General features: G+C 43.3%; 3 protein-coding genes and 1 long non-coding RNA gene across 6 annotated transcripts; all 4 read right to left on the reverse strand.

Moving 5' to 3' along the window:
* Positions 1-10,418: 10,418 nt before the first annotated feature.
* LOC115400809 (LIM domain kinase 1-like) lies at positions 10,419-54,282 on the reverse strand. 3 transcript variants are annotated; one of them, XM_030108854.1, is made up of 16 exons: positions 54,080-54,282; positions 50,940-51,039; positions 33,304-33,442; positions 18,983-19,092; positions 16,919-17,134; positions 16,493-16,598; positions 15,941-16,140; positions 15,638-15,824; positions 15,241-15,327; positions 13,509-13,640; positions 13,346-13,405; positions 12,695-12,760; positions 12,227-12,395; positions 12,069-12,124; positions 11,036-11,193; positions 10,419-10,789 (listed from the first exon to the last, which is right to left on the reverse strand). In XM_030108854.1, the coding sequence occupies exons 1-16, from the start codon at positions 54,135-54,137 to the stop codon at positions 10,621-10,623; spliced, it is 2,013 nt and encodes a 670-aa protein (XP_029964714.1). In that variant the 5' UTR covers positions 54,138-54,282; the 3' UTR covers positions 10,419-10,620. The 3 variants fall into 3 exon arrangements, with proteins under 3 accessions (XP_029964714.1, XP_029964715.1, XP_029964716.1); XM_030108855.1 differs by lacking the exons at positions 50,940-51,039; positions 54,080-54,282 and adding an exon at positions 45,852-45,995; XM_030108856.1 differs by lacking the exons at positions 33,304-33,442; positions 50,940-51,039; positions 54,080-54,282 and adding an exon at positions 25,495-25,672.
* A 1,572-nt stretch (positions 54,283-55,854) lies between these two features.
* LOC115400706 (elastin-like) lies at positions 55,855-73,376 on the reverse strand. The gene is made up of 24 exons (XM_030108717.1): positions 73,342-73,376; positions 73,175-73,230; positions 73,058-73,090; positions 72,822-72,926; positions 72,704-72,742; positions 68,089-68,199; positions 67,518-67,652; positions 66,624-66,689; positions 66,489-66,518; positions 64,779-64,781; positions 64,661-64,687; positions 64,557-64,571; positions 64,420-64,449; positions 63,914-63,967; positions 62,720-62,767; positions 62,565-62,639; positions 62,410-62,469; positions 62,201-62,224; positions 61,795-61,854; positions 60,859-60,912; positions 60,390-60,437; positions 58,711-58,746; positions 57,783-57,863; positions 55,855-57,584 (listed from the first exon to the last, which is right to left on the reverse strand). Exons 1-24 carry the CDS (start codon positions 73,374-73,376, stop codon positions 57,538-57,540), a joined length of 1,272 nt encoding a protein of 423 aa, XP_029964577.1. The 3' UTR covers positions 55,855-57,537.
* A 417-nt stretch (positions 73,377-73,793) lies between these two features.
* Positions 73,794-74,228, reverse strand: LOC115400840 (uncharacterized). The gene is made up of 3 exons (XR_003932825.1): positions 74,150-74,228; positions 73,932-74,045; positions 73,794-73,821 (listed from the first exon to the last, which is right to left on the reverse strand). It is a non-coding gene; the product is annotated as an uncharacterized LOC115400840 (long non-coding RNA).
* A 143-nt stretch (positions 74,229-74,371) lies between these two features.
* Positions 74,372-106,484, reverse strand: LOC115400707 (elastin-like). The gene is made up of 23 exons (XM_030108718.1): positions 106,306-106,484; positions 97,060-97,128; positions 96,344-96,391; positions 94,775-94,957; positions 94,296-94,322; positions 83,420-83,512; positions 82,999-83,070; positions 82,321-82,353; positions 81,184-81,246; positions 80,737-80,811; positions 79,934-79,981; positions 79,779-79,841; positions 79,470-79,505; positions 79,291-79,365; positions 77,233-77,274; positions 77,058-77,144; positions 76,923-76,973; positions 76,785-76,829; positions 76,659-76,685; positions 76,268-76,297; positions 74,962-75,213; positions 74,698-74,823; positions 74,372-74,607 (listed from the first exon to the last, which is right to left on the reverse strand). The coding sequence occupies exons 1-23, from the start codon at positions 106,379-106,381 to the stop codon at positions 74,372-74,374; spliced, it is 1,857 nt and encodes a 618-aa protein (XP_029964578.1). The 5' UTR covers positions 106,382-106,484.
* Between the last annotated feature and the right edge of the window lie 16,565 nt (positions 106,485-123,049).

A 123,049-nucleotide genomic window follows, 5' to 3' on the forward strand; every position in this document is an offset into this window, starting at 1 on the left:
ATAGTTATTAGAGGCTTGCACGCCCCTGCGAGGGCAGAACTCACTCTGATACTCTGTTGACTGCGTGACTTCTCCTGCTGTACAGCATAATAAAAGATACCAAAACGAACTCACCGGCGGAAGCCCTTTATTAAATAAAATTGCCATAACAGTTGGCGTCACGAACAGGATCCTACGAGTGGAATCCGGCGGAGGACAGAGACCTGGTGATTGGCCATCCTGCGGACAAATTGCTGCAGCCCCGCCGCCATTGACGGACTCTATGGGGACCGGGTCTGAGCCTACCGTCCGGACCACCGCTAGGATCCACGAACTGGTTTCCCTCCTTTTCGGGGAAACTCCTACAAGCACCCGGTGAGTTCTTTCCATATTGGACTGGTTGGAGGGCGAGTGACTGATGTAGTGCCGGTCACTATAATACACAGCATAAAACTTCAATCCTCCCAGAGTGTTTAGTGTTTGGAGTGGGAGAGAGATTGGAGAGGGTTTTTTAGCACTTTTGCACCCTCGGGTCTGGGCTGGGACCGTAGAGGCGAAAAGGCCGTTGGAGACGTCCAATTGAAAATGGGTAACAGATCTGTTAAAGAGAAGAGTCCTCCAGACACCCCAATATGTAATGACATGTCAGGAAAGTATGGGCCCGAGTGTGTGGGACGTGTGAGAGAATTGAGTGAATGGTTTGGGTTCCCCAAAGGGGGGAAGTTTGAGCATGAGACAGTGACTGGTTCTGCTAAAATGTTCACTGGGAAACAGGAAAACCAGGGATAAAAAGAAGATTGAGAAGTCACTTTGGATGAGTGAAGCTGGAAGCAGAGATAGAAAGCAGAGGGACATCCGCTTAGGGAGAGAACAGGGAGAGAAAACATCATGAGGGACATGAAAGGGTTTTACTACAGATACATGTGTCTCCGTGCCATCTGCTCTCTTTCGAGGTTGATTCGTACTGGACGTCGGATGTGTGAGGAAAGTGACTGGACTCCTCCCCTTCAAACATCCATCCAACCACCGTGGCCTCTGCTCTACTCTACTCCCACCCTCTCTGACGTGTCGAACTCCACCTCTGCATCGGCTTCCTACTGAAGGAGTGGTCTGGTCTGTCAGACACTCCCAACACATCGGCGCTGGAAAGCACCACCTCCTGGATGAACGATGGAAGTAAAAACCGAGCCAACAGCACAACATCATTCATGGTTCTTCCGAAGCAACTCTCCTCAGGGCTCAAGCTACAAGCACCACCCTGAGGGGGACGGAGGACGCCAGGGTGAAGCTGGTGGACAGACTGGACACTGGGTCCGTAACTGCCCACATAAGAACTGTGGACATGGACGATGGTGTGGAGAACCAGGCAGAGGAGCACAAGAAGGGGGGACACCGGGTCACGCTGAATTCTCATCCGACTGACGGAGGACATTCGGACTGAGAAGATGAAATCACCACTCACTGATGGCATGGGTGACGTACGCAAAACAACACACAACCCGCTAACCGCAATGAAGAAGCGCTTTGCACTGATACACAGCTTGCACAGGGTCAAGACAGAATAGCAGGACTTCAAAAGAATACAAACAACAACACACTGATTAATCGTATTTCATGCACAATTAGTGATGTGGGGTTTTGAGGTTTCCCATGCTCACGCTCAAGATAACACGGAAACCTGTGGGATTTTTATTTTAGTTTATTTTTATAAACTTGGTTGATTCTGGGACGGTGAATTGGATGTTGACTCCTGGTGATAGAAGAAAGCTTTCCATGTCCACTGAGATGCGACATGTTCTTATTGTCTAAACTTTGCCCGATGACTCTGATTGACAGACAGTCGATGATCAAACTGGAGATGGTGCTCACATCAACCGCAAATTTAAAACTTCAGACAAACCCCAGTGCATATTATATGCACTGTGCATACAGGACGTGATGTTGACTATGAACAATGTTTTTTTCCAGGACTTTGACAGTGATTTGATTATATCAACATTTTTTTGACAGGACTCAGTGCTCACTGTCCAGATGTCTTTGTTTAATGTTTCAGGTTCTCACAAATATTTCCAAAGTTCCCTTGCCAAATCCCGCGATGGGCAATGGAATGATTTGGGACGGTTCGTGCGACAACGCGTGATTTCAGCCGACTGCTGATCCAACCCTCTAATATTCGCCATCTCTCTCAGCATATCGTAAGACCTCCGCTGAAGTACATGTTCCAATGAGCATGCTCGAATAACCACGTATGAAATTGTGTTTTCAAGAACAAACGGAACAAAAGTTCACTTTGTTAGGATCAGAATGTAAAACCTTATTAATTTAATCTTGAGAGGGTTTTTTTTATTTCAGACCCTCCAAAGCGAACTGTAAAACAAACAGTTCATTCAGTAGCTGCATCTTTATCAGCTGAGGAGCTGAGGACAGCTGAACAAGAAACAACTGCAGAGGCCTGAGAGACAGCATCACACACAGCCTAGTGAGCTGATGATGTGAGGTTGAAGATGCACCGATCAGACAGTTTAGTACAAAATAATACACTAATGTGTTTTTGTTTTGTTTTCTGTCTGGGAAGCATTTGTTTGTTTTGTTAGAAAATTCCTGCAGGTACCCCCATCGCTCCGATCCACAATCCCGATCCTCCATTGCCAGCCGTGCCGCGCTGACCTGAGGGGAGCAGCTTCACAGCAGCGGGAAGTACAGACACACACACACACAACTAGAGGGACTCAGATTGACACAGATTTAGGGAGAAATTGTTTTTTCCTGAGCCTGTGAGGACATGTGGTGATTCTGTTCTTCTCTTTCTGCTGAGACTTTTTTTAATGCAGGGGAGAGGGAGAAACTGTTGTGGCTGTGGAAGCAGTGGACACAATAATGGAGAGAGCTGCTCCAGAGGCTGGAGGCGGGGCGGCTGGCGGTTCAGGAGGTTGTGGAGGCGATGGGGTTTTGACTACGAACGTGGAAACTTCCGACGTGATGACGACATGTTGACTGCTGGCTGATCGCCGAGGTCAGAGCATGAACACACACGCACACACACACACACACACACACACACACACGGACACTTACAACACCACACAGACAGAGAAAAAGAGAGGTAATTGGAATTCCTAAAGTTATTTTAGCAACTTTCAAATGATGATGTGTTTATTGTATCTCGTCACTCTCAAGGGAGAAATATTAATGGGTCAACAGGACTGATCAATCCTGATAAAGGGAGAAAGAAGAGGCTGCAGGCTGCCTCCCTTATGGGTCACTTCTCCCCCCATAGCGCTGTGGCTCTGACCACAGGCTGTGAGGCTCATCGTCTTAGTGACATTATTTAAGATGTCATGCTTTAATATTTTGAACTTTATGTTTATCTGTACGTGTTATGGAGAAAATATACCAATGCTAAACACACAAGAGAACTTATTTAAAGGTATAATACATGATTTTGATTTCCGGGTGGATCACCTAAATAATTGGTGGGTCCTTTTGTCAATCATTCTGACGAGCTGCTTTCGTAAGGCGGTTCTACGTGCTTGCGCCCAATCAGCTTCTCCCTTTTCCGCATGCGCATTCAGAGTGTTTATGTAGCCGGTGAGCTTCTGAGCTAGTACTTACCGATGGCGAGTCTGACATAATGAAACTGTAACTGTTTCGGGAAAAAAGCTTTATTTATGAGCGAGGCGGATCGCAGAAGCTGTAAACAGAGCCGTGCATGTCGGAGAAGAGGAGATCGCACTCGTACACTTCCGCGTTTCCTGGGAGAAGCAGGACAGCCGGGCGGATGGTCTGGCGCATGGCGTTGTTCAAAAAGTGAGTAACAGACTTGGGGCTTCGTCTTTTCGAGAAAATCGTGTATTGGACCTTTAAGTGAAGGTTTGTTTGTGATTGGCTACAAGAACCCTCAATCAAATGTCAGTTTCAAGATCCACTGACACAGATGGAACTTCCACCTCCATCTGATTTAGCTGGAATATTTGTGGACTGAACAAAGATTATGTAGCTCAGCTAAACCTTGCTGAGTAACACTGAGGCCAAGTGTCACATTAACTCGTCCTGGATGATGACAGTGGTTACAGGTATTGGATGTGTTATGGCGTGAATAACTGCTGAAGGTGTTTAGTTGAGACGGACGGTCCATATGATACACCTGATTTCACACCAAATCCGCTCACCAGGAAACAGGTTGTCTCTTTCCTGGGAATGTATTCCTGCTGTCGACAGTTTATTCCAAATGATTTTGATTTTATTGCTCCCATTAGGTCTCTGACTGCATGTTTGCAGGTTTCCTGGACTCCAGATGCACTGGAAGCGTCCCGGGCCCTGCAGTCTTCCTTCACTTTTCTGTCTCGACCTGTCATTTCGTTGTTTCTGATATTGAACAAACTGTGATGTTATGGTTCTGATAGTTCTGGTAAAATGATAATGTTCCTTCTATATTAGCAGCTTGCTTCACGATGCGCTGTTTTGACCGCCAGGCTCAGGTTGTTTGGGATTCACGCCGGGGGAATGGACGGCGTTGAAGGACATGTTGATAACATGCAGCTTGTGTTTGAGGTTGTTTTCATGGAGCTGTCTCTTCAGACTGCTCAGCCCCTCCTTTACACTCTCACCAACTTTCTGGGGAATGAGGACAGTTTTTTTTTCTCGCTTGGAGCTTCGATTAACAGACTAACCCATTCTGATGTGATATATTCTTGGTGTACATGGTGGTTCTGAGGGGGGAATGGTACATCAGGCCTTATCATTCCCAACAGCTCACATCATTGTGGTTTTCTGGGAAGTTCTCAGTGGTGGCAGAACAGCACTATAGAGTGTTTGGTGTGTGCAGCTCACAAGGCAAGGCGAGGAGAACGCTGTGGGGAATGCTGCTCACCGCCACCTGAGTACCCTGTGACCACCTGATGGTGGACTTCGTGGAGCTGCTCTGTTTCAGATCAGACAGACCATCACAGGGCCCTTCCCCTCCTGGCTGAAGGGCCTCTCCACTCTTCTGGCTGAACCCAGGTGACTGGATCCAGGTGAAGGACTTCTGCAGGAAACACTGGAAGGCCAGGCAGTGGCCAGGTCCAGGTCCTGCTGGACTCATGCTGCCTTTAAGGTAGCAAAGCGAGCTACCTGGAGCCAGGCGAGTCACTGTAAGCCTTTCCCAGCACCACCCTGACTCCAACAGCTGATCTCCCAGCCACAGGGCAGAATAATCCCTGAGATCAGCTCCTGTGTGAGGTAGTCCACCCTCCACCAGGCAACGGTGAAGATGTTCCTGCTCCTGAGGGTGCTGCTGCCCCAAACCGCAGTGGCCCCCCTGCTTCGTTGCAGACGTATGGTGGACCTCACAGGACTCCAGGACAGCCTGTGGTGGAGAGCTGCCCCTGCGGTAGCTCCAGAGTCACATAATGCCAACTGTACTGTTTGTGCTTTAAGCCTTATGCTGCCTCCGCTAACACTTTACCATTCCTTGTTCCTTGTTCCTGTTCCTCTCCAGGATTCTCTCTACACATTTCTGCATGCAGGCAGGAATAGCACTGGCACAGAGCTGCAACATCCTTGGTTCTCACTCTAACCCTTACCCTTAGCCTTAGCCTTAGTCTTACCCTTACCCTTTCCCTCTCCTTTTCAGCAGCATTCTAAGGAGGTGTCTTCCCTTAGCATGGCACCATTCATAACCAGCATGAGAGCATGAGAGCCTCACTAGTCTTGTTACTGATGGATTTGACCTCCTCATGGAGGAGCAAAAGGCTGTGTGTCCTGGGCCTGCTGAACAGAGTGGCCCTGGACCTCCTTCTTGAAAAGAAAGGGGGGTTTGCCCTCTCATAGGTGATCAGCACTGCTCCTGGGTTCCTGACATCTCAGAGAACCTGACTAACGTAGACACTCAGCTGTCTTCCCTGCTTGCTGAATTTAGCTCTCAGGAAACGGGTGTCCCCTTGTCTGGATGGGACTTCTGGGATGGCTGACTGAGGGCAGCTGGCGAGCTTGGCTTACTAAGGTTGCTGGCATGCTTGCTATTTTCCTGTCGATTCTGGGGGTTTTCTCCTGCTGCATTATTCCCCTAGTCCGTTGTCTGGTTGCTCGCATGTTCACAACTACTTTGGCTCATTATACTTTGCTTCATTCCACTGAACTGATTCTGATGATGATGATGCTGATGATTTGGGGTTGATTGACTGATGTGGGGTGTCTGTTGGCATCTTGTGTTGAAGTTGATTAAACCGTGGTTGATTTAATCAAAAGGGGGGAATGTAATGGAAATTTCTCATGTATGCATGCTTTTTCTCACTTGTAGTGTTCACAGAGGTATTTTTGGAAACAACCGTAGCTCACACACTCGGATGTGTGAGGAACCACGAATGCTTTGTCTAGAATTTACTTTTCCTGATAATCTTAGCGAAGCAGCTGCGGGCACTCGTGGGAGTCTTCCTGTGTCCAGCCTACGGCTGGGTGCAGTCAAGGCCCCTGGGAGTGAACGTAGCAGATAGTTATTAGAGGCTTGCACGCCCCTGCGAGGGCAGAACTCACTCTGATACTCTGTTGACTGCGTGACTTCTCCTGCTGTACAGCATAATAAAAGATACCAAAACGAACTCACCGGCGGAAGCCCTTTATTAAATAAAATTGCCATAACAAGTGAAATCTATGCAAGAATAGAGTCACAGATGACATGGAAGTGGTTTAAGGAGCAACAGTTTTATTTTTAGCTGTGACAAAAGAAACAAAAACAGTCGCCTCTCAGAGTCTAAATGTTCATGTTCATGATTAAAGTGCAGAATTGTTTTCACAGCTTGTGTAAAAAAAAAATTAAATAAGACAAAAAAAAGAGAGAAATATACTATTAAAATATCAAAACTGACAATGCAGATCTGGAAAGTATATAAATATGATACAGAACAAGATGAGATCTCATACAACATGGTATCAGCTATGATATTCAATCCACTTGAATCAGGCTTGCACTTATGTTACATCTAAAATAAAAAAGGAGATCAGTTCATGTTTTCGAGTCGTTGGCAAGGCTAGCTTACAACAAAGGCACAGCATTGTTCAGAGGTAACGATCCTTTGCAAAAGAAGTGCTGCGGCAACATTCTCAGAGATCATCGACACGCCCTCTCAGACGCATCCAACATGCTCCACACGGCTCAGACGGGAATGGAAGAAGAAATACAGCAAAGCCACTGGTGTACAGTACATGCCCAGAGACGAACACATCGACCGGGAGAGGCTCGTTTCAGAGAAAGCAGGTTTGTGTCACACTTAGACAGAAGTTAACATGCTATTTGAGTCTGTTACTGTAAAGTTCTACTATTTCCTACCAAGCTGCTGAATTAACTGAATTGTGAAGAAAAAGCTCCAGAGAAGATTTCGGCCCTGAGCCAAAGGAGTTGTGATGAAGAGTGGTGAGAAAAGTGGGTTTAGGTACTCCGTTATCAGAAAGACCAGCAGGAATGCGACCTCTGTGGGCATCACACGTGAACCAAGCAGTCACAAACAACGCAGAACATCATTGACAAAGGACCAGTCTGTAGGCAGCACGCGGATCTGGGACGTCACATCCTCTGGACAGCAAAGAGCAGGACTCCGTTTCTCTCAGATTAAACCTGACATCATGAAAACGGTCTGAATGTCACCTGGAAAAATGTGACTTCAAGAAAAGCTTTCATGGATCAAACAAGCTGATGTCAGAACTATAATTAAAAGCTGATCCATGAATACATCAGAATAATCAAAAATGTCCTGTTTGCTATCGAGAAGACGTATTTCCCAGAACCCTTTTTGTTTGTTTTTTTTTAACTTTTTAAAGGCTCTATCAGTGTCTTGCATTATAATATCAACCTGAACCGACATCATTAATTTATTTCCTTATCACAAGTAGCCCAAGAGAGAGAAACTTAACAAACATGGCTTCAACCAGCCATTTGGTAATATAGTGCAAATCAAAGTACTCAAAAGGATACAAAAGGATTTCAGTGGGAAGATATAAAAAAACAGATGCTGTGTTTTTTTTTATATTAAAATCTCATTTCCTTTTATATGCAGCTTCCTTTATCAACATTTTTTTGTGTTTTTTTTTTCCATCCCTAGTTTTCTTATTTAAAACCACAACATTCGGACAGAATCGGCCGTGTGTGGAAGCTGAGCCGACCGCGTTCGAACATCACGCAGCTCGTGAAAGCAAAAGCCGAGAATCCGAAGGAGACGGTTCAGAACGGAGAGAGAAGGTGCAAACAGAGAAATCTGACGGACAGGAAGCTTCTGAGGAGTGCGGGTCTTTGCGCGGTGCACGTGACAGACAGATGTGTATTTACAGTGGTATCTACAGCGAGCATTTGCCTGTAAACAAACAGAAGAAGAACGTCCAGAGAGGACAGTGGACAGATGGTGGAATGAGTCAGTGTGTGTTGAGAGTCCCTCCCACACCTTCACTACTGACACTGAGTCACTGACAGCCAGTCGATTGCCCTTCAATATCAACTGTGATTACAGTAAATAATAGTCTGTAACAGGTTTAAAAGGGTCACTGTTCCCCTTTTAACAGTGTCATCCAGTATTATAATTCCAGCACACATCTATGGCTCCGTTTAAATGAAATCTACGCTACAAAACTCAAACAGGAGCAAATACACCAGAAATGTAGTAGTAAAGAAAATGATAACATCAATGTACTGCAGCCAATCAATATAGGTCATCCAAACATTTCGACAAATTAGTTTTCACATACTTTGAATTGAAAACTGTGAAGTCTATATTTTAGATTTATTGCACATCACAAAACACAATTCTAAGAATGTTTAGAATTTTTTATATCATTAGTTGTTCTCCTATTTTGTAAACCAGAGGCTATAATTATCACAGTACAAACTTAAAAAATGCCTTTTAGTTTATATGTCATGAATGTAGAAATCACTAACAAAAAAAAAAAACCTTAAAATGATAATCAGGCTGTTTTTTTATATATGTTCCTAAAAAGGAATGGTAGAGAATAGAAATATTGCCCTCGGCCAAAAAAGACAATATTCAGTAAATCCAGCTGCTCCTTTTTGTGTGTTGAGCTGCTAAAGGCTTCATCAGCTTTATTATTTTTGACAAAATGTGAATTGCTCTTGATGAAGAATATGTTGTGTTTTTTTTTCAATACCTGTATCTTTTTTAAAGGAAACACTTATGAGTTTGAAGATTGGTTTTCTGTATTTTTGCAGACATGCTGCATTTCAGTGGCATCATATTTCTTATTACAACCAAATAACATTTAAATCACAGGTTGATTGTTGCATCCGCTTTTTCTACACTCATAACATATAAAGCAAAAACATTTCAAAACTTAATTTTTTAATAATTCTGATTTTAAAAAGCCACGAAATATTTCAATGCATTTGAGTTATTGTTTTCATTAACGATCAAAAATTAAAACAGTTATTTCAAAAGAAATGTGCAATAAACCTAAAATTTCTGGGGGTTTCAGTTTGAATTACTTTGCGATGCTCTGGTAGTCACTTCTTTCTGGCTGTGTAGGGTAGAAATATTGAGAACTCCTTAAATGGAAATGAAAGCATGTAATTTTACTGAGCTTAAACTGAGGGTCAGGAGTGTGTACGTAGATTCCTCATATCACAAATGCTAAAAGTCTGTAATCTTCCACATCTAGGATAACGTCCAAAAGTCAAAGCAACCGGTAAATCCTTCAGCTGTGCCCTTTTCACTGCAATCAAACCTTCACTGCTCATTTCAACTGGTCGGCCAATAAAAATATGGCAATGTAGCGTACGTATAGAAAATATGTCTGTACATTTACAGTATTTAAAACATTTACAGTGTCGAAGGCTCTGTACATGGGTATGTTAAGTATGAATGACATACGCTTACCGCTCTTGAAAAATGAGAGAAAACGTACCGTGAGATGTGTACAACTCTGATAAGTCAGTGCTACACAATAAATAGTGGGAAAATGGAGGGGGGGGGGGGGGGGGGGGGGGGGGATTAGTGGTTCATGATCAAACGAGGTCAGAGGGGCGGGATGGAGCGCGATCTGACCGGACAGCGTTATTTACAGCCATGCACTCTGCAGGGAGCTTCATAAAGCTGTACAGGTTTCAAGTGGATCCAAACCTTAGACCGGAGACAGCAGGTGCATTTTTTAAGAATTCAGAGTCGAAATAAGAACCAAATCAAATAAAACGCACGACAACACCTGCAAACACAGACGGCACACACTGAGGGGGCCTGAAGCGCCGCCGCTGAACGGCTGCGCGACGCAGAGTTTTCCAAGTGAGTCTACACGCTACACAGAGGATTTTAGTCTGGCGTGACCACGAATGATGGATCTACTCGATTTAAAAGCTGAGTCATGATTTGAAGGTTGGCTCTGGTTGCATACGACATGTTCCACTTTAGCTTCAGGTGCAGCGATCACAGGTGACGTTTGCTAATTCGACTGTCATACGCGTGTGCGTCTCACACGGCTGGCTTTTCAGATCCTGGTTTTTTTTTTTCCCTCCTGAGTCTACTGGTGAAGGCCGGAGCCAGCCCGGGTCCGGAGGGGGGTATTTACACAACTCCTCAGGCCTCCGCGCCGCCCGGGGCAGGCGATCGCTGGCCCCGCCCTCCTCGTTAGGGGGTAAAACTTCAAACGATCTCCCGGCGCGCCCCGGCCTCACTCCGGGTGTTCGGGGTGGGTGTGCAAGCCGTTCTCGGGGTGGGCGGCGCTGTGGTGCTCCCAGAAGGCTTTGTGCAGCTGGTCCAGTTCAGACATGAGGGGCAAGCCGATGTCCAAGTGCATCTTCAGGTTCTCCAGCCACTCCTCCAGCTTGGAAAACGCAGGTCTGAGAAATCAGGCAGCAGCTTAATGTTAGTGAAACAGGAATCATTGTACTGCTGTATTTCTTCACGTTGTATTACGCAGCATTTTGGAGATTTAAGCCACAAACCAAAGTTAATTTTTAGGCATTTTTCTTGAACTGCAGACAACAAATGTCAAACTCAGCAAAGTGCCTCCAGAAAGGTTTGCATGTTGGGTGAAGTGCAGCTTGACGAAGCCTCGGAGTGTGAGGCGGCTGCCGGCGTCTCACCGTTTGTCTGCGTCGAGGTCACAGCACACAGCAGCGATGGGGAAGAAGGTGCGGGGGCAATCGGGGGGGCAGAAGTGCTCCAGGAAGCCAGAAATGTTCAGGCCGAAGTCCGTCGCCCTCGGGAGGTAGTCGGGGTCGGCGTTCACCCTGCCGATGATCTGAGGAGGGCGGGGAGAAGCAAATGAGAGGCAAGGAGAGAGCGGAGTGAGAGAAGCCCCCATCAGGCCTCCAGCTGAAAATCCAGTAAAGCCCCCAGACTGAGGCTGATGGTTTCCAACAGGCCGCAGCTCTCGTGCGTGCGCCTGTGAGCGACCACATGAAGACGCCTTTGCTTTCCTGCTCTCTCTAATCCCCCTCAAGCATAATGGCGCCCATCTGGAAAACTTATACTCCAGCGCTACAGAGTGACTGAGCACAAACTGCCGGGTCACAAATGTGTAGATTATGGACCGCACAATGTTTTCCAAATTCAGTAAAACTATAACAATATCTTTAACTCCAGAGAGAATAAAATAATATGAGAATCAACTGTCTTATGTTGCATAAATTGCGGATTTTAATTCTGATTATAAAGCAGGGCTGTGCTCTAAATGAAAACAGTGAAACTTTTCCTGAGTCCACACAAAAAAGCAACCAAGATGTCTAACATATGACTGAGTTATGAAAAATAGGCCTAAATGTCAATTATTAAAAATGAACAATGCTCTTTTCCCTAATTCCACAAACGTATAATCCAGTGTCTTCATTCTTTCCTCATCAATCAGAATTACGGGAAAACAAAACTAAAAAAACCCCACAAACATGTTTTACCCTCACGTTAATGGTAAAATGTAAACACCAGAAATTAATAAAATGAAAATTAGAACCTTTAAGGCCACATCTGCCTTAAGAAGTAGAGACATGAAACATTTATCATTTTCAAATTTTCACGCTGAACGGAGAAAGTGACGGTGAGACTTTTTGATTGTATTATTCATCAAAAAGTCATTTGTAATCTTAAGTATTTGAGGGAATAGAGTGCAGCTTCACTCACCTCACATAACATTATGCCGAAGGAAAAGATGTCTACTCTCTCATCGTAGCTCTTTCCTGAAAGAGGGAAAAAGTAAACATTTCATTTAGTGCAATGAGTACATGTGGTGAACAGCGACTGCACAGAGAAACAGGTATATGTGTCCCTTCAGATCTTACCGTGGATCATCTCAGGAGCCATCCAGTACGGGTTTCCCACCACGGTGTACCTCTTCCTGCGGTCCGGCCTCTTCAGGCCGGGCAGCTTTCCCTGCGTCAGCTTCTCCTCGTGCTTGTCCTCCACCATCAAACGAGCCAGCCCGAAGTCGGCCACCACCACTGTGTTGTCCTTTAAACACATCAGGAGGTGTTTTCATCACGCAGTGTAACATGCTTCCATGTAATATCTGTACAAGGCTTTTATTTTCTAAGGTCATGTGAGTTGATCATTTCTGTCCCAGATGGCATGTGCAGAGAATGTTATAGGAAGGCTTAGTCTCTTACAGCTCCTGCAAACAAAGCTGCCCTTTGTTTCTTTACTGGCAGAACAAATCACAGGCACACTGTGTTAAATCCTCAAAGAAAACACGCCGTGCATGTGAAGGTATGTGTGCACAAACACCGGGTGCACGGGAGGACGAGTCTCACCTCTCGAACCAGACAGTTGTGTGAGTTCAGGTCCCGGTGGATTATGTTCATGGAGTGCAGGTATGTCTGGGTGACAGAGAGAAAGACATACATGAGGGAGGAAATATAACAGAAGCTCTCAGGACATGAAAAACCCACAGCAAGCGGAACAATACAGCCTGCTTACAGCTCAAGTGGCTGCTGCTGAAAATCCAATAACTCAGTCATGCGTGACATTCGTCATTGTCCTCATGTTGGAGGGAAATGTCAAGAGCCCATGCTCTAATCCTGCAGGAATCCATGCTGTAATTTCCACTGTGAGATGTAAATGACTGGGTGGAATATTAACACCAGTGTTGCAGTTCACTAACATGACCACTAGAGGGAGACAGTGGGGAAGTCTGGGGGAAGAGCTGGTATATCCTCCACTGACATTCCGTGGATCAAATCAGGTCATCTCTTAGAATTAAGCTCCACAGTGAAGCCAAACACTCATGGACACACCCTCTCTTGAAAATATACAAAAGGAGGAGCCTTCAAAATAAAAGCATCGGACACTTTCCTAGGTCCGTCCTTAGCTCTTTCCTAACTTATCAGAATCACTGCTGCAGGGTTCGCAGTAAAGACTGAACACTGCTGAATGAATATTACATATTAGGTCTTTGAACTCACCATCCCAGCAGCGATGTCCTTCGCAAAACTGACCCGCTGGTTCCAGGGATAGTTATTGTCCTGAGATGAAAAACATGAGAGGAAAACATTACAGTCAGTGCATGAGCTCTCCATCAGATAAACCGAAAAACAACCGAACTCCGCACATGCACGGCCTTCTTACCATTTTCTTAATAAGCTCCCTCAAGGTGCCTCCCTTGATGTACTCCGCAATGAAGTTCAGCCTCTTGTCTTTGTACAGGACTCCGATGAACTTGAGCACGTTGGGGTGATCCAGGCAGCGCATGACCTTCACCTGAAGGAAGAAACAATCGGACATTTGTAATGCTAAATCAGCAACTGAGGAGTCAAAACTGACATCTTCCTGATCACGTGGATTCACTACTGGTGCTGCTCAGAGCTCGGCTGTGAGCAGAGACATTTTCAAACTTGTTCCTCACTGTCGTCCATTAACCTGAAACAACACCCTCCAAGCCCCGTGCTGTCATGGACTGCTGCACTAGTGTTTACCCAGGAGGCCGTGGAGCCCTGAAACATGATTACAAGTGACTCAAACTGAGACTCAGGCCACCAACAAGCAAACAAGGAGCCGGCAGGGGTCATAATCTGCTCTAATTATGCTGTGGGTTTGTTTTACAGCCAAGTGTTTCTACTTTGTTGTTTACACCAATTACAAAGCAAAAGTTCAGCCCCGTCGCCAAGCTAGTAATAAAAAGAAGACCCCCACAAAGTAATACTTCTGTGAACTTCAAGCGTCTCATTAAAAAGGACGTTAACTGGATGAGTGACTCTGAACTTCAAACAGTGGCACGAGCAGTAATTCACATCGGTTTTTACAGAAGCCGAAACCTCAGCGGGGAGCAGCCGCTCTGTTATCTGCAGGGTGGGTGAGAGATGACGCCCAGTGTGGAAGGGAAAATAAGCCTGGGTTCACGGTGCAGGAAAAAAATGGAACAAATGCAACATTCTTCTTTTGGCCAATATTTTCTATGACAATGTGAAAAGCAGAAGAAGTAATACAGACTAAAAACTCCTCGCTTGACATGTGTAGAAACCATATTTACTTTTGTGAACACAGCATATTGTGAGCTTGTGTTCATATTTAACTTACAATGTGAAGGCATCACACAGTTTCCCATGAGGGATCAAAACAGTGCCGGACAGAAACACAGATTTTACACTCCACTACACACACTCACATTAACACCTAACATGACACCACTGAGGAGCCCTGACAAGGTTGTTAGACTTTATGAAATTGTATTTAATTTGAATGTACAATACAAGTATAGTATATTTTCCAGTGACACTGAATCAAACAGCCACTTATGCAAACCTTTAACAGTTGGCTCTTTTTCACAAATCCAACGTGTTAAAATATTCTTTGTGACTGTGTATGTGAGAATACATTATAATGTCTGAACATCAAACAGGAAGGCCTCACAGTAAGCGGCTCTGATTCCATCTCTCATGTTAGACCCAGTATATCTTGAAATTCTGTTAAATCTTTCCATATTATGGCACGACAAAATGATCAATTACTGAGTATCAATTTCCATGATGCATTTAACCCTACAGCCTTTTTAATACAAGTGATTTTATGGTTTCTAATCTTGAAATCAGATAAGATAATTTTTTTTTCTTTTGCTTCAGTCCTGCCCTACATTTTCACAGAAAAACGGCTAATTTTAAACCGCAGCTTCGAGTCACGCTCAAACTGCATTCACCTTCGCAGCACAGCTGCCGCTCGCTTCACCAACTTTCAGGAACAAGCTGTTCGAAGTGAGACGTCTGAATACATTATGAGCGTGTAATAATCATTTTATGACGTGAAGAAAGAATTTTATGACGGCTCTCCCTCATGATGTGAGCCCTGACGCTTCGTCTCCGCTCACCTCCTTCAGAAAGGTTCTCTGAGTCTCGTCGTCAAAGCGAATCAACTCCTTCATCACCATCACCTCCCCCGTCTCCCGGTGGGTCACCTTCAACAGGAAACATGGACAAATCATGCTGGGATGCACAACTAATTCAAAAACACCAAAAAGTATGAGACTTTAGATAATAGTAATGAAGGACACCTCCATAAATATATCTTGGACTAAATAAGTAGGAAGATACCCAAATAATTGTATGCTTCCATGTTTTTCACATCTGGAGTAAGAATGATTAAGCTGTGAAACAGTGAAGCAGTGAATCCCCAATCAGAAAAATCAATTCATGACGTTCTGATTCGTCTCAATGCTGCCACCTTGTGGACACTTTAAGAATCTCCACATCACTTCCTCCGCGTACCTTGATGGCCTGTCCGAAGCATCCCTTCCCCAGCACCTCCCCGTGGATGAGGTCGGACGGGCGGAAGATGCGGTGGGTGCGGTTGGAGACCACCCGCAGCGACTCCGACCGGTTGATGTCCTTCCTCTGGGAGATGGGCGACGCTGCATTGCTGGAGCCCGGAGACTTATCGATGCTGTAGCTGCGTCTGAGAGAGAGGAGCGAGCGACAGAATCCGATGAGTCAGCAGGAGAGGAGAGCGGAATGTCTCAGCATGTCGCTTGTACAAAGCCAGTATTTGTGTATTTGTTGTTCTTTACTCACGTGATGATGCGGGACCTCAGGTTGCCGAGGTCGGCGTTGGGGGGCTGCGTGACGGGCAGGGTGGGGCTGGGGCCCTCGGACAGGGGGCTGGACAGCGGGCCGTCCACCTCGGTGGAGCCCCCGCCCCCCGCCTGGCTGTGGGGGTCGTGTTCGATGGTGAGCTGCAGCAGACGACTCGTCTCCTGGATCAGCAGGTCGATCTGGAGAGGAGCGGTCCGTTCAGGATGAATGATTGAGAGCAGAAACAGATATTGAACAGGGCTCAAAAAATCAGCCTAATGGACGCACTGGATGGAGACGCTTCAGAGTGAATGTGGAGGTTAAAAATGTTCTGCAGTTACTTAATGCTAATTCATGAAGCGTCTCCATGAGGCCGACCAAAGAGAAACACGCTCATCTGTTTCATTATTGATGCAGCTCCAGTAAATATAACACAAGCTCTCTGTCTATTGATGTATTTAACCATTTCTAGTACTCTCAAACAACTGGAAAGATGAACATCATGAACTATTCATGAATAACTAGTTATTGCAATGCAACAATAAATCTCACCTCGTCCAGCGGGACGTTGTGAATGGGGGTTCCGTTGATTTCCAGGATGCGGTCTCCCACATGGATGGAGTTCTTCACATCTGGACTGATGCAGTCTGCATCCACTCTGTATAGAATAATTAAAAAAAAGAGGTAAGACCCTTTTCAAACCCTTTTTTCTGCACACGTTGAAGATTTTCATTGCTACCCAGACGTGAGATCAGATAAGTTCAGAGCTCATTAGCACAACAGTGACTCAGATCCAGCCTCATTTCCTTTTTCTTCTGCTCTATTATACATTTTAAATGAAGCCCATGAATCAACCTGTCCTCCGTTTATAATTCCCCTTCTTCATCCTCTGTCCTTCACCCTGTTAACCTCTCCGGCAATATCAGCACACTCCACATGAAAACACAGCGGTTTTTAATCTACGACGGAGCAGCTCACTGGGAGACTCTGACGGTGCGTCCGTTTTCCGGGCTGAAGCCGTTGGTGGGGCTGAGCGGCTGGTCGATGGCCACCGAGAAGCCCCGCCCCCTGCGGCCGTTGTTGCCCTCGGCGGAGGCCGGGATGGACACCAGGGTGACGGTGTGGGGGATCCGCGAGCATGGCGAGTCCGGCAGCGACACCGGGGTCACGATGGTCTGGTAGTAGCAGTGACCGCTGGAGGGGAGGACGGACAGAAGGAGACGTTCACAGTGCGGTGGAGGAAAGAAAACCCTCGGGAGGTTTCCGTGAAATCATGAAGTGGGTCGATAAAGTTCTCATTACGTCAGTTTTTACAGCGTCACATGTTGTTGGCGAGATGTTCAGGACCAAACTGTGCAGTCATTATTCTCTGCCCAGGGTCAGCACGACCTTTGACAAAACATGTTTCACGAGTCCGGATTGCAAAACAACCAAATTTCACAAAAAAGCGTGGTGAGAATTGAAGAAAGCGACTGAGAAACGAGAAAAGCAGTTAGAAATTTAAACCGAAAAAACCTTTAAATAACACAGACGGCTCATGAGCAGTTGAAAAGAGAGCCGATTTCCATTCTCATGTCATCTGAATCAAACTGCACTGCAACATGTGAAACAGCGAATGAGTTAAAGTCGTCCTGCAGCTCAGAGAAGCACAAAGCCTGCTCTGTTTGCGTGAGCTGTAAGGAAATGCTGTGCCCTGAAAATAGACTTTCCCTCATCATTTATATTAAAACAAATTGCTTACTTAAATTAAATCCGTATTTAGTGACTTCTCGGGATGACTCATGGATTTAAGCACTAGTTTTTCCACACACACTTTAAAATTTAGAGGTTCACGTCATCACGGCCTCTCTGTAATATAATATATACATGCATCTTTTTTTATAAACCGATTTATTCATCTTAAATGTGATAAGGCTCAATGAACACACACGAGTCTGACTGTGTGTTGGAGGTTTTCGTTAATGCTGCACAGTAAAATCAGGAGTTGACAGATAAGAACCGAAAGCCTCCCAAACTTTTCCTCTGGTTTCCTCACGCTCTGTGTTTTGGGATTTGACTCACACGCGACCTTCTGTTCGCACAGCTTATGATTTCTGACTGTCCCACTAAAACAATCCTGCAGCTGTAGCGTTCAAAAACAACACACACACACACGAACTGCTCTTAACAGTCCGACCCGATCGCTGCGGTCTAGAACGCATCTACATCCACAGCATTTAAAGTCTGGCTGGTTTCTCGTGTGCCGGTGTTCGATGTAAATATTAGTGTCCATGATATGAGAGAGCCACACTTTGCAGAACAAATTCAAATATCTGTTTTTTTGGAGTGACTTTCTCCACATGCGTCCTGTCAGCTCTCACCTCAGCTCGTCACAGAACTTCCTTTGAAGGCAGAAATGAGCCGAACGCATTTTTCAGATCCTGCCTGTCACGAGCAGCTTGGGCTTACCGTGCGTTTCTCTGTGCATTTTGGGTTTAAAGGGATTTGAAATGGATTAGTGAGTGGCAGAAGATGGAATTAGGAAAACGACCTAAAACAAGTAATCTTTGGGTTAATTGAAGGGGGATGTTGCACGAGATGCAAAGCCCCCCAAAAAAACTGCCCGATCTGCTGGATGTCAGCCCGGCGACTGGACAAATGCAGACGGTTTATAAAGTAGGTCACATTTCAGCCACGGCAGTGTGGTTTGACGCTAATCGAATGAAATAAAGAGGAATCTACAAAAAAAAGGAATATCTGAATATTTTATAACTCAAACCATATAAATTAAAACGATTCCAAGCTTTACGTACAATTAATCCTGATAATTACTCTTTTCTGGTGGAATAATAAACATATCTGATGGGATAATGAATTTTTATTTTCTTGTAAAATGTAGATCTGAGAAGATAAAATCAAATAAGGCTTGAAATGTGCCATTTTGGTTGTGGCAAATTGAAAACGTCACACTTTGAATTCAGATTTAGTGAAAATGACCTTTTCCTTTCCTTTGTATGCAGGTTTTTGTGTACATGTTTTGATGCATTTCTTGCTGAAACTCACCAGTAGAGTTTGGATCTCTCCACCAGAGCGTACGTGTCTCCATCACCAATGAACGTCCTGCAGTTCAGACAGGTGAAGCATTCTGGGTGATACTTCTGTTCGCCTGCGACCTACAAAGAAAGAAAGGACAAAAAAAAAATCTTTTGTTTTCTACTAATACATAAGTAAACATGGTACAGAATGATGTATCGTGGTGTTAAGTGGGCCGTTTTTCCTGATCCAGAGAGGATCACCCGGGGCCAAACATGCACAACGCTTGATGTGACCAGAGCAACAAGCAGCATGAGGCAGTTTGGAACCGGTCTGGGAAGTAGGGCGAGGTCTGCTCACTGAGGGTCACTGATGAGTTACAGGCTCAGAGATTGAGTTAGCAGCGGCCAGATCCCCTCTGGAGCTCGGGGCAGCTTTGCAAACAGGAGCAGGGAATTGAGTTAAGGCCAGGAAAACAGAGCTGAGAATGAGCAGATAATTCACGCTGGCAGATCTGAGGAGGGCGTCCACTGGAGGTTCCTGCTCCGCCTGTCTTTTAATCCCAGATTGTTAAAACGAGGAGATAAATCAAGTATTTACATGCGTGCTCTCCCTGTGCGTCCTCTCTTGTTGCAGCTGGGATCAATTGATTAAAAGGCCTTTACCTCCACGAATCTTTATCGACCCTTTTTTAACTCCTTCAGGTAATTTGGCGGCCGCTGATGCAAATGAGCCACCCGCTCAGGCATTTACCGACATGTATGATTAAACATGAGCAGCCATGTTAAGCCCGTCAGGTCGAGCCCGCCGGAGCAGTTTGCCCCCCCCAAGGGGTCGCGCTCCTGGTTTTACTTTTTTGCTTTGTGTGGCAGAAACGTTGGCTGGAGCTCTCACCGTGACAGCAATCCTCAACTGCAATGATCTGCAATGCAAATGTGAGCGAGAGTAAGGAGGAGCAGCAGGGGAGGAGCGCCGCACAAAGAATAATCAATCAAATGCTGAGAAAGATTTTTCTTAATTGGCAATTTTGCATTTTTTTTTTCTAATTATTTTCTCACATTTTACAGGTTATTACTGTTGAAAATGGATGGTGAAAAAAAAACCCCACACAGGATCTAATTCTACGTTATGAACCAGTAATTGCTGTAATCACATTCAAAAGCCGACTCTCTTGAATCAAACCAGCCAAGCTTTGAAACACCAAATGTTGAGCAGAGCCGCAATCAAAGAAAGCTCCTTCTAAATGAGCTGTATATAAAAAAACTGAAGCAAAAAAAAAAAAAAGGAATATTTTTGGATCAAAGCATTAATAAAATGATCATTATAGCCATATGTCTGCTGCCACGCCCTCCTGGGAGATCAGCAGCGAAGCCGCCAGTGCACACAAACAGATAAACCCGAGCCGAGGGCGTCTCAGGTCCCGGCAGAAGACATATTAATTAACAGCTTTTTTTTTTTAAGTCATTCAGCGGCTTCCAGCAAAATTCCAGGCAGAGATGCCACCACTCGGATTTGGGACCATAACGTCGCAACTTGTTTGTGTTTATTTATCTTTCTTTTGCATTTCCAGTGAAAAACAACCGATGTTGGCTTCTGCCTGTGGCTGAAGCAGCAGAACAGACGGAGATCAGAGCGGGGATGGAGCCCGGTGGGGTGATGGCTCCGAGAGCGAGGCAGCTGGAGGGCTTATTGACCCGCTTCATTTCTTTATTTGTCTTCTAAGCAGCCTCATAAAAAGGAGTCATAAACAACTTGAGGGTGACATCTGCAAAGGGTGTAAACACATTAAAGGGATGAGTGCAAACAATCCAGCAATTTAACCAGGAGGACGAAGCTGCAGGTGGAAGATCTTTTTTAGAGAAGATTAATCCTCTTCATCATGTTTTATTTTAAAGCTTCGTGTTCATCTGTACAGGCAGCAGATTCTGTGTCTTTGTGTGTTTATCAGGTGCAACTCTGACAAATGGAAAGGACAGCTGGACGGAGACGAAAAGGGCGTGTGGCTCTGACGCTGTGGCCACCATTTGCCCAGCATGTGGGCATCACACACACTCACACACACACACACACAGGCTGTGTTCCAAAGGCTAATGAGAACAATACACAGACCTCTAGTTATTTCCCGCAGAATAACATGAAGCTGTAACTAGTTAGTTTATCTCCCCACCAGAAAAGATGAGCAAGGCAGCACACACACATGCATTAGGTTTCACTGCCTTGCTGTCTCATGTTGTTATTCCTATAATTCACCGGCTTTACCGGGTTACCTAATCCTTTTGACCCTATGACCCTTGAACAGGCCCTCACCTCAGAATTGATTGATTTCCCTAAAGGGGACTTTCACTTTGATCTCCATGATGACCCCGGTCCTCACGCAGTCGGGTTTCGGACCTCATCGGGACAGAAGAACAACACACACATGCACCCAGGCACGAGCACACACACTAATTTGAGACAGTGAATTACATTCATTACCTTAAAACTCTCTCATGCTCATAAAAAGCTACTACTTAACTAACCATGCCCTGAACTTAACCATGAAACACGTCTTCAGCTCAGTATTCACTGGATGTTCTGAAACAGACTCACAAGGACAAAATCCCACAAACAGGAGTGTGTGAGCCGATTCAGGTTCTTCAGTCAGAATGAAACAGAAACCAGCCTTTCATCCAACAATCCATTCTCTCTTTTCATTTTAGACACTTCTGAATCTTCAACAATTACACTTCCTTTACCTTTTCAGCTTATTTTTAGCCTGTTTTGAATTTCTCCAGTATTTTTTCTTTCTTCGTGCTCTCCTTGTTCTTCTTCACCTTTTCTGTCCGACATTTATTTCATTGTTAAATTTAATTGCCACAAAGCACTTTCGATTGTATCGTTTTTGAAAATGTGTGGAACAAATGTTTTAAGCGGCCTTGCTTTGCCTTACTTACAGCAATATTAAATACTAACCCCCCCCCCACACACACACACACACACACGTGCACACGCCCTCTTAAAAGCCACATCTGAGAGGCGACAGCTGCTGCCCTCACATTCAGAACAAGCACTCCCTCCAAACTGAAGATTTACAGACAACCAGGCAGAAAGAATTGTCATCCAATATAGAAAATCCTCCCTCTGCGTGATCTCCACCACGTGAGCCGCATCTTTTCAAAAGGCTGACTGAAAAAAAAAAAAAAAAAAAAAAAAAGCATCATGTGTATAAATATGCTGCTTCCTGTCCAGATCGGGCTGCCTGAGCGTGTGATAACTTCAACGCGTATTAGTTCATCATCATGCTCTCCGGCGTGTGACTGCATGTTTCCCGGTCATGTCGCCTCGTGGCTTCATAAAAGAGTGTGTTTGAGTCTGCCTGGTGGGGGGGATGGGGCGGGGGGGGGGGGGGTCCAGGAGGGATCGGGTCAAATTAAGGTGAAAATGCTCAGTTAAAAGGTGCAGTATCAAAACCTATGGCTCATGTTGGGAGTGCAACGATTTGAAAAACTGCAGCTAACCAAGCCTGCAATGACTATTTTCGTGTGTAACCCTCAGGACTTGTTTTAAAACAACATGAAAATGTGAGGAACTTTCTCAAAAAGAATCCATTTAAAAGGTATAAATATTCATTAACAGCAAATGTCTACATCAGAACGACTTTTTAAGGCTCATATAAACTTAAAGTAGAGAAAATATCCACATAGGAAGCAGGGAAAAGCTACAAACGGAATAAATATTAAAAAAAAAGTTTATGACTGAAAGAAGAAATTGTTCCTTTCATGATAGAACAGGATAAACTTACAGATTTCAAAGTAAACTGAATTTTCGCATCATCTCGCCTTTATCTGCGTGTTGACGACACGCCTTAAACACGGCCGCTCAGCTTATCATTAGTCTGCCCTGGCTGCAGTCCGGGGGTGTTTTTCTAGTGATGGGTAGAAATTAGGATTTAAAGTGTCTTCTGATTATCTCCGCTCCAGACTCCTCCAGCCCGACCAGACGACCTCCCAGTTTTTGTTCGTCCTGATTTATACGTGTGACCTTATAGCGGCTGAGGAATGCGAGAGGACCTCGGTGAGCTGTTTGGTGAAATTTATGAGGGTCTAATTCTCCCAGTGACACGAAACAGCCAAAAAACATGTTGGTAATAATTCTGAGTTTTGGTTCCCCCTGAGCCGAGGTCTGGAAACCCTCAGGTGTTCAAATCTGAGTGATCATCACAGACATCAACTGAGGACCACCAGGCGGGATATTTAACCATCAATCACTTGTATAAATCTTCTGAAAATGGAAAAACACGCAGCTTACATGTTCTTAATGTCTGTCACAAGTTGAATCATGCAGTTCCCTTTCTTCAACACATTTCCAAACCACTGTACGGTCGTCCCCACGACATTTTCCAACTCCTGTCACATTTGCCATTGATTATTTTTAGCATCAAGCTGTGTGTCTGTGTCTACGACAACTTTGAAGACCAAATGGACAGAAAATGCAGAAATTTTGTATAAAGGTCATGTGACTGACCCTGCAGCTCAACACATTTTCATGGCTGAACTAGGACAGTACTTATTAGAAATGATCCCTATTATCAATACATATCCTTCACAATACAGTTATTATGAAAGGGAAAGGTTAAATTAAGAATGTGAAACAGCAGCAAGAAAGGAAGCATTCAGCTGCAGTAAGGATTGTGAGTGACCCTCATTAGCCTTCACGGTATTAATGATATTCTGGACTCTTTAGTTGACTTTGATTCCCCGAGGTCACCTTCAACTGTCAATATCTGCTAGATATACATCACTACTGTGTGTTTTTAATGCTACAGGCAGCTCATATTACAAATGTGCGACGCACTGGTGTGCCTTTGTCACCAGAATAATTAGTGTGTGGGCGTATAGTCCTGCACTTCTCTTTTAGACTGTGATCTGCTTGGATGCTGTACATGGTCAAGGAGTTACGGTTATGAGAAATAATACATTTAAAATTGTTTCAGCAGCAACTGAATGGAAATAAAAAGATTTTGCCAAAATTACAGTGACAGATTCAGGATCTAAACCTGGAGACAGTTAAAAGCAAATCCTAAATGCAGAGAAAAACAACATCTATGTGATTATTTTTTCAAGAAATTTTGAAACTTTCAGCAACTTCCCACACGATAAAACCTTAGAGACGACATGTCTGAATTCATGAAATAATAAAAATGAATTAAGGTGAATGAAATTAGAGGATCTGAAAAAATGTAAGCAATATCATCTGGTATCATCTGGCTTATGTAGTACTTTCAAGAAAGTAGAAAACGTGATAACAAAAAAGGCTTTTTTTTAATCTATTCTGGGCACAAATGATGATTTGCTGATAGAACTTTGTAGCCTGCACAGCCTGGTACACCATACGTCATTGTAGGTGAGCAACGACTCTCAACCATCCACACATTTGCTTGAAATTAAGTGCAAAAAGAACAAATGATGGTGCACATTTCTTTGAGTCCAGTCATGGGTCTGCACCGGCAGAACAAACCACTTAACCAGTTCACCTGCATCTATAAACAGCAGCCGGAATGACTTCATATCAACACAGCAGGAGGCGCTTTGGGTTGAAGGAGGTCTGGATCTGCTTTCGCTCAAGCTTGATGTCATGATGTCTGAAACCTCCTCGAACTCAAACAGCGGTCCACATGAGAGTGAGATCACACGATCATCAGCGCCAGAAAAATAAAAGATCTCATGTGGATGTTTGGGAGAAATCGCTGAAACAGCACGTGCAGGAGGAACCCGATTCTCCCCGCAGAGGGAGCGCCCCTACAACTGGGTCAAGCACCACAAAACGTGTCAAAGGGAATTCCTGACGGATAAACACACAAATTGTGACGAGGACGTAAAACAAAGCTGCAATCAAGCCTGTTGGAACAGAAATAAGTAAAAGTATAAGAGACCCTGCAGGCCAGCGACCCCCTCAAACACTTTCGAGCTACAGTGCGAACGATTTACAGAAACACAATTAGACTGGAAAGAAGAGAGAGAGGAGACAGAAGAGCACATTGATGGCGTGTGAATGGAAACCCCCTTCTGCCACATACAGTACCGGAGAAACAGGCTTCTGCTTTAGAAGCGCTGCTAATGTATTCAGCCTTCCTCTCTGGAAATGAGGAAACTTGGTCTGCACGCATCTCTCTCTCTCTCTCTCTCTCTCGCTCTCTCTCTCGCAGAATGCACTCACACTTTGAAAACTACTTTTATCAGAGGAAGAATGCCGTCTAAAAATAGCATGCGTGCCATGGCTCATCAGTTTTTCATGACATGCAGAAAAAAAAAAGAAGAGGAGAGAAGAAACTGGAGCAGCACGAGGAAAAACGAGGACAAGATCTCAAGATCTGCAGTGAGAGAGCGATATGCTGACCCAGTTTGAGGGCACAGTAAAAACGCAGCATCAGTTTTTCGTGCAGAGGGATGGAGACGGTTCAGCAGCAGCAGCAGCAGCCGGCACACCTCCTCCACCAGCCGGAGAGCAGCCGGCTCATCAATACTGCATGTCAGCCCAAACCACGTCCAGGCAGCGGCACTCACCTTCTTCTCCTTTTTCCACAGCCTGAGACAGCAGAAGCTCCAGAAAAACAAATCTCCCACCATGTCAGCGAGAGCCGGCGCTCGCCCTCCGTCTAGTTCATCCCACTGAGGCGGCCGATTCCCCCGCTGTCACAACAAAACACTGGCGGCGGCCAAGCCGGGCAGAGAGGGAGGGAGGAGAGAGCAGCCCACGCCTCTGCAGCTGAGCTCATCTCTGAATCAGACTCACTGCCCCTCCTCCTCCTCCTCCTCCTCCTCCTCCTCTCTCTTGCTATGACCTCATCGCTTCCTGTTTGGCCCCGCCCCCCTCTTGCACACGCTCCATGTGATGAGACGCCCTCTGCTCGAGGCACATGTTCAATTCGTTTGCAATGGAGGGCGAGTGTGCTCGCTTTCAGGTGGCAGGCCGCTGGACGCCGCGGTGAGCTCATATGAGCTTATTTCCTCTCTGATTGCAACAAAATGGCCAGATTACAGCTGGAAGTGAAGACAGCGTACAAGAGGCCATAACTATCTCTGGCCGTCACAAAACACATGATTTCAGTTCCCCTTACTAAAAGAACAAAAAAGACTATCTGATCTACATTTATTATTGGATATGTCCCACTGATATAACCTACTGATTTATTTCACATAATAGATATTTAATGAAATGCTACTTTTATTGGACATTTTATTGGTCATGGTGCTTTTATGTGTGAAATGTCAATGTGGTAATGGGGAGGCTTTTGTTTCATACAGAAGCTTTTCATGCCTTAAATCTCCTCATAACTCTTCACAATAAGGCAAAAAGATGTGTTACTGTAGGAATTAATTATTACACCAAGCCCCTGGCAGTTTGCTCAATAATGTAAGACTTTTAGAACACAGAAATGAAGAAAAAACAAAAAAAGGCAGTGTCACTGTCACATGCACTGAGTGTGTTCTGGTTTTCTCTGGCTTGACTCAGACTGTAAAGATGTAATCTCACATGTCCAGCATGCCCTGCATACCCCGAGGTGTGGACCCTGCCTCACCTCACACCCACACTGGAGGACTGGAGGACTGGAGGACCATCTGAGAGCTCAGATATTATTAGAGCAACAGATCCACTTCCTGCTGGCTCTCATGTTAAAGCAGCCGAGACGCACTTCAGAGGCAGACAGCTGAGAGACACAGCGTGATCAAGTTACTGTGGAAGTTATGGATGCTGCATTAGTGGATGAGAGAGAGAGGGAGAGAGAGAGAGAGAGCGAGAGAGAGAGAGAGAGGGAGAGAGAGAGAGCTCTTCAAACTGAAGCTATCCAGCGGGAAGGTCAACAAGCAGATGAAAAGACCACATTCAGTCTGAATGATCTGATTATTCAAGCTGTTTTTAATGGCACGATTCAAAATTCTAATAAAAAAAGAATATGATGTCTGTAATGTGCGAATCATTTTATTTTTTTTCTAGTTAAAATAAACTGCTTTCCAGATACTGGCCAGAGCCTGACTAATTATCAAAAGTAGCATCTCTTAAAAAACATCTATTTGGATCCTGAACACAGTGAGGTACTTCAGGAAGGGTTGTTTGAATGTGGCATCAGAAGTCATCCCTCTGTAATGCTCATTCATTTTCTCTTTTTCCAAGAACTTTTTTTATGTAGAAATGGGACAGAGCACATTTCATCACAACACAGTAACAGAATCCAGCCTGCGCCGACGCTGCGCTCCAACATGTTTGTTTCATACAGGATTTTACGTAATGTAATCTGGTAATCTTCCACAGTCATTAAAGTTGTGGGTTTTTTTTATGAGTAATAAATTTATTGTCTTTCATTTGTTTCCCAGAAACAGTTTCATTATCAATCACTGTTACAAAAATGAAAGACGAAAACATAAATTATCAAGAGCAAAGCTTGGCAAGATACACAAACCAGTCAGCACGAGGATCACTGAATCACCACAGAGGAAGCTGCAGATACGAAGGTGACATTAAGAGTTCAGAAACTCAAACATCTAACCTGAACACAGAAACGCTGCCAGGAACATTTTAGCATTCTTTAAGGATTTCCTTAAACCAGCTGAGGAGAAAAACCCATAACTTCATCAGTGATTCTTACCTGGGCTGCAGCAACGGCTTCTGATTGAGGAAAATAGATTAAAAAATAAAAAAAGATAAACTTGTTGACACTGATTTGTTGTGTGTTTTAGTTTGTTAGACTATTACTTCTGTCCTTTTGGAACAGATGCAATAAACATTTACAAACTGAAATGATCAATCCATTTCAAACATGGACAAAGGAGGCACATATTAAAACAGTTTTTAGTTGCAGCTTTGCTTCAAACAGTGTTCGTGACTTTCCATGCAGTAACCCACATAAGATTAAAAATATCCTAAAACGTAAATAAGATATAGACTGAAAGGAAAAGTGGTGAAGTTCAAACCCCCTGACTCTCAGAGAAGTGAAACCAAACGGCCCACAGCTCCTCGGCCCGCGGGGGGAAATCCAGCCTGCAGAGGCTGCTGCTTTCGTCACGGTTTCCCCACTCTGGGAAGTCTCACCGCCGCTCACTGAGCGCTTCTGTGAGACAATGGCCTGATTCAAAGAACGAAACAGATCCCATCATGAAGCTACAGAGCAGGTTTAAACAAGTCTCTTCACAGCGATAGAGAGCTTCTTGATGAGATCAGCTGCTGAAAAAACAGTCCAAACAGCCACATCTTGACAAACATGGCTGCTTTAACACCTATTACACAGGAGGCTGTCTCTACTTAGAGACCAAACAATCCTCAGTCAGGCGTTTACAGAAACAACAGACAGATTCCCACTCACCAACAGACACATCACCCCAGTGGGAGGTGATCAGGGTCACTGCAGGTCTGGGACTTTCCATCCACTTCATGACAGAATCACAAAACATCTCTGTTTCTCAATATCAACCGAAAACATACAGCAGTGTTTGTTCCAATGACTCAAAATGCTGCAAATGTTTTTACTAAGTTAATGTGATGAGACTAATATCAAACCGTCATAAAGTGAAAGTGAAGACGAACAAAAGACGATTGATTCCCGCAAAATGTTTTCAAAGTTTTCCCAACAAAACATGTGATCCAAAAGAGTTTTGAGACATTGTGATTTCTTAGAAATCCACCTCTTATTGTTTCAAAACCAAAGAAGTGTATTGAGCAACAAAATTAGAAAACAGAAAGGAAAAAAGTCCCCAAGACTTTTTAGGATGAAGTAAATATAGAAAAACAGAACTTCAGTGTGGCTGAGCTGCTTTAACAGGGTCACAAAAAAAAAAAAAAAGATCACATGATCTGCACGTTTGATATGGGACAAGTTTTCAATTCAACACGTAAACTCTGCATAAAAAGGCCCCGATGTGGGTTTTAGACAAGAGGCCCTCCTTTATTTAAAAAGGTGTGAGAAAAAATATGTTTTATCTTTGAAATCCATCGGACACATTTTTAAGACATCTGCTTTCCTCTAAACTTTTCAATGTCTCTATCCGAGCCACAAAACACACTGTCCTGTGCAGACAGGATGCAACACGTTATGTACCTTGTTGATGTGAAGGAACACATAAATGAGCCCCTGCTGTGAGACGACTGTCACTACAACAACAACAGCAACAACACAACAACAACACAAGGTCTGTGTTCATATAAATGTCCATAAAAAAGAGGAACTGCAGAACAACTGAGGTTACTTACTCATTTCTTCTTTAAATGTTATGCATGTACATAACTACAAAACAAAGCAGCCAGACGGACCACAGACCTTAAAACAAAAGTGTTTCTCATTATTTCTGTTTTTGTTGCTCCCTGACCAAAAGCAAAATGTCTTTTCTGAGCTCTCTGTGCCCCAGAAAGCTTCAACATCATTACTTGTCTTTTTTTCTGTGTCTCTGACGCATTGAACTAGCTATTAATTCATTTCATATGCAAAGTTTAACACTACTTTACAAGGTACTTTCATTACAGGGGTGTTTTAAAAGACCAAACAGCGAGCCATGAGGAACAAACTTCACTGTCTTCAATGACGGCAGAACAAAGCCAGATGGCAGGGCTCCCACGGGGCCTTGATCTCTGCACCACGGAGTCAGTGTGAGATCACTTGATGAAAGGAGACGCTGAGAAAAACTCAAACACGGAGGGAAAACTGCGGCGACCACGGCGCAGCATGCCCAACAACTCCAGTCAAACACGCTGAGAAACTGTGGGCAGCGACAAGAAGAAGAAGAAGAAGACCTGTCGAGTGTTCAAGGAAATTATTGGAGAAAACATCCCGACTGTCAGACTAAACACTTTGATCAGCCATAACATTATGACTGGGGAAGTGAATAACAGGGCATTCTGGTAAAGTTCGTGCGTTAGAAGCAGATAAATGGAAAAGTGGCGGGTACTGAAAGGGTTTTGAAGAGTCATGGACGGCCGAGTCTCACTGGGGAGTGAAGGCTGTTGTGTGAGCTAGACGAGCTACTGTAGCTTATACTGAATTAATGCAGAATTAATGGACGTTTCTCCAATCCCCCTCTACCTCAGCCCTGAGCCATGCGGGAGGTTGACTTTATCTCTTACCTTGCTGATTCTCCCTCGAACCTAAAGACGGCTGTGATTACCGCAGACTCATCCGTCAGCAGGCGGGGGACTGATGGACGGACAGAGCGAAGGAGGGACGAGCTGAGAGGAAAATCCAATCGCCTCGGTTAACTCACTGTTCGGCACATAAATCTGCCTGAGTAAAAGCTTCCAGTAAATAAACAACCGAGCAGCATCCGCTCGCTGAATTACCTCCTCTGGACTCAGGCTGGAGGTGCTGACTGGAGCAGAAGCTGCAGATGAAGCTGTAGACACACTCCTTCACACCAAAACACTCTCAGCTTTTCCACACATTCATACAAAAATGAAAATATCATTTTCTCCAAAACTGAAAAACATTTATTTTTGGACCAAGGCAAAGTTTTTACACTGAATAAACCCATCATTTGATCATATTGTGGAAAGTAGGACCTACATCCAAACCAAAGTGGCAAAACTTTTCGCCATGTTTTCAGTATCATTTCAGACTTCTTGTCATTTATGGGCAGCCACACCATAAAGGACCGTACTGTGAAGCAGTTGCTCAGCACCCACGTCCAAAATCCCATCCCACAAACTGTCTGAGGCAGACTGTTAAGATTTCTTTTTAAGGTGAAAATCTCAAATACGGCGTAACATATTCCAGAGATTAGGACTGTAAACAGTGAAATGATACTGCAGCACTTGGTGTGGAGGTAATAATATCTTTACTAAGTTTACCACTGTAGCTAAAGAGAAACCCATGAAACTGCCACTGAATGCCTTTATTCACTGCTCTAAAACAGAATTTTATTCATATTTTCTCTCTCCATTTAATATTTTACACTGTGAATAAAGTGTGGGACATCACTCTTCTAGAACGGTCTCGCAGTGTTAACTCGTGTTGCTGAACTGGTTCCTGAGTACAAACTATTGTTGCTCCAGTATCTGAATCTGAGGGACTCTGTTTTCACATTTCACCCTGATCAGCCCAACAACTCTTGCTTTAAAGTAAAAAAAAAAAAAAAAAAAAAAGTCTTTGACAAAAGTCAAGCTGAATGCAGAGAATCAGAGAACTTATCGCCATGTGAAACAAGAAGAAAAAGACTCAAATGTGTTGGACTTGAATGAGGTGTGATGAGATAAACCCGTCCCTGCCTGGCTTTGTCTCTCCCTTCAGTGTTTCTCTCTGGCTGACTCCGCAGACCCTCTGACTCATCCCTGCATCACCAGCCTCTCCGACTGTGGCGGCAGTTCGGTGCGCCTCAAAAATAGCAGAGTGTTAATCTGCACAGGTGTCAGAGTGACTGTGCAGGACTGGAGTCCACATTCCCTTTGTCCTGGGTGGAGCAGGGAGCTGAATCTGTACGCACTAGCATGACTGGACCGAGCGACCGAGGCCTGACCGGCTGACGGAACTCAAATTTGCTAAAGTGCAGCTTCAGAGACAGTCAATCAGTGGCTTTGCACCGAGGGGCAATAAAGCAAAGGAGGAGAAAGACACAGCAGTGCCGCCCGCCACCTAATTCACTTTCGGGTCTGCCTCAGGATTCATTACTGAGATTGCTGTGTAAAGGACAAGCTGTGAATAACAAAAATACACACACATACACACACTTCAGAAACGTCTGTCTGCTGTATGCGTCCACACGCACGTCCAACCAGAAACTTTGTTCCCAAAGAATGAAGTCAGCTCTTCATTTAGAGCATCAGGAACACCAGCAGTCCGTCTGTTATTGACGCAGTCGACACTTGGTCCTCAGAGGCCGTTCATCACCTGAAGCAGCCACTTAACGTCCTCTAACCACCACAGTCTGCTTCATTACAACAAGCTCAAATAGAACGTTAAAAGCAATACAGCAGCACCGACACTGCGGCTAAAAATGGAAGCGAAACGATCATAATGATGTAGCGTTGAAGCACAAATGGAAACACACTGACCTCTTTAAAAAGCACCGGATCATTTTACTGCTGCTAATGACACCGTTTAGCTGTTTAAGCATCACTGAGGATTCTTCTGTCACGCCATGCAGACGAGCGGTAGTTCTTCCAAGCGTGAGTCCAACATGTTTCCACAAACAGCTTACATCAGTCTTGTATAATCTGTTTTCACAATTTCCAAGAGTGGAAATTGGTTTGTTTGACAGCAGTCCGCCACAGAAATGCCATCCTGTAAACTTACTCTTTTGCATTTCGTCTCGATGACAATCTCTGAACTTTTGGTTGTCGACAGTTGCATCATGTTCTGCTGTCGCACTGAGACTTCCACAACCCGTCTCACCGTACACAAAGCCACAGATTTTAAACCACGATGACAGATACTGTCACTACGGCCCATCTTCTGCTGGAGAAAAACCCACAGCTGAGCTCAAAATGCCATCGGTGCGCTCGTCGTTCTGCGTCTCAGTCTACGAGCCTGAAACAAATCAAGCCAGGGAGCAGTTCAATCTATTTAAACTTCATGGTTTTCATTTGATTATTTCATTACCACTGTGCCCCCTAGTTCAAGTGTCTGAAAAATAATTATGCTTGCAAACACTCACAGCTAATTGTTGCCCTAAAACCTGAATGAAAGCACTGATTGGGGTCAGAGCGAGTAAACTGACTCCGAACATCCACTCAGTGCTTTGTGGGCTGCACGTGTCTGCTCCGCCACAGAGCTAAGCCCTGAAAATTACTTTGGGTGCGCCTTTAGAGGAGATATGAGGCGAACAGAACCTCAAGCCTGTATTTGTGCAGTAAATTGCACTTTTGATCCGCCCGATCTGCGCAAACACACTAAGCTGACTGACTCCCACCGCCTCCAACCTGGAGACGGGTTCAGGATGAAAACCACTTCAAATATCAGCTGTTCGTTCTCACATAAAGACAACATATTAGGTTACAGCAACATGAAATATTGATGGTTTTCTTCAGGCTCTGATTGTTTCTGATTCAACAAACCGACACGCGTCTTCCTTGACGTTGGTATCCTGTCTCCTCTATAATGCGGCCAAGCCTTTTGTTCATCTCCTCTCCAGCACCGTGATCACCTCTATTGTGCGCGAAACCCTTTCCTGTGTCACCGCGACATCGCTGGAGGTCTGTAAGACGATCTCAAGGCACCAGGGTCAGTTACAGGTCTGGCACGGGCCCGACGTGCGCTGACGCCGCTGTGCACATGCAGGGTCCGGCGGTAAACGCTCCGACGTGTAACTCGAGGTCTGTCAGCAAACAAAGAGCCGGCCAGGTGACGAGAGACGAGCCGGAGCGCGCACGGACGAGATGAGATCCGGTCGCCTTACCATGATGAGGCCCGTGGTGATGGGGTCATTGCAGCCGTGGCACAGCTCCCCGAACTTAGTCCAGTAGTCCTTCTTGCAGTAGAGTCGTCCATCTTTCTCATAATACCAGTGGGACAGTGAAGCGCTGCACTCACAACACCTGACGGAGGAAACAGACGCGTGAGCAAATGGTCGATAATTCTTCATTTTTAACCAAAAGTGACAGAACAAGTCTCGCAATTCATAGTTAAACAAGAAACAAATATTACTCATCAGTGCAACTTTTATAGATGATCCTCCAAAAAAATGCAAGCATCAATAAAAGGTTGTTTTATGCCGTTTATTTCAACACACACAACATACACTCAGAAAAACCAGGCACTGTTTTTTCCATAACAGATGATTCAAATAAGTAATTACTGTTTGAATCTTTAACCTCTCAGGAAGTTCACAGTTTAAACATGACGTTTTCTGCTCCACAACAATTTGAGCCCAAATTTCTTTCAGATGGTGAAAAACAACCCGGCGTACTCCGACAACACCGATCATAACGTGCAGAGCGTCATTAGTGTTTGGCTCGAGGCGCTTCGGGAGCTGCTTCTCACCAAATGAAATTGTTGTTTTGTTGACAGAACATTATATTGAGCTGCGCTCTGTAGACCGTATTTAACCCTCCTGATGACACCCTGCAGAGCCTCAAATTATAGTTTTCATGGAGATGATGAGTCCGTGTGTGTCGATCACACAGTGAGCATTGGGAAAACACCAGTAATGGCAAAAGGAAAAGACAGATAGAAAACAGGTGAACCTGAGACGAACCTGCGTCGAAAGGAGGCTCAATAATTCACAACTGATCACTCATTTCTTCCAAATAAAAATAAGAGAAAATTGTTTTTATTTTCCAAAATAATGCATCTACCTTGATAAGCAAATTTCAATCAATCTCATGCAGTTGCTATTTTGCGAATTAAAGAATTTTGCCGCTAGATTCATTGATTTATCTATTTGAGAAATAATTCAACACACATCAGGGGATTTCAAAGTCAAAACAGTTACAGACTGTACATAAACATATAGATGACTCAAATTAAAAACATCTAACTGAAAGGATTATTTTTCTATTTATTATGAGGTGAAAACTGAGGAAGGGGAGCCATAAAGGAGATATTTCAAAAGCAGACATACCAATATGTCAGATATGTGTCTGATCCTTCAGCAGAGGTCAACCACAAATCATTGGTTGCCTGAATGAACATCACACTGTGACACACTGAGACACACACAAATCCATTTCTTTCACAATACTGACTCACAGGGTTCAAGTGTAAAGTTGTCAAGAGCAAACTTGCTTACAGAGAAACGGGAAAAGTCTGGATTTGCTCCACTGATCATTCTATCGACTAGAATGTCTGTCTCTCCCTCTGACTCTCATGTACAGCCTGTCTTTGTGCAAGCCGTCACATTTGCTCTGCATGTGTCCATAAATCAAAATGTGTGTTAATCCGCTCTGATACATGTTACACCATCATTCACTGGTGACTTACAGCAGCACTGACATGCTCGCTGGCTTGTGTGTGTGTGTGCTTGTTTGTAATCTGCCTAAATCTTTGATTGTAACATTCATGACTACGTGACCGTTTCCATCCCTTCCGTCTGAGACTGCCTCGGCTTAAAGCGCCGCAGCCTGTTGGCTCTGAAGAGGTTAAAGACTGAGCATGTTGAAATACTGAAACACTCTGATTCACTTTGTCCTTCATTTTATCCTCACTTCACTGCTTTCATTAGCATAATTCAAATGTCTCGGTTTTAGTGATTTGTCTGAGTTCTTGGTGTCTGAGTGCAACGTGAAATCCAGCTTTATTCAATAATCCTCAGTGTGGTCACACTGCATTAAAAACCCACAATGCACTTCACCAATTTCACTGGACATTTAGCCTTTGGCCTTTAACACACATCCTCTCACACCCTGCAGAATCAGGAGCAGGCTGAGGTTTCAGGCTCAAAACTACCAGCACCAGGAAGGAAGGAAGGAATGATGGGTGAAAGACAAAAAATAATAAGTACATGTGTTTTCAAAAAAGAAAAGTTTTGATTCTCATGTCTGATTTCCTCACCAATGTCATATTTCATTTGCTGAGAGCATTATCTGCAGGTTTGAGAAGAAATCTGTAAATGAGACTCTTGGACGACTTCCTTTATTTTTTGTTGAATGTAACAAAATGATAAATTCAGTTCTTTGCTCTTTGCTGTTAAACTGTGGAGCTGGTGGCTACAGCACTACCTCGAGGAAGGAAGGCTCATTCAACATTCAACAGAAGCAGCAGCTCTCTGTGACTTTGCCCAAGGTCCTGCACTTTTGTAAAATCATACACACGCACACACGCAGACGCACGCACAACCTTGGGGATGCACACACGCAATTTATTTATTAGACAGACGCACTCTGTCTCCCCAGCGTCTGCGTGCAGAGCTTCAGTGCAGCTCAGCAGATTGTGGCAGAGCTGCTTCGCTATGCAGCCTGTTGGGGTGAGTCTGTGTGTGTGTGTGTGTGTGTGTGTGTGTGAGAGGGGGGGTGGATCTGGAAGTGGGTCAAAGCTTTCAGGAGACGTCCGCAGCGTCGGGCCAGGAGCGGCTCGGCTGTCTTGGCTCTCTGCCGCTCGATAACTGCTGCTGCGTCTGCAGTCATGCTGCAGACCCCCCGCTGAGAGGCGGTCGTACCTGGGTGGGATGCGCTCCAGCGCGCACGCACGCACGCAATCACGGACGAGATGCCCACAGAGAGGCGGGAGGGAGATTAAAGCCTCCAGGTTCAGCTCTGCTCACAGAAATGTGTCTGTGAGCAGGGCGGGGAGTGGCTGCGCTCTCTTAAAGATATGGGTGAATACAGGAGCGGCTCCCTGATGGAGGATTCCTGCCTTCAGGACACGAGTATTATCTCCCCTGTGAAGCAGACACCAAAGTATCACCACAAAACCAAAGAAAAAAAAAAAAACAACACAAAAGAATAACAGCCGGTGCCTATTCCAGGGTAGCAGTTAACGTGTCAATGTTCCTCTGCAGCCTCGTTTTGTGTTGTTTTTCGGAGGCTGGGTTCGCGCGTGCCTCGGCACGGACGGGTAAGAGGATTATCTGTGTGGAGAAGTCAGAGAGTCTTTACCAGCTTTACTGTGAGCCTCAAACATCTCACTGGGTGGAATCCTAAACACTACCAGCAAACTGTTAAAAAAAAAACTCCAAATCTGCAGGAATAAAATGTTTTGAAGAGCAAACGAGAGGCAGAGATGAGTCAAAATGATTATTGACAAGTGAAAAAGGTCAAGAACAAAGAAATGCCGGTGCAGGCTGCACACATAAATCACTCTCTGGGACAAGTGAGAGGAAGCAGAGCAGATTTCAAATACCCAGCAGGATCCCAGAGGGCAGCAAGCAGCCAATCAGAGAGCAGCTGAGGCGGCGGGAGGACAGCGCCTCCCCTCCCGCTCGCATCCCTGATGGAATTAGCTGAAAGGCTCTCGGAGAGGAGGATGAAATTCCTCTTCCAGGCCTTTACCTCCGGCCTCTCACCTTCAAACATCTGAGCCCACATTGATCCGAGTCCTGCTGAGGGTCGTCGCCTTCACTGACTCACTGGCTCCAATCCGTCACGGCCGCCACTCTCAGAGAAAATCTGCTGGCTTCAGGTCAGAGTGTGCCGCTCTGTCCCGACTCACCATGAGGTCAACGATACATTTTAACCTTTCGTCATGGGGTTGCAGCTCTTTTTCAGCTTACTCTACCCTGAATAATTGTAAAAAATGTCAATTTTGACGCATTTCATTCTCTTCATAGACAGAAAAAATGCGATTATGTCAAAGACTGATTTTCTTTAAATGTTCACATTTGCATAAAGTGAAATTAGGTTGTATAAATTAATGTAATCTGTCAGCCCAGTATGATTTAAGTTGCGTTTCTGGCCACATGCGCCACCTCTGGCCACGTTTCAGCGGGACGAGTGATTGACAGGCTGGACACTTTATCGTACCGCTTCTGTTTTCCTCAGTCAGGAAGCGTCGGCTCATTTTAGCCAAATGCAGCATTCTGTCGGTGATTAAATGAGAGAACATATGGAGAAGTGAAAACAGTCCCCTTTCATGCAGATGGGGAAGTGAGTTTGTTTACCGCCAGCTGGGGAGGTGCTGAACTCCGCCGCCTCGTTCACCACAGTCACTCTGCCACCTGCAGAGAACCGTGACTTGAACACAACGCCCTATGTTAACACTATTTATCAACGTCAGTACAGAGATGAACCCTCGTTTCGTATTTGTTTACGTCTGGACTGATTCTGAAAGTGAGCGAGAAATTTGCTCTCGGTGGGACAGCGGAGAAATAAAAACTGTGAGGAAGAAACTAAAATACAGAAAAAGCTCGGACTAGTCAGACAAACCCCACAGCCGAGCTCAGGCTAGGAGACGACGACTGCTTGCAAAAGGAGGTTAAACAGTAAATGGACTGCACTTAAATCAGGGGGGTTTCCTCCTGCAGGTCTCCAAGGATATTAAAACTGGTGCAAAAAGCTGCTGGTCTGACGCCGGGAGCAACCTGGGAGTTCAACGTGCGGCTGAAAGACATTTCAGTGAACCCGCAGGAGGAGCAGGCCATCTAGCATCTGACCCTGTGAAAGAGGCCGATCCACATCCGCAGGAGGATCCAACTGCAGAACACAAAACTCCCAGACACAGTCAACACCGAGTGGATTTACCTAACATGTCTACAGCAAAGGACATATAGAGGAACATCTCCCGCTGACAAAAGGCTAGTTTCTGCACACGTGCTGAGCCGCTGTGCTTCAATAAGAGTCAGAAATGAGCACAGCAGAATCCAGGTGAGCAACAACTGGACATTAAGTCACAATACTGTCAAAAATACTTCATACCTTTATGGTTATTGAAATGAAAAGTGATTAAATGGTGAATTCTGAAGAAATAGAAGCAAATCAGCAATATGCACACACACACACACACACACACACACACACACACACACACACACACACACACACACACACACACACACACACACACACACAAAGAACCTCTGGCCTTCGTGTTTTAGATGCTCTAACACTCCTGAATAAAAACAAGGGTTTATCATCAAGACCTGCAAACACCTCGAAAGGACCCATTTATTGGAATTAGGAGTGTTTGACATCCAAAACATCTAAAACACGCCGGGCAGGGAAACATGAGAGGCAGAACGAACAAGCTCTGTCTCCGATTCACTTCCTATTCATTTTGCACCGCCGACTGGAGCTGCTTCCATTCTTTCTGTCACAAGAAGTAAGATTCTAATCTACAAAATCTAAACCAGATATTATGACTTTGCTGCATTTCCTCTTCACAGGTGAAAGCTTGTGTTCAGGAACGTACCTCAAACCTGCAGAGTACAGAGTTCTCAGTGTTGATTTGTGTTACTTACTAAGTGTGAGAATAATAATAGTTAGTCCACTATAAGTTGAGATTTTTCACTGAAAACTCTTGTTCCCACTTGATTTACGGTACATATTTTTTTAATGATTTAGAAAAACTGCTCATGTGCTGCTGACTTACGCTAGTATTCAATTTACAGACACTTCACTGCAAAACAAAGACATTCAGTAACACAGGCCTTCATGATCAGGCTCAAATGTTCCTTTTTATAAGTTCTACTGTTCTCCTATGAGGAACACCGCTTTCTCAGTCATTCCTCAGAAAGCCGACGTTCACATGCATCATTCCCACAGAGACGCTGTGATTCGTGTGTTTTTGAATGACCCACGTCAATACTGAACATGATGAGTGAGGGAATGTGAATGAATGAATGAGACTCAACACTCTGACAGATCTGACCTCTGAAGCTGCAAATATATTGACTGGTTTACGTTCCCAGTTTTGTCTGTCCAATAAAAATCATAATATCCCAAAATCACACTAATGGCAGGTGTTATATTACTGGTTACTACAGTGTAGCAGAGGTAAAAACTGTTCTCACCTGATGTATTGTGAGACCTCATCGGTCCAACACAGGACGAACACAAACACTCTGACACTTTAAAGTTACCAAAAAACATTTGTTTTTAGAATTATGGATGAACCGGGAGAATATGGTGATAAACTGGACCTATTTTGACAATACATTCATTTTTTCTCACAAATATTTGGTTCCTCTTGCCACAACCGGGCTTCAAAACTGGATAGCCCACACTCAAGGTCAAACCTCGGGCAGATTAATAATGAAGGATCCTGTTTGTACCAATCTGCTGCTCCGACAAACTGATGGTTTTCATTTGTTGTAAAGAGGGCAGGATCAGAAATGTCCAAAAAATCATGACTTCATAAATAAATAATTTTAAGCTGTGGGCCTGCAGCAGTACATAATCTCAAAATGAGTTACACACAGAATTAACTCATACACACACACACACACACGTACACACACAGACAGGAGACATACAGATAGCTGATTAATTATTTAAGGATGCTAAATGTTCTCATTATATCAGCTCTGCGTTGTGAAGCGGATATGAGATGCTCCGCTGTCCTGCCGTCACATCTGCTCCACAGCAGCTTCAATAAAATTGCATCAAGACTGGTTTTGTACTGCAGCTTCTCGATCTTAGAGATTACAATGTTTAAATATCTTTTTTTATTGTTTGGTTGGCAATGTGATTTCTATATCAAAATGTAGGAATACATTCAGTACCATCTGGGGCCACTAGATGTCACAGTGTGACAACAGAATGCTGCTACAGTAAATAAAAAACCTCCCTTACTGTATTGCATTTTCACAGACGCTGGTCATTTGGCTGTGCGCTTACATGTGGTCATGGGAAAACGGAAAAATAACATTCACACCAGTGAAACTCATCCTCTTCAGGAGCTGTAGCTCTAACGCCAACAATACAACTCATTCTATGAAGCTCACTCACGCAAACCTGCCTGTTATTTCATTATTCTCTCACCTTACTTGGACTTTTTCAGTACAGAGAAAGAACAAAAAAAAATAGCATCTAATCGCACCTCAAACCTCTCCAGCCATCCATCCTCAGGATAAGTTTGTGGCGCCTGCAGATGTGGGAGTGTCCGTGCACGTGTGGCCGCAGGTCGTTAAACGACACGGAGGCCGAGGCCGCAGCAGGAAGCAGGCGCGGTCAAAAGGAAACGGAGTGTGCGTACGCTGGCTGAGGTGTGGCGAGCGATCGTTAGCAAGTGACAGATAAAAAGCTGAAAGATTTATGTGAGGCTGCAACCCTCAAACACAGGACAAACTCTAATGGCGTAATGCATTCTCTAGCAGGTTGGTCACATTGATGTCCGTTCTCCTCCCAAATTCAGCTGGAGTGGACCATTCAAATACTGAAATATAATTTCTTTCATTTCCAGCACATGCTTTTTTCTTGCAACTAAAAACGTTAACATTATTTTTTTAAAATAAGAGACCGAACTGTTATGATTGAAAACTTGCTCTATAGTCCCGTTTCCTAACCTTAATCATAATAACCGAGTGTCCTGATCCTAAATGTGGATGCAATTAATAACTTCAGCTCTAAACCATTCTTTTAATCCTCAAATACATCATTTGGTTCATTCTGAACACTAAAAAGTTTTTCAGGACTCAAAATATGATATAGGAGACCACACACTCACACAAGCACTTCATTAAATATTAAACCATCCATCACGGAAGGACATCCGTCTTCCGTTCGGCTGCCATGACAGCAGAAACACTCTCCGTTCAATAAGCCAATATCCTCACATCTGTTCACTCTTTCCGGTAAAATCAGGAATAATCAGACAGCGGATGCTAAGTGAGGAGTCTGGCAGCAAAAACAAAAATTGTTTCATCTGCGTGAAGCTGCCAAAGTGATTAGAAGCGTATTGTGGCTTTCAACAGATATGACGGGGCGAGTTTGAATATTTTGAGTCAAAACTATATATATAAAACTATACGAGGTAATTCTTTAAAATCATAGATCACTCATTCAGCAGATGTAAATTATATCTGTTTCAATAACATAATTAAATCACATGCAAATGGCAGACAAGAGTGTTTAACACTGATTTAAAGTTAAAATAGAGTTAAAATATATTTTGATAATTTGGTATTTCAATTAATGCCTTATTAATGGTTAAAGCACTCTGCATTAATAGGGATAGGAGAAAATATCATAAGAGGAGTCAGTAGTTTATGAACGGAATAAAGCTGGCTTTTAGGGCTTCATGTATGGAACTGCCTGTGAGCGCATGAGTTTTCTCTGAGCATTTCACTTTCTATATCAACATTCCTTCACCACGAACAAAACACAAGGGTGTAAAACTGCTGAGCCTGTGACACACAGGAAAATCCTCTCTGATCAATCACTGCAAGAAACACAAGCGCTGATCATCCCCGTCATCATTATAGTCGTATTTTAACGCTGCGACGCCTTTTATCCAGAACAGGGTTCATCTTTTGTGGGCTCCACAATGGTGCAGTGTAGCGTGGTCCCAGTTTTCAGCCCCCCACACACACACACACACACAGAGAAACACAAGACACGCCCCCACACAAGATCTTGGGGGAGAATTCACCCTCAGAGCAGGAACAAACAGAGCTGGATCCCCGGTCTGGAGACACAGTTTTCACGCCTGATTTGAATCTGAAAGCCGGCAGAGGATGCCCGACAGACAAACTCAGCCGTCTATTATAACATTCGCTATAACTAATGGACTGAAGAGGATAATCTGAGCTGAGTGGGTTTCATTCAGACTCATCGGTCTCATTCCCAGGGATCCCCGCTCGTCTTTCACCATGGCAACACAGAATGCCACGGCCATGATGTCATCCTCTCACGCTGAATAAAAACATTACCTCACCCCCCCTACCATCTAGCAAACCCCCCTCTTCAAGGTCTACCAGGAAGTCCCGCAGCCAATCAGGCCCCGGCCTTGGCAGACTGAAACTCAGCGGCGTTCACAGAGACGTCGGCTCCTCCTAAAGAAGCTCGACACGGCGGAGCGGAGCAGGCCATGCATTTTAAACAGCGCAGATAATGGAGTCCCCCACAGCCTCGACTCCACCAAACAAATGTTTCAGACTGTGGGAGACAATCTCTTTATCCGGGGCCCAGAGGTCTATTCAGCGGGTAAACAGGAGTCCTGGCATTCTGGGAGTGAATGGAGCGCACGGCAGCAGTTTCCTTTGTGGCCGCTAAGCAGGCCTGACTGACAGACTGTCAGCACAGTCAGTCCGGGGCCTTCTCACTGCTTCCACTGCCAGGAAACGATAAACAGGTTCAGGATGAGTGTTGATCAGCAGCTCTCATTCACTATCAGACTTCAGTGTTTACACGTACAGTGACCAAAAACTGGAAACACCGAAAACTTTTATACATAATAGAAGCACAGTTTCAAGAAGAGTGCTGGAATCTCAGCGACATCCACTTGTGGAAACATTATTTTTGATATTGACAAGTTTTGCTTCACGTACTGTGGTCCAGTACTTTAAAGTCTGATTAATCCATTAACCTCCGGCTTCTCAGACCACAGGATACTTCGACTGGATCTACCCCACTTCTGGAACACTGAACACCCTCAAACCCTGAAAACCCACCTATTCAAACTTGAATACTTAGGAATTAATGGGTTCTAATCTTAGCTTTGTTGGATTTTGTTGTATCTACTGACAGCCAAATCTGTACTGATTACATCTTGAAGTTCTCATAGCCATTATCATCATTGTTAGTAACTTGAGTCAACATTGCATGGTTGCACACAAACTTAACATACTCTGTTCAAGATCTCTTCATGATCTGAGGATTGAAGACCTTAATCACCAGGACCATGTCTCTGTTAATGTGCGTCACAGTAGTTCAGATTGTTTTATAACTGCAGTCATAACAGTTTCTGAACTTAGATCTGTTTCAGATAAATCTATATAGACAGTCTATTGTAGAACAATGACAGCACTCGATAAACCTGGAAGAAATTATGGCTTTAATCTTCTATTGAAGAAAAAAAGAAGAGAAAAGTCCCATTCAGGGTTTTAAGTTTGGTCTCTATTGGTTCCGAATGGCAACAAATTAAATTTCAAAGTGTGATTCAGGTGAAGCCGGATGAGCCAAAAGGTTAGAGTCAGGGAAGAAAGGATTAATCAAAATTCACAGACACATGGGATGACTCTTTCCACCCCTCGGCAAACATTATCAGCAGGTATGAACTCTGCGACACGACAGTCACCAGCAGCATCGCAGAGCTCTTTAGAAGAATATTAATCCGATTTACAACGGCAGCCGTCACTCAAATTGGATAATGAAAAGATGGACTGGAGGTGACATGGTATCACAGGAATGTGCTGCTGTCATGATATTACTTAAGAATACTGAAAAGTTAAATTAAGTTGCCTTATCAGGTTGAAACATGTGAACACCTGAAAGCTTCAAGCTTTAACTTTTCATACGACATCCACAAGATATTCGAATATCGCAGATTTTCACCCCAGGGTGCTGTTGGAGGATATTTTAAAACCAGATCACACATTTCACACAAATCAAACCTTGGAAATTAGAATCAGCTGGGTTCCAACACCCTGGGACAATAAAATGGTTTAAAAAAATGATGGATGTCACATAATACTAAATGTCCACCTATCCAACCAAACTGCTAATAAATGATAAATATACACACAATGACTGTACTTTATTTGTGACACAGAAGCCACTTCCCGTCCATCTGTAAAAGTGACGAAATACGACCATTTAAGTCTAAAGACGGCTCAGATGATGTCCATCACATGCAGGTCACCACGGTTTGATTTCCTGTTGTGGTTTCAAAAAGCAGGAAGTTGAAAGAAATTGGAGGTTTTTAAACTCAAGATATACAGAAGTGTGATGCACACAGCGGACCGACCTGTGCAGCCAGTTTTAGGAAGTGAAAAACAACTAAACGGAAATGACTCGACTTCAGTTGGATTCTACGCTCCATACTGTAAAAATACTACAGAGTTCTCACACACACACACACACACACACACACACAGGGTCAAGAGCCTTAAAAGAATACTCCGAAGATTTTGGACCCACGCCCTATCCCTATCATTTACAAAGTGAGATAAGCTCATAAATACCTTTTTTGTGTCCGTTCGTTCAGTGCCTGGCTAACAGCTGTTAGCATCGTAGTTAGCTTAGCTCAACTACGGCAGTTGATGAGGAGACAGAGCCAGACTGAGAAAGTGGACAAAATCCTTCTTCCAGCGGTCCAGGGGACGGCCTATTAGCACGCAAAGTAAATCCGAATGGTTATAAAACATTTTAAAAGAAGTGTTTTCTTTTCAATCCCTTAAAATAGTGTTTTGATACACACAGACCTGCACAAGCATGGTGCGCTGCGGAAGGATATACCAGGCGCACAGCAGCTGAGTCTATGCTTCTACTGCTGTGCTCCGGTATATCCTTCCGCGAAGCACTGCGCATGCGCAGGTTTGTGTGGATCAAAACGTTATTTTAACGGATTGAAAAGATAACATGTCTTTTAAAATGCTTTATAACCATTCGGATTTACTTCACGTGCTAATACGCCGTCCCCTGGACCACTGGAAGGAGTATTTTGTCCACTTTCTCAGTCTGGCTCTGCCTCCTCTTCACCTGCCGTAGTTGAGCTAAGCTAACTACGATGCTAACAGCTGGGAGCCTGCGGCTGGACAAACGGACACAACAAAGGTATTTATGAGCTTATCTAACTCTGTAAATGATAGGGATGGGTCCAAAATCTTCGGAGTATTCCTTTAAGCACTGAAAATAAATACTATCTGGCAGAATGAAGCGCACACTGGACAAACACTGACCTATATTAAAAAATTACATATTTGTGTGTTGTTACAATCATACTTATGAATTTGTGAATCTTTCAACACCATGAAGCTAACAATAAATCAGCTTTTCTGTTGTGATACCAGTTTTCACCACCAGATGGTGTCATGAGGAACTACAAAGACGTTAACAGCAAAAATGAAAGCAGACTAAAACAGGCCACGTGCAGCTTTTTTGTTGTTGAGACGTGAGGTCCATCAGAACTGAAAATAAAAGTATGATTTGCTTTTATTTGCAAAGAAAACTTTTTTTTTTTGGTAATGAAGTTTGATCTTCTGGATGCATCTTTACCATCCTGGGCAAAGATTGTAAGCTGACAAATAATGACGGTTCAAAAAAAGAAAAAAAGCAAATGTCAAGTTTTTGAAAAATAAAAGCTGAATATAGATACGGTTTGTGTCTAGCTTGTAGAGAAATGGCCGTTGTGTTCAAAGACGGTCATTAGAACTGCCATCACCACAACAAAGAGTATTTTAAAACTATGTTACTTATATGTTACTTACTCTGTTCTTAATGAGGAATTTAATAATACTGAGTGGACCTCAACGCACCATAGTAGTTTACAAACGTGAGCGTAAATTCCATTTGGACAAACTCCGACTGCTGCTGCCTCGGAGTTCCTCCCAGTGTTTGGACTTTTCTCACTCTGCGAAGCAGCGTCACCTTCAAATTCCAAACTCAGTGCGGATAAATCGGCCGGTGGACTTACGCTCTGGTCTGCGGCCGCTTCCCGCTGCGCTGCCTCTGCGCTGACATGCCACCCGGGAGACCGACGCTCTTGTTTTGACAGTCCAGAGACAGATGAGTGTCAGCAGCTCTGATGCTGAAGTGGGTCTTGCTGTCACGGGCATCGGCGTCACACACTCTGTGTGTGTGTGTGTGTTCTGTCTCTGCCTCGCTCTGCTTCCTCTCTGAGCGCAGCTGCACACACAGAGGTCACACTTCTGTATCAGCTATTTCCCGTCCTCGCCGCTGGTCCCCTGGGAGCCGGCGTGACCCTGTGACATCACGGGCTTCGCCCCCGGCGGCCCTGCCCTCCTCCTGCCAGCCTTTTCTCTCATGAAGGCCGCGCTCCCAGCAAAGTGAACAGCCCACTTCCTGCAAGCTCTCCCGGCAGCCCAAGTTAAGATTTCGTAGCTACAAATGATCCGTTGAAGATTTCCTCAGAACTGATATCAGGAGCGTGAAATGTTTTGTTTTCTCAAAGCCGAGACGAGGAGGAGTGAGACGACAGCTCCTCTTCATCACTGCTGGTAAAGAGCTACCTCACTCCCATATCGATAGGATCAGCTGAGTCAGACTTCATCATCCAGACGTCCTCGGTGCAGAAATACTAAAGATCCTCAATCACATGATGAACGCAGTCAAACAGCTGAGTTCAGCCACAGTTTAAAAGAAAAACACAACATATTTATATGCGTTCATATCTCTAAACAGACTATTACCAAGATGGAGCCAATGGACTGAATCGGACAAACCAGAAGATTCAATCTAATCCAACCAGATGACACTGAACAGAAGAATAACTACAAATAGGAACTGCAGTTGTTAAATGTGCTATTCCTAGTTTGTCCACCGGGTGCCTCTGTGTTTCAGTGAGATCTTCACAAATCCTCTAACAGCAGGAGCAGAGATCATAAGTTCTGAGAACATTTCATGGACAAAAAAACCGGTAGAAGTTCACATCAATTGATGATTTTAGATCATTCCCAGTTTTATGTCCCTTCCAGCATTGACAGTACACATCTGTACAACATGGTAAAGAGGGTGTTCAATTAAATGTCAGCACATTAAGAACACTTTACTTTTTTACCTTTCTTTAACTGCAAAAATGATAGATACTAGAGAGTAGTTACTTCCCCTGAATCTTAAAAGCCTCTGCTATAATAACTGAAGGACTCGCCCATATTTGATGGAACAGAAGCAAAGATTACTATCAGGCAGCACAGTGAACACTCACAGCAATATGAGCACTTCTGAGTAACCGGATAGTTCAAAATGTAGGTTGTGTGAGGAAGTGAATCCCGAAACATTCACATTACAGATGTCTTTAGACCGAGGGAGGAAACCCAAGAACAACATGCATGCGCTACAGGACTGCTGTACAGTATCATCACCAAGCAGATTACATCCATAACTCAGCATTAGTTCCAATGAGAGCTGATGCAACTGTTATTTTCTATAATTCTCCTCTGTGAACATTCAGATTGATAGATCATGGTGGGCTGCCTCCATCCTGCAGCTTCTGTTGCCGGGCAGAGTTGAGCTGCAGGTGGAAAACGGCTGAGTCACTGCAGCTCCTCATCTTCGCGTCGTCAAACTTTGCAGCATCACAGACCAGATTCCACCAGTAAATACTCTGCTGTGTCACTTCTCGCAGCAGCACGTCGGTAGAGGTAATGTTGTGTCCTACAGATGTGATTCAGGCTGCAGATGTGTCCTGCAGCACAGCGCCGGACCTGCACGGCGCATCTGTCTGTGTGTGTGTGTGTGTGTGTGTGTGTGTGTGTGTGTGTGTGTGTGTGTGTGTGTGTGTGTGTGTGTGTGTGTGTGTGTGTGTGTGTGTGTGTGTGTGTGTGTGTGTGTGTGTGTGCGTGCATGCCTTCAGGTAAAACCCATCTGCATATTTCTGCAAAATATGAACAGCATGAGCACCAAAATGAGAGAGAGCCAGTTTTTCCATTTCACAAGCAGGAGTCGACTCGCAGTGGAAAAAAAAAAAGAAGAGGTATTTATTCAAAGTGCTAAATAAGCAGAAGCCCTGGTGGTCCTGAGGGGCTGCTGCTGCTGCTGCTGCTGGGACAGAGAGCGTCAGGCAGAAACCGTTCCACTGGGATCACGACGGGGCTGCATCACTGCAGAGACACTGCAGCACGGCGCCGCCACTGAAAAACTACTGACTTCTAATGCAGTCAAGTTCACAGCAAATATTGAAAGCAGAACGGTTAATTAAGCATCACTACAAATAACTACGATAGCATTTAACTGAGCACAAACCATGAAACAAAAAACAGTCATGAGACTAGAAATCCCTCCTGCACCTCATCCAGAAGAGGCGGTGAGAGGACGGTAGTCACTACAGAGTCCATTGAGGAGGACGCTTCACATCGTCTCACTGAGCTCCCTCTAATGTCAAGAGCTGCTTTTACTTAATCTCCCATAATCCACACTGAAGGCAATAAAATTCCTCCAGGAGCTCCTGTGAGAGACAGAGAGGCTTCAGTCTGCAGAGCTTCTGCACATGTGATGAATAAAGTCCACCAACTCACTGGTTCTGATCATGAAGCCATGATCCTGTGCATGTCTGATAAGTTACACTTCATGGTCGCTGTTTTGAGAGAAACTGCAGTGGAAAAGCAAACCTGGTGGATTCAGAGGACGACGCTGTTCTCACACTAATTTCTAACTACTTCCTATTCCCTTTCTTTTTGTCTGTTGTTTCTGCACTTTCACTTTGGGACAAACAGAAGGCAGAAAAAAAAAACGCGAATGTGAAAACAGCTCGGATGCATTTTCCCATGAAGCCTTGAGCTTGTTCCTGCTATTTTTCTGAAGAGCCAGATTTTTTTTCTCTGCACCCAGGGGACGACTCTAAACAGTCTCAAGAAAACGAGAAAAAAAGAAAAAGATTTCTTTTTTCCACCCCTCCTCCTTTTTCTCTTGTCTCCTCGTCCTTTTCACTGGAGTCATGCACCAGACTCTTTCCTGTTCCACCACACGATTTTCCACAGACGTCTTGTCCAACCAGACGAACGCTCTTAAACCCCTTCAAGCAAACGGCTCCTAATTTCTGTTCACAGTGAACGTTGAGGGGAAAACATGATCATTTCTGGAAGAATGTAACACTTTCAGGCGGACTGCTCCACTGTGAGCTGCTCTCAGGGATTCAGTCCTGCTCTCATATGTGTCGTAGACAGACGGACGGAGAGCTGCTGATAACTGACACCTCAGAGGAGGATGATGCCGCTGGCACACGATGCACACACACCGTGGATGTGATACAGTGAGGGAGAAACGCAGAGGCCAAAATATGCAAAAAAAAAAAAAAAAGCTGTGAAATACACAAAAACCTGCTGGAAGCCTTCACACCGGGAGTCTGACTTACCTCCCTATCTACACACACACATTGTGCACCCAGATAGCCTTCTCAGATTTCCCATTCAGACATCCGGCGGGGGGAAATCATTAATGACACACTGATCAGTGAGTTTTCCACTGGCAGAGCGGCTCAGATGAACACAGTGAAAGCAGGACGGACCGGACGAAGCGGCTGCACGTTTATTAGCACAAAGAAGAGCAGCCAGTTGTAATAAAACAGGTTTTTACTGCAGCGTTTCCTTATAAAATGCAAACAAGTTGACAGGAACAACAGCACGTGCTGCTTTCAGTGAAAAGCGGCTCTTCTGTAACATCTAGTGGTGAATAATGACAACAACACCTCAAATGAAGGCAACTGTCAGCCCAGCAGAGCAGATCTGGGTCTGCAGGCCTGCAGATCTCAGACATGTTAATGTGGTGATCAGAGAGAACAAGAGCTGAGAGCCAAACCCTGACCTGGAAACCAAAAACAAAAACACGAGTTCATGGAGGATAAACCGTCTGACTGGTTCCTACAGAGCACCGTCTTATCTGCAACTCACTAAAGACTGCTGTCCCAGACATTGTAGCTCAACTGAAAATCAATCCTGACATGCAAACGATCATCAACCAAATAAATAAATGTATTACGCTCCAGGTCAAGGCAGGCTAATGTTGCAGCGATAAACAACCTGACTGAGAGCACGAACCTGGACTCCACAAAAACACTGACATGCTGCACAATACAGTGAAAGAAAATGTGAAAACAACACCTAAGAATACTTGAACCACAATCCACCAGAGTGATAGATATATTTTTTCTTTTTGAACACGTTATTTTGAATTCGCTGCATTTTAATGTTGTTTTTCTCTGTGCACCAGAGGCTGCATCCAGCTTCACTGCGCCTGTGCAATGACATACAGATCATCTGCTCTTCTTTTCTTTCATATTATATTCAGAAGCACAAATACAAAGATTTTTTGTCACTGGACCACCGACTGAAGAAACACAGCAGAACTAGTGAGACAGAGCGAAACACAATTGGTTAAATTTATGAGTAAATAAATATGTGTCAGATCTGCACTCAGCTCGCTGACTGCAGCAACCATCAAAGATTTACACATCCTAGCGCAAAACATGTCATTTCACCAAGCGTCAGTCTCTCAAGCCAAACAATCACTACAACCACAGTTTGAGAAATCTGCAGGCAGAAAATCTTGGAGGTTGTTGAGACACAGAACTCAAAACCAGGTTGTTGGAAGAGTGCAGAAAGCTTCTGTCTGAAACTGGATCCTGGTCTATTGATCCTTGATCTCTGACGTATCATCAGTTTACCTGCAGTTAGTCAGCTGACACAGACCGGGGACATCGGGGGAAAGATGAATCACTGAATCACCAGTTGTTCATTTCTGGTGATATTTTTGGACTATTCTTTGCTGGTTGAGTGGTTAATATTATAAAAAGCATTTCCACATGGGTAGAATTGGTCATAGCTGAGCCGTACGCGGCCGTGACGTCGGCCAGCAGGAAGACGTGCACAGTTCAACGCTCGCGGATATGAGGGTGCAGTCAGTGCTTGGACAGATTTTTAAAGTTTGCATAATATTGTGGACATGTGGAAAACATTTGGACAGAGTTATATAGAATATATGGGACAGGTGCGGTGGTTTTGAGGTTCCTCAGTGTGGAAAGGGAGGAGGTGTTTGTGTGGAGCCGTACCTGAAGCAGACGGTGTGCCAGTCAGTGTTGAGGGCCTGCAGGTACTGCTCATCGTAGATCCTCTGTTTGCATCCCGCGCACACGGGCAAACTTCCCCCGGCTGCAACGACACCAGACAAACGTCACATATCAGCGTCGCACAAATAAGATCCGTCAACAGCAGAGAGGGTGACGCGTGCAGATCGGCTGCGCCTCAGCTCTTTTTCCACGGATACCACCGGCGCTGTAACACAAAGAGGCTCTGATGTCCTGTTTTCACCAACTAACGCACAAAACATGACAGAAAAAACACACTGAATAGCAGCATTAATCAGCTTTCTCCCTCAGTACGAGACGCTCCAATGATCTGCAGTGCTTTTAACTGAATCCTAATTCTATAGAAATAAAACCCAGTGTTTCAACTAATTATAATCAATCACATCTTGGAAAAGACTGTTTCAAACTAAAACATTATTGAATGAATCTAATAATATAAAAACAAATAAATACAAACTGAGCTCAAGTTTTTTTTTTTAAAAAAAGCATTAAATCTTTTACTTAAGAAAGGTTTAATCATTTACTTCTTGAGTGTTTTACTTTAATTATTAGGTTTGTTATCGTCACGATAAAATATTCTTGACAAAAAATTATTTGTGTTCAGAGCAGTTTCCTCTTTCCTTATGTTCATACAGTATATCATGTGTTTTCTGAGATTTGACATCAGTTTCATCTTTTGTGGTTCTTTTTCAGATTCATTCATCTAAAAGCCTTTAAATTATGTTATATTGAAGTAAATCCTAGAACTCACAGAAAACTTGTTGTCTTATCGATCTAAATCCCATCAAGTCCTCATTTCTCTTCATAAACCTATTTAATTATACAGTTTTACACTAGTTTAGCCTTTCCAGTCTCATATAACGTTCATTTATCTATTCTTGAAGATGTTTTAAAAGATGCTTGTGATGAACTTGGAGCTGTATTAACCTGCATAAGAAGCATCTTCTTTTTAATAAAAAGCTGTTTTTTGATGGGAAATGAAACGTGACAGCTTTGATTTTACCTCTGAATTGAAAGAACCTTTGATACGACATTTGTAAAATCAGCATGACTGTAACTTTCCTCCATCTTCAGCTTTGCCGGTAGAATAACTAGAATCAGCAGATCGCCGTCACAGATTGATCCTCTTGCTCTCTAATGAGGAAAATGCTCATTACGATTAGAGTTTCGGGAAAGAAAAAGCTATTCAGCTGTAGAAATCACTCTGTCACACATCAGAGAGGAAGCAGCGGCTCGGTCTCTGCGAAGAGGGACGAAGAAGAGGCGACACACATTTCATTTGTGTGAAAACAGATTGCCTCCTGACTGTAGAGAGAACATGCAAAACATAAACAAATATATGTACATGGCAGTTACATGCATTTTATACATCACTGTCTTGTTTGTCTTTCCACTAAATAAAAAGCTCCAGATGCCTCTTCCTGCTGCCAGCATCCTTGCCGACTAAACTAATGAAAGTAAAGAACTTGAAAGGCTTCTTTATCATTTCTGCAACTGACATGAAGCTGAGAAGAGGAGACTAATTGCGTGTCTAATGAACTTATTTGAGGGAAAATCTCTTTGGTATCTGCTCATTGGATTTCCTTGTGAAGCAGATTGTGGCACAGCAGCAGCAGCAGCAGCCAGGAGTCAAATTACAACCGGCAGCACTGAGGAAACAGGCTTTCTGGAAGCTGGGGAATCACAAATATGTAGGGAACTTTGAAAGAAGGTAAACAGACTGAGAAGTAAACAAACTTCTAGAAAATAATTCCCTAAAACTGGGAATCATTAAACTTCGAAATGAGCATTGTAGGTTCATCAAACCAAACACTGTCCAGGTCCTGACACTGAACTCAAAGATGAAGTATTCAGTCACTCAGCTAATTTACATCCCCGCCAGAAGGCAAAGCTGTCACCTCGTCTGCACACATATTTGTCTGTAATAATCACACCCTCTTATCTTCAGAGAGGACACACAGACACACCTCACAGATAAACACTGCAGCGCAGAGCGAAACCTCACACAGAGGCTCCATTGTTCAGATCAGAGACGCTGACTGACAGCAACGCCATGGTCTCACACACACACACACACACACACACACATACACACACACACACTACGCCATGGTCACACACACGGAGGTTAACCGAAGTGATGTGACACTAACACACTAACTGTGTCCTAAAGCTTCCAGCTCAGGACGGAGTCTCTCTGCTTCAGTCATGGTCGTGTTTTATGGTTCAGAAGAGGAACAAATAATGTTCAGTGGACTTCAGTTATATGACACGTTCACCACTTCACCAGTCTGAAAGCACTTTACACTGATTTCACATTAACTCATTCACACATGCCAAGCAAGATGCTCGTGCTTCCATGAGGAGAAACTTTGGCTCGATTCTCAATCAGGTACATTTGGACAAGATGAGATGAGGGATGAAACCTTTACCAACTGCTCATCCATTCACAAGAAAAGTGAACATGGAAAATCAGTTTCTGGAATTATGGTCAATTCATGCCATAATATCATTTCGAATACTAAATCTATATCATTTATTTTGTCACTTTATGTCTTAAATTGAACTCTGGCCTCTCCTGACAAATGGTTTGAATCTCCTGTAACAGTGTAAGGTGGCAGATCTTACAAGAGGAAGCTGTCCCTCCAGGAACGCGCTAATTATCTAAGTTTAAGCCTTACATGAGGCTCCTATTTGAAAATGGCATCAATCTCACGTCCTGTAAACCTTACAGTACGTTTCCGGAAGCATCCATGCAGCCAGCGACCCGTGTCTGAGCAGGATGCATGTTTGCTTGTTGCCACAGATGATTTCCTGCAGATCGTGGCCTGGAGGCGAGGAGCGCATCCAAACATGATGGAGCATCACCCCGGAGGAAACACGGCCTCAGCTGCAGCGCAGGAAAACCCACTCCACGCTTCATCCTCAGCCAGTGACAGACACAGCAGGAGGAAGTAAAAAAAAAAAAAAAAAAACCCGAGTGCATGTGTGGGTGTTTGCTGCCACTTCCAGAAAGGAGCGTCCTCCGAGCGGCGGAGGATGCGCTCCGCTCCGGGAGTCCCTGCAGCCCCGCGCCTCCTCCTCCTCCTCCTCCTCCTTCTTACCTTCCTCCTCTCCCATGCGTTCGTCCTTCCAGGTGCAGCAGAGCAGCATCAACCTCATTCACTCTCCGACACCGAGCTCCGACAGATCACCGGTGTCCGACCGGCAGCGCGGCGGTCGTGCGGCTGTGCGTCGCTCGGTCCGTCGGTCGGTCCGTCGGTCGGTCGCTCCCTGCCGCGGCCCACGCAGCTTCCTCCTGCCCGCTGCCGCCTGCACGTTTCTGCGGCGCTTCATTCAAGAGAGCCTCCGACCAATGGAGCTGCAGAGCCGGGCAGAGGAAGGCAGGAGCCGGCCAATGGGACACGCGCCCTGCTTAATGAATGCAAGGATTTCAGAGGAGGAGGAGGAGGAGGAGGAGGAGGAGGTGTCAGCAGGAAGAGGCTGCAGGAAACACCGCCACAGTAACTACCATGCAACTTCAGGGATTGATCATTTTTACTGCAATACAGTTCGATCATCTGCAATTGTAACCATAAAAACAAGTGTGAGGAAAGAGAGTGACTACAGCAAGCTTAAAGCTCGGAGATGTTTAAAATACTATTTTTTTGTGTGTGATTCTGGCTGAATTGTGAATGATTGATCTGTTCTACAGAATGGTGTAGTGGTAAGCTCACTCACCATACATCCAATGCAAAAACGCTCTCACATTCATAACTATGGACAGTTAAAAGTTACTGCTTCACTGAACACGTGTTCGAGCTGTGGGAGGAAAAGCTCAGAATCAAACAGGGGGACTGTCACTGTGCCGCAAGAGTTCAAGCCGCTACACCACCACAACTGTCTGCAGGTCACTATATAATAATGTGAAACTTTCTGTGAGCACATCAACTAGCTCGATATGTACATCAGCATAGAAAAGATACATGAAGTGTTTATTACAACGAGGAAAATTAAGTGTTTTTTTGGCAGGAAATCTTGAAAAATGATGAGGATGTGATGGACTACACCACTAAAACTGAGTAAATTTTTGTACTGACTTGTTGGTGGTCAGTTGTTAAAACTTTGAACTGTTTTCAGTCGGAGCAGTTTTTTGCTTTGCCGTGTGGACTTTGCATGTTCTCCCTGTGCATGTGTTTTCTACACACATGGTGTCTCTCATCGGTGTGTTTCACCTTTTGTTGCGTCACACCACCACTGCCTCTTCAGTGTTTAAAAACGTCACATTTATGACTAGAACCATATTCAGCCAGCTGTTTTCCTTTAATGCATTTTTTTGGGGGCAAACCTTTTGGAGTGATGAGGCTGCAGTATTTATTTTTCCTGAAAATACAGAGTTCTGTGCCATGTTTTCCTGCAGTGACAAAGTGAGGCATCATGGGACTGAAGCCTGCGCTGCTGGAACAACAGTGTAAGCTACTTTTCCGGGCTGTGGATCTCGGGTCAGTGGTTCTCCCAGGAGATCCTCTCAGCACAGCAGCATGAGTTCATTATTTCCAGCTGGCACAATACAACCCGAGTTTCCACGCCGAGACGCGGGGCAACATGCCTGTCCTCCTGACCCCGAGGTTTGTTGTCATTACAGAGAGGAAATCAAACCTGTGTCAGTTTTTAAAACACACCAAATCTGAATCGATTCTCTAGAGGAACAAACAGGGCCGACATGAAGGTCCCGAACAGGCAAGAGATAAAGACTGGATGTCTTTCTAGAATTTGACTGATCCTCCAGGAAGCTCCATCCAGATGTTTCTGATCAGCTGTGAGGGCGAGCTGCCCCTGCAGGGCTTTAATGGACTCAGAGAAGCAACAAAAACAAAGAGGTTCTTTAAATACATTTTATTCTGTTACTTGTTGAAGCAAATAAAATGCCAGGATATCTGGGAACAAGTCACATGTGTGTTGTAGAAATATAAAAAGTGCAAAACCACACTGTTCCTTCTTATAAAAACAGTCTTAAATAGGTGAAGAGTATCCCACAATACATAAGACACAGTCTGACCCAGCGAGGCTCACAGACGCTTCTTAAACAGCACCGAGTGAAGGGACTGAAGCCAGCTAACATCAAATTAGTAAAAATACAGTACACAGTTACAGAAAGAGATGGGGTCACTTGGCGACAGCGCTCATGAACCATTGGTCAGTAAAGCCTTTTCTTTTTAAAAAGCAGCTCAAGTAAATAAAGAACAACAGGACATTGTGCCTCACGTAAACACACAGGCGCTCCCGTTAAAGTATTAATCTGCACTACACTCAGTAACAGTGAATAAATGCACAAGCAAATGATTGTTCTTGTTTCGTGTTCACGCATTCCTGATAACAGTGAAGCTATGAGTCAAAGCCAGGCGCACCAATAACCAGCTTACTAAACATGTGAAGCTCTCCATCTCTTAATTCCAGACATCAAACACTCGAGCACGACGCAGTTGCTCAAACCTGTGCAATGTGCAGCCACATGCGGCCCTTTGGTTTTCAGGTCACTGAGGAACAATGGATCTAATAAAAGTCTGCACACATTATGTGCACAACACAGTGACCTTGCTTTCATTTTGAAGGACGTCATTCTTTTTAACAATGTAGGCAGTCTGTGCGTGTGTGCCAGCGAGCCGAGCTGACAACCCACTGAAGTGTCAGCTCATAGTTAGATGTTCACATTTTAGCAAAGACTTGACATAATCTGGATCAGTGTCCTCTTGCTGAAGACAAAGGTCAGTTCGGAGCGGACGAATAGCGGTGTTCAAGGATTACAATCAGCATCGCTAGACAAATCACAGCATCTAACCTGTAAGAGGTCGACTTATATTGATCATAAGTGAGTTCAGTTTATGCACAGTCTGAGATTTTCCTCAGGTAAAGTGAATTATCCATCCTTGGAGAATCACTGTGATGGAGGTTTTACTCTGTGTGTGATGCTGGTTTCTCTGAGCTGAAGGTTTTTTTTCAACTGTTTTCAGTGAGCTAAATAAAAATTGCAGATAAAAATGAACTTCAGCGACTTCAGTCTGCAGAGTTGCTGAGAGCAGGTGGGAATTGGCCGGAGCCGAGCTGAACCGAGTCGGCGAGCTCCGTGCAGCTGCGTGAGACGGGTCACCTTGTTTCAGGATTAACTATGAAAGGTCACGGAGTCACACTGGCACTGACAGGTCGGACAGTCTTTCACACAACAGTACAACCGTCTGTCCACACAGCACGATACTCACACACACACACACTCACACACACACACACAGCCACACATAGCAACAGAGACACAGATTTTGTAGTCCAAGTAGGCAGGTGCAATACAAAGTTAAAGCTGATTAACACATGAATGTCTAAAGGCACTATCATTAACATACGTCACATCAGAACGTGTACAAAATTCAGGGTCGGTGGGTTCCCATAAAAACACTGAAGTCAAGTATGTAAAAAAAAACCAATATCTTTACAGGCGGTCCTACGGAGCTTTGATTGCATATGAAATGTACATTCTCGATCATGCAGTAGCACCATGGTTCCTTGAGGTCACTGGATCTCGGGAGATCCTCTACTTCCTCCTCCCACAGTATTTGCCATGGCATCCTGCAACGCCACCTGCAGCAAAGCACAGCATCGCAGGGACACTTCAGTATCAGCTCAGCATCGCATCGTCACAGATTGAAATGTTCAAATGCTTTTTAGTTCCTTTCGAAGGTTGCGAGCTGCTCAGCTTTGAAGGTTCGCTCTCAACAGGGTTTTGCTTCTTGTGAGCTCAAAGTGAACTTTCTGAGAGGTGTGCTTCATGTCCTTTACCTCGGTAGACGCCTCCTCCTCCCGCTCCGCCTCCTGCCCCACCGAGGAAGCCCTGCAGTGGACCGTACTTCGCTGCTTTGGCTGCAAAACAAAAGTTCAGTCAGGAGCTGAGGTTGATTTCTGGCACAGTGATCAGCCTCAGAGACGAGCTGCTCCTCCTGCCTTAAAGCAGGATCAGAGACATTTAACTTGTAATAAAAGAGGATTTAGCTGGAAATTTGAACCTGATCTGTAGAAATGTGTCACTACTTTATTTTTTTTCCTGACATGAATGTCCTCTGTTCACACTGACATTAAACAGCATTTCTGTTCTCGAAACATGCAATAATACTTTCAAAATTCACCTCCTATTTTTTGCAATAAACCCCATACCTTTTAAAAAACAAACATTATTTGGCATACCCATATAAAGAGCAAGACAATTTATTTCCCTTCACCAGAAAGTCCCTCTGGTGGAAACATTTTGTAACGACTTGTCTTGCTGAGATTTATGATTCAACGCTGCCAGACGTCCAGCAGCCTCCCAGAGAGGCTGTAAAAATCTGAAAACGGGAGGTCGATAATGTAACCAAACACAGGTGCTAGGAATAAAATTACAGCTGCCATTACTGGTGTTATTTTCAGCCCTAGAAAGTCTCACAAAATCTCTCTGGAGCTGGATCCTAAAAGTAGACGTGCTTAAAAAGAAAACAAAGAAATCCAGAATTTACAACACACAGTGTTTATGGTCATGGTAGATGGTATATATTTAATGAATTTCACTCAAAATCACTTACTCCTTGTTCCATTATATATTAACCTGCCCTTTGTGATCAGATTCCACCCTCCAGCTCAATGATGTGATATTTTGCAGTGTGGGTACTAAAGTCAAAAGATGGCCCGCCCCGGCCTGAATCATGGCCACCTCGTGATGTGAGGATGCTGGTACCTTGTTGAGGAGTCAGTGGGGCTGGTACATATCCACCTGCAGCATCAATGACAAAAAGAGAAAGAAACAGGAGAGGAAATTGGTGCTTGCATAGTATAGCTGAGATGAGAGCACTTTGAAAGGGTCACATGGTGAAGTGAGCGCCTCTCAGCCAGGATGTGGTCAGAATGAGGCTGTTGACACTGGAGTAAATCACATGGGAGGCACTTAACTCTGGAGATGAGTGTATTTCAGCAGATCAGAATTCATTGAGATAATGTCTGGATTCTCTCTTCATTAAAAAACATTTGAAAAAATCATTTCATTTGAAGATTTAATTATTGTCAGTCTAAAATTGCCTTTATGTAGTTTCGTGTGGAGAGATGAAGAAAGGTCGATCTCCCATGTTTACTGTTACTTTTGCAACAACACATCATCAGTAGGGTAAAAAAAAAACTAACCTGTCTCACGACTCTCAAGCTGAATGACATCTTTAAAAAATATTCAAAACTGAAAAACCCTTAAATGCTTCATTTTTGAAAATCAGGCGACTCAATAATTAAGAACTATACGTGCATTGGTGAATAGTTTTAATCAGAGACTTGAAGAGAGAGTTACTGGAGCTGAATTGAAGAATGCATTGTGTCTGTACTATATATTCACTGCTGGAATCATCCAAATAAGCGGAACGGTGAAGAAGTGAAGTTGAGTTTTGTTGACTGCGGACGCCACAAAGAGGTGGAGAGATCAAGATCTTCATCGTGTATTCAAAACGCGGCACCACAGCACCATAGGATTATTTTACAAACACATTGTTTTTTCATCCTCTGGTGAAGAAAAAGCTGGAGTAGGTGAAGCATTCAGTTCTCCTCTCTCTCCTTCTTTTTGAGCTCTAAAGTTGGAGTAACAGATCAGTCTGTCTGCTGTCCTTCCGCTCTGCTGTTACCTGACTGCTGGCATTTCTGCTTTAATCCGCCTCCTGATCCGAACAAAACAAGGACAAAAAGTTAAAGAATCGTCTATTAAATAAATCCCCCTCCAGGTGGAGGCAGGCCGGGACACAGGTACTGAATTTAGTTGGGGAGACTGAACCAGATGACTCTGATATGCAGAAACAACAAGACAGAACTGAAATATTTTCAACAGAAAAGAACAAAACAAGCAAGTAAGTCGAGATACTTTCTAGGATTTACCACACCCACTGTATAGGGTCAAACACACACACACACACACACACACACACACACACACACACACACACACACACACACACACACACACACACACAGAGTCTTCGTTCTCTGCCTCTAACTGCAGAAGATGAATGTCTCCATTAACTCATTTGTTAAGTTGCCTTTGCTGATTTATGGCACAACTAACGCACCACAGGAGTCACCAGCAGCTAACTAACAGGCCCGGAATCTACATGAGACTCGGATCTGGTGACTGTGGAGGCGGTTTGAGGCCAGTGAAGTGTTTTTCATGACCATTTAACCACTTTGAACTTTTAGTTTCACTACACTGTGGCCAGAAAGGGTCATTTCGAAGTGCAGCAGGTCCTCCTGATCACGTCTTTGTTATCAGCTGTGTTGAATTGCTGCCTTTTGTGACAATGTGATGAGTGATTAGTTTAGGACATCCTAGTCAATCTCCTTGTCATCATGTTCTGTACGTGTGCACATTTGAAGCCGGGGTCGTACCTGGGTAGTACTGCTGAGGGTATCCGCCTCTGTATCCAGGAGCCACACCTGTGAGATCAAAAAATATTTAACAAACAACCACAGACTCATTGAAAAGAAAAGAGCAAGACTTGGATCAAGGAGTAAAATAATTGCGCTCATCAAGAAAAAAAGTAATGTATGAGAAATCCACATAGTTACTGAGAAAGCTTGACCTCATTTTCCTATTTTTTCTTAATTTGTTAAGCCTCTTGTGCTGCGCAGTCAAAGTTATCATGCCATCTGTAGCAGTGTGGCACACAGAAGGACTTGTTTCTGGGTAAAGGATTTGGGTCATGAAAGTTTACGGACAGCTTGTACAGTAGCTGTGGGGAAGTGAGAGGAGACGGCTCAGTCTGCTGCTGCTGTGTGATTACACTCATCCATCACTACCGGGAGAGGGCAAACGCAAAAATGCGTCAACCGGAGTACAAAATGTTGTAGTCGTCACCTTGCTGGTATCCTCCTCCTCCACCTCCTCCTGTGCCTCCAAGATTGCCGTAGCCTGTCAGATTGAAAGGTTAATCAAACACTGATGAGAATGTACTTCTTCTTGTGATATACAGTGAGTTTGACCTGTCTGTGTACGATTTCTCTTTCTATGGCTACGTCCTCCTCGTCTCCCCTTCTCTCACGTTTCTCAGATGGAATCAGCTCAAGTCACAGGAACAAAGTGTGACCGCTTTGTGATCTGGCACCAAATATCTGGCGCAAATGCATAACATTCCATATGCATGAAGGCAAATGCACTGAATGGATAATAAGTGGGTTTTTGTCGTTGTTCAGGTGTATTACTCCATCAGCAGATCAGTTTACAAACGTGTGCATGCAATATCACATCTGCTCCCATTTTTATAAGCCTGAATTAAGCTTCATAAAGCATCATACAGCCTATTTGTATTTCTGTCTTTGGTTAGTTAAGCTTCTCAAAGCTGTGCTGCGACTCCTGTATCCCCCCTTCTTTTTCTTGTAAGTATAATAAGGTCACCGTACAGTAACAACCTCATCCAATTTTCTCTGAGCAGAGTTTTTGATATTTCAGGGCTGGGCTCTCTGGGGGACGAGTTATCTCCAGACAATCACGCTGTGATGTTCTGCGCAGCACTACAAGCGGTAATCAGCCTCCAGTGGGAAATGATGACTTGCTCCATTTATAGACTACTAACGGTCGGTGATTCACTTGCTTTCCTTGGAGCTGGTTGTTACAGAAGTTTTGGCTTAATCACCAAATCGCATGCTGCCACTGTTTAGGTAAACATTCACTTCAATGACTGGAACTGATGGACTCAATTCTTGAAACTTGGGAAGGAATTACAACAAATCAGCTTTTAAAGTTGAAAACAAAAATGTGTAAATGAAGGAAACTGTGATCTTAGAGATGATCTACCTGGTTTGGGCGGTTTTCCTCCAGCGCCAGCACCTCCCAGCCCGGCAGCAGGATACACACCTGCCACGAAAAGGAGAACACACAGGTGGTGATGAAGCCTCCCGCTTTCGCCTGCAGCTGCCCTGCACTAGACTCCAAGTCAGCTAAGAATAGAGGACAAATTCATAGAATGCATCCACACCACTTCCTCATGCCTGATTCAAAAACTTATCAGCAAGTCCTACAATTTCCTGCAGCGGAAGAGCAGAACGATGGCATCTCCCAGCAAACTGTCAAAGACCAGGAAGCTTTAGCTTCAGTTGTTGTGGTCTTTTTCTTTTTTTTTCCACACCCAGGGGGGTCGTGTGTACATTAGAACATGTGTATGTGTATTCATGAGTTGAGCCTCCTCTCCTCTCAGACATACCCTGTCCGTATGGAACGTATCCCCCTGAATCATGACGACAAAGAAAAGTAGCGTTATTTTCTAGTCGGGTGAATCATCATCAAGTACTGGATAATTCCAAAAAACTGCTTCTAATAGGGAATAAATGCAAAGTAAACAATGAAATAAAACATTCTTAATCTTTAAAAGAGGAATGAGTTGTGGTTATTTTCCCACTGATCTCAGCTAACCTTGATAACCTCCTGCTGCCAGAGGGATTCCGACTCCGCCTGCTCCTGCTCCGCTCACAACTGTAAACAAACACAATAATGTGTGAACGTGCACATCCGACAAATAACATCCTCAAAACAGTTGTAATCTTCGTCTGTTTCCTCCGTGAACACACCTGGAGGTTTGAGAGGCTTCGCTCCGGGCAGCGTTGCAGCTCCAGGCCCGGTACCCGTCCCGCCACCGTAAGGTACTAAAACACAGGAAGAGGTTCCTGTCAGTCGAACCCCAGATTTACTGATAATGTTAATAAGGAAGTACTGAGGCACTTACCTCCATATCCTCCACCGTAGGGATATCCTCCTGCGCCCGGACCGACTCCTACTCCGATGGAAGAGAAGTGTCAGAAGACTAAAGGTCTTTGCTGTTTCATCAATCTTTAATCCAGGTAAAATCTACCATAACTCAATGACAGGACTATTTATTCCTTCACACAGAACTCAGATCATGCAGAAGGCATGGTGAAGAACATATATATATCATTATTTGATGTAAAAAGATTTGACGTGATAAATGAGTGTAACATTGGTTTTTATAGGGCTCTTTCGCTTTCATACAAAATAACATAAAATGCGAACATTATAAGCAATCAAAATGTTCTGATATTAGAAGATTTTAGCTGAGATGCATCTTTTTTTACACTATTAGGAAAGTGCAGAGTAGCACAAATACCTTAAAACCGCAAACCTGCAGGTGCACAAAATTGATGAGCGCTCAGTCAGTTGCAGAGATAATTGGGTAGAGAAAGGCCTGATGCAGCAAAGGCTGCTGTTTTTATCGATTCACGTTGAGTCATTAGGCGTCCAGACAGAACGTGCATGTTAAGATATATAGGATTTCCATGGGAGGAAGGAGATCTACACCAGTGAATGGGATCATAAAAACTCTGCTGATGGTATTATTAGGATGTCTTGATTTTAAAATGCATGAATCGACAGATTCAAGATGCTGACTGTGCACGTATGTTTGAATATTTTCACCTGTGTCTTTCCAACCTCGTGAAGGCCTTTTGATCTATTGTTACAATGGCATTTAGACTCATCTGGCTTATGAAGAAAATATGAACATAAAGGAACTTTAAATTCACAGACAAAAGTTTAATTTGGTTTAATCTAAGATGAAGTGATACTGGGATCTTACAGAGGAAGTTCAGTCATAATATGAGGTTAAACCATAAACTATCTTCCCAGTATTTGGTAAGAAAAAAATGTTTGTGTCGGTTTTAAAATGCTTTAGTGTGTCTGTCTGTCAGTCTGTAATCAGTCTGCAAATAAATTCACTTAACTAACAGCTCTCTCTATCAGTCAAACCTAACTGAACTCCAGTCAATGACACTAACCAGCAAACTCAAACCACATGAAATGTTCTGAGATTAGTAAGAGTGACCACGAGGTGTTGCAACCTGCTATCTATGAACTCACAAGTAAAACATAAAACCATGAGAAAATAAAAAGATTCCATGTTTACCTGGTATGACAGGTTTAGGTGCTTTGACCCCGGTGCCGACCCCAGTGCCGACCCCTGTAAACACATCCATTTCCTTTAATCACCGTGGTGACTGTCAAACGACCTCTGCTGTTGTGTTTGTCTTTGTCGCCACCATGTGGCCAGAAGCATGTACTGCAAGATTTCATTGAAAATATTTGGAGTGAGGTTGAAACGTTACCTTAAAACAAACAAACAAAAAAAAAAAAGGAATTCAGATTTATCATATAACTTGCTGGTGCTTTAAAATTATGTTTAAACACATTTTTAAACAAATTGAATTAAAAGTCCTGCTTCTTTAATGAGTGAAAACCGTGGTAAAGTGAAGCCATGATGACACCCCAGATTGAGTTCCTCCTCTTAATTTATATAATCTGTGACCCTCAAATATCACTTCAGTAACAGTTTACTACTATCTCGATGAGGTAATAAAATCCAAAACTCAATGTTTAGTGTAACTGTAGAAACAACACAAACACATTTCTCACCACCAGAGGGAACTGCAACTCCTGCTCCTCCTTTATTAACATGTGAAAAAAAACAAAAAAACATTTGAGTCTAAATAGAAATTATTCAGCAATATTATTTGATATATCTCAGTATAAGAGAATTTGGACTCATTTACCAACACTTGTACCAGCTGTGAAAGGAGAAAAAGCAACAAGTTAAGTAATGTGAGCACTTAAATAAATAATAATACTTTAATAAATTTGTATTTGCACTTCTTACCACTTGGTTGAACAATTCCACTTGAAACTGTTAAGAAATAGTCAAACAAGTTAAAACAGTTTAAAACATATAATAGATTTTAATTAATTGAACTCATTTAACTTTTGTTTGAACTCACCGCCTGTTTGCAGAAAACCGCCACAAGAGAACAAAGAGCAAAAAGAAAAGATTGAGAAAGTAAGTTAGACATTTGTAGGCATATTTCTGTATCAATGAAATTACAAATCAATATCAGTGCAATGGAATAATGGGAACAATAAGGAACAAAATGTGAGACACCTCCATCTATGTCACATCAGCTGATTGAGACTTCCCACACAGAGTAAAGTGAACAAAGTATCATCTTGATACAATCACTGCGACAAAATTAAAATAACTTCCTCTCCAGACATTGTGAGAATTATGGCAAATTCTATAAACAGCACCCACCTTCTCAAAAACAAACGAGCTTTGATAATGATGACAGTTACCCAGCAAGCATAGCAAGCTGTTAGTGAAGGAGAAACACTGCAACACTGCTATGAAGAAGAGAAAACTGCTGGAAGTGCTGTTCCAGCACAACAGGAAGCTGAAGCAGGGGGTCGATGGGAAAATGCTCTTGGACTCAAATGAGAGAGAACAAACTGAAAACCTTATTCAGGTGACTACTGTTCATTAGCCAGTGCTTGCTGTAGACTAATTTCAGGAGTTGAACGGTCTTCTGTCTGGACTTGATTTTTATTTTAAAATATGCTTCTTGAGTTTAAATATTTTTAGTTTTACTATATTTAGCATATTGGGCTGAATTTAGGAACGTTATGATTCTAAGTTGTCCCTTTATCTTCCTTTTTTCAAGGCTGATATTTAGAAGACATTTTCAAGACCAAATCCTGTTCTCATAATAACATCATCTAAATTTATCGTCAGTCGAAGAGCAAACCAAAATATTTGACGTGCAGCTTCTTAAAGCCTTGAGACGACGTGTTAACAGTGTAGAGCAGCTGTAGCAGGATGGTCCTCCCCTGGTGTTCAACGCCGCTCTCTATGGGTCACATCAGCATCTTCCTGGATGCTCATGTGCTGAACCTTCTAAAACCTGTTTGTTTTTTTATTCAGCCCAACACAGTATTTAGAGTTTTAACACCGTATTTAGGGTTTTAACTGAAAAAAAAAAAAAAAAAAAGGAAAAAAAATAAATAAAAACTTTTACATCTTCATTCCCATGCTGTCTTTTAAAACCAACATTCAACTCAACAACCAGTAAAACTACAAACATGAGATATAATTCACTCCACTGGTTGAAAGCTTTATGTCTTACTGGCATGTGGGGCATCTGTGGGCTTGCCAATTGCGGCACTAGCTGAGGGGCCTGCCAAGAAGACAACAGGTTCCAGTCACGCATCGGCTTTTCAACAGGTGCAGAGTGAGAGAGACCAGAGGAGACAGAAGCTGGACCTTGACACTGCACTGCCACAGCTGGGAGGCTGTAAGCTGGAGATGGTGAATGGCTGGCAGCAACAGCAATACAAACAACATGTGTGAAGAAAATGTAACAGGCTTAAACATCCACCCCAAGTAGCATGTCATGGACAAATAAAGGTGAAAAAATAGTTCAGGTTAGCTGCCTGTGTGTTAATATTATGATTGCTGTGCTGAAGTTACAATGACGACATAATGTAGTTTTTTTTTACCATTTAACTCTCACATTACCTTAAACTGTTGTGCTGCTCTCTCAGTTATGACAGTTAAACAGTAAAATTGTTTTCTATAAATTCTGTAATCCTGATCTACAAACATACATTTATGCGTTTCTGTAAAAACATTAAAGAGTTTTGATATTTCTCAGTACCTGGTTGAGGTGTTCCACCAAGATCTTTTGCTAGAAAGAAAATCAAAACGCAATAAAAGAAAATAATTAGTGCACAACTTACAAAAAAACATACAGGACAATCCCATAAATGACGTGAAGCCACAGAAACCCCACCTGGGACTGCAGAACCATTGGGAACGCCGCTGACGCCAGTGTCTGGGGTCACTCCAGAGAGGTCTCCTGTAACACCAGAGGCCGTCAGATTCACAATGCTGCTGTTGTGAGCAGCTGAATTACAATACAGAGAGAATATTTCATTCACATCATAAAATGTAATGTTAATGTTGTGCTTGTCACAGGCCTCAGGAGTCTTTGTATATAAGCTGCAACACTTTTAGAAGCACTTGGTTACAGTAATAACACTGTAATACCATCTCACTAGCTTTCTGTAGAAACATTACATAAAACAACATGACAGCACAGAATTTTCACTACCTTACCTGTTAAGTTTATGTCATTTGGACTCCAGTTCCTATCAGACTTTAAGACCAAAGATGCGCATGCATCGACAGAGAGCATGAGAAAGCTTTGGAAATGGTGTGAAAGAAACTGTGGGAGAAGCAAGTATGGAGCTATTCCAGCTGGTATAAATAGCTAAAAGCTGGCTCTGACAGTCCTGCTGGCATGATGTAAATACTTTGGACAAAGAGACGGATTAATAGGGACCATTGGGGATTGCTGGACACACTGCGAAAGTATTGTGTTTAACTGAAGTCTGCAGCAGTTTCCGTCTTCAAGTAATGCGTATAATGCCTGTTAACTTAAGACGTGCTCTGTATTGGTGTTTTCTGTATTATTTTCTTTTGTCTGTTTTGATTTTCATTGTTGTTGTTGAATAGCATCGTTTTTTTTATTTTTGCTGGCTAAACACAAATTGTCTCGTGGGAATCCTGGATAAGCTGAGAAACAACAGAAAACGAAAAGGAACAAAACAAGAATGTGATTTCAGGTACTTAGAAAAAAACTATTTTCATCAGAAAAAAAAAAAAAGGTTTTTGTGTTTCTTACCATATTTGGGTGGTTTCACACCAGTCCCTTCGGCTCCACCTCCAGGCACACCCCCTGCTACACCTGGAGGTACACCTCCAGGCACACCACTAGGAAGTCCTCCAGGTCCTGTTCCTACTCCGCCTAGACCTACACCTACACCCAGTCAAGGAAAAATATGCAATCTGGATTTGATAACTTCAAAAGAATGTGTACTATTTGTGAAAATCAGTCTCAAAAAACAACACAAATACACAGTGACCACAAGAAAATGAACTCCAATCAGATAAATCAGATAAAATATGTGACATTCGTATTTATCAATGTTGTGCATATTTAAATCATATCTAGCAGCTTTGGCAGCAGTGGAATATTGTCCACCTCCAGGTATTACCCCTGGAAATCCTCCTAATACTCATGCTCCAAAGCCTGAACCAGTGCCCCATCATGGAAACCCAGATTTGTCTCTTACAACATATAACAATGTGAACTATCTTATGTATCAAGAAAAATGGTGGCCTTTCTTTCACAATAAATTTAAAAATGAATCATCCTTTGCATAACTTTGTGTGTGTGTGCTCATTTTACTGACCGTATTTAGCAGCCTTCGCAGCAGCAGAATATTGTCCACCTCCTACTCCGACTCCCCCCGTCCCTCCTAGCCCTCCAGTTCCTAATCCTGTTCCAGCTCCTCCCTGGACTCCTATTTGACAGAGAAATGGAGGAATCTGTATGAGCACATTAATATTAAAACACTTAATATGTAAATTAATGTGCATTCTGGAGGCCTAACCTTCTCATTAGAGGACATTGAACTCTGAGAAAATGTCAGGATCTTGTTCAGCAGGCAGCAGGCAGTCCCAGTTTCCCTGGGTCCTGCTGATTGCTGGGGACTGCCACTCTGCCTGCCTATATGAACCTCCCCCTGCCACCTGCTCCTTGCTGGATCGTTACCCATCCAGACTCCCTTGCTGCTGCAGAGGATTTGGCTGCTCTGCCAAGCAGATAGGAGGTTTTTATCACGTCTCGCCTTGTCTTGCCGTTTCTTGCCTTGTATCGTCACACCTTGCCACGACCTCGTCACGCCACGACCTCGCTTCGCCTCGAGCCAACCTGTGACGCTGCTGCCAGGCTGCAGCCCTCGTGGTTTTCCTGCACCAAATAAACCTGTTCAACCGTTAATCCTGCTTCTGTCTCACTGCGTTTGGGTCTGACTGCACTCCGACCATGACAGAACGATCTGGCCAAAACCCAGACCCAGCAGAGAGGCGCCCATGGAACGCTTGGAAGCAGTGGAGGGTTACCCGCATCAGCTGGGACAGCAGATGACCGAGTGCATGTCCATGGTGAGCCAATTAGTGGAAGCAAAATCAGCCCAGGGAGCATCTGCTCCACCTTCGGACCCCTCACCCTCGGTAACCTCTGGAGCGGCCTTCGGCCAGCAACGCATCATCTCCATCTCCACTCCGTTGAGGCATGAGGGAGAGGTTGGCGGAGCAAGTGGGTTTTTGCTTCAATGCAGGATAGTTTTTGAAAGGGCCCTGGAGGAGTTCCCCACCAATATAGATATAAGATTTATTATCTAACCAATCTCCTAGACTCACGGGCGCTAGTCTGGGCTCGAGCGGTTATTGAAAGTGCTGCATTTGCTGATTGTTCCTCCGAGATCAAGAGGGCCTTCGATCATACGGAGGAGGAGGGGGATTTCTCCAAAAGGCTGCTGATGATGAGACCTGGAGGGCGCTCCATCGCTGACTACTCGGTGGACTTCAGGGTGGTAGCTGCCACAAGCAGGTGGAATGAGGTAGCACTGCGTGGAGTGTTTTTGTTTAGGCTCAGATCGGAGCTCCAGGCTGAACTGGCTCGTCGAGATGATGTTAAAACACTTGACAATCTAATATCACAGGTGATTCGGCTGGATGACTGCACCAGGGAGGTCCGTCCAGGGGAAGTGACCACAGTCAGTCCCAGAGTTCCGATGCCCACAATGGAGGAGAGCACGGACACAATGGAAGTCGGCCGCATCAAGCTCACAGACTCAGTGCTTCTGGAACCCAGGTCGCCGTCATTCGGTTCCGTATGGCCCCAGTGACCCTGCTTTCCCTCAGTAACCACAGGGAAGCAATCAGATTCTTTGTGCTACCTCGGTAAACCGAAACAGTGATCCTTGGGTACCCCTGGCTGCGGCCCCACGACCCTCTCATCTCCTGGACCAGGGGGAGGGTGATCTATTCGAGCACCCGCTGCCGGGCCAACTGCCTCCAGTTGGCAGGCTGCTCTCCGTCTCTTCTCATCACGTATCACCCAGGCACCTGGAACACCAGACCTGATGTCCTTTTGCGACAATTCGCCCATGAGGGAGAGGAGAGAAAGAAGGCTTCCAGCATCCCAGCGGATTGCGTGGTGCAAGCATTGCCATGGCCTGTTATGGAGCGGGTGCAGGAGGCATTGGTCGGTGAGCCATGTCCTGGGGGAGGACCTGCCAACAGGACATTTGTCCCAGCCAAGGTCCATGGTGAGGTGCTACATTGGCTACACTCCTCCAAATTTGCCTGTCATCCAGGGGTCAGACGAATGCTGTCCCACCTGCAACTTGGGTTTTGGCGGCTAGGTACGTGGAGGGATGTTAAGAATTATGTCCGTGCCTGTCCCGAGTGCTCTGTCGGGGAAGTCTTTGTCTGCCCCTCCCTCTGGTCCGTTGCAGCCCCTTCACCATTCTTCTGAGGAGAATGCCAGATGGGTGTTTCAGCGGCGGGTGCCAGCCCTGGGTTGGTGGGTGGGACAGACTGTCCCTGCCCCCATCACTGCGGATTTGTTCCACGGTTTGCGTGTCCCAGGTGAAGCCCCACCACTCCAGTAAACTCGGTCCCTCTTCTGCTAACCCTCCTAAACCTAGGTGGGTAGATGAGGGGCTCGTCTACACCATGCGCCATATCCTGGATGTCCAGCGTTGCAGCGGAAGGTTCCAGTACCCGATATATTGGGGGGGGGGGCTGCGGACCGGCAGAACTGCAGTAGGTTCCACGTTCACATAACCTGGACGGGCAGATGGTGGCTTAATTCCACTGGGACCATCCGGAAAAGCCTGGTGGTCTGCCAGGAGGCGTCCCTTGAGGAAGGGGTACTGTCAGGATATGGTTCAGGCGGGCAGCAGACAGTCCCAGTCTCCCTGTGTCCTGCCACTCTGCCTGCCTATATAAACCTCACCCTGCCACCTGCTCCTTGCTGGATCGTTACCCTTTCCAGACTCCCTTGCTGCTGCAGAGGGATTCGGCTGCTCTGCCAAGGAGAGAGGTTTTTGTCACATCTAGCCTTGTCTTGCCCTTTCTTGCTTTGTATCATCACGCCACAACCTCGCCACGCCACAACCTTGCCACGACCTCGCCACGCCACGACCTCGCCTTGAGCCAACCTGTGACACTGCTGCCAGGCTGCAGCCCTTGTGGTTTTCCTGCACCGAATAAACCTGTTCAACCGTTGATCTTGTTTCTGTCTCTCTGTGTTTGGGTCTGACTGCACACCGACCATGACAGAAAAGGCATCTGACAGTCTAACACAGGGGTGGGCGATATGGCCTAAAATTGATGTCACGGTATAATTTGAATCTTACACTGTAGACGGTATACATCACGGTATTATTTGATATACAAATGACAGCATAACAGTTTCTTGATGGTTACCATAGCACATGGTAAAAGCAGGGAAGCAGGAAGTAGTTTTTAAAATATTAAATAACATAAGTCTAGTTACTTTGAATCCAAACCATGTCCAGATTATAGATCAGGGGTCGGCAACTTGATTTGGTGTCAGGACATTTTTTTTTTTTTTTTTTTTGTAACTGATCCCAGTTCGTCGGTGGCTAACAGCTAAGCTAACAGCTGACTGAGACACCGGTGGTGTCTATCAGCAGGCTACTTTTACAAAGTGTCCCTGAAGGCAGCAGGAGCTGCACGGCTCAGGTTGTTCACTGAATCAGAGGGTTTGAAGGTGTTTCGCAGGTAATGAAGAAGGTTTAGGAGGAGCTGGATACTAACAGGTTAATGGATGGTGTTACTGACTCTGTGAAGCAGCTGCCTCAGATTTTCAAAATCATCTGGCGGGCCAGATATTAATGTTCAGCCAGCGGGCCGCCAGTTACAGACCACTGTTTTAGAAGTTGCACCAATCTTTTTCACAAGCTCTTCCTCTGTCTGTTCACTGCTCACCGCCATCGCTGTTGTTGTGTACTTCTTCTTTGGTGAACCGGGCATCTAAAAAGTTGCATTACTGCCACCTAGAGGACATGATGTGCTATTGCGGTAGGGCGGTATGACCAAAATCCATACCGAGGGCCAAATTTATATTGCATACGGTTTATACTGTTTATACCGCCCACTCCTAGTCTAACGTCAAAGTTCTTCAAGTTAATGCTAGTCTTATTGAAATATTAGCCTGGCATGCCAGACTGACTTTATGTGTTACACACAAGACAGTCTGGTACCGCGCCATTGGGGCATCATTTCAAACAGGCTGACGAGAGGCGGGACTATTGAGCGGAGAGAACCAATCCAAGAAACAAGGCTGTGACGCAACGACAATGCGACGTACACAGCGCTCCGTTGTAGTCGTTTTGTAGTCCAAAACATGGAATCGTGGCATGGAGTTTTACGTCCGTTTTACCCCCAAATTCCACTGGACGCTTAAGCGACGCGTCGCGTCTTGTTCCTGAAGTCAAGGCACACCGGGAGCGCGGCGCAGCGCCACGCCATTTAGAAGCGGCAACCTAGCGAATTACCAGCGCCGTGGCACGCGCCGCCGTTCTGGTGATCCGTCGTAACACCAGCGCTTCTGGGACGCGGCGCGGCGCTTTTGCGTCCGGTGGAATTTGGGGGTTAGAAAGAAAAGCCTTCAGAGCAGATTCTCGCTGTGGTTTCAGCGCCAAATTCAGTTCGTTCAAAACTCCAGACAGAGCCGTGATGAAACCTCGCTGTGTTGCGGCTGCCGCCATGATTGTTTTGAGGGGTGTATAATATGACGCATCGCTAACTCCCGCCTCTCGTGGGCTGTGATTGGCCCGGCAGAAGTTTGCCGGGCAGAAGTCAGATTCGATTGGCGCGGTACCAGACTGTTTCCCCATGTATCCCTGAGCATGGAGACACAGTATGGCATGCCAGGCTATTGAAATATATCTTATGAAGATTTATTACACACGTAACACACAAACCCACCATATTTAGGGGGTTTGGCTCCAGCACCAGCTCCATAACCTGTAAGGATGCAGAAAATGTCACCATTTAGAGTTTGTTGGAACATAATAAACTGCTGAAGGCATTATTAAGAACTCACCACCGTAGCCGGCACCACCTGGCAGCACCTGACCTCCTCCTCCTTGGACTCCCCCTGGAAAACCCCCTGGGACTCCAACTCCCCCTGCTCCTGCTCCAGGGACCCCTGCCAATTGGATCAATAAATGAGTCTAGTTTCTGTGTTAAGGCACCCACAGGACAGTTTCTCATATTGTGATCAATTCTTGGAGGTGAATCCGCATTATGCTGTTTTAAATTGTGAAAATTGATCCTCACCATATTTTGGTGGTTTGGCACCAGCACCCAGAGCTGCACCAGAAACATGCCCAAAGAAGTGAGATTAAAACATAATATTTAGCTTTTGACAAAGTACTGTCAGTGAGGTGGGCTTACATCCATATCCTGGTACAAATGCACCACCAGGAACTCCACCTCTTCCTCCTCCTCCTCTTCCTCCTCCTCCTCCTCCTCCTCCAAGTGGAATTGCCCCTGTACCACCTTGACCTTCAAATAAAAACAAACCACATATTGATGCATGTTCATCTGCACTGCGGTTATACATAGTGTCTTTCCTGTATTGAATTGTTGTCACCATATTTAGCAGCTTTAGCAGCAGCAGAGTATCCTCCTCCTCCTGCTCCTCCTAGTCCTGCTCCTCCCAGTCCTGCTCCTCCTCGTCCTGCTCCACCGAGACCTCCGGCGCCTCCTATACCCCCAATACCTGTGGAACACACAAAGGTACTGTCATCCACAGTGGTGCAGCATTCTAATGGTCTGAAAACCAGATCACTGTGTAAATGCAGTAACATGTGAACTGTCCTGCTGTCCTTTCACGTCAATATAAAAGAACAGTATTGATTCCTGACATATGCGTAATTCTGAGCTTTAATTACCGTATTTAGCAGCTTTGGCAGCATTGAGTCCTCCGGCACCTCCTAGTCCTCCGAGCCCTCCCCCACCCCCGAGTCCTCCTGCTCCACCAAGACCTCCAAATCCTCCAGCTCCCCCAAGTCCTCCTGCTCCCCCAAGTCCTCCTGCACCTGTTGACAGCAAGTTTATCTCAAGATCATCCTTCCCTGAAGGTGGCATGGTTAATATCAATGATCATTTCTTTTTAGTCGGTCATAATTACAAAAATGATCACACCCACCATATTTAGCAGCTTTGGCAGCAGCAGCAGCACCTCCTAGCCCTCCCAGTCCTCCTGTCGCCCCGAGTCCTCCAGGACCTCCAAGACCAGCTGCTCCTCCCAGACCTCCAACTCCTGTGGAACACGAATGTATTTTCAAGACCTTTTTAGTTAAATGTGGCTTTGTCCCTGTCGATCTGATTTTTCTTTCAGTTGATTATACTATCAAATAGTTTTACCGTATTTGGCAGCTTTTGCAGCAGCAGCACCTCCTCCGAGCCCTCCTAGTCCAGCTCCTCCAAGTCCCCCTGCTCCTCCTAGTCCTGCTCCTCCTAGTCCACCTGCTCCTCCTAGACCTTGTCCTCCAAGGCCACCTGTTCCTCCTGCTCCTCCAAGCCCTGCTACTCCTGTGGTTATCAGTTATGCCTTAAAAATCCTTCTCTGAGTGCAAATTGGACATTTTATTTGAGTAAAATGAAGTTGATGAATTTACCATATTTGGCAGCTTTGGCAGCAGCAGCAGCCCCTCCGAGTCCACCTAGTCCTGCTCCTCCTAGTCCTCCAGCTCCAAGTCCTCCAGCTCCGAGTCCTCCAGTTCCGAGTCCTCCAGTTCCGAGTCCTCCAGCTCCTAGTCCTCCCGTTCGGAGTCCTCCCGTTCCAAGTCCTCCAGCTCCGAGTACTCCAGCTCCGAGTCCTCCTACCCCTTAAAAAAACCCAGTTTGTCTTAATATGCTCCTCTTGGTGTAAATCAGATTAGAAGTTGGTTGACATAATCAGATCCCTTTACCATATTTGGCTGCTTTAGCAGCAGCAGCGGCACTGCCTCCTCCTCCTAGTCCCCCCAGCCCTGCTGTTGCTCCTCGTCCTCCTCCTTGTACGCCGAGTCCTCCTGCCCCACCCAGCACTCCTGCCCCTAATGAAACAGTTATCATGTATAGTCAAACAGGGGGACGAGAAAACAACACAAGCTTTTGATTACATACCTGTGATGGGGATTTCAATGTGAAATATTGTGAAAACAACATTAAAACCACATCATATTATATCTTACCGTACTTCGCCGCTTTGGCTGCTGGGGAATAACCACCTAAAGGTACTCCTCCTGGGACTCCTCCTGGGACTGCTCCAGGGACTCTCTCTGGTACTCCTCCTGGTATCCCTCCTGGGAAGCCTCCAGGTACTCCTCCAGGGACTCCTCCTGGGAAGCCTCCAGGTACTCCTCCTGGTACCCCTCCTGGGAAGCCACCTGGGACTCCTCCAGGTACTCCTCCAGGTACTCCTCCTGGGACTCCTCCTGGGACTCCTGTCCAGGGAAGACCAATAGAAAAGCTTGATCTGACTTGACCACATGATTAATTTTAGAAGTGAATTTATGGGTTGTTGAAAAGTAATGTATTAATTTGCAGTGTTACAAATGGCGTTAACTATTTTCAGTAACAAGTAATCTAACCAGTGACTCTTGCCAGCATTACAGTGCTGTTACTGACAAGTACTGACAGTAAAGTAATTCACCACTTTAAGCTTGTTTTTTTTTTTTCCTCCACTAGAGTCCAGCTGACCTAACAGAAGTTTGAGTACACAAAAAACTGTATTGGTACAAAAGTGTGTCACTTGACATGACAGAGATACAGCCATAGAGAGACCTGGTCACTCAAGGGCTACTTTTAAATGTAAGTATAAATATCTATTGACATACATCTGTGTCAGTAGATGTACGTTAACGGATGTAGAAACGCTATCTAAAGTTACAAATTAAATTTGATTGGTGTCTTGTATAATATTATCACACAGCAACATTTGAATCATTTAGATTAATGTAAAGTTTCCTGTTGATAATTTATGTTGTGAAGTGTCTATTTATTTCATTAATCATGACGCCATCAAGTGTATTGTTGCAAAGTGCATCACTTGGCATGACAGAGATACAGCCACAGAGCCATGATCATTCAAAGGCAGCTTTTGAATGGAAGCACAGACATCCAATGACATACATCTATTGTTTTTTCTTAGTCTTTTACAACTGTAGAAATGCTATCTACAGTTTTATTGGTGTCTTGTCTCATATTATCACACAGCAACATTTGAATAATTTAGATTATTGTATTGTTTTCTGTCAGTCATCTATTTATTTCATTAAATTTCATAATAAATAGTTGAACATGCATCTTAATATGGGTTCAAAATTCTTAGACAAACTGTATTTAAACATGTTTTTTTTTTAAGTAATGCAATAGTCACTTAGCCTAGTAATTAGTTACTTTTAAAATATTTGCATTCAGATACCAACTCAGTTACTTTTTTGAAGAACTTGCCCAACACTGGTCACAATGCAATTGAAGAATTTAAGACATTCTCACCATATTTAGCAGCTTTGGCTGCTCCATAACCTGTTGGAAAAAAAAAGGTTTAGAATAAACGACATGAACAGAAAGCAGCTATGGGAGAAAACAATAATTTCAACAGTTTGAATGCATTAAAACTGGGAATTTCAACTCAAATGTGCTATAAATCTGTGACGTAATGACACTTATGGAAAGACAAAGCAATTAGTTTGTACATGTGTGTTGAAATTACATTGACAGATGGAAACTAAGGCTCAATCAACTGAACCTAAAGGGATAATCTCAACATACTTGTTGTTTTTCTTCACAAAGTTGCACAAATTTTTTTTTTCTGCTGTGCGACGCTTTATTCCATGAAACAAACAAAGTGAAAGGGGCTTTTCATACCCTTTGCAAGACATCTTACCTCCGGGCACCTGACCTGGATACACTCCTCCAACACCACCGACACCACCGACCCCTCCAACACCACCGACCCCTCCAACACCTCCAACACCACCGACCCCTCCTACACCACCAACTCCTCCTACACCACCAACACCACCAACTCCTCCTACACCACCAAGACCACCCAATCCTACGGGAGAGAACATGAACTCATTTAAGATATGCAGAAATGATTTACTATCATCACATTTTCTTGACCAGCAGGAACAGTACATCAAACTACCATATTTGGCAGCTTTAGCCTGAGCAGGTGAGATGCCTCCAGGTCCTACTCCTGTGAACGAAAATACAGAAATAATTATTAAAATCTCATATTTTTTTAAAGATTTTTCAAGAATGTATGGGTGAAAAGACATACCAGTTCCAACAGGATATCCAGGGACTGATCCAGGACCACCCTGTCCTCCTGGAAGACCGGCTCCACCAGCACCGAATCCCCCATAACCTGAGACACAGGTCATAAAGCCACTTTAAGAACCAGTGCATTTCCACAGACATGAAACAAAGGCGCAAATAAAAGAAAGTATCTGTACCAAAGGGGAGTTTGCTTCCAGCAGCTTTAGCTCCATAGCCTCCTGAAGACAAAATTAACAATCTTGTGAAGAGGAATGTGAGAAAGCGTGTGCACTCTTGATCACTTGTGGCGATGTAGCATGTCTAAACAGCACAAGTCTATGAACAGATGTCTACAACTACAGCTATTCAGTAAAGAAGTCTATGAAAGAGTCTAAAAAGCTTGAAAGTATGCAAATCTTTCTCTATTGTCCTTCTTGTTGTGATGCACATGACAGAGTCAGAACCAATTCTTGATATATTTGATCCTGACAGTCCAATATCACGCAGACCTGCCAACCTTGGTGAAATTTTTTGAGTACCACTTGCCTGAGCATTTGTCGACCGGGGGGGGGCCGCTGTCAGTTTTAAGTTCAGTTTTAAGTTCTCATGTGGTTCTTTAATTTGTTTATTGGCAAAGATTAAACAGATGTTTTTCTGATACACATTACATTGCGGCTGACCGTGCACGTTGTCCCCAGAAAAGAGCTTCAAAATGCTGCTACATGTCCTTTAACTAAGCATTTTTTGCTGTGTGTGTGCGCATGCGTGCGCGTGTGTGTTCCATTACTAAAACCTTTATAAAGCCGTGAATACGGTGTTTCAATGGAACTGGTGTCCTTGTTACCTGGTGACTGACTTCCTTTAGCATTTCCTGCTGCTGCTGCTAGTAGCCGCAGATGTTGAAATCAGACTCATAAAAGGTCTGACACGACTTTTTGTCTGGTTTTTAACATCTATCAGCAACAAGGGACGTGAAAGAAACCCAGTCGCCAGTTAAAAGGGACTCAGTTATTCCAAAACACCGGCTCCGCTCCGGTTTCGCGACACTCCTCCTCCGCTAGTTAGCTGCTGCATTCAGGTGACTGGAACTGCTGCGGAAAAGTGAAACTCGGTCGTTAACACGAAAGCAGCGGAGACAGCTGGACTCAGGAGACACTCAGGAGACACGTGAAGGAAGCGAGGACAATTTGCACAAAGGAACGACTCTCAGACAGCTGTGAACCGGCTCTCGTCGTTCACTTGAAAGAGCCGTTCAAACGTTCATTGAACGTCGCAGCACTACGAGGGTAGCACATGTGTTTCCTCCCGGTTCCAGAGCTGCGGCGCACCAGCCTAATTTACCGGTATTTTTTTTCAGCGTGACAAATACAATGTGTGCCGTGAATGTGTGACAACACACCGAAATGCGTGACACTTCAGAGCCCTGCTGCTGCATCGTGTTGTCAGACATGAGAACGTCCACGGTCCGCATTTATAACAGCGCTCACAGACGTCTGCAGCTTTTTGCGTAGTTTAATGAGGCGGAGCGTACCAGCGTATTTTGATGTCAAATTGCGTACCTGCTACGCAAAATGCGTACAGGTTGGCAGGTCTGATCACGGCAAAAGTGTACAGAGAGCAGAGAAACAGAATTATTCTTTTGCTATTTGTCATATATAAGTCATGCAGTATGTTGTGCCTCAATTACAATATTTTCAACAAACAAAAAAACAGCAAAAAACACCAGTGAGCAAGGCTTGTTTGAGAATTCTGTTGTGAGTAAAGCTGAGGACACTGGTCCAAAAGCTGATTTCTCTTCAAAATTAAGCACAAGCAAAATCACATCAGTCTATAAACATTTGTTGACCAGGCCTGGTTTACAATAATCATACTATTATCATATAATAACAATCACAAATTTGCAAAAACTTTTTAGAAATGTTTATTCAACCCAAAAGATTTTTGTGCTGAAAAAATACTTTCTAGTGCAAGCTTAGTTTATAAAACTGTCACCTTCTCTTTAAAGTCATTTTCCATATTTTTTTTTTTAGTTTGGAAGTAAATGAGACATATTTTTCTGATTTCGAAGGCATCAGAAAGCTGGTAGGTGGACAAATAGTAGACAACCTGTTTTCTGGATTCAATTAGTGAAAAACCAAAGCGCCACAGAAAACGGAGGATTTCATAGAAGTGTGTTAGTTATCAGGCCTAGAGAGAAGTGAGTCATTAAACACATCATAATGCAAACAGTGTAGGATTACAGTGGTCATTTGCACCTTGTGCTTTGGGTGATTTGAGTGGATATCCATGGAACACGCCTGGCTGCAGTGACCCAGCATACCCACGACTTCCTGCAACCAAGAACATATCTGTCAATCCTGATCACATAATGTCAACATTAGCGGGAAAAAGAAGATTTTTTTAATGCAATAAATAATGTTCTTTGAGAAGTTACCTGGTCCCTGACCTCCCTGTCCTCCTCCTCCTCCAACTGAATGAAAAACAAACAAACACACATTTTAAAGTTCAAAAACTGATTAAAGGGGCAAATTAGGGTTAACCACAAAGTTAACATTATCCTGGAAATGCACTATTAAAAGGTGAATAAGTTCGTTTTTACCGTTGTTTTAACGTCTTTGCCACAAAATAACGTCCTCTTTTCACTATATCTGACTTCATAACTTTGTTTACCTGCTATGTGACATTCATTAATAATTGACCACCATGCACCAACCATGTGTCGATACCAATCACTCAGTCTTACTTGATTTGGGATTCAGGTCAGTCCCTGTGGCCACCCCAGGCAAAACTCCACGACCGCCAAACCCTGAGGGAGTCATAAGAGACCAGGAAACTGCAACCCGGAGACATGGGTGGTGGCAAACACAGTCTGGAATCGAATCTCTGAGCTAAACCAACCTTGTCCTGGCACCAGTCCACCTTGATAAAGTCCAGGCACGCCCACTCCTGTCACAGCCAATGAGAGGACAAACGTGTCTGCTTGTTTTAACAGACTGAGTTAAAATGAAACAAAACAGTTTCCAGAAAAGATTTAGTGGATTTAATGTTTCTGTGGTTTATTTTGATATTTACTTTAAAGGCACTGCTTTCATCGGCTCCATCTCAACAAATTAAAGCGTCAGTGCCGTATTTCAGACCTTCACCTGCTTTTGATTTTGCTACAGCAGATGAAATAATTGGCAGTAATCCTGATTATAATAGGGTAATTCCTATATGAGGTTCCAGCTGTTTCAAAGCGAATTGATCTGCTGTTCGTATTATATATTATCAGTAAAAACCTTTCAAGTGGAGAGGCTGACCTTTTAAATGAACACAAAACATATTTATCCAGACAAAACTCCTTTTCATCTCATGTCTTTTTTTTCTTTTTCCTCTGCAAAAACACGAAAACTGCTTCCCTTTAAAAAATATCGTGCTTTGGTTAAAATTGCACAAGAAGTTGATTTTAATTCCTGCAATTCTAAACAAAGAAGGTCGGTATTACAAGTTGCAGTCACGCATCTCACCTACCTTTTTAATTCTTAGTAAACAGCGAGATTGCTATGCAAATATTTGCTGTATTTATAAAAGTTCCTCCTGCCGTGCCAGACACCTACCACATGCCACATGCAATGGAAACTTTACTCTATGTGGCTCTGCTGCTTCATGAACGGCATCCTGTCTGCCTTCAGCTCGAGAGTTTATTGTTGAGTCTACAAAACCTGGCACTTTGGCAGCTTTCTTTCCTGCAGCACCACCGGCTCCTCCTGGAAGGCCCGTCTGAGGAATAACAGGTACTAAAGAGGGGGGGAAAAAATAGAGAAAGAAACACATTAAAAGCTAGTTAGCTCACTGAATCGAATTTGACAATCACGCAGTGTGAAAAACACAGACACATACATCTCTGCAAAGGTGCCGAGTTCAAAATCATCTGACTGTGATTTATGACTGCAGAGGACTTTTGTACACGGCCCACAGTATTTATTTTTATTTATTACAAGAGGAAAAGTACTGGGTTTGGACCGCAAAACTGGCTGTTTCTCAGAGAAATCAACTCCAGTTTGCCTGAAAAAGAGCCAATTTTGTCTTTCCAAAGCGGCACTTATGAAAATGATTAAATAAATAAATGAAAGGGAAATAGTAAAAATGATGTGTTGTGTGTTTCTTGCCTCCAGCAGGCACTGCAGCTCCAGTCCCTGCACCTCCAGGCCCGATCCCTGTTCCCCCGGCCCCTGTTGGAGCACAACGTATGCAGGAATAAAATATTTTGGACACAAAACCAAAGCTGAATTTGAACACACATAAGAGAAGCTCTGGTTCAGGGAAGCATGTTTGGAGCAGGACACATCAGACAGACAGTTGTTACAACACAACAAGGGCTATTTCTGAGAAATGAAAAAAAAAAAAAAAAAAAAACTCTTCCATTTTCAGCTATAACACACTCCAGGGTGTGTGACTGCTGGCCACTAGAGGGCTCTGTGCTATTGACAAGCAGTAACAGGCTGGTTAAGGAGAAGCTAATGTGACCCTTCAAGCCTGTCAGCAGCCATGACCAAATGCAATGTTGACTGGCCGAATTTTACTATAATCAGAGGAGGCGGACAGCACGCATGGCATTTTCTTTACCTCATCAAATGCCTCATTTCTTTGGCTATCCCATCATGCAGGAAATGAGCTGTCAGCTTCACTTTTAAGGGGCCTTGGCGGCAGAACAAAACACTCTCATTTATTTGCTCAAACCCCTTTTCATTTTTAATCTTAAAACTCCTCCATACTTTGCCGGACAGACATTGCGCACTGCCCCTAAGTATGTGTTCTGGCAGAATTGGTAAGCAAAAAGTTTGAAACAGATAAAGCAGAGCTCTCTCTTGCCAGAAGGAAGGAAGAACATGAAAACAGCACAGGCTGAATGTGGAGACTCGAGGCCCGTCATTGCCAACCAATACTTCAGAGTGGGCTCTGTGCCGCAGTGCAGTCCCAGCTGTGATTGATCCCTCCTCAGTTCATATTCAACCAGTCCTTCTATTTCAAAGCAAATCATATGCATATGCACACAGCGCAGACCTTAAGGTCATCCGGGGCCCTGCTGATGTTCAGACTCTCAAATGTTTGCAAGTACATGATAAAAAAAAAAAAAAAAAAAAAGGTGGTCTTTGCCAGAACAGTGTTTTCATGCAGAGCTACCATTAATTCAAAACATTCGGTTTGGCTTTCTCTTAACATGCAGGCATGCAGAGCTAGACAAGTATCCTTCAGTCTGTGTTCGGCTCAGTTTGAAGTCCGTCAGCAGCCAAAAATGTGCTCACCTCCTTGTGGTAGCAGAGGGCCTCCTGCACCTGCTGGAAGGAGAACCATCGACTCAGATGTTTGTCATGGCAAAATTCAGAAAAAAACATAAAGGAACATCAGCAGACAAAAAAAATAAAACTCTCTTTTTTATATATCTGAATTTGTCTGAGCAAGTCACTTCAAGAACCAAGCAGACCAGTGACCTCTCAGTCTGAGTGAAATGAAACTTCTAGTGTTACGGTTAACATGGATGAGATCAATACTGTGTAATTTGCAATCAATAACACTAAAGTATTTTTTTTTACATCAGAGGGAGATGATGCTACACCTTAAAAAGCCCAACAGGGCCGCCCTGCCTCGATTACAACATTGCTGGAAGCTTATTTAGTCCAGGAATTAGCGATATTTTCAGACTTTGACCTCCAGGACTTAAACTGACTCGTAATATCTCTGCAGGAATCAAAACAAACATATCAAAACAAGCAAATGAAACATAATCACTGCCTGGTTCCAACAAGCAATAATCCATCATGTTGTTTGATGACCCCCAGTTTCCACTGCTCTCACCGAGTCTTCTGCATTGGCAGTGACTTTAAAAGCTTGTTTGGAAGTTGATGAAAAATGGATATGATGTCTTACTTGATATGAAACTGATGTTACAGTTACACACCAAACTCTTTTGCCATGCACACTACCTCTTTTGGCAGCTTTCTGTCCAGCTCCTGGGAAGAAGCCTGCGGAGCCTCCACCATATCCACCATAAGCCCCTGAATTGTGCAAGAGGTCAAAGGAAATAAATGAGTGAACACTGGTAACATGCACACAACCCACACATACGAAGAAGTACAAATTTTGATTAATAATTCTTGCAAGGAAGGATGCTCAGTGTCTAATCTCTTAATTTAACCTTAAGCGTTGCCAAACCGTAATACCAACCCAGTAGCAACTTTAGCCTAAGAACCACATCTCGACCCTCAAAGAGCTGCAAACCATCGGGATGACGCCCCTTCAGGAACGTCTCACCCCACAAGGCACCCCGGTTTCCAGGCCCGACAAGATATGAAGACACACATACACACACACACCAGTCTTTTTTTTTTTAACACACACACTCACCTCCTCCAAGGCCTCCAGCCCCCAGGCCACCTCCGCCATAACCTCCAGCTCCAAGACTGACGCCATAACCTCCTGCTCCTAGATTGCCATAACCTGTAAAGGACAACGAAGTGCAGGGTTTGATATTTGGAGATGGAGGAAAGCATAACAAAACAAACAAGAGAGAGAAAGAGAGAGAGAAAGAAAAACAACTAAATCTTCTTCCCTGGTCCTCAAATGGTTTACTTGTGATCTCTATGGCCGTAATTATCCTACAACAAAAATAAGTAATCACTCAAACTTTCAAGAAAACATATTCCAGGATCTGCAGAAACAGTGTCAGTATATGCTGGAAAAATAAACTCTGAGGCACGAGACATAGCAGAATGTGTACAGAATTATATCTGATTGAAAACATTTACGCGTGTGACTCCAGAGCCAAGAAATGCACTCAAGGGGACAGAAGTTGACCAGTGATTGAGACACATGACAGAAGCAGCAGGAGAAACATTTCGCTATCTGGTTATGCGGTGGTATAAACAGTGGTGGGAGCACTCTGTTCTTCCTGGGACTAAAAGCCCCAAAATAATCTGTTCGGGGTAAAAACTCTTGGCTTGATTTGATGCAAGAATAAAGTAAAACCCCAGCTTCAGTTTCTGCTCGTTGGCAAGAACAAAAATATGAGAAAAATAGGGAAAAACAGTGTGGAGAGTGAGGAGAATTGAAATAAAACACTCAACACCTGCTCAACAATTGATAACTGCTGGTTATCCCAAAACAAGAAAACCAGAGTTCAGAATAACTTTTGATAATATTAAATCAGTCTCTGTCTGTTCCATCTCGGTTATGAACCTCAAAAATTGCATTTTTTCCCCCAGTGCCATTACATGACTCATAACTGGAAAAGACTTTTATACCAAAGTGTATATTCCTTGAAGTTCGTGTCTGGCATGGAAAGGACAAAACTACCATTCTGCTTTCATAGTGACAAAAATGTCCAGTTAAAACCGAAAAGGGGGGAATTTAATACATTAAGAAATCTCTGCATAACTTTTGCGCGCCAGACCAAAACTAATTCAAGCAAATGTGAAAAAGATGTTCTTGCTATTCACATTCAGATCCATCAAGTTGAACTTTAGCCACTCCAGATAACTGCCAAAGTGATTAATGCACATTTTATCATGTTAACATATGGAATTACTGTTTGGGACTGTGTTAGAAACATTATTGTCAGAGATGTATTTCTTTCGTTTGAATTGAAGAAAACTGAAAAAGTTTATTAATCGGAGACCTACAAGTCGGAGTGATGATTGTTTTTGAAACCTGAGGAAATTTTAATGCTGCCAACAAACGAGTCCACCAAGGAATTTATTTTCATCGATACTTGTATAAGATGTAAATCATGGGGGGAAAACAACCAAGCTTGGGAAACAAACTGAGAAGGAGATGGGAGAGGAGGGCGAGAGCCTGGAGTCGGTCCAGTAAACTGCAGAGAGCAGGTAATGATACTGACGAGGAGGAAGAATGCGCCTGGAGAGGTGGGCTGAAAGACTGGGAGTTGAGTTACAAGACCCAGACAAAACAAATACGGGCACTGGCCTTGCCAAGGGTTTGGCAAACAAGCAGAGCATGCAACGCAAGTCCAGGAGCTCAGCTCAGCGCAGCGCCCGACTTCTCCGTCAAAGATTTCAGCTCGATCCTCATCGATTGGTCAGCTCATCCTCAGACAAACCTCAGTGTAATAGCAAGGGTCATCAATTCTGATACAAACCAGGCTAATCCAGCATTATTATGTTGAAATTAGGATTATTTCTTCTTTGTCTTGCACTTCTCAGTGAGAACAAGGAACAAAAAGCAGTAGAACATTGTAAGGATAGTTTCTACAAGTTGACATTAAAATCAAAATGCATTTTAACCAGAAGAAACATCTGGTAAAAGATTGATCCAAAAAGAACAACCATCTGCCTCAATCCCTAGAGGAGTTCTACAAGTAGGGGAAGAAAACCACACTATTGTGTTTTCTGAAAACATTCAATGATCTACCAGCTTGACGTCTCCATGCAGCTGCGATCTTGAGCTTCCAGTCCACAAAACGATTCCTCACTGGCTGGTCTGAGGGTTGTGTTTGTCGGATTGAGCAAGCAAGACTGACAAATATGAAGATGGAGTGAAACTATCAGGGTCATGGAGACTTCTTCTTCTGGCCCACCTGTGCTCAGATGTGCACCCAGCCTGGCTCTGGCAGTCGTGCACGGGGTCAACCAACAAGTTTAACCCTCTTATTCAAGATCAAGAGACAGTTGCACAACAGGAAGCCTTCAGGGAGCATTTCAGTCCAAGTGTGTCGGGAATAAAAATGTTATTTTCTGTAGTTATAACATCATTAGATATTGAGGAATGTAACACTTCTGAGTCAAGAACAAAAGTTCCATCCCTGATGGTGTGTGTTTTCTGGGTCAGAGCAAAAGAACATGCTAAGAGAAAGTGTACCTTTGTCCGTTTGGCATCCATGTGCTGATTGTGTACTTGGGAATTTGTGGGTAGAGTTATAGTACAAAAGCTCTCTGTTTGGCCATATTTACTTCATTCTGTTCGCTCAAACAAGCATGCTTTTGTTGGACTATTATTACAGCATGTCAGCTCATACAAATAGACCTGTCTTAGCTCACACATTATTGGAAGTCTACACCAATGTTGTTTGTTGTCATGAACCATATTTGAAAAGCCTGCACACCAAGTCCCAGTGATCAAATCATTGTGCTTTCCTGGTGCTGCTCCCAGTATTTAGTTGATTGCTCACAAGCTGCAGGATGTCTGTGCCGTAATGTAGTACCTAATTTTCTCTGTGACCCCCAAGCCAAAGTAGGGAGCTCGAGAGACCACTTGAAACCCCAACTGGCTGTGGACCTTGGACAAAAGCAACCTACAAAAGGTCAATACTCTAAATAGAAGATGGAAGGGTCAGAAACCCAATACCACACGGGAGGGAAGACCGGGGTCCAAGAAAAGTGGAAGGTTAGTGATGCAGATCTGCAGTGCATCACAGTTTCCTCAATTTAGATTCAATAAAAAAAGAATGGAGTACCCGGCCAGTTTCCAGTCGCTCGCTTCCACAGCTGTATGTTGCACAAGCTGGTTGTGGAGATGAAATGTGTCACTGCGTGAGTGAATGATCATGTGTTTTTCAAAGTGGTCATTTGTCTTGAATTGATAAAGAATGACTTCAGTAGAGGATGCAAACCTAAAGGTCTTTCATAACAAAAAAACAGAGTTCAACAAGAAACCATCGTCACTATTCTGCTGCACCATGACAAGCGCTTTACTGTTAATCCACGGTCATGTTTGTAACCTCAGATTCAGTGCACGTCATGGATGTGAGCCAGTGTGAGCAGAAATATCTGGTCTGAATCTCTGCACTGAGCCATCTTCCTCGCTCTGCATTGGGGTTAGTTAAGGTAAAGCTCCGTGACAGAACCACAAGACTACAGTAAATGATAATCAAAACAGTTTCTTTCAGCTTTCAGGCCCTTTCTGGTGCCTATATTTCACCATTCTATATATTTTAATCTCAGTCTTTCTGAACCGGTGTGAGGAGTGTGAGTGTCTGAGGAGTCTGTCAGACTGGACTTCAGGAGTTAATGGCAGAAACCAGGAGAATCTAAAATTTACAAGTGAACAAGGTGTTTGTTTCTTTCCTTCTTGCTTCTCTCCCCTCCTCTCTTCCTACTTTGTGAACCAGCTGGGCTTGGTGAAGGGATTAATTTAAGAAAGCAAAGAATTCTGTGGCAGATGTCCACTGGAGCTGAAGGCAGACGCGAGGAGAGCAGACTTCGGAGCTAAAGCTCTGGAATGCCCACTAAATTTTGGGGCCTTGCTTCTCATTGTGTTCTTTGTTTGAGCTCATGTTTAATCAGGAAAGCATTATAAGAACAAATGTTTATTTACCGAAAAGCCAGGGGAGGGCATTTTGACTATTACTTTTTAATGTTGTTATCTGAGCAGGAAGCCACATGGGGGGTGCACAGTAGGACTATTGTTGAACAACACCGCGCTGCCATTTTCAGTCATATGATGGAAAACTTTATGAAGGTGGACTCCTTCAAAGGCATCCTGGTGGCTAACTGAGAATCAATATTTTACTGTTTGGGAGGCTGATGCTGTTCTCCGGCTGTGCGAAACTCATCATGATCCTCTTCACTGTCGTGACACCAGATTTTTATCAGTATCAAATTATCACACTGCTCGCTCCTCCAAGTTGGTGGATGTATTGCATTCTTACAAGGTGACGCAGAAAACGTTGGAGGGGGGGAGTACAATGATGTGAGGTGCTGCAGTGATTCCAGATCGCGTGAGACAAGTGGACACTCTGAAGCGCCTCCTCTCCCCCTGCATCTCATGTGACCCACGATGCTCTGCGTCGCTCCGTCAGCCTCGGCCACCGAGCTGAGAGAAGCTACATGTTGGACTAATTAAGTATTCACACAGTCACACCATTATGCAGAAACTGGCTGGCTCGTGTGAGCCAGTCGACTCTGGCGGCCGGCCTTTTATTGTTTTTGATTTATTTTTACATGGAATCAGGAGAAGTCCCAAAGCCCGAGCCCTGCGTTTTTTTGCCAAATGACCCCAAGTGAAAAACTGTCAGACTCACTAATAAACAGGGAAAGGTTTGAGTTTGCCTCATTCTTTTACATCTTAACTGCATCCAGATCAAAATTAATGTAACAAGCATCACTTTAGCACGGTCGCTCATGAGCTGCAAAGTATGGGTGGCCACTGTGAGCTTTTAATCGGGGGTGATAGGAATCACACGAAACAAAGAGCTTCATTTCATTGAGTGCAATTTACACTGAGAAACTAAAGCAAGCCTTTGCAGGTCTCACCAACCGAAGGGATCCGCTCACACTTAAATTGTAAAAGCTATAATTTGCTCATTAGAGGAATCACAAACGCAGCGATCAGGTCAAAAAAGGCCGCCATTCTCAGGGACGTCTGCGACTCTGTGACTTCTCCAGCCTGGGATTATGAGAGTGTCTCAGCTTCACAAACACATGATTTATTTCCAACACGTCTGTGCAGAGATCATTTTCATCTTTACATCCGAGCTCCATTCATGTGTCTGCCGTGCGCTTGACCAGAACCACTACGCCCCTGATGTCATTGTTTATGCAGCGAGCCGTGCAGAGCAGAACACGCCAGGCTATAAGCTTTCAAGTTGACCTAACATTTGTCCCTGTGCAAGCGTTAGGAGCTGTGATTCTACTTTTTCTCCACTTCTGGAGGAATTTCACAGTTGCTCTGCCAACACTGAGCCCCTGGATATGTCTGCAGAGTTTCCCTAACCTGGCGTTCGTACCACTGCCCATTTTGACTTGGCACGGACACGCTGACAGTATGTACTGCAAACCGGACAGAAACACATAAAAAGTCTTCTGCAGAACACAATTACATGTGGAGAGACAACAAGGCTTTGAAAAACTGTTCATTTTTCATCAGTGAGCTTCATGTGCAGGAGAATCTAATTGTGCAAATTAGATTGTACAGTAAAAAAAAAAAAAAAAAAGGTTAACAAATGCAGCCTGTGGCCATGGTATGTAAAGTTGGACAAGTGTGCTTCCTCTCCCAGATGGTCTGCACATGCATGGAGCTGCCATTCCACTGAATACCTCTCCGACAACTCAGGGCTGGAAAAAAAAAACAAAAAAAAAAACAGTCTGGTGTTCGACAGGTCGGCCCGACTCAAAACATGCAAATGAAATGCTGACGTTAAATCCACTGTAACAGCCTCAAAACAATCTTCCAAGTTCCCTTGTCACCGCCAAAGTATGGCCGATGCATGGCCGTGCGAGGCATCACACTATGACAAATAAATGGGATGCTCTACAAAGAAAAGCAAGACAGATCGTTTGTGTCATCGACAGCAGAATCGCCGCGGGTGTATAGAAGTTATGCTTTGTGCAGTAATGCATGGGGATATCTGAGGCCTGGAGAGCCAGAGCTTGAAGTCATTTATCATCCGAGCACATTAAGCCCAGCCTGATAAGTACTGAGAACTCCAAGAGAGACATTTCACCGAGGTGAGATAATTTTATGTGACTCACATCTTTTCAAAATACAAGTATATTCATGAAAGACTAAAACTGATTTGGGAGTAAAAGGTTTACACAAGAAGCTGATGTAAGAATAAATTCCTTGTTGGTGATACTTTTAGCAGTTTATACTACAGTTTACTTTTGTCATTAAAGCTGCGTCCCACTTTAAACGAATATTTAACAGTCAACCTTTCCTTCAGTGTGTGTTGATAATAGATAATAAATATATAAATGTAACCAATCACCTCGAGCGGACGACAGGCAGACTTGTTGTGAATGATAAGCAGCAGCATTACTGCGTATCCAGCAAGAAATGTACAACAAAGATATTCAAGTGGGCCAGATTTTAATCGATTCGAATCAATGACTGAAATCAGCTTGTGTAACTGTGAAATGTCTTCAAATACCCTGAAGGAAATAACCTTGATAAATTGAACTATCACTAAATAAACAGCACTTGAACTGTGCTGTCAGATGCTCTGAACGTTTTCCACCACAGAAAGGATGGTTTCCAAACCATCATTCATCACAGAAAAGGAAAAAAAAAGGTGAGGAGATTAGTGATAGTGGAAGTGCTGTGTGGGAGAAAACACTCTGGGAGAAAGGATAATGCATGACTGATTAGACACCAATGAAAGCCCAACCTTATCAGTTGTTACTCAGATGTCTCGCTAATTCTTGAGCTCAATTAGTGAAAATATTAAAGATTAGAACCAAATCAACACGTTACATCAACTGAGAAGAACTTTTGGGTGTGAGCGACGAGACGTTGCGTTCCATGAGCTGATTGTGAGAGTAACATACTGAAAGTTTCCTCTCAAGGCGGTTCAGCTTCCAAAATTACAAGAGCTTGATATCATTTCTTTGTGCAACAGAGATGAAAGGAATCAAAATAGGAGCAGTTTCTGTCTGAATGAGCAGGTGCGGCTGTGTGAGTCTCAGTGCTCGAACGAGCGCTGTATGGGACAAATGAAGCCCGGCCAGGATACATATCAGTGTTTATGTGCCGAAGCGTGCGTTTGTATGTACATGTGGTCTCTCTTTTAATTGAATGCCATCGGAACACAAACATCGATTTTATAGCAATAAGTGACCCGTACAAAGACATCCAAACACACTCCGAGTGTAAAAGTCACAGTCGCACATCAGATGAATCGCAGGCGTACCGGGCTGTCAGGCCGACGGACACCTGTGGATCTTTGACTTGGCTGGTCTGGGTCCTTATCTCTCACCTCCATAAGCATATACCGGTATCTATGTGTGGAAACGTGTGTTTGTGTGCACACACGGTCACTTTTGTAATTGCGTGCATGCGATGATCGCAAACATGTTTAGAAGCCCCCATGGTTACGCACGTTCGCATGCAGATGCGTCCAGTCTCTCACAGCTCAGAGGACAGGTCTGTGCCGCGGTAATGAAAAGCATATGTCCTCCAGGAGACTAAACTTTCCCCCGAGCTCCTCTTCTAAACACTTTCATCACCACCTCAATCCATCAGACTCCTCACTCTTAGAAACTCATGCACACTTCTTGTGCGTGAGCACACGCTCAGACAGCCGTCGGCGCGGCTCGGTGAAAGACAATCTGTGTGTTTGACGTATATACGGCAAATTTGTTTAAGTTATTGCTGCTCCTTTATTCCCCCCGGCTCTTATCATTCCTTTTTCCTGCCACTGCTCACTCTTCCTCTTGTGAAGCAGACTGGTTGTGCAGCAGAAAAGAGGCAGTAGTACTGATGGGACGCATTTTAAGAAACAAACGGAGCCAAGTTTGCAGTCTGAAATAGGTGTGAGAGCATCTCAGAATTCACTTGATTTGAAACAGTGATCAATTTTACATCTTTTCATCAGTGCAACGTAGCCAGAGGCTGCAAACACTCAAACACTTGGATGTATTTTCTGTAATCAACACCTATAAACTTACCGTTTGGGGAGATTGCTGTCACAGCAGTGACAAGAGTTCAAATTGAAAAAGTTTGTAAGAGACAGCTCACAGAAATGTGTTTCTCAGTATTGGAAATGTTTCTGCACTTGCCAATGTAATCCATCATCATTAATTATATAGACTGTGAAATTTCCAGGCAAGCACATGACTGTTGGGACTCAATTCACTATAGTTAGAAGAATGTTTTTAGTGGCATTTAGGAGCCCTGTGAGGTTGATGTAAGCAGTAAGGAGAATATGCACTCAGCTGCCAGTTAATTTTGTGGACTTATCTAAAAAGATTTCAGGCCCGTACAATTGGCAGTAAATAGCTGAGTAATAAATCTTCCTTTCCCAAGGTCGTGTTGTAGGTTGCAGGTTGTATCGCTGAGGTATATTGCACTGTAATTTCATCATAACATTCAGCTTAGGAGGAGGCTCATTTCCATCATTCTTTCTTCACGGCTGGAAGCTGGAAGATGTACGTCTGAAGTCCAGTAAATTAAACATTCTGCACTAACTTCTGTTGAAAGGAGCTACGCCCGGTGTCTGCTTTTATCAGGTGTGTAGTTTAATCCCACTTTGCCGCAAAAATAAGCCATTAGAAAGTGAGCGGTTTGTTTCGAAGCCAAATGAAGGGAGGAAATATAAACCAAATCACTACAAGTCAAACTCTACTTTCCAGTTAATCTTAAGAATGTCATTGATAAAATAAATACAGCACTTAATTTATTCACTGTATACTTCTAACCAAAGAAATACTGAAAACAGTTGCTTATAGACTGATGATCATGCCAGTTTTCATTACTGTCAATCTCATGTGACATTAAACTATTGTCTGTTTCAGACAGCGTCCGAAATGTAAGACACACAGCATGCTGTCCATCAGCGTCAGTTTGTAATAATTTTGAAGAGAAATCTGGCAAGAAAAGCACAGACACATCCATCCAAAAGCTAAAACAGACCATTATAATGGCAGGATAAAACCATAATAACAGAGAAAACAGTAACCTTTATGGTTTTCGTTAACTTCCTTCACACTGCTTGATATTGACAAGGAGCGAGTCAATGAAGGCCAAGTTTTGGCAATCGTCACACGAGGAGGATTGAATCCGCCTTCGCTTTAGGGAAGACAGGAAAGGAGAGAGTGTCCAACAGCTGCTCATAAGGAGAGAGTTCCTCTTCCCAGCTTTCGGTGTATCGTCAAAGCTGGATGCTGACAGGCTTTACAATTAGTGTAACATTTACAAGGTCTTGCATGAGCGGCGCTGCGATTCACTGCAGTCACGCTACTCACACAACCAGCTGCTGTTCTCCATTACCGGCCAGGCAAGGTGCATACCTGAGGAATGCAGTGTCACTACGATGCAGCGAATCACAGCGGCTCCTTCAAGGTGTGTGAGCTCATGCATAAGTGCCCGATTGTCAAGTTAGCAACATGATATTAAATAACATGCTTTTTTTTTTTGTTTTAAAGAATTGTATTTTTCTTTGAATTTCAATATACACTTTGTAAAATAAAAGGTTTGTGTAAAGTTCTCATTTCCAGATTTGGACCATTTACGGGCAACATATTTTAGCTGCAAGGGAAAGCGTTGATGGAAGCACATTTTTAAAGAGGACTGAACTGCCATGAAGTTGAACATAACGCAGCTCCTCCACGAATTTCAGTCTCTCCTTTCATTTTAGAAATGTGCAAAGCCTTAGCTGACCCAAAAGTAATCACTCTATTTTTTTCCACATAGCAGAGTCTGGATTAGTCTGGATTGGAGAAGGGAATACCAAAAAAAAAAAAAAGAAAAAAAGAAACAAAATAAAAGACCCTCAACGGAACAATAAAAAAAATGGTCCGCTTCCCTCCTTCCCCTTTTCTCACTGATTTAATTTGTGCCATGCATACCTGCTCAGATAGAGGAGCAAACAAAAGCTGGGGCAATACTTCCTGAACAACTCTCTGCTGTTCTTTGCCAAAGTCAACTTCCACCAAATACTGGATATTAGGTCATTTACACAGAACGGCTCTCCAGTAACTCTTGTTAGAGGGCGGGGGTGTGGCCCTCCGCAGGGACCCTTCTGTAACCCACTCCATGTGTTATCAGCATTATAAGACGATTGCTCGGTTCCTTATCTCTCTAAACACAGAGGTAGACTGAGATTGTATCAGCAGTGCTTAGGGAAATTAAACGATGGCTAAACACTGCTCCAGCACCAATGCGGCGCAGACTAAAATACAGTGAAGGAAAATATTTACTGTACAGTATCGGAGAGAAGGGCCGTGGTAAATTTCAACACGGAGGTTTCCAGATATTGTGAGGGTCTAACATTACAATAACATTAATCAGTGCTCTGGCACCATTGTTTAGCAGGCGCTGATGGCTGTTTGCACTCTGCCAATCATCACTCCCTCATACTCTTAACACAGCGGAGGTGGAATCTCTGAACGGTCCCACCCAGTCAGGACGTCCTCAACAGCTGTCAAGCCAGTGTAAACTAATCATAAAAAAAAAAACAACACACAGGTGATAAGAAAAAAACTCAGTGACGACCAATCAAAAGGAGCCTGGAGCCACTGCTCTGATGGTTAATGCAGTCTATACATTAAGCGACTTTACCAAAGCTTCAACAATAAGCTGTTTCCTTCCTCTCAAGCCGCTCCGACTGCATGTGTCAGGCAGAGGAATGTTCCACGTTGTGAAAGGCCTCACTTTCAATATTGCTTCAGTGTAAACTGGACAACAACACAGTATCTGCTATTCTTTAAAATACTGCGTTAAAGTGTTATTTTTAACAGCAATAACATAATACTGCTATATATTTTAATTAGCTCACATGCTGTAGGACTTTCCATGGGGAGCAGTAACGTCCATAAATATTACAACATACCTGGTTTGAGGGGTTTTCCACCTTGTCCTGTTGGATGAAGACAAACACAGCGTTATTAATTTTTTTTTATTCATGTTTAATTCAAATTCTATATTCCCAAGTAAAATATTACTTTAATCAGCCACTTTGGAATATATAAAGCTATCAGATACCAGCTACAGAGAGCAACAAGCATTTTAAAATCAAACCTTTGTCCTTCTGGTTAAGAAGTAATATTTTCTGATATTACTGATATGAAGTTTTATTTTTTAGTCACCTTTACCCAAATTAAAATCCATCTTTGAAAAGATACAACCTTTTAATTTGTGATTTTCAGGGTCAAAGGTCATCGCTCTGACCATTGAACATCAGTGACACTCTTGAAATAACTTGAATATGAACGACAGTAGCTTTTTGAGGCAGATGGAGGTGAACTGATTCAGCTAAAGCTACTCCAAAGTGTCTGAGAAGTGCTTTTTTTGGTTTTTCAAGCTCCATACCTCCTGGAAGTCCTCCTGGAACCAGACCGCCGGGTCCAACGCCTCCTGGAACCAGACCGCCGGGTCCAACGCCTCCTGGAACCACACCGCCGGGTCCAACGCCTCCTGGAACCACACCGCCGGGTCCAACGCCTCCTGGAACCAGACCGCCGGGCCCTACACCTCGACCTCCATATCCTCCTACTGTCAGTTCAGGCAGGAAAGAGATGTAATGAGGGTCACTAGCATCAAAGATAAAGACAAACAAGTTATTTTTGACAGTCATTTTCAGGGAAAAGGCAACAAGTTAATTTATTTTACTTCCTACAGCTGCGTACAGAGATTGTCGCTCACGGGCAGAGGTGGTCTAGAAGCTGAAGAAGTGGATTTATGATCGGAAGTTTGCTCGTTTGAATCCGACAGCAGACAGTTCACCACTGTGGGTCACTGAGGAAGTGCAGAGAGTCATACCTCAGTCTGCAGTTAGGATGGGTTATTGCATAAAAAGAAGGAATTTCACCAAGGGGAATAATAAAGTATGATTAGTTTAATAACAGTGGTGCAGTCTGCTTTTACTTTTGAACATGTTGTTTTTTCCTTGTCGTGACCCATTTTTTGGACAAATGAGGTACAGCTTCTCGTCTGCAAAATGCAGCTCTTATCATATTATTTGATATTAACTGTACATTTGGAGGTAAATTACATCTCTACAAGCTATACTGAATAAGGCTAAACCCTGCCTGCTCTATAACTGCCACAAGTTTGCTCTTTTAGTTCCACAATTATTTAAAAGCGCACAAAACAGGCTCAATAATTACAGTAATATTCTCCTTTGCTCATGATTTGTAGATAATTCCGTGCAGACTTTATGACCTTATTGTTATCTGAATGAAAATTACAGCCAAATGTTGCTCAGTGCAAAGCTGTAGCCTCTTGGTTATTAATAAGAAACTAATAAAGTTTTCCGTCCTTTCAGTGACTACAGTGTGGTATCACCTGTACATGAGCGGCAAACAAGTAAAGAAACTGAAACTTCAACAACTATAGCACCTGCCAAGGATCTCCAATGTCCAGTGGTTTAAAAGATGGATGAATATACAGGTGACAAATAACCGATATTAAGGCCAACAGTTACCTAAACAGGACAGATCTCAGTGCGTCTGACTAAAAATACTTCCAAGAGCCAAACTTGTTCAGCAAATGGGAGATGAAGCCATGCCAGGTCTCCGTTAGTGGTTGGCGACCTGCTGCTAAAGTCGTGTGTGTGTAGTGATGAGAGTATCTGCTGTGCATGTGTGAAATGACAAGCAGCAGACAGAATATCTGTGGCGGCGCATCAGGGCCAATTGTGGCAAAGTCCATGTGAACAAGTTGAAATCTGAGAAAGTGACACCGCTTCGATGACAAAATCCCTTTCGTCAACGAAGTATTAATACATAAAGCTACACAGTAACAGGTGATCGCATTTCCAGTGTCCGTCTCTCTGTTGCAGCTGTAGATGCACCAGTTCATGAGAACCCAGATAGTTTCACCCCAAGCATTTTTATACAGTTGAAATAAAATCATAAATCAGACGGTTCTTCAACTCACCTGCAGCTTTAGCTGATTTATAGCCCGGAGGGACTTCTCCAACAGTTCCTAGTAAAACAACAGTTGGACTATTGATTTACGGTGTGAATACATGTAACAAGATAATAGACAGTTTCTGGCTCAGTGATTCTCCACACCGGCTGAAACTGGGACTTGAGGAGAGCGTTCTGCTGCCGCATATACACGTAAGCACACGGGCTGCTACGAAAATGCCTTTTACACAACGCTGGCACGTGCATATGGTTTAAAATGCGAGCTTTCGGTTTGACAGGACATTGGCTCACCCCACCATCTGGTTGGAAACGTAACAAATGCGGCGTTTGAGCGCAGGAGAGAGAAGTTGGACGATGCCACTGAGGTCAACACAAACTGAGCCACACAGAGCTGCAAAGCGTTTTGCTCTCATTGAATTCATTGTTTGTTTGCTAATCAAGCATCTTTACAACATTCAGCTGTGTTGTGTTGGTCTCCATTCATGTTGATGTTTGCGACATGTGGGGAACATTCACGAGCCTGAACTCAAATCACTACAAGGGATTTGGTCTTGTGTTGTGTTTGAGAGTTCTTAAGCAGGATGTCATTTGTTGCTTTGTAGCTTGTGCTCCCCAGTAGTTTCATTTACCTAGCCTAATTCAGGTAAATGTAAACAGATTTTGCTTTTTTCGTGATAGAGTTGGATCTCTTTTGATCAACCGTCCAGGCAGATGCTTTCTCACCGAAAAAAAATCCAGTTCCTGGTCCGGCGCCTCCCGGTCCAACCCCAGCTCCGGGTGGTACATACACACCTGGAACACACATCAGGAGAAGTAAAAAGGTCGCCATCCTCTATCAAAAACGTGTGTGACATGCACTGGAACTACGGCCAACTAGTTCACGAGCATCAATGTTTTTTTTTCTTCTCTTTTTTTATTGCAAAGCTTCTAACAGCATTGCTAAACAATGACCCCATTTACTAGGCAAACATTCCCAAACACATTCATCATCTGTGACCCAGACAGCAGGACTGAAGTCTGTCCTTGGTATACACATCTGCACCGGTTCGCAGAAGTGATAGGGCGTACAGTGAAACGTGAACGTAGCAGCCCCTGCCAGAGTGAGAAGTTTGATGAGGACCAAATCTGAATTGTTTTCATACTGATGAGGTACTGCATTTGGAGGCCTCCACTGAAAGGGAAAAAAAAAAAAAAATGGCTGAAACTACAGACACCCCTAACCTCCAGTCACCTCCCTCTAGCTTTACTTCTCGCCAGATCTCTGGCTGCATCCCAGAGTAACTCCTGAGACGATCGTTCTGGATCCCAGACGCCGAGGCCTCACGAGGGCAAGAAACAACAACAGGACCAAAAGCAAGGCAGTTAAAAAAAAAAAAAAAAGACCGCTGTTGTTCTGGAATAACTAACGGCTCAACCTAATGGGACCACTGAGCAAAGATTGAAAGTGAAAAGTTATTTTTTTGAGGGGGAAACCTGGTCTTTTTCTCAAAGACACAATATGAAACAGACTATGGGTGTGTGAGACCACAATGATTGTATTTAATAGCTCTTACATGTGTTGGGAGGCCAATTAATCTAAACCACATGTCAAACACATTCATCTGTTTATTATAGAAATATCAACTCTCAGTTCTGTCTATCGAATGTGGCCTTCATGAGTAGAACTTTACAAGGTTTTACTGTCCAGTATAGGAGCTGAATAACACTTCAAAACAGCAAACACACAAAAATTACCAAATAGCAAATATCTAAGATGTCTGGGTCGACATACTGCTACAGTGAGCAAGTTGTGACTGATTGATTGGATTCAAGAGAATATCTAAAAAAAAAAACATAAAGTATACTTGTAGAACAATATTACATTGATTGTGAAGGTATAACATACATTAAAACAATATTTGGACTGTTTAATATTAAAAAGAACTGCATTGACACAACTGTCTGAAAGTCTTTGCTGCAGGTTTGAAATCTGCTGAGACGCCAGTGAGTCTTTATATCCAAGCGAGTCATGACAGCAGAACTATACTTAAACTCTCGGAAACTGCACTGCACAAAAAATGATAGATTTTAGAAAAGAATTTCAATATTGAATCATTATTTTAAAAGAAAATCTCACTGAGAACAGCTTCTTTTTCATGGGAGACCTGTCCGAGAGGTGCACTCAACAGAAAATGATAAAGGAGGAGAAGAAATCTTAAAAGTGTAGTGTGGAAAAACCTTCCTCCAGACTGGTGTGACCAAGTCTAATTCTCTAATGTTTTCAGCTGCAGTGTAAATGGAAAGAATCTTACGAGCAGTTATGCTTTTGGATCAAACACAACTGAACGGACAAAAGGTGTTGAATGTCTCTAAACTCAACTGGAAAACATCCGTACAGGAGTAAATCTACGGAATCAGTTTGAAATATGTGTTTTCTTCATGCGTGTTTCTGTTGGTTTGCCCATTGGCACAGATCTCAGGTGCACAGACCGCATGACGGTTGACTGATTGTTCTCAACTCTACTTGAACACTTCAGAATCAAAAGGAGGATTTCCTGTCTCGCCACTGCAAGTGAAGCAAGAGGGACTTTTTGTCTGCTCCACTTTTCCTTTTGGTGAGAGTCCCATCTGTGCCACAGAGTGCAACAGGTTCACGAGGAGCATGCATCCAGACGAGGCCCCGCTGTGACCCCTGCACAGTGACCTGACCTGCCTGAAGGCCTGTTGGAGACTGTCTCAGTTGTGGTCATCTAGCGTCAGTATTCCTGGTGATGGGAGGATGAGACTGACATGCAGATGCAGAGTACCAGGGGTCAGATCGTTCCTTTGTTGACTCCAGTCAAGAGTTTTAATATAGTCTGAGAAAAGTAAAAACCTTAAATGTCTGTTACTGCTAATTCAACTGCTTTATGGAACATTTCCTGCATTATGACTGCTTGAAATACAGTCATATGTACACGATACTAATTAGGTGATGTTATTTTAATTAGCGCATATTGTTTTCTTAGGTTTAGTGATTAATTTAATGATCACGGTTATTGCAACCAAACAACAAGCTTCTTTTTCAAAACTTTTCCATTTACAGTGAATTGCGTGAAAAAAGGATGAATATATACTCCCAGGAATCCTGACAATAATTTTAATTTATTGCTTTTCCGTTGCGGACTTGAATATGATCCAACCTTTAGACTGCAGATGGATGGCTTGTCAGTAAAGCGGCAGCAGGAGGAAAATAAGTCATGAGTTAACGGATATGTAAGCCTCATGGTCTGGAGTGGAGCGCCGACATTTCCTGCAGTGCTTTGCATATTAATCATTAGGAAATTACCAGCGTGAACTATTGCCTTCCAGAAGGAAGAACTTTTGAACTGATATTGTAGTGCCAAAGTGAGGTAGATGCAATGTCTTGATTCAGTTTTCAAATCTGCTAAACTATCTTTTTTTGTGGTCCAGTTTTCTCCCACGGTCTAAAAACATGAAGTTGAGGGTAATTCATGATTCTAATTGACGCTGAAGTGTGATCGTCTCTCTGTATTTGCTTTGTGATATACTGGATGCCCAGAGTCGGGATTGGCTCCAGCAACCTCAAACCCTAATTTGGATAAAGCTGTATATCTAATGGCCTGATTAAAGGACGACAAGCACAGGATGAAAAAAAAAAATTTGATAACAAATTCACACTCTCAGAAAGTCCCGGTTCAACATCTGTCAAAGCAGCGTAGGTGTGAACAAATTTCCAGAATTTGATTTCCAAAGGATTTAAATTTCTATTTATACAACAAAAAGAGAACAATGTGTGAAAAGAACCGAGTCGAAGATAAAAAAAAATGAAGTTCATATAAAACACATGTGTTTTGGTTCCTTTAATTCTTTTGTTTTGAATGTTGATCAAATGACGTAGTTCACTCGACGAAAGCTAACAAGTGGGAAGGACGGCGTCCAGCCAGTTGTATCTTCACTTTCAAATAATCCCGTGTCCTGCTTGAAAGTAAAAACTGACATATTTATGAGCTGTTAAGCTGGTGAGGCCATTTATTTGAGACCACGTATAAGCAACACACAGACGACGAAGCCTGCAAAGAACACCGACGCGATCGAGGAATTCTTCTGAATTTATAGTAGCCGCAAAAGAAAATTTTATACTGGCTTCGACAAAACAGCTTAAATCATGCCTGAATAATTTATCGGTCAGGAAACTGTACGTCAGACATTGTCTTGTTATCAAATTAAGCTAAAGCCAGTGATGGGGGTTTCCGTCGTCCCTCCTGTCGTAGCAGCAGCTTCTATCGTTTCGCCGAGCGATTAGAAAGCGCTTCGATTTGCTCCATTTGCAACGAGATGTTGAGTAATGCGACATTTCTTTGACCCTTCGCGGTGGTTGTTTAATAAATTGGGCTTTGGACTTGACTTTACAATTTGTCTAATGCTCAGGCATGCAAAACAAGCTCATGTGAGTACGTACACGACATGGAAGCTCACAAACAGAGATGCTATTTCCTCCACAGGAATGATTCATGATTACAGGACAGCGTTAGGTAAGTACTGGAGTCCAGAGGAAAAAACTACTCTGTAATGTTTTTACAGGACTTTATCAACCTCATATTTACACAACTCCACTCCGCACCACTTTTTCCATCACTTTCAATGGAGTTCACAAAAAAAAAAATGTTTGGAGAACTAACAATGGTGTTCATGTGCATCCAAAACCGCCATCCCCGAAGGGAAGGTTTGCTTCTTTCTTTAATGGAAAGCACTTCTACTGCAGCCAGAGCGACGGGGCAGCACAGGAAACGCTGTGGTTCCTGGCACCCTGACGTCCTCCCGTTATCAGACATGTGACAGCTGGCCTATCATCACTCACCTCTTGCATTGTCTTTTTTCCACTGGCTGGACGGAGGAGGAGGGAAATGTCACAAGCATCTATATATATATTTCTTTTAATGCCAAATGGAAAATCCACCTTATCCTGACGCCACTTGATTTTGCCTTTCTGCCCTTGCCCAACCTGATCTCAGTGTCACTTCCAAGAAGCAAAATCAACAGGAGAGTTTTCGTAAACTCATCAAAGCTCCTTCAAATCCTGTCAGGGTTCACTTTTCTGCATGTTGTGTGAAGCTCTTCCACTGGAAGATGACAGGGGATCATTATGAGATTAGGAAAGCAGAAACCTTTGAAATAAAAAAAAAGAAATGACTTGAGACAGCTGTGGGCTCTCCTGTAAAAGTACTAAGAGTTGAACCGAACATGGCACTGTGGCTGAAGGTTGCCATCGACCATGTAAACGCCAGTGGAAGAAACAGATCGCGTTATGGCTCAATCCCAGCAACCGATTAGGGCGATCATGCATGCAGGATGTAAGATATTTACAAGTGGAATGTCAGAGTCTCCAAAAATTCACTGTCTGTCACTTCCTACTCATTGAAAATGTTGTTTTATTCATCTATTAAAGACATGAATATTTTATTGTTTTTCATTCTAGTTACTGTAAATTCATAATGTGTATGGAGCAATGCTGTTTAGAATGGTTTACTGTGCATTTCTGAAAAGAAATTTAAAAAAAATATTTAAAAAAAATGTTGCTGGACTGTGTCAACTCATGAGTAATACTCTGTGCAGAATTTGAAGAAGGTGCATGTTTTCTGTAAATGTCTTTACACACTGCGGTTTAGCATCTGCTGCACGGAGAGAAGAGACATGACAGAGTGAGAATCCTCAATCACATTTATGAAGAGATTTTCGTGATGGTTTTATCTGACAAGTGTAAAATCTGTGATTTATGTGTAAAAGAACAAACTCTCCACGGTCAATCCGACATGCAGGCAGTGTTAAAATGGGCTTTGAGCGCTTCTGACAGTGAGCCATGTGCCTCTGGTCTGTTTTTATGATGATCAAACTGATGTAAAGTTATCAAACTAATTATTATTTTATCTCTGTTTTGATTGCCTGCCTGAGACTAACATAAAAAAATATATATTTTAATGTAGCGCTCACACTGTCATGTTTCTAAACAAAGATGAATTTGGGAGCAGATGAGAAATTCCTGACAGGAGCCAGTTGCTCCCAGCGGCTCGCAGCCTGGTGCGGGTTTCGGACTGACTGGCTGGAATGAATCATCTGACTTAATGTGCTTCTTTGTTGAGCGCTTGGCGCAGGCTACCTGCAGACCAAACATCTGACTGGGAGATGCTCGGGCTGACGTTTGAAGACCACAGCTACACGCTGGTATTTGTTCCCTGCAGTGCTGAAAAGCAGTGAGGAGGTGAGGCAGCCACTCCTGAAAAGACGTTTTTACGGTCATTTTTTTTTTATTCAAGTTTTAATATTTCTTTAATGGAGTGAATGTATGATTTCACTTGTCTTTATGCAGGACATAATATAAAACAGCAGTGACTGTATGACCCTACCTTTATTCATGCATGGACAGTAAAGATCCTACAGAACATTAACTATTCTTTGAAAAGTAATTGCATCGATCAGTAACCTCACTTTATGTGTCTCAATAAAGTTACTGAAATGGGAAAAAAAAAAAATAAAAACAGAAATTGGATTTGTTGCAAAATCACGGAACAACTATTTGGATTTATTTCATGTTTAACTGATTTTCACTTGTGACAGGACTGAAGACCACACCTCATGGACTGCAGATCAGAAAATCTCTTCATGGAAGAACTGCATTGCAGCAATCACATTCAAAGGTATGAATAAATTATGTGTAGTGAGAGAGACAAGGGAAATGTGAGTGTTGAAACAATTCATCTCAAGCCTCTGCTACGATTATGACAACAGTTCAAACTGTTGAAATTTGTGATAATGAACAAGTTTGCGACCTGCCTGAGAGTTTGTAAGGAAAGACTTCCCTGCAATAGAAAATGCTGTCATGTGAAATCACTTTTTGGAAAAAAGATGAAAAGAAATCCAATTTTCTCAAACACTTTCACAGGATTTGTAAGATACATGGACAATTTTTTTTTTTAAACAATAACAACCCTTCTGGTTGGTGCTTGTGAGCAGCTTCAATTCAAACTACTAAATGGAGACACTTCAGTGCAAATTACAACATACTGCTCAAAATCAACAAACTAAAATGCTTTTGTAGATCCAGAGCAAGCCGAAGAAAACTTCAGTCAAAAGGAGCATCTGCGTCTTATTCAGACAGTTCTTCAAAAAGCGATGCCGATATGTCACATTAATTCACCAGACTGACATTCAACCTTTCTCACTGCTCACCACACAATCTACCACTGAGGAAAGAAGCACCACGTGTTTGAATTTTCAAGGAAATTCTAACATCAACACCAGAGCGTTGCTGAAATCCACAAGTCGTGTTGATCAATGCGTGCTGTCTAATCTGTACTGATTTCACTGAACCCGGCCAAAAAATGAGGTGAGCGTCATTGATTAATGCTCTAAATTCCTCGGGGTTAAGTCGAGCTGCTGCCAAATGAAGCAACAAGCTTCTTGTATCACTAAAGAAAACATCACACAACCTCCCTGAGACTATGAAAGAACAAATGAGATCTGAGTCAAGTTCCGCCCGGCGGAAGGGCACAAAGAACACAAAGAACTGTCTGTTCTGGTAGGAATCCTCGAAAACAAAGAGTATCTCACCTAACTTTGTCAAAAAACAAACTTTTTTTTTTTCTTTCTAATTTTCACTATTTTCTTGGTGGTTTCAAGCAGGCACCAACCTCCGCTCATAAAACATGAAAATAATGCGGAAGTGCAAAAAAGATGTAATTCCGGGGTTATTCTAGCAGGGGGCAATGATGCTGGTTTCATTGAAACCCATTCAAAAATGCAAAGTGCAAATAAACATATAAAGCCCCCGTTTTCAGAACATGTTTTGGCCTCTATCACTATTTTCTATAACCGTGCTGCTTCACCAGACTCTGATTTTCACATAAATCATCTGTTGATTTTATATTACGAGTTAAAGTTTTGCATAAATCGCCCTATCACAGCGCCTCCTCTGTCCAAGTGATGCGGTCACATGACGGGCTGGACCAATCACATTTACATCCAGTTTCAAATGTTCGATATGGAGACGTCCTGCTGGACTCGCTGAAGTCTTCAGAACGGGATTATGGAACTCTATGGGTGACGTCACGGAAGCTCTATCCATGGTTTCAAGGGCCGAATTGGGGCCTCTGGAGGGCCATTTTTGGCCCACAGGCCTTATGTTTGACACACTAAAGGTTTACAAAGTACAGCTATGGCCATGGATCTCAATGAGTCACCTACTTTAGAAACAAAAAGAAACCATGACCATAGAAATTTAGTTTTTAACAAAACGAGCCAACTCTATTTGGAATACAGGTTCATTTGTAAGAAGGTAAAGCAAGTCTGCTTCCTTCAGCACGCATGGGAGACAACAAATATATCATAAATCCTCCACGTGGTTAAAAAAGTAGCCTGACAGTGGGAATATTTATTAACAAACTCCTTCCCAGGTGTTTCTTTTACAACCATTACTCAGTTGTTGACTGAAAGTATGCAGACAGCTGTTTGACCCATCATAACTCAGGTGAAAAACCCTACAGCGTGAGGGGCAAATGGCTGGATCGGGTGCTAATAAGGTTCATGTTACCCACTTTTAATTTACACTGGAACAGTGTCCACAGGGTTTGGCTCAGGTTTGTGCACACCGACACACAAAACTTGCTTGAACTCCTCAAAGATATACGATATCAACGTTCGCTCTTGACATCAAAGTTGTGATCTGAAGCCAGGATTGATATTTGTTGGCTGCAATACCTACAATATGCTTTGCCTCAAAGCAGCTCACAATCGCAGCTGAGTGCAGGTTGGCACAGGGAGTAAATGGCAGATGTGCTTTGAAACAGAAAATGATTTTAAATAACAGAATCACTGGCCTGGCAAAACCAGATGTCATAATTATCGTCACTGATCCTGAAGGGAAACTGAAAAAAAATAAATAAAGTGCAGCATAAAAAGAATCTAACCACACAGCTTTATTGTGTCTGAAAGGTCACTTGCACACCGGAAGATAAGGAACATAAACAACTGTGTGTTTTTGGCAAATAAATCAGTGGAGAAATGGAGAATACCATACCTCCATATGCAAAACATGTTTGTGCTGAATGAGTCAAGAGAGGCTCAGCCAAGGCAGAGCGAGAACCAATCAAAGCACCGCAGACCAGGGAGAAGAAGTAAACTGGCTCGCTGAGTGATGGCGGGAGGAAAGGCATATTCTCAGCCTTTCTCCCGCTGTCTGAGGCAGATAAGGTGCCGAAACGAGTTCCTGCAGTCTGCACAAGGCTTTCGGTGTACCGCATTTCTGTCCACCCATCAGGGATGAAATAAACTATGTGGGGATTTTTTTTCCTGCGAAGAAAGTCGGAGCAGCTGCAATAGTCTCTTCCTGACAGTTTTCCAAAAAGGATCCTCAGCCATGTAAACACTTTTGTGATTTATGAGCAACTAAAAGCCACTTTTAATGAATGAAATGAATTTAAAATGCAGACACTACTCAGATAAGTTGTCATGGACATTTAAATTGCACACATGACAGGCAGCAATATTAGGACATATGTTTTTCTCTCAAACTTCAAGTATTGTAAACTGCTGGGTCACAGACATTAGGCTCTATAGACACTGCTGAACCTCAAATCCATCATTTAAATCAATTAAATTATGAACTTATGTTGCAAAGTGGTCATGAAGTAATATAGATTGTGCAAAACTGCAGAAAATGCATTTTAATATAAAGTGAAACTAAGGAGGTAAATATAAACTGCTGCAAATGCAAATTAGGCAAAAGCAACATTAAATAAATCCACAACAACAGATATCAATATTGCAACAGAGTGAACAGATCAATATTGTTTATTGACCATGCAAAATGTTTCATCTTAAATGTATTCATTGATACCTCTTAGCCAAAAAGCACCAACACATTGTTCTTTTATTATTATGATTATATCAAGCTTGTTAAGATTGTGGCTCAGTTGGTCTGCAGCACACACTTACCTCCTTGAAGAGAGGGCTGAATCAGTGCTAAGAGGAAGAGTCCACAGAAGAGCAACAGAAAGTTTCTGTTAGCCATCTCGCTCCAAAATGCACCACCCCTCTCCCGATCAGCTGGTTTTATTCTCTTCTATCTAATTACCCCGAGCTGAAGTCTCAGAGAGTGGTGAAAAAAAAAAATTAAAAAAGAGGGGGGGAAGATATGGAAGTCAATGTAATTAAGAGAGGGCAACGACTCTGGTTCAGTGGATCACTTTGCTTTTTTTCCTCCTCTATGTCTGGTGTTGCTGTTTTTATTCTGGTCACTCTTGCCAACAGTACAGTCACTGCTGCCAGCAAGGAAAGAGAGAGAGCGAGGGAAAGAGACACACACATCCACAGAGGAAACAGGGAGAGAGAGGGAGAACCAGGGAGAGAGAGAGAGACCCCCCTCCTAAAGCCCATCCAGAAGGGATTGAACTGTCTGCCAAGCATTTGCATGGATACCGAGCACACTTATCTGGAACAGGCAAGACAGAGACTGAGGACGAGCAAATCACATCCCCAGATAATTACCTGCTCTTTTGAGTCTCTAATTCTCAACTCATTACTTTTTAACACCAGCAGGAACAAACGTTCTCCGAAGCGAGTGATCCGGAACGTTTTGACAAAGAGGGACAACAACAGCACGGCAACTATCAGCGTGTGTCCACGGACGATAAGAGCGAGGCTGGAAGGAGCGGCTGCACTGTGCAAGGCGATCCGTGTGAGGAGGGCAGTCACATGGCTCCGCTGAAGGAATGAGAAAAGCTTTTCTGCATCACACACAGATGACATCAAGCAACAAACCCCCGAGAAACATCAGGTCAATGCTCTGCGCAATCTTTCAGCCTGTTCGTCTGGATAATTGGCACTGCAGGTCATGTTAATAAAAGACAGAGCCTCAGATGGGTTGAGGGTTAAGCCTGAACTCTTGTAAGACACATCTTCACGAAACACACCAAGTCTCCAAGCCCTGCTTTCACAATCGGTCCGGCCAACACGCCTTTAACGGGAGCTGCAGCGTGCGAAGAGATGAATCCTCAAATTATCTCCTTCATACTGAGACTGGATGGATGCCACAGAGAAAGACTAGTTGACTCTCCTCTTTTAAATCTGTTTAGGCCAACTCCTTTACTGACTGTTTTGTACAGTGCACCATCAACACCCTCTTCACTGCGTTCATCCGTCACCTGTGAAGCACCTCACCGCCAACATGGCCGCCGCTGTCCATCTCCTCGCTCTACCTTGGGACACATATTTGGGATTTCCAGTGATAGAGGCTGAGAAAACGTGCTTTTTTACTGGCGAGAGCCGCAGCCAGAGTCGTTACTCTCTCAGACACGAACCTGACAGATTGGGCTGTTGAGCGCATGCTAATGGCTTCTGCTTTCCAAGACACACAGTATCCTTCATCGCGGTGACGTCCACCATTAGTGTTCATATTCCCCCGCGCTGATTTCACTGAAGTCGGGTCAGCTATGCTAACAATATCAGCTGTTAGAGTTCGCCCAGACTGGACGCACAGCATATTTTCATTTGACTTATGAAGTAGTCACACAACAACGGATAAGCTTGAAGTTTTGAAGCCAAGTAGAAATTATTTCCATTCGTGCCCAAGCATCTCCTCTGCATTTGATGCGTTTGCTGTAACAATCCTTTGTCGTGCCATTAATTTTATTTTTAGGTTCAATGCCAAAACGCTTCTGAAGTCCTTTGTCCAGTATACAGCCATTGTTTCCCCAATTATTTCTACATATCAGTCATTTTAATGGTTGCATTTTTATAGCATTAGGAAATCACCAAGTCGGGTGTTTCTTTCTTTCTTTTTTTTAATATATATAAAAATCTCCCAGAGGGAGTATAAAAGCTAAATCAAATGCATAAAAACCAATGTACCTATGACTCATGTTGGAAATCACAAAAGTCGAGGAGCCCTGGCTATATGATGGAAATGTAAAATCCTGGCTTTGTTGGACATTACATTCAGACCTTCTGGAGTTATGACAGAAATGCTTGAGCATACGTCACATGGCAGGATGTAAACACACGCCGTCGGTGCAGCATTCTAAACAAAATTATAACCTTGGCAGAAGTATTTTGTTTTTAGGCCCGCTGAAATGTTTGAACGAGATTAAACAATTTTTGACAGTGTGAATCATGTCATTCATAGGAAAACACAATCTATACTCCTCGACCAAACAGTGATTTACTCATTTCTGTGATGAATGGAAGGATCCATTTCTTCAGTAAATCAATCACAACACATGACACCAACAACCTCAGAATCTGAAATAAGCCCCAAACCATTGATGCAAAGCAAAAACACAGAACCATCAGAACTGGTCTCAAGTTTTATGATTGCATCGAACCATTAATTACAATCCAAACATCGGAGGGGCACTGACCTAATGCTGCTCTTTGCATGGTACTGTTCTTTCCAGACCCCGGCTGGCTCGTGTGCTTGGGAATCTGAAGTGTATTCTGGATGGGAGCAGTGTTTTTCTCAATTTATTTGCAAGACTAAATGTCGATTTTAGCTCATGTCTGGAGTCCTCCTTTGGGCTGAGCTGGTGGGTGTTTTTGCCAAAAACGCTGAGTTTGAACATAGACTTGGGCGAAGGATCAGGACAGAACATGCGGCAAAAAACGATATTAATTAAAGTATAAATTGTTGGTTCCTGGTTTGACAAGCTGTCTGTGTTTTTACTTTGTCCAGTTGAAAATGAAATCATGGATCACTGATCGGTAATCAAAGTAATTAATAGCCACTACAATAGCATGTCTTCTGTTGAACTGTGTTGCTTCAGTCATGATTAAAAAATGTGGTGAATCATTTGTTTCAGCCTAGTTTTGTGTTGTTGTTGGGTTACTGCTTTTTTTTTCTCAGCAAAAAACTAAACAGAGACAGATCATTTATGGAGCATTTACTTTAAATTCAATACAAATGTTTGTTTCACAACAGCTCGTATCATTTCAGCAGGTGTGTCGATGCGTGGAAAAAGATAGTTGACAAGCTGTAACAAATTCAAGGTTTCCTTTCATCAGTCCAAGGTCGGTGGATGATCATACCTACTGCCTATGAGCCAGGCAGCATTAAGCTCAACGGGGTGATTTGTCTCATGGACCTAAATCTCTGTGGGAGCTTGGATCCTATTTGTGTCACTTTACATTGCCCAACATGCCAATATGTTCAGATTTTCATCCTGGAACAGGCTCTTGTAGGGAAGGATTAGACAAGACTCTTCCTTTAAAGGCTCTGCAGATTCAGGCCCTGCTGGCAAAGTATCAAAATATAATTCGCTTTGACTTTTGGCTTTGGTAGAGAAATGAACCATATCAACTCACTCAGAATGTAAGTCAGTATATTAAATTCCGAGACAGTGGGAGCTTTATCCTTTAGCATGCCTATTACTGCTCAGATTGAAAGTAAATGACCAAGTTACCCCTTCTTGGCAGCCACCTCAGCGCCAGCTATAGCGCTCAGCACATCGCCGCGCTGTGTTTTCAAAGACGGCGGAGATTTCATAACATCTGCGAGCCTCCTTTCTGTTTACGAGTCTGTTGCTTCCAAGCTTTTCTGGAGTCGTGTTTTGGAGGAAGGGTGCTTGAGCTGATGATAGAAAACAAATTAGATGGTTAAAAGAAGGTCAGCTTTATGGACAAATGGATGCTTTCCAAACTGAACACAGTGAACACTCTATCACATATCACACTTCTGACTAAAGGTTATTCGATCCAAGTTGTAGAAATGAGAAAGTTTTGTCAAACTAATGCACTCGAACCACACATTGCTTATATTTAATTTGCATTTCCACACGTTCACACTTTCTGTGCACAAATGCACATCAGCGTGCCACTGTTTCCATTCGACACTTTAAATTCAGCATGTCATAGAGCGTACTTAGTGCTCCTTCCTGTTTTCTTCTCTCCACAATAACATGGCAGCAGAACAGACGAGCGTTTCTTCACCATCAATCTTAGATAACAGAACGCTCTGAATCGGCTGCTTCGCAATGTGAATGCCGTTGTTTATGCAGTTCTGATAACAGATCCTCTCCAACTCCATTTTACAGGTGAAAGCAGGAACTGCAGCAGGATGTGGTTCAGTATTAAACACAGCAGGAGACTCAGCTTCAGATGAAACACTGATGTGTCCTGTGCAGTGAACCGCCGAGCTCTGAGTAAACTGCTGCGTATTTTGTTATTGTTCAATGTTTAGTTAATGTGCAGAAGTGGGGAAGTATTCTTTTAACCAAACATTGACAGGTCATAAAAGCCCCAAAGTAGCCGAAAACAGAAAAGCTTTTCAACTCATAAAAAGCTGCGGGGAAAAAAACTGTGAAACATTACGGCGAGTTGGTTCCACTCGGCGGTGATTTCAGTTCTCAGCGTGTTTACACAGTCCGGCTTTTCACTCATATGCAAATTGCAGAAAGAGTCGCTCTAGCTAGTCGCACTCTCCCTTTCTCCCTGGTAAGTATGACCACATGTGTGTTTTGTCACATGTAATGACCCCAACATCTGTTCCCTCGACAGGAACACGTTACCTTAACTGATGGCATCCTCACTGAAACGATCCCACTGAATACAATGGCCTATGGTTCGAATAATAAAATATGCTGATACAGATGAGGCTGTTTTTGTTGTGGATTTTTTTTTTTTTTTTGGAGCATGGGGAAAATCACAGTTTAACAGTCTACACATGGCGTACCATCGGTACAATGAACCATTGTTCATGGAGTAAGTGCTTACATGTTGCTCCGCGCTGCTGCACTGGATCAGCCGTGGTGTCGTCATCATGCAATAAGCGCAGGAATAAGAAGATCAGTTGAGTGTGGTGGATCCAGCATAAGCACTGCGGTATGACAAACTTGTATTAACCTACAGCTGACACAATGCAGATGGGTTCCAGGTCAGCTTACATGAGTTTGTTTTATGCACGCACTAAAACAACAAAAGGAAAAAGCCATCCACATTGATTAAGCTACAAATCATTTCTGCAAACATGCTCAGATTTTTGTGTTGTGTGACACCACAGAGCAAAATAAAATGAAATAAAATAACATCAGCGATGGTAGTTAAAGACTGTCCTGGTGCCATATAAACTTCATCCTGCTGATGCCTGTAGTGTCACCAAAACACACACATGTAGACTGGCCGACCTCCAAACAGTGATGCACACATGCAGACCACACTCCAGATGTTGCTGCTCTGCAGCGAGCGCTGCTCCGAAAATGAAGCAGATTCCAGCAAGCATCAGATCCAAACCCAGGCACCAAGGGAAAACTGTAGAGTTCTGGTAAAGGCCAGACTAGAAAGCTGGGTGACTCATGTTTGGCATCAAAATCCTGAAGACAACAACTCTAAGAGAGCTTTTCAAGCCCTTGGGTAAAAACATTTGAGCCCCCATTTATTGATTCTTTATCAGTGTGTGTGTGTGGAAAATGAGGTTCACGGCACGGTTCTGCCAGTTCATACGTTGAAGCCTCCACATGGTGTAAAATTAAAGCAAAGATTTGTTAGAATGATAATCGTTAGCTGTTCAGTGGGGCATGCAAGACAAATAAATCCAAAAATCACAACATCCATCGAGCATGACTAAAGCATTGACAGAAGAGTATTGTTTACAATCTAAAAATCAAGTCTGTATCAAAGCAGCAGAGTTCAACCCAATTTGCAGTGGTACGTTCACAAAATTTGGAGGATCATTTGTGAATTTGTAATGTGAAAGTCCGTGCCAAGCCTTTGATTTACAATCCCAACAGCATCGAAATAGCAACATCGGATCAACGCAAGTTGTCACTAAAGATTACGTACCGATAGAAGACCACCATATGAAGTTGACATCACTTAAAAGCAATGTTTGTTTCTCAAAACAGTGAAGAAAACCTCAGTATACATATTCATTCCGGGGGATTTCTTCCCACAGAAACATTATGCCTTTGAGGTCGATTAGCAAACCTAAATAGTTTGATTAACAGTGTCAGCGGCCGTCTGTTTGTCCTGGGACGGACTGGTGACGAGTCCAGGGTGAGCCATACCTTCAGGGACTCTCGGCTGAACCGAGCCTTTTGGAAGATGGATGGAAGTATTGACCGATGAACCTCACTGACTTTAGTGCAATGTCTGAAAATACTGATTAAAAAGATTACTCTGAGAAAGTTTTCTCTTTTTTCTTTTTAATCATTGAAAACAAAGGAACACAACAGACATTGCTGGCAGAAAAAAAGTGATGCTCATGTGTTTCCAGAATGTTTCATTTTTGCCTTATCAGAGAATTTCTCAGGCTTTCTTTGGGACTGAAGGGCAAAAAAAAAAAAAAAAAAAAAAGAAAAAGCAGCGGGCAATGTGCCACTTCTCAGCGAGAGAGATTGGCGGTAGAGGAATTCATGGGCAGTATAAAAAGTCGTTGAAACAGCTTTTCATCGTGTCAGACGCAGTCCAGAGAGAGACATGGCGGAATACCGCAACCATTAAGCGACCTGTTAACAACATGCTGTTATGGCTGAGGCTTCGACATGGGAAAACCAATTACGTGGGCCTGAAATGATCCTCATTCCCATGCAGGTCACCAACTTCTCCAAGCTAAGATCAAAGTTACATGCACACAAAATGCCAATGAGTGAAAAGGGTTGCAGTTGGTTGAGCCTCGCGTCTCAGGGCTCAATTAAGTGCAGCGGCGCTCATTTCCGACAGGCCCACTAACACACTTCCTTAACATTGTTATAACTTCCTTATGTCCCCCATAACGGAACCGTTGGGGTCGGCTCCGCGCTGCGGAGAAGGGAGTTCACATGCGATAAGTACAAAGTACTATATTTTACATAGTGTGTGAACACGAATCAAGTGGATTTTCACAAATATTCCTGGAGGAAAGCCGGACAAACTCACCCAATCCGCAGATAAGGCAGCAGGTTCTCACACCAGGAGAAAGTAGGTCACAGGCTTCAGGAGAACACATTGAATTGTTATAAAGAGAGTCATGACATTTATTACCCGACTCTTCCATTAAGTGTTCGAAGAAATCTGGTTGCATTCATGATCATATCTCTGTGTTTCCCCTCCTCTTTTGCTGTCTATTGATCTGCAACTGTGTGAAGTGCTTCAAGATACAGCAGTTTAGAAAATGTACAAAATCATAAGTATTCCCATGGAGAGAAACACACGTTTGTGCAGGACACCAGATAGCAAAAACAACTGGAAAGGGCATGCCAAGAGATTCCAAAGGATCAGGCTTTAGTGCCGAGGAATGTAAAAGCTGCTCTGTTTCTATTTCTAGAAGGAAAGAAGGAATGCAAAACAAAGACAGGTTGATAAATCCACAACAGAGATGTTCCTGCTGATTTACTTCAACTAAAACATTTATTTTAAATCAGACGTATCCACTGGACAGAAAAGAGGAAAAACACAAAAACAACAACATGGTATTCAGAAGCAAGCAACAGTTTCCATTTAAGGATGAGTGTGAGAAGTCGTTTTGGACACACTTTCCTCCATTAACCAAAAAATCAATGATAAATACAAGAGGATCTGCAAATTATGGCTGTTGATCAGTGGAATAACTTCAAAAGAAAATTGAAATGGCTTCATAGTTCATCATCTATGGTTGTTTTCTCTTCATGCACAGTTCAGTTCCCTGTCACTAACATTCACATCCTGACATCGGTTTTAAAAGTGCCACCTGGAGCAGGAGGCGGTCAGCTGTCAGGCTGCACTGTAGCAGGTAGCAGAGGGGCTGTCTGATGGTTAAGCTGGCTTTTCCAACCGGTTTAACGCAGCACCGCAGCACTCGGACAAAACCCGGGAACATGCAAAGAGAAAATGGATATGTCACACAGAAAGGTCCCATACTCAGAATTCTACCAGAATCCTTTTAGTGTGAGAGTGCTAAAAAGATCTTCATGTGGAAAAATGTGTCGGCCAAAGCCTCACTACTTGGAGATGAAGCAGAAATGAAGCTGAACAGAAATAAGAATTTCCCAGTATCCGTCCAGGGTATTTACTCATAACTCAAACTGTCCTTGGTCTGAGTACAAATACTGAAATAAACATTGTTGTCTGTTTGGCCTTCTATTCGTACGACTTTCTAAACACTCAGAATAATTTTCATCAAACGAAACGTAGAACCAGCATGAGGTGATGGCGGTTATCTCCGCTCTATAAAAGCTCTGGTTCGAAGGATTCGACTTAAATCCACTTAAACATCAGCGCACTAAACCTTGATCTTCACTCTCAGCGGGATCCGGCTTATGAAAACACTACTGTACTACAAGTGATTTAATATGATATTCTGTAAAAGAAAAACACCAAATGAAATTTTAGGCACCGGAATCTTATTCCCAGGGAAACTTGATAATTTTTAACTGACTTCACAAACCGCATGCTTCTGAAGTGTAATGCTTTGCAATAAATCAGTGTCAATTGTAAAAAGATACATCAAATGGAGAAAAAAAAAGAAGATAATAGCATTTAATGAGCGATAACAGCACACTGAATCATTTCAGGCAGAATCCAGTATCAACACAGCCAAAGTTGGCCATCCACCTTCAAAAAGCATTACAGACATTACCGAACAGATAAATGGTATTTAGAAACCTAAAATACTTTGTCCTTTTAAGGTATAGGGAATAATCAAACTGGAATGCCCTTCATGCTTCAACTTTAAATAAAAGAGTTTATTTAAACAAATTTGTTTATACACTCTGCTGAATTCAGCATTTTTGCGATATCAGTGTTTTTATATCAAACAAGCTAACTACTTAATGATGTTTAAGAGGCTCTCAACTGATTTCACTTGTTGAACTGATGGTGGAGCAAGGATGGGGTGCAGCAAGTTCATCTTATCCTCAGACAGTCATTCTACAGAGACAAGGACTTTGAACGAGGGTTAAATTACTTCATCTTTTCACACAGCGAAGTGAAGGAAATTCAGAAATCCAAAAACACTACTGCTTTAACAATGACAGTCATGTGATTTATACTCTCCAGCAAAGCCAGAGTAAATAGTTTTTAAAGGGATTTGCCAACAATATGCCTTTTAAAGCCTCCAAATCATCAGAGGTGCCACAGATTTCAGTGAACTGCTTCAGTTTTGTGATAATCCTCACTTCTTCCACTTAGCACTGTAAAAATATGCAGACGAAAGATCATTTGAGGCCGTGTCAGTCATTCCCGAGTAGCAGCAGTGCAAAATTTACTTGTCGTTTGATAAGAGGATGCACTGTATAAATTGTAGAATAGTGCAAACTGGACCGATTGTCTTTGTGGATTGATTTTCAAAACAATGTTGTCAGTTTGCATTTAAAAAAAACTAATTTTTTCATGATACAGATGTTATTCTCGTCTCTCCTTCCCAACACGTCACGACCCTGGTGACACCTCGGTTTACCAGGAGACCAAGTCATGAGTGTACCAGCGCAGAGCGTGTTCATTTCAGTCTGCAAATATCAAATAAAGCGACATTCAAAGATGATTGGAATAAAATGCACCGTCACAAAGGCCTCTCAAATTACAGAAGAGGTGGTCGATGTGTTGCATGTCTACAGGTGCTGAGCTAAGAAAGTTGGGTGCAGGGTGAGGGAATTATTGGTCTTGCAGATTTCTTGCATCTTCTCTCAAGTTGAGTTATTTGTGATATTTTAACTTATTAATTTTAAATTGATGCTGTGATAGCTCGGTCTCCTTACAATGAAGTCTTCAGCAGAACCATTCCAGGGCAGATTTTCTAAAGCTTTGCAAAATAAATAAATAAAGAAAAAAAAATTAATCTCTCAGGTTTCTTAAAGTTGAGATGCTGCATTTAAATTCTTTCCCAAAGATCTTTTTTTTTTCAATCCCACCTTTAGTCTTGGAACATATTTTGATTCTTGCGTTATGTTGATATTCTGACTGGTTTCAGGCTCCTCGACTCCCCCTCCGCATGTCTGATTGCTGCTTCCTGCCCTGATGTGAGTCACCTGCGTCTGAGTGTGTGATAGTCTTCACCTGCTGGCTGAGGTGTTTGTAAGGCGTCGTCTGTGTGAGCTTGGGTTTAGCTCATCTGTGTTCTGTGCTGGTAGCTTTCCTCCGTTTGCTCCTGTGATTCCAAGAGTTTTGAAGTTTTTGATTTTTCCTGCGCCAATAAAATGAGCTCCTATCGAACCAACGGCATCTTGAGTCAACGTGCCTCGACACCTTTCCTTTGATTTACTTTCGATCAGAGATGCAGCACGTCTGAAATCTGCTACTGAGGAATACATGTCAATGTAATGACGTCAGGCCTGAATGAAGCCCAGCTTTTTGTACCCACACGTACAGGACGCACAAAATATCATGAAGTCACAGAAAATGATAATTATCTCAGTCTAGACTCATTTGATATTCTGTTCCAATTCATTTAACAGCTATTATATTGTCAAAATTGTGTCTTCGTCCAAGGTTCTGCAGACTAAAGCTCTCATTATCACACTGACAGTCACATATTGGCAGACGTTCTCAGATTCCACATTCAAAGGAACATCTGTGATGGCAAAGTGACACAGTGCACTTAAATATAATAGCAATGAGTGTTTGATTGTTATCTGCATACAAAATCATGCACTTGCAATGTATGATTGCCTAAGAAAAACCACCCCAATTATATTTCTTCAAGCAACTCTAAGCAAAGACTTCAGTTATGGTTACAGAAGAAACTGCTCTGATCAGGTTATTAGTAAATTTCGGTCCCTTAACGTCGATCTTTCACTGGGACATAAATGTCATTTACTAATAATTTCTAAATGTATTTTTTTATTCATCAAGTCTGACAGTGTTTTTACTGGTTTTTCAATGATGAAATAATGTCATGTAAAAGTACCAGAAGGACAGAGAGCATTTTCAACCCAGAATCAAGTTTGACTAATAATCCCTAACTGTTTCTAATTTCATTTCTAACTGCTGCACAATTTTCTCTAGAAGTCCCCTCCTGCAGAAAAAAAAATTCTTCCTCAAGCACACAATTCAGTCAACACCCATTGCATTACAGTTTGGACAGGAGTCGCCTCTGTGCGTTCAGGGTGGAAGTCAAAGAAATAAGCTCAGGAGTGAACGTTTCCTAATGGAACTGCTCAGCAGAACATGCCTCTTCCTGACAGTCCCTGCAGCACATTGTTGCACTGCTCCCACGTTCTCGCGGCTATATGCTTGCCTGTTCGTTTCTGGATGTGGTTCTTGGCATGAAAATATGGATGCTTAATGGGGCAAAACCTCAGCGTAATGTCCGTGATACGTCACCTCTACGGGCTCAGGAAGGGTTTGGCATTATTGTTCTGTATGTAAGCTAATTAAAAAAAAAGGAATGCCAGCTCGGTCAGAATGCAGGCACCAGAGAAACAAAAACAGCCCCTCCACATCTTTCTGGAGTCGTCCAGCTTTCCTGAAGTGCCTCTTGTTCTCTTGTTCTGCAGCAGCTGTGTTCGCCTGGGAGGGAATGACGCAAGGAAAATGTGAACTAAGATGTGCCCGGGATGTGCCAGTTTTTTTTTCTTCTTCTTCTTCTTCTTCTTCTTTGTTTTTTGAATTTACTGTCTGTTGTCACATTCTTCTTCAGACCCTGAAAAGTTCATTGTCATGTTTTGTGAGGTTACTGTTGACTAATTCAAAAACATAGCACACATGGCGTTGTTCACTTGCAGCTGTTTGCAGGCGGGTCTGTGTGGTAGTGCGTCGAACTGATTAAACCCTGGCCTAAGCTACCAACACACAATCTAATAAATTAAAGTACAATGATGTTGCTTCAAAGCACATCAGTGGCTCCAGAACAGTGACAGTCATGTATAGTATACACCGTGACTCCTGGCTGACAAGATCAATAAAATACCTACATTCTTGAGTGCAATTTGAGATACTAGTGTAAATAGAAAAGTATATTCATCTTAAAGTTCACCTGCATCAATCTTTTTATTTTGTCTTGTGTCAAAGTGGTCTTTCCAGTGGTTGGGAATGCGATCACGACCTCTTATGATTTAGTTTTGATTCATTTCTAAGGCAAAGAAGGTCATATTATCTTTGAATCTCATCAAAATCTACTTACTTCACTTTATTCTGTGCTTTGTTGCCAGTTGCAGGTACTGTCACTTGATCATACGGATCCACGAGGATGTCGTTCCTTCATTCTGTTTTCAATGAGAGTTACAAAGTTTATGCTACCCCTGACGGTCGAGTTACAAGACGTGGCAGGATCCATAGAAACAGATTACCACATCATTTTAGGGAAAATTCTCTTCAGAAATAAAGCCATGTTGGGATTCTCAGTTTGAAAACACCAGGAAGAGAGAAACGTGTCTGGTTTAAATGAAAAAATACAAAATGTTGACAAACAACTTATCTGAAGGCAGGTTATTATCAAGAGACATTAAAGTCCATTACTGCGACAGCAAGCAGGCCTTCAAACTGCCACAGTCTGGTGAACTGAAGTACTGTATGTGTCATTAAACAAGACCACTTCTAAATATATTGTTGGGAAATCACGCAAACTTAAGTCATTTCCAGAATCACATCCAGGATGCAGATGCAGGGTTTCGGTGTAGATGTGATTACTCCTGTCATCACTGTCTCCTTCCAGCTGGATGCTTTCTTGATCATTGATTTTTGACAACTGGCAACTGTCCTGTTTGACTAAGACAATCAGCACTGAGGCGAAAAGGCAGCAAGTATGCAGTATTAATGGATACCAGCTTTGGAGTCGTCTATTATCAGTGGGTACACGGCTGGAACACAATTATCCGTGCCTGCAGAAAAGCCTTGGCAAGCAGAGCGCCTCGGCGGTGGTGGCTGCTGTGCCTGTTTTTATCTTATCTAAGTAGAGCCGGGTGGCCTGGAGCGGCGCTGGGCCTCGGCTCGTATCTGGCTACTGTCACACGCTGCGACCGTGTCAGTGGATCATACATACACACCGGTGCCACCACACACACTCATGACTTTGTCGAAGCTGTTAAATTAAAGTTTGATCAGGAAGGTTTTCAATCACTGGCCAAAGCTTTAGTTCAACCAAGAAATCTAAAGTTTGCTTTCAAGTAAAATGCCCATTTATCAATAGCATTTATTCATGAAAGCTATTCCTGGACTTCGAACACAACAGCGAATGAATGATTACCTGAATGTGAAGCAATAAGCACTCCTTGTTCCTTTTAATGTTTTTTTCATTAGATTATTTATCTTTCTGCTGTTCAAGTTACACGTGAATGACGAGATGAGGACTAAATAAAGAGGTATTGGCCTCAAACGACCTTGGACTTAAGAGGCAGTGGGAGTCTAATTATAGCTTTAAAATCAATGATTAAGGACAAAAACCTTGAATGAGCTCTTTTTAGTTCTGGATGTGCCCTCCCACATGAGCAGAGCCAAACCTGCAGGCAGCGAGTGGCTGCTTCACACTAGAGGATTTCAACAACTCCCACCAAGACCTTGGAACTAAAAGATCACAAATTAAAGAGCGTCATAAAAGCTGGTGACAGACGTTTTGAGTTCATTTGATTCAGAAACATTTTCTCTACTTTCTCTACACTGTTCAGCTTGTCAATCTTTACACCTACAAACAATTTATAGTTATCAATTAACCCCAGGAACATGTTTTTGGACTGCAAGAGGAAACTGAAGTCCCACCAGAAAACCCAGCGGGAAACCCGTTAGCGAGAGCGTTAACCAGGATGCTTTCATCGGTTTTAATCATTCTTTAGGTTCTTTCAGAAGGCCTAAATTGAATGATCTCCTTCAATTTCTCGAAGCGCTCTAAAGTTTCCTCTTGTGGAGTCTGCACGCGGCCTCATCCCGTAAGAGAAGCTCCGTAAGTGACAGTTCTCTGGGAGCTTAGCGTGACATTGGCGTTGCTTGAACGCCGCCATATTTTGAAATAAGAACACAGGGATTTTGTGTCGAGTTAATATCTACCAGAGGGTCAGTAAATCACTTAATAGCTTGTCTCAAAGTCACTGGTGGAACTCAGCTGACTCATTTGCTGGCACTGCCTCCTTCAACAAATACTGTCTGACAGGCATATTGTGGATAAAATAAAACCGTCTCTGGCATGTTGTGAAATAAACACTAAGGAAAAGTTTTGTGTCTCTCATTGTAGGGAATAAAAGAATGCAACTGGGTAAATATGCAAGGAACCAATTAACCATGAAGGAATCGATGAACTCGGACAAAAAGAAGGAATTTCTTGGCACGGAAAGGGGACGGTAGACAACAGGATTCTGCTGCCTGATATTTACGGCTTTGATCGGAAACCTGGAACTTTTGTCTTGTGAATAAATCCAAAGTTAGAAGAAGTGTTGAAACCTGCAGTTAAAGGAAAGTTGAGCTGATAAACTGCAAACTAAATTGCAAATGAAAACTAACTAAATTTGAACGATTGTTTTTAAATGTTTACTATATTTAGCACCGTGCTTAAATCTACATGAGTTTAAATATGATGAAGGGGGACCTGGTTTCGAATCTCAGTTGTAGCAGGAAGGGTTAAAAAAAAAGCACATCTTTCTGCAACAACCCTCCTTAAAAAAATAAATAAATAAAAAAACAGCTGACTAGATGCTTATTGTATTAATCCATGTAAGTAGAAATTAAGTAGCGTAACATAACATTGGGGTTTAAAGTGCACAGGTTCACTGTGAACTTGAAACACGGGTTACGTTCCACTTCGTCAGACTCATCGAATTAATTTTTTGGCCGGCTGCGCTGCCCCTGCCATGCTTTCTCGCATACCCGGCGTGTTATCACCGGTGCAGTTCAACTGCTTTACGTCTGCTGTAATCGGCACCTTTCGCCTCTGCAGTTCGGTCTGTCAGTGGTGCTCAGCTCTGACAGGCCGTGAGGACTTGAAGGATTGTTGGCTGACAGATGACGGCACATCGCGTTTCATCACATGAGATTTAAACTTGGCACGGCAGAGAAAAAATGTTCCATGGAAACTGGTTGATTTTTGTTTTGAAAATAACCATAAAACAATAATTTGACACGCCGCAGAAGCCGTCGATAAATAAAACCTCTGCTTTCATTACGCAATTTGTGACCATCTTGTAGAAAGCCATGTAACCTGCTCATCTGGTCGAGTGGTTTAACCGCCAGAAAATACATAACGCAAACTGAAATACTAAGTCACTTTATATCATCTTTGCCGCACTCAGCTTAAAATTCCTGTGTCAAAGTAAAACACGCTTCAGATGGTCTTTATGATCTCAGAGACGAGAACTTAAATTCTAAACGTCACATTGGAACAAAGCTCAATAATGCCTTCTGTCAAAACGGAGACAAAATATAAACATTACTAAGTGGGAACTAATCAGTCAAATGAGGTAAAAGCTAGGCAAAGACATCTTTTGTTGATCTAGCCAGAAAAAATAAATATATTTTTGTGCAACTATGTCACGATACATAACGAACCCTTTACAAAACCAGTCCCTATAAACCCTGCGGTTACTACCAGTTCACAGGAACTGCTATTTAAAGTCAACAGCATTATATTTCTTCTAAAAATGGACTAATTACCTTTTTTGTAGCACATTTTTCTAGTGGATGTTATTTTTTTACATTAAATCCGACTATAGTCTCTTGACATGTTGCACCATGTTTTCAATCCTCCTTCCCCGAAAGCCAAAAATATAAGCCCAGAATGACAACACCTGCTCTCAAACAGCTTTACAAATGGAAAACACAGATTCAGACTTCATCTTTTGCCAAGTATGAATCTGTCAGAGTAGCCACACCATACAGTTTTCTCCAAATAATAAAAAAAAAAAATTCTTACTCCAGTTTTCTGTTATATCCATTAAATCCTCCTCTGTTACCTCTGCCTCTTATTTTCTGAGTTCATCTGACAGTAAACTGATGACAAACCAGCTGAAATTATACCACCTGCATTTCTGTGGCAGTGGTTCACAACCGCTTTTCTGAGAAACCCGGTACAACAACATTTTTGCTGGATGGGAATGACAGTCGAACCACAGTGGGGGGCAGACAAGCTTAATATCACTCACATAAGAATGAAAGAAACTGCCAAAATGGAAAAAAAAAAAAAACTACTGTGTCCCTAAATTTTATTTAATCTTGGAAGAGAAAAGGCTTTACGCTCCCCTGTGAACTTTGACAAACACCTTAGATCCTAAAGCGACACTAATGGTGCGTTCACACCGGACGCGTTGCAAGCGTCACGGGCGTTGCTTTTACATTCACAGTCTATGGTGGATGAGCTTCACGGACCTAACGCACGTCAGGTGCTTTTCGAGCGTCGCTTTTCGAGCTTTTCGAGTGTTGGCGACGCGCGTCGCAGGCGTCAACGCCTGAAGTTGGGAAAATTAAACTTTGGAAGCGTCAACGCAGAGCGTCATCCAATCACAGACGAGCACTCTGAGCGCTGATGCGGGCCAGAAGGTCGTCAAACTGGGCTGGGAGAGGCGGAAGTACCGCTGAAAGCGAACCTCATCCTCACGCAGCTCCTGCAGCAAATGGTGAAATTCGCCAAATTGCGAACGCCGCTGCAGGATGGGATGAAACCAAAAACGTCACACAGGCGCCCGACGACGCCGTTTTCTGGCTTTCTTTATTAAATAAAGCCAAGCCAGTGTCTCGATGGGATCCACCATTGTCAACATGAAGACAGGACACAGAAGCTCCTCCCACTCCCGCCAATGAGCTGCCGCGCGTCACGAGCGTTGCAAGCATCGTGTGTAGATGAACACGCGTCGAATTCCACACTTTACACGCGTAAACTTTG

The sequence above is a fragment of the Salarias fasciatus genome, chromosome 14 (genome assembly GCF_902148845.1).
Source record: "Salarias fasciatus chromosome 14, fSalaFa1.1, whole genome shotgun sequence".
Lineage (NCBI taxonomy): Eukaryota > Metazoa > Chordata > Actinopteri > Blenniiformes > Blenniidae > Salarias > Salarias fasciatus.

Excerpts from the sequence above, each read along its gene's own strand:
- LOC115400809 (XM_030108854.1), bottom strand. The coding sequence starts at position 54,137 with ATGAGGTTGATGCTGCTCTGCTGCACCTGGAAGGACGAACGCATGGGA. Across the intron at positions 17,135-18,982 it reads GAGAGATCCAAACTCTACTG|CGGTCACTGCTACTACCAGA; the intron begins GTGAGTTTCAGC and ends CCTCCCCTCCAG. Across the intron at positions 13,641-15,240 it reads AGAGAACCTTTCTGAAGGAG|GTGAAGGTCATGCGCTGCCT; the intron begins GTGAGCGGAGAC and ends TTCTTCCTTCAG.
- LOC115400707 (XM_030108718.1), bottom strand. The coding sequence starts at position 106,381 with ATGGCTAACAGAAACTTTCTGTTGCTCTTCTGTGGACTCTTCCTCTTA. Across the intron at positions 77,145-77,232 it reads TGGAAGCAAACTCCCCTTTG|GTTATGGGGGATTCGGTGCT; the intron begins GTACAGATACTT and ends CCTGTGTCTCAG. Across the intron at positions 76,298-76,658 it reads TCCAGGTCAGGTGCCCGGAG|GTTATGGAGCAGCCAAAGCT; the intron begins GTAAGATGTCTT and ends TTTTTCCAACAG.
- LOC115400706 (XM_030108717.1), bottom strand. The coding sequence starts at position 73,376 with ATGGTGACAACAATTCAATACAGGAAAGACACTAT. Across the intron at positions 67,653-68,088 it reads TGCGAAGGCTGCTAAATACG|GTGTAGGTCTAGGCGGAGTA; the intron begins GTCAGTAAAATG and ends GACTGGGTGTAG. Across the intron at positions 63,968-64,419 it reads AGTTGCAGTTCCCTCTGGTG|GGGTCGGCACTGGGGTCGGC; the intron begins GTGAGAAATGTG and ends ATGTGTTTACAG.